The sequence below is a fragment of the Schistocerca nitens genome, chromosome 1 (assembly GCF_023898315.1).
Source record: "Schistocerca nitens isolate TAMUIC-IGC-003100 chromosome 1, iqSchNite1.1, whole genome shotgun sequence".
Classification (NCBI taxonomy): Eukaryota; Metazoa; Arthropoda; class Insecta; order Orthoptera; family Acrididae; genus Schistocerca; species Schistocerca nitens.
Window position 1 is genome coordinate 953,817,855 of NC_064614.1, and position 144,179 is coordinate 953,962,033.

General features: G+C 42.2%; 1 protein-coding gene across 2 annotated transcripts; it reads right to left on the bottom strand.

Moving 5' to 3' along the window:
- Positions 1-14,305: 14,305 nt before the first annotated feature.
- On the bottom strand, positions 14,306-111,086 carry LOC126194701 (probable elastin-binding protein EbpS). Of its 2 annotated transcripts, none has more exons than XM_049932941.1 (7): positions 110,728-111,086; positions 110,415-110,628; positions 73,554-73,748; positions 71,238-71,413; positions 49,096-49,268; positions 16,394-17,705; positions 14,306-15,008 (listed from the first exon to the last, which is right to left on the bottom strand). In XM_049932941.1, the coding sequence occupies exons 1-7, from the start codon at positions 110,977-110,979 to the stop codon at positions 14,784-14,786; spliced, it is 2,547 nt and encodes an 848-aa protein (XP_049788898.1). In that variant the 5' UTR covers positions 110,980-111,086; the 3' UTR covers positions 14,306-14,783. The 2 variants fall into 2 exon arrangements, with proteins under 2 accessions (XP_049788898.1, XP_049788888.1); XM_049932931.1 differs by having other exon boundaries at positions 49,096-49,271.
- Between the last annotated feature and the right edge of the window lie 33,093 nt (positions 111,087-144,179).

Sequence of the window (144,179 nt, forward strand, 5' to 3'; positions counted from 1 at the left end):
ATGCATTTGGCAATACGTGTAACGACATTCCTCTCAACAGCGAGTAGTTCGCCTTCCGTAATGTTTGCACATGCATTGACAATGTGCTGACACATGTTGTCAGGCATTGGCAGTGGATCACGATAGAAAATATCCTTCAACTTTCCCCACAGAAAGAAATCCACAGACGTCAGATCCAGTGAATGTGCAGGCCATGGTATGGTGCTTCGATGACCAATCCACCTGTCATGAAATATGCTATTCAATACCGCTTCAACCGCACACGAGCTATGTGCTGGACATCCATCATGTTGGAAGTACATCGCCATTCTGTCATGCAGTGAAACATCTTGTAGTAACATCGGTAGAACATTACGTAGGAAATCGCATACATTGCACTATTTAGATTGCCATCGATAAAATGGGGGCCAATTATCCTTCCTCCCATAATGCTGCACCATACATCAACCCGTCTAGGTCCCTGATGTTCCACTTGTCGCAGCCATCGTGGATTTTCTGTTGCCCAATAGTGCATATTATGCCGGTTTATGTTACCGCTGTTGGTGAATGACGCTTCGTCACTAAATAGAACATGTGCAAAAAATCTGTCATTGTCCCGTAATTTCTCTTGTGCCCAGTGGCAGAACTGTACACGACGCTCAAAGTCGTCGCCATGCAGTTCCTGGTGCATAGAAATATGGTACGGGTGCAATCGATGTTGATGTAGCATTCTCAACACCGACGTTTTTGAGATTCCCGATTCGCAAGCAATTTGTCTGCTACTGATGTGCGGATTATCCACGACAGCAGCTAAACCACCTACTTGGGCATCATTATTTGTTGCAGGTCGTGGTTGACATTTCACATGTTGCTGAACACTTCCTGTTTCCATAAATAACGTAACTACCCGGCGAACGGTCTGGACACTTGGATGATGTCATCCAGGATACCGAGCACACGCCCGTTGGGCATTTTGATCACAATAGCCATATATCAACAAGATATCGACCTTTTCTGCAATTGGTAAACGGTCCATTTTAACATGGGTAATGTATCACAAAGCAAATACTGTCCGCACTGGCGGAATGTTATGTGATATCACGTACTTATACGTTTGTGACTATTACAGTGCCATCTATCACAAAGCAAAAAAAGTGGTCCAACTAAAACATTCATATTTCTTTATGTACTACACGAATATGTAATAAAAAATGGGGGTTCCTAAATTAAAAAACACAGTTGATATCCGTTTGACGTATGGCAGCGCCATCTAGCGGGCCAACCATAGTAACATCTGGTTTTCCCCTTCAAGCTAGACGAGTTTAGTTCTTTGTAGTTTTTTCGTTTGATGCTTATTTCTTGAGATATTTGGCTTGCTAAAAACACAGATGATGTGACTTACCGAACGAAAGTGGTGGCAGGTCGATAGACACACAAACAAACACAAACATACACATAAAATTCAAGCTTTCGCAACAAACTATTGGCTCATCAGGAAAGAGGGAAGGAGAGGGAAAGATGAAAGGATGTGGGTTTTAAGGGAGAGGGTAAGGAGTCATTCCAATCCCAGGAGCGGAAAGACTTACCTTAGGGGGAAAAAAGGACAGGTATACACTCGCGCACACACACACATATCCCCACATGTGTGTGTGTGTGTGTGTGTGTGTGTGTGAGTGTATACCTGTCCTTTTTTCCTTTTTTCCCCCTAAGGTAAGTATGTTTGTGTGTCTATCGACCTGCCAGCACTTTCGTTCGGTAAGTCACATCATCTGTGTTTTTAGATATATTTTTCCCACGTGGAATGTTTCCCTCTATTAGTTATAATAGAGGGAAACATTCCACATAGGAAAAATATATATAAAAATAAAGATGATGGTATACCCGTCCTTTATTCCCCCTAAGGTAAGTCTTTCCGCTCCCGGGATTGGAATGACTCCTTACCCTCTCCCTTAAAACCCACATCCTTTCGTCTTTCCCTCTCCTTCCCTCTTTCCTGATGAGGCAACAGTTTGTTGCGAAAGCTTGAATTCTGTGTGTATGTTTGTGTTTGTCTGTGTGTCTGTCGACCTGCCAGCACTTTCATTTGGTAAGTCACATCATCTTTGTTTTTATATACAGGGTTATTACAAATGATTGAAGCGATTTCACAGCTCTACAATAACTTTATTATTTGAGATATTTTCACAATGCTTTGCACACACATACAAAAACTCAAAAAGTTCTTTTAGGCATTCACAAATGTTCGATATGTGCCCCTTTAGTGATTCGGCAGACACCAAGCCGATAATCAAGTTCCTCCCACACTCGGCGCAGCATGTCCACATCAATGACTTCGAAAGCATCGTTGATGCGAGCTCGCAGTTCTGGCACGTTTCTTGGTAGAGGAGGTTTAAACACTGAATCTTTCACATAACCCCACAGAAAGAAATCGCATGGGGTTAAGTCGGGAGAGCGTGGAGGCCATGACATGAATTGCTGATCATGATCTCCACCACGACCGATCCATCGGTTTTCCAATCTCCTGTTTAAGAAATGCCGAACATCATGATGGAAGTGCGGTGGAGCACCATCCTGTTGAAAGATGAAGTCGGCGCTGTCGGTCTCCAGTTGTGGCATGAGCCAATTTTCCAGCATGTCCAGATACACGTGTCCTGTAACTTTTTTTTTTCGCAGAAGAAAAAGGGGCCGTAGACTTTAAACCATGAGATTGCACAAAACACGTTAACTTTTGGTGAATTGCGAATTTGCTGCACGAATGCGTGAGGATTCTCTACCGCCCAGATTCGCACATTGTGTCTGTTCACTTGACCATTAAGAAAAAATGTTGCTTCATCACTGAAAACAAGTTTCGCACTGAACGCATCCTCTTCCATGAGCTGTTGCAACCGCGCCGAAAATTCAAAGCGTTTGACTTTGTCATCGGGTGTCAGGGCTTGTAGCAATTGTAAACGGTAAGGCTTCTGCTTTAGCCTTTTCCGTAAGATTTTCCAAACCGTCGGCTGTGGTACGTTTAGCTCCCTGCTTGCTTTATTCGTCGACTTCCGCGGGCTATGCGTGAAACTTGCCCGCATGCGTTCAACCGTTTCTTCGCTCACTGCAGGCCGACCCGTTGATTTCCCCTTACAGAGGCATCCAGAAGCTTTAAACTGCGCATACCATCGCCGGATGGAGTTAGCAGTTGGTGGATCTTTGTTGAACTTCGTCCTGAAGTGTCGTTGCACTGTTATGACTGACTGATGTGAGTGCATTTCAAGCACGACATACGCTTTCTCGGCTCCTGTCGCCATTTTGTCTCACTGCGCTCTCGAGCGCTCTGGCGGTAGAAACCTGAAGTGCGGCTTCAGCCGAACAAAACTTCATGAGTTTTTCTACGTATCTGTAGTGTGTCGTGGCCATATGTCAATGAATGGAGCTACAGTGAATTTATGAAATCGCTTCAATCATTTGTAATAGCCATATATATATATATATATATATATATATATATATATATATATATATATATATATATATATATATATATATATATAGAGGGAAACATTCCACGTAGGAAAAATATATCTAAAAACAAAGATGATGTGACTTACCAAATGAAAGTGCTGGCAGGTCGACAGACACACAAACAAACACAAACATACACACAGAATTCAAGCTTTCGCAACAAACTGTTGCCTCATCAGGAAAGAGGGAAGGAGAGGGAAAGACGAAAGGATGTGGGTTTTAAGGGAGAGGGTAAGGAGTCATTCCAATCCCGGGAGCGGAAAGACTTACCTTAAAGGGAAAAAAGGACGGGTATACACTCGCACACTCACACATATCCATCCACACATATACAGACACAAGCAGACATATTTAAAGACAGAGAGTTTGGGCAGAGATGTCAGTCGAGGCAGAAGTGCAGAGGCAAAGATGTTGAATGACAGGTGAGGTATGAGTGGCGGCAACTTGAAATTAGCGGAGTTTGAGGCCTGGTGGATAACAGGAAGAGAGGATATATTGAAGAGCAAGTTCCCATCTCCGGAGTTCGGATAGGTTGGTGTTAGTGGGAAGTATCCAGATAACCCGGACGGTGTAACACTGTGCCAAGATGTGCTGGCCGTGCACCAAGGCATGTTTAGCCACAGGGTGATCCTCATTACCAACAAACACTGTCTGCCTGTGTCCATTCATGCGAATGGACAGTTTGTTGCTGGTCATTCCCACATAGAATGCGTCACAGTGTAGGCAGGTCAGTTGGTAGATCACGTGGGTGCTTTCACACGTGGCTCTGCCTTTGATCGTGTACACCTTCTGGGTTACAGGACTGGAGTAGGTGGTGGTGGGAGGGTGCATGGGACAGGTTTTACACCGGGGGCGGTTACAAGGGTAGGAGCCAGAGGGTAGGGAAGGTGGTTTGGGGATTTCATAGGGATGAACTAAGCTTTCGTTTGTGGTAAGTCACATCATCTTTGTTTTTAGAATAATTTTATTAGAAACAAAGTAATAAGCTTACATGGAATTTAATCTCCTTCAAAGTAATGTCTTGGTTAGCAATGCACTTATCTCAATATTGAAAGCCTGACTGAAGGGCTTTTTTTGGAAGGGCATTCAGCTGCTCTGTCATGGCCCTCTCAATGTCAGTAATGATAAAAACACTATCCTTTCAGCACAGTTTTAATTTTTGAGAAGAGTCAGATGTTGCATGTTGCCAAATCTGGTGTGTAAGGGGGATATGGACAGACAGGAACACTTTCTGGCTGAAAACTCACGAATAAAAACCGAGGAGCAGCATAGCGCACTATTATGATGAAGAACGAAACCACTGGCCCATTTTTCTGGTCTCTTTCTTTGTACATTGTTTCCCAAACTTTGAAGTATGCCCTTATAAAAATTGGTGTTTACAGTTGTTGCCTTTTGAGCAAACAATTATCATGACTTTGATATGATTTTGACTGTCGTTCCTTTTTAAGGCAAGGAGATTCACATGTTTTCCAGTGAGAACACTCAGTTTTCATCTGCATCTGAATGAAGATGATCCTTCAACTCAGTGCAAACTGACACACAATTTTCCTTCTGTTCATCACTCAAAAATCTGGGAACAAATATTGCACTAACTCATCTCATTTGCAAAATATCGGTTAAAATGCTTTGCCAAACTTGTATGAGATGCTAAGTTTTTCAGTAAGCTCTTGAATAGTTATTCACCTGTTTGAATGAACAATTTTTGTCAGTTTTTGCAAGCTTTCTTCTGTTTTTGAGGTTAATGGTTGTCCGCAATGTTGCTCATCATCTACCAACCCATTTCCACTATTAAAATGCTCATACCACTTGTAAGCAGTCTTCAGAGTCACAGCATTATTGCAATACACCAATTTCAACATTTCACAAGTTCATTTTGTAGTTTTTAGAAATCTGAAACAGAATTTAATTTTACACACGGTTGGAAATCCATGGTGTCTAGTGCATCAGGGTGCTGACCGACACATTACATTGTGTTCCAACTCAACACTGCCTGTCTCAACAGATCAGGCTGAGAGACAAATTACATCAAATGGTTGTAGCATCAGCAATTGCCGCTAAAATTTTTTTTGATTATAATTTGTATTTCACTCAAATCTGCTCAAATTTTGAATGTTGTCTGAACCCAAAATAATTCATCTAACCAAGAATCACTTTTGGTGCTCTGTTTTCAGGTACTGCTCATTCTGAAGGATAGAGGCAGCTTGCAAAGTAATTAGCGGTGAGAAGGTTTGCCAACACTTCCCATTTAAAAAGGACCTGCAAGTTACAGAAAACAGAAGTATGATCATTGACAGCAAATGACTATGATGCTATGCTAAAATAGGCCATGCTCCTTTTGATTAAAGGCTTTTGTGTTTCATATGAGTGAGCTTCCTGGCAATTAACCATGGCTCATAGCACACAACTTGCACTGAGAACTCCTGGAAGGAAAAATAGTCTAGTACATTGATTGATAAGCTTCGAGGTCCTCACAGTCATGAGGTTAATGTGATGGTAAGTACTAGACATTGTTTTCATTACAGAGCACTTTTTCTGGAAGCTGAGATTTCGAAGCATTACAATTGGAATTTCCAAATTCCTCTGGTTGAATAGCAAGAGCAGGAAGTTCAAAGAAGTGGATCAGATGGCTGCATTCATTTATATCGGAAGTTACTGATAAATTTGCATACAGATTATTTGTGTCTGTCACAGAGAGAGATTAAAAATGAAGATAAAAAGAGTGTCTAAAATTTATTGCTTTCTTTTAAATAGAAAGTCCAAATTCATAACAGTGAATTCTGTATAAACTTGCTCGGTGTTCAGTATGAAGTGAATTTTGTTCTCTATGAGGATGTAACAGCAAATAAGGTACAAAAAGGTCTGTCGATTTGTGATCGAGTTTAAATTAACATTAATATTGTTAGACTTGGTGTGGAGAACAGGAAAAAAATGCTACAGTGAGGGCAGCTAATACAGCCTCAGAACAGTGCACTACACATTTTTTTTCTGTAGCAAGGAAAAAAGTTATTGTCTTTGGACAATTGCATTAAAAATAGTTTTACTATCATTGAAATCAAAGTAAGTTACAAACAATCAACAGAAACTTGATACTTTGCTTTTGGGTTAAAAAACTGCCACATATACGATCTTCCTTTTGATATTATGAAAATAATTTAACTGATTATTACAAAAGCAGCAGTGTTTTTAGAGACAAGGCTGATCTACGTGGCATATAGATTATTCTGCAACATACAGAGGAAATGAATGTTCACAGTCTTTCATCAAATTAATGCCTCCTATGTTTCCTCACTATTTCTATGACTAACTGAAACTCCCATGGTATTGTCTGTAACCCCTTACCTTATTTCGGTCAAATAATTGTTTCTTTTGTTTCCTATGGCCAACTTCTGAATTCCCCATTGCCTCCAATGCAAGTACTGGAGATCATAAGTGTGAGCATTCTGTCATCGTGTCAAATGGTGGTGTTGAAGCACTTCCAGAGTTTACAGCTGCTCAAGGACACTCCCCCCACCCACCCACCAGCTCCACCCGTTTCAGTAAAGCTAAGCCGAGACGATCTGGACCAAGCCTCCTGGAGCGCTCACTATTGAGAAAACCCAAAGACTGTTGCAGCTGTGTAGAACATTGTGGACACAGCAAGCCCATCACCCTATCACTAGTAAATTTTCCAGATTTTTGAACAAATCAGTAGGACATCACATGAAGATCACAGTCACAAAACATAGGGCATGCACATTATAATGCATGTTTCACATATAAGAGCACTGGTTAGAAATGAAGAGCAAATAAGGAAATGAAGTATTAATGGTCATATAAACCACTCAAAAATGTTTTACTCCATCCTAATGATTTGCATAGTACTTTTTTGACTGGAAAATTTTTTCTATACTCTTTTGAACACAATGATCACTGTTTTTTTTTTAAAAAAAAAAAAAAAGGTGCAAAAACAACTAGGGCCATACACACCCATGTTGGAACTGTCGAACATGACGACGAAAAACAAGTTAAAAGCAACTCCACGTTATGCCCAATTAACAGAAGGAAAGACAGTTAAAAGCAGGGACTTGGAGAAAGGTCCATAAAATACACCATAGAGACAACAGAGGTCCTGAAATAAAGACTGAATGTCCTTTGCCATATTGCTACAACTAATAAAAAGTAAAATGCGGCTGACAGCTCGTGCATCAGTCGCTAAAACAGCGAATAACTCATATGGCAAACATAAATTACAACATAAGTGGTTAAAAAATAGGGCATTCTCTCTGGAAATGGTGAGCCATCAAAGATTGAGCACAATGAGTACAAAGTTGTGCAGATCACCACTAAAAACAAATGGCAATGGCTAAAACAGCTGTGCCAATATGCAACCTAGCTAAAACGATCTCCTCACGGCGAGAGGACGTCAGCCAAGCTGATGAGAGGGGTTTAATTCCCTGGAGCTTGTTCCCATGAAGGGAAGACCAGTGGTGATGCCAAAGTAACACCACATGCTGACAGACTGCAACATAGTGATCATTGGAGGGAATGGAAGAACTAACGAGCCTAGGTACGAGGACTGCAACCTTGGCAGCAGCATCAGCGGCCTCGTTTCCCGTCAGACCATCGTGATTGCGAAAGCTTTCCTGGACCCGTTGCACGAATGGATGTATGTTGTAGAGCACACAGAAGCTCTGAAGAGCATTGAGAGAGTCAGAGCAAATGACACAAATGAAAAACCTGTGTCGCCAGATGTACTGCATAGCCTGATAAAGAGCAAAGAGCTCCGCTGTAAATACTGAGCAGTGTTTCGGCAGCCAATACTGAAAATAGTGGGTGCCATTGATGAAGGCACACCAAACACCATGATCAGTCTGAGAGCCATCAGTGTACACAAAGGTACTATTGCAAAGTTCCGTGCGAAGGTCAAGAAACTTATGACGATAGGGCGATTCTGGGGTAGTGTCCTTAGGAAGCGAATGCCGTCCAAAGTGAATATTGGCTGCTGCACGAAGCCAAGTTGGTGTGGGGTTCACACCCACTGGAAAGTGGCAGATAGCATGAAGTTAAGCTACCAGAGCAATAGCCAGATGGTAACAGAGAAGAGAGACACAGCCCACAATGGCGATCAAAGGAGTCATTGAAGGAGGAGGCATAAAATGGGTGGCCAGGCATGGCAGACAAGTGGCACGCATATCTGCTGAGGAGAAAATCATTGTGGTATGACAGTGGTGGTTTGGCAGCTTCTGCATACAGACTCTCAACTGGGCTAGTGTAAAATCTGCCAGTGGCCAAACGGATGCCATGATGGTGGACTGTATTGAGATGGCGTAAGATGGACAGATGTATGAATGAAACTCCCATAGTCTAGTTTCGAACAGACAAGGGGCCAATACAAACAGGGGAAGATGGTCTGATCCGCTCCCCAGGAAGTACCACTGAGGAGATGTAGGGCAGCCAGGTAAGACATGTGGGAGGACCAAGAAAGTTTCTTATCAAGCAGGAGCCCCAGGTAATAGGTTCAATGAATGGAAGAGCAATAGGTTCAAGATGTAAAGGTGCTGGAAGAAACCAATTGTGCCACCAGAAATTCATACAAATGGTTTTGTCAGTGGGAAAGCAAAAGCCAATTTCGATGTTCCACAAGTAAAGACAATTGAGACAATGCTGAAGAGACAAGTCTGTGGAGAAGAGATGGAAAAATTGTCAACCAGAAGGGAGACGGAGATGCCCTGTGGGGACAGGTCACAATAAGGTTAATGGCAATAGCAAAGATGATAATTCTCAGGACGGAACCCTGAGTCACACCATTTTCCTGGATAACAGTGTCTGACTAGGCAGAACCCACATGTACCTTGAAAACTTGGTCTTTTAAAAATTCCTGAAGCAAATGGGGCAGGTGGCCTCAGAAGCCCCACTTGTAGAAAGTACAGAGGATATCATTCCTTCAGGAGTTGTCATAGGCTTTCTCCAAATCAAAAATCATGGACACAATCTGGTATTTCCGGAGAAAACCGTTCATCACATGGCTCGACAAAATGACAAGATGTTCAACTGCACAACGGTGTGCTTGAAATCCACATTGTGCAGTGGTTAGTAAATTGTGAGGCATGAGCCATCATACCAGCCAGGCATGAATCATACATTCCATCACATTGCAAACACAGCTGGTGAGAGAAATGGGGCAATAGTGAGAAGGAAGGTCTTTGTGCTTCCTGGGCTTAGGTATGGTTATGACAAGTGGCTTCACACCAGCACCCGGTAAATTTGCCCTCTGCCCAGATGAAATTGTACGTACGAAGGAGAAAGTGCTTGCTTGCAAGAGAAAGATGCTGCAACATCTGAATGTGAACATTGTCTGGCCCTGCAGTGGAGGATTGGGGTGAAGTGAGAGCATGATCTGGCTCCCTCATAGTAAAAGAGGCATTGTAGCACTCATAATTCTGAGAAGATTTGTGTATCACCCGAGTCTTGTCCACTCCTTTTTGATGAAGGAAGGCAGTGTGATAGAGGGTGGCACTTGAAACCTTCCCAACATAGCAGCCCAAGATGTTGCAGATAGCAATAGTGTCCACTATGACATTATCTGCTACTGTCACGCCAGAAACAGGGATTTAACCTTGGTCCTAAGAGCTGTCGGAGGTTGTCCCATATGATGGAAGAGGGAGTGTAACTGTTAAAATAACTAGTAAATGAAATCCACCTAGCTTTTTTGCTATTCCAAAGAACGTGATGACTGCGCTTGCAACTGTTTGTAACAAATACAGTTCGTCATCGTAGGATGATGGTTAAAAATACAGAGAGCATGTTTCCGCACGCAAATTGCATCGTGGCATGCCTCAGTCACTAAGGGACCAGGAAACAGTGCTGTAAAGATGAAGTGCGAGGAATGGAATGTTCTGCAGTGGTGAGGATAGCGTTCATAAGGTATTCTACTTGTTCGTCACAACTGGAGAAATGTCGTTTGTCGAAGGTCACCAGGGAGGAGTAGAGCCTCCAGTCGGCCTTAGAAAGCTGCCATTTGGGTGAGCATGTAGGGTAGAGAAGGAGTGCAACGATCACTACTTTCAGCCATCTGTTTAACAGAGGTGAAAGTAAACCAGTATTCGCACAGCAGTTCAGTGGAATGGGGCTGTGAATCCAATCATCAGCAGAAAATGCGGCTTGTGCACACTGTCCATTCTGTCAACATGCCACAAAGAGTCATTTCAACCTTAGACCCTACACTCATTGTTACTTTACAGCAAGAAGATTTGACAGCACAGGAAGATGCCCACTGAAATGGTGTACACAATAGCAAATTCGTCTGAACATTCAACTGTTACTGTGAGGTATAAAACACTGAAGATCTGACTTGTAGTGATAATCTGTAGTCAACAGCACCCGCAAGTTATCACTGCCTGCAAACTATGGCTAACAGGTACTCCAAGGAGAATGCAACAGGACTGCGTGCTGCATTTTTTGAAGCAAATGGAGGCCAGTTCAACCCACACAGTATAGAACCATTGGGACACAATCACTTTGGCCTGTAATTGTTGGAAACAGCAGTACATATTTCCCAGAACCTTGCTGCGTGAAGAATGTAGGTGAGGAAAAACCTGTAACAGAACCCGCATTAATGGTGTTGAGTGCAGGATTTGTTTGAGGCCAAATGGTCATTGTAGAAGAAAGTGTAGATAATCGAGTGTAATTGTACATTTCAGACATGCAGTCCCTTAAGTTCTGCACGAATGTGGGCCAGTTATGTCACTGTGTACAGACATCAGGAACCTCTCATCATTTCCACTACCTGCTGATGTAAATCCAACTGAGCATGCCTGGGACCAGCTGAAATTTGGAATTTGTCATGGCAGGAATCCTCCTGGAACACAGAATGACTTTTGGAAGACAACTGCCAAGAAGCAGGGAAGGCTCGAGCAGCAAGGTCTTGACCACCTTGGGCCAGCATGCCAAGCATTCCAGTGTATTACAGTGCACAGTACAGATAGCAGTGATATTGTCTGTTACCTGACAATATTTTTTTTACACAGATGTGTAATGATATATACTTCTGAACTGAATTTTGGATATTATTTTGTTTTTGTTTCACAGTAAAGTTACTTTTTTAATTTCATATGGCTTGTTTTTCATTTCTTAAGTCTATTCATTGATATGCAGATGATGCAAAACATTTTTTTGAGCAGTTTATACCAAAAGTTATTAATTACATTTATATAATCATGAAACTATTTTATAAAATAATCCTGGTCTAATTATGCGCTTCCACAAGCAATTCTGCAGCCTGATACTAAGAGGTGACATTGACTGATCTGATAATCACTAAACACTGGCTAGATGACCAACAATTTCCCATTTTTTCAGCTTTCATAAAATTAATGAAGGAGAGACTTTCTGGTGTCAAAGCTAGGACTGTTGATATTTTTCAAAACATCGGGAATCCACTATATCGATAGTAAAAAAAAAAAAAAAAGTATCATTATCGGCTCTCGATGTATCAGAAACAAGTATTGATATATACGAAAGAAATATCAACATACCGGCCTATAAAAATATCGGCTGCACATTGTCAATAAGCCGCTTTTAGATCCGTATATTTAAGTATTGATTTAGTATTCAATATTCTGTAAATCAACAAGTTTGCAGCCTGCCTATCCCCCTTAGGGCAAGAACTCAAAAGAAAATGATGCACGTTCATGCTTGACAACAACCACTTCACTAATAATGGTAACTACAAGTAAGTGACAATAGAAGGTGTCCAATGGGTCCGTCATTCAGTTTTGTCACATATCGGATCTGTCTAGAATACCTCCCTGTTTTTTCGTTTCTGCCAACGCCAGTGACCTAGCAGTTGTAGTGTCGAAATTTCGTGGTGAAACTAAATGTTTCAGTTTCTGTTGGTAGCGCGAAGAGCTGATTACATAGTTATTTCCCCTCGTAAGTCTACGCCCACCACAAAGACCAATCTTGCCATTTACATTTTTGTTCATAATTTCCAGCAACTGTTTCTGAAGAATGCTGATGTGAAGAAATAGCACATGAGTTGCACTAAAAATTGTTTTTAACCACGACTAGTGTGCTATTTCTTCACATCAGAAATCTTGTTATTCCATTCACACCACCCACCCCCAATAGTGCAATCAGACTACTACTTCTGTGACACATATACTTGCTTCCCACAGTCAAAGACTGAACATGATGAAAGTTCAAAAGATAGTAAGGTTCCTTCAAAAATTATGCTCTACTAGACTTTCATCGGGTGATCTGGGTGACCAAATTAATCATTTGAATTGTCAACAGATGCTTCAAACCAATTGTGAACAATTGTGGCCCGATGACAGTGCATTGTCATCCATAAAAATTCCATCTTTTTTGGGAACATGACATCCATGAATGGCTGTAAATAGTCTCAAAGTAGGCAAACATAAACATTTCCAGTCAATTTTTGGTCCAGTTGGACCAGAGGACCCAGTCCATTTCATGTAAACACAGCCCATTCCATTATGGAGCCACCACCAGCTTGCACAGTGCCTTATTGACAAATTGGATCCATGGCTTCATGGGGTCTTCACCACACTCAACCCATACCATCAGCTCTTACCACCTATCAGGACTCATCTGATCAGGCCACGGTTTTCCAGTCATCTAGGGTCCAACCAATGTAGTCATGGGACCAGGAGAGGTGTTGCAGGCAATGTTGTGCTATTAGCAAAGGCACTCACGTCACTGTTGTCATAACCTTTTAATACCAAATTTCACTGCACTGTCCTAATGGATATGTTTTTCATATGCCCCACATTGATTTCTGCAGTTATTTCAAGCAGTGTTGCTTGTCTCTTAGCACTGACAGCTCTACATAAACACCACTGCTCTCAGTTGTTAAGTGAAGCCTGTCAGCCACTGCATTGTCTGTAGGGAGAGGTAATGGCTGGAATTTGGTATCCTCGGCACACTCTTGTTACTGTGGATCTCAGCATATTAAATTCCACAACAATTTCTGAAATGGAATTACCCCATGCATATAGCTCAAACAAGCATTCCGCGTTCTAAGTCTGTTTATTCCAGTCATGTGGCCATAATCACATCAGAAACATTTTCACATGAATCACCTGAGTACAAATGACACCTCCACCAATGCACTGGCCTTTTATATCTTCTGCATGTGATACTACCACCATCTGTATATGTGCATGTCGCTATTCCATGTCTTTTGTCACCTCAGTGTGCCCTGACCAGTTATCAAAACAGTGTGCACAGAAAACTGTCAGTATGGCTAGAAACCTGAAAATGTGCAGTCTAACAAGATTGTTGACAGGCTGGAATTTCCATGCTCTACAGGTAAAAAGTTACAAAACATGCACAATCTGACTCACCAAAGCATTTTCACCTTCGTTCTTGGAATGAATCTCACATGAAATGTATTTCAGTTGGTTTACTATCATGAAGGAACACTTTTGTGCAATACTGAAAAGCTCACAACTATGGAAGGACTGACGGAATGCATTTATCTTAGCATTTAATCTTATGTTATCAAATTAGAAGTCACTTGGAGCCATTTTAGTTTGGAAGGCTACCTATGTAGCTACACAAAATAACAAACAATATCATACATTACTGATAGCTAATAATAATAATATATGTACAACCATACTTTTAGAAAACAGTGGGGTTTGTATTAAATGGAGTTAAAACTTTATGTAAACTGCATCATTTGTGTAATACTAAGGTTATGTGACAAGTGGGAGCAATAGTTACACTAAAACAGAAAGAAACAGCATGAAGTGGTACCTGCGAAGAAATATTATCAACAATCAGAATAGGATTTCTATGTAAATTTAAGGAAAACAAAGAGTGATGGAAATAGCATCTTTATTATTTTCCCCAACAACTATTATGTTTCATGTCAACAATTCCTCTTGTTTCTGAGTTACTGATACAAAGAGATTTTCTTGCCATGTCTTTGCCATTCTGTTTTACTTTCTGAAAACAAATTTAAAAGATGTTTCATACAATTTACATTGCTGTTGTACAATGGATCATTTATCTGAAAATCAAAGAATTCTTGTCAGTCAATAAGATACACATGTCAGCCTCTCACTGAGCATTAGCTACCATCCACATGTATGATCACACTGTACCATCACAATCATCACTGACATCTGTATCAAGAACAACATGTTTTTAACTGAAGGTAATAACACATTTCCATTACATGCATGTGTATTTCAGTCATCTACGGTGCCAACACAGAAAGACATGACCAGCAGTAAAATATTCCACCTCAGAGAAGCAGCTTCAAATGTGATTACCAAAGTTATCCGCTTCTGCGCTTATTTTTCACGGCTAACACTACGTTTGAAGGTCATGGAACGAAGTTCTTGGCCTGCCCTACTTCTGCTTGCAGAAATTGGGCGTAAAGACGGCGAAGGAGATGGGCTTGTCGAAGGTGAATCCTGTTCCAGGCTACTACCAGTAACTGCACTTTTTTCGCGTTCTTTACGCTGCATACTGAATCTTCCCATACCTGGTCTGTAGATTTCGATACTTGGTCGATCCTGCAAGGAAAACCAATTTTGCACATGATTTCATTTGTTCTCATTTGGAGAAGAAATTTATTAAAACTTTTATTCTACACTGGAATAAACTATGCCCAAAATGCACTTCTAAGCAGAAAGAACAACCAAGGTATTGAAACTAGCCTGTCAGGATGTTTATTATTTGCAGTTTTCATCTCTTACCCTTAGGAATGCGGGATTACAACTGTAGTCCTTTGTTACAAAACACAAACACAAGCAGAAAAAAATTCACAAGTACACACAGCCCCAACCTGCAGTTCTTTCCACTATGTTTCATCACTCTATGAATCCTTCCATTATTTTCATCATCCCTTGCCCTCCTCCAAAATCATTCCTACCCTTCCAAATCTAGACCACCATTGAGTCCGGAGATTTAAACACAAGCAATCACTGACTTTGTAATTATGTGACAATCAACACTTCACTTCATCTTAAAAGTATCACAATCATTATTTACACTTTCTAGTAAAATTAGCACACAGAGGTCTTAAATGATAGTGCTGCTGAGAAAAATGTGTGTGTCCAAAAAGTAGAATCCTTATCTCAAAAGACAGACCAAATGACACAAAGAAACAGGTTTCATGCATAATAATATTTTATTTGATGTTAAGCTGACATATTGTCTGATTTACTATGAGCTGAGTCAAATGAAAATGTAAATATATTCCTTTTTTAATTTTTATTGTTCACACATGGCGCAAAACTGTATCTCTCTTCAACATAGTCTCACCCATGCCCACTGAAAGTTCATCAGCATTTACAAAGAGCCTAAATTGTTGTATAAGAGAAATCTTTGGGGGTCTTCATAATCACATATGCTCCACGTGGCACACCTTTCCAATAGAGTGGCACTTCTTCCAACCCAGTGCTTCTCTGAGTGGATCAAACATATCAAAATAAATCTGGGAAAGATGTGGTGTTGAGTATAGTTGATGCTGAAGACACTCAACATTCTAGTCTGCTATTGTTGTTAAAGGGTCCATGCAATGTCAGGTTGCAACACAACACCTGCAGACCACAATCTACTTTGTTTCAATCTGACTGCAGACCAAAGATGATTTTTAATGTCAGCAGTTGCAAAGTTTTACCAATTTAAGGCTATTGGCACCATTTTTTATTTTTTACTGCTACACTTATAATTTTTATTTGACCCTCCTTCATGGAAAAAAAAGTTATTTATCATTTCGTGTTCAGAAATCTAGGAACAGAATTTTTTCAACATACCTTAACACTGAGTATTTCCACTTTGAACTTCTACATGTGTAAACTTAACCTGTGAGCCTGTGCATACACAGTGGCTCTTCATATTCCTCATATGAATGTTAACAGCATATGTAATAATTGCCATTATACACTTTACTCACCTTATTTCTAATTCTTCGCTCAGCACGAGGGTCTCGCTTACTTTCTGACTCTGTAATATTGCCAGATGCGTTCCCCGAAGTTGTGGAAGAGACTGAACTATCATTACTTTTTACATCTCTGGATTTGTTCACAGACTGGTCATCTCTCAGTTCACAGTTTTCACAAGCAGACATTTCATTTTCATTTATATTCTGCACACTGTCTGCTTCCTGGTCTTGATTTTCTTCATTCTCTTGATCTAGTGTCTGTTCTTTTTCTTCCTTGCAGCTGACTGCTTCCTCATCTGTGTTAATGTTGTGGCTGTCTGTATCATTTTCACCACAGTCGGGAAGGAGCATGCCATTTTCTGGGTTGGTACTTCCTTTTTGTTCATTATTGTCATCAAATTGGTAGGTCTTTCTGTCTTCAGCCCTGCTAACATTCTTGGAAACAGTCTCCTCAGTTAATAAATTGTCCGGTTTATCAGTTTTTTCATGCAGTACAGTATCTATGCCCTTGCTGTTTGAATCAATACAAACATTAGTAAAATCTAGTGAATTACTTCTTTTCAGTGGCTGACCAGCTTTCGTTTTTATATCAACAATTATTTTTTCGTTGGCCTTAACTTGAGATGACTGGTTACTGCCATGTCCACCCACAGAACTGCTCCTCTTCACAGACTTCTTGTTATCCTGCTGACTAGCTGCTCCTTCAACAATGTCTAATTGTGCACTATTATCTTCAACACCAGACACTGCTTCCTGTTCAGTTTCTTCATGACACTGTTCCTTATTTTCTTTGTCCTCTGAGGCACCATCAGTAGGCTCTCCAGGGTCATCGACTAGTTTCTTAGCACTGATGTCTTTTTCTTGAACTTTGCTGTCTATAGATTTTTTCCTTGTCTCTGATTCACTATGTGAATTAGATGACCTCCTGTGTTCATTACCATAGCCACTCCTCTTATGTTCTGCATCTTTTCCATACGTATATCTGTCATGTCTTCTTCCTTCATGTTCTCGATAACTTCTCCTGTTTTCTGACTCTTTAATATTTTTATCATCTTTGCTACTGTGTCTTTCATTACCACCCTTTCTATCTATATCTCTCATTTCCTTATAAGATTTTCTGGGATGTGTGTCCTTTGAAGAAACAGATTTATCGAGTTCTTGACTGGCATGAGCATCCCCAGATTTTGTATTCTGGTTCCTCTCATTTACAACCTTCTTCCGTTGGTCATCTAATAATTTCCTATGTATTCTCCCTTCAGCAAGTTTTTGTCGTTCATCTCTGTAGCTTTTTGGCCCACTTTCCCGGCTCTTCACATCACGTGTCCTGTGAAAATTGATTTACTTTTAGTGACAGGAAAAAAGACATATGAAAGAAAGGGCTGTGTACAAGTGCAAAATTATCACAAACATTAACTGGGGGCCATGTACAAGCACAAAATTATCACAAACATTAACGTGTCATGAGTCTTGTTTTCGATATAAAACTTGGGCTGGCTTGTTAAATAAATACAGAAAAGCTTGGGCTGGCTTGTTAAATAAATACAGAAAAGCCCTTCCCTTACTTAGCAATTTTTGCAGGAAAAGGTGAGACTTGATGGTTTCAAATTTTCAAATCAAAATATATTTGTATTATAACTTAGAGATATTTGCAGCAGCCAAAGACCCGAAGGAAATTAAACTATGAAGAGTACACCAGGGACTCCATCTACAAAATAAAAGCCATTCAAAATCCTATAAGAATCCACCACACCAGCTTACATTACAGCACTTAGATACTGTTCTATGGTGGCTTCTAAAAGAGTACATTTAATCATGAAAATGGAATAACACTATTCTCAAGGCTTGCAGAAGTGGTAAAGAAGTGGAGAAAATGCTAAGTGTGGATTGGTCAAATAGTTAATTGCGATTTAGAATTCTTAACATTCATACAGACTTTTTAATGTTGAAATAGTAGGTCCTCTTGATGTTACATTTCTATATGGTCATAAATGAGTGAGAATTACTTCCGAGAGCTGTAAGTTACTGAGTTGAAGAATATGCTACAGCTGCATCATTGTCTCCACTAAAATCAAAAGTGTATGCAGTTTCTAATTGTGATAGTAACTTAAGAAATGCACACACTTAACAAAAAGAAATTATTCCCAAAACTCTAGACATTACTTCGATTTACTACAGAGCAAGGTTAAAAGACACTCTATGTCTCTGGATGGTAGAACAACTGTGCACTTCAGCTTGAGAAACAAAAACAGTTCTTCATAGATACATACAAATTGTTATCATTAGATAAGAGAAACAAGATACAGCATTTAAAGAGAGGGTCTCACTTCTGCTAGTTTCAGCTTAGAATAAGACAGAACAATACTTTTCCATAACTCACAGAAGAATCATACTTTCACTGCTTGCTGAACGTGAATAGTGCCACAGAGATCCCCTATTGATTCTGCTGCTCATACTGATAAATGTTCTTCCATCAACTGTTTCACAGACATCCTGTGACAAACTGCTGCTTCAGTGGGCACCAATTATAAGTTTTCCACCTAGACGAGTTCTTACCAAAAGCATGAAACATATGTCGCTTCTTACTGCACCTGACTGGGATGTTAATTTTGTAGGCTTATGTCATTAAATACAATCTGCCTGTGACTTACTCAGTGCTTACCAAATGACAAGGCTATCAAGTAACTTACTATGTGAAAGGAAACTTACGCATTAAGCATAGTTATGTAATAGCCAGTAAGGGAAAGTACAACACTTATCATCCATTGAAAGCTGCCTTGTTTCCCAGAAGTTCCAGCAACATCTGGAAAGTCTGACACACTTCCAGTTGCTGGGATAGTTTTATTAAGGAAGTTATTGAAATTAAATTAACAAGTAACCTTATGAATAGAGATGGTGGTTTTTGTTTAAATTCTGTCTAGAATCCTGCTGTCTCACTTGTCAAAAAACTGAGGGATAGAATTTAAGCAACCTCATCCATTGATTCTTAATTTCACTATCGATAACTTCTGATACTGGTCATCTACACTTTGTGATGGTGCTAGTGTTTACTGTGTGTGTGTGTGTGTGTGTGTGTGTGTGTGTGTGTGTGTGTGTGTGTGTTTTATCTTTACAGAGTTTCTCTGAAAACCGAAGATTTAAATTTGCTTGCACAGTGCTTCCTTGCTGCAGTTTTGCCTTGAAAATGGCAGGGTGAGCTCTTGTAAAAATATTGGCTGTTGTTGACAATGTCACCTGCCTGCATTCCCGTAAGGCCCCCTCGGGTGTAACACTTTTGATAGCATTGTGTACTGTGTACATTAGAGGACTGATTTGGAGACAATAATTGTTTTTATCACCATGAGAATGTACCCTATCTTAATGCAACATTTGTGAGGCACTGGTTTATGGACAATAACATTCCTGCAATGGACTGGTCTGCCCTGAGTCCTGACCTGAATTCAGAGGAACATGTTTGGGATGGGTTAGAATTTTGACTTTGCTTCAGACTCCAAAGTCCAACTTCACTACCTTCTCTGGTTTTTTGAGGGAGAATGGGCTGCCATTTGGTGACAGAACCTCACTGAAAGAGTCCCCAGCAAAGCTCAAGCCGCCATAAACGTGTAGGGTGGACACCCACCCACTAACAGGTGTCTTGATACTTTTGATCCAATAGTGTTTTGCAAAAGGGCGAATGAAAATGTTTTAAAGCAAACCTTTGTGACATCATTCAAAACTTGAACAACAACAACACAAGAATCAGGGACTTCTGTTATAGCTATGACTTTTGGTGTACTAATTACATTATTCTTGAGGTGTTCTCATGTTTGTGGAATTGGTTCGCTGCTTACGTAACTTATAAAGCTTTCACTGATTTTTTGTGCATGAAATGTCTGTACATCACTTTTTGTATATTAATTGGTGTTGTGAAGGAGTGAGACCTTGATTTTTGAGAGATAGGACGCAGAATTTATTTTGACATTCACAATCACTCTTGATACCTTACAGGAGATAGCCACAGAATCTTTCAGAAGTGCCCCAAGTATGACTTTAGCGAGTGCCTGGATTTATCTTTTTCTCATCCACAGATTCTTGATCAGTGTGGCGTGTGCATATTAATGGAAGAACACTTCTTGTTAGAGTCTTGGAAAGTGAAAGATCAAGTTCAATAATTCTCTGATGTGAAATCCTTGATGGAAGAAAGTTTTTATTTGTTGTTGAAAATTAAACCTGCCTCAGGGTCAGTACTGACTTCCTTACTCTTTTCAGCACTCTGCATTGGAAGGAAGGAAGATCAGGGTTTAACGTATCATCGACAATGACGTCATTAGAGACTAATTCTGCACTGCAGTAGTCTAGACTGTTTTGAATCAAAGACATCTTCATCCACTTACCTAATTATTTACGATGGGTATTTTTCGCTTCTAAATAGAAATGAGCTTTCTATGTTTTAAGTGATTAAATCATGTTAATGATTCCAAAATAACTGATATTGCAATACTGCATAAGGACAGTATATCCAGGGATTCCAAAATCCTCCAACATGGCAGTGCTGGCTGCCCAGAATAAAAAATTCTGCTTACCTTATTGCCAAGGATAGACAGATTATCAACTGGTGTACACTTCTGTAGAGACTGATTTCGTATTTAAAAAGCAAAACAGAATTATGAGTTAGGCAGCCCATTTGCAGCAAGCTCTTCCAATTCTGCTCCATGGGGCGGGGACACCAGCATGCACCTCTCAGGTCACCAGGGACAGGCACAGGTAGTATAGTGAAACCCCTATCTCATGTTTTCATGCGGTTCAGATTTAAAAAATGTAAAATAGAGGAAAATGAAGAATTGAAGAAAGCATGAAAACCCCCAAAATAAAAGCAAAAACATGTGTAATTGGCATATATGACCAAAAATTGTAATCCTCTCCAATACATTGTATAAAATATGTATAAGTGAAGGAAATTAAATATACAAGACAATGTTTATACAATAATTTGAAGTAACAAATTTCATCAGTTTTTAAAAGATCACAGATGTGTATCAGCAAATAAAAATGCATCAAAAAACTGGAACTGATATCCAGGTAAAAGGTAATCAAGCTATTTTCAGACATAATACGAACACAAATTATATGTCAAAACACACTTTTTGTGAGATCTTTCCTTTGAGCTCACACAGGAAAAATTAAAAATTGGTGAACATGGTGAATTAAACCAAAAACTGTGAGGTATGCTGAAAGGTGTTGGAATCTAACATGTGGTGGTGTGTGGTTTCCTTCTGTAGCTAATGGTAAAGCAGCATTTTCTGGTGTCACAAGTGCAGTGACCTCTAGTGTACTAAGTGTAAACTTTTCCTTGTTTATTGTGCTGAGTGGTTGAAGTGGAGTGTTCTGAAGTGTTGCCAACGCACACTGTTTGCACTTAAAACTCGTCGTTTGCTGTAGTGTAAACACAGCTGGTTTTGTGAAAGCATGTATATACACAGAAATTTTCCTTCACATATAGTACTTATATATACCAAAGAATATGAAATAAAGTGTGCTGTGATTTCAGTGTTTCTCTAACCCAGCAATCCGTTACATTTACAACTATCTGTCTGCCATCACAATATATTACACACCACTGAGGAGTGCAACAAAGACAAAAAATGACTCTCAGCACTATGGGACTTAACATCTGAGGTCATCAGTCCCCTAACAAAGACAAACAAGCCATTACACAACTGTTCACTGAATACATTCAGTTAATTGTGATGCTGCACATAGCAAATGGAGTAGGCTACATTGGCTGCAGTCAGCAGAGGCACAACACATTCCAGATTCTGTCGACAGGTTCCAAACTCCACTACTGCAAGTAAAATTAATGCATGGTATTGAAGGGCATTAACTATATAAATTAAACCTAAGTGGAAACTGCAGTCACTCCATTTGCTATAGCTTACTATTTATCACTCTATATGCTAGAAGCCACCACATTAGCATGACATCACCATGATATACAACTATTGGCTGCAGGTGGAAAACAAACATCTGAGATGTTACAAACATCCGAGTTGCTGTAACCCAGCAGCTTTCACTGTATTTCACAGCTTTCAGTTTATTTTATCATATAGGCTATAAATGTTTGCTATTTTCAAGGTGAACATAAAATGAAAGAATACTAAAAAAAATAAAAATAAAAATAAATATGGCAGTAGCGTGTTGGAAAATGGCTCTTAATTACCTTGTACATGATTAGCAAAAGTGATACTCTTTTCAATTACATACCCTACTGTATTACTAGTGGCAAAACTCACTTCTCTTCTAACAAGGGAACCTCCCCATCACCCCCCCCCCCCTCAGATTTAGTTATAAGTTGGCACAGTGGATAGCCCTTGAAAAACTGAACACAGATCAATTGAGAAAACAGGAAGAAGTTGTGTGGAACTGTGAAAAAATAAGCAAAATATACAAACTGAGTAGTTCAAGGGAAGATAGGCAACATTAAGGACGATGGGAACGCAGGAGTGCCGTGGTCTCGTGGTAACGTGAGCAGCTGCGGAATGAAAGGTCCTTGGTTCAAATCTTCCATCGAGTGAAAAGTTTAATTTTTTATTTTCAGTTTATGTGACAAACTCTTATGTTTTCATCACTTTTTTGGGAGTGATTATCACATCCACAAGAAAACCTAAATCGGGCAAGGTAGAAGAATCTTTTTACCCATTCGCCAAGTGTACAAGTTAGGTGGGTTGACAACATATTCCTGTCATGTGACGCACATGCCGTCACCAGTGTCGTATAGAATATACCAGATGTGTTTTCCTGTGGAGGAATCGGTTGACCTATGACCTTGCGATCAAATGTTTTCTGTTCCCATTGGAGAGGCACGTCCTTTCGTCTACTAATCGCACGGTTTTGCGATGCGGTCGCAAAGCACAGACACTAAATTTATTACAGTGAACAGAGATGTCAATGAACGAACGGACAGATAATAACTAGGCAAAAATAAAGATAGTAAAATTTTCAGTCGAGGGAAAACATGAACCAAGGACCTCTCGTTCTGCAGCTGCTCACGCTACGACGGGACCACGGTGCTCCTAAGCCCACATTGTCCATTATGTTGCTTATGTGGCCCATGAACTACTCAGTTTGTATATTTTGCTTATTTTTTCACAGTTCCACGCAACTTCTTCCTGTTTTCTCAATTGATCTGTGTTCAGTTTATCAAGGCCTATCCACTGTGCCAACTTATAACTAAATATGAGGGGGGTGCGATGGGGAGGTTCCCTTGTAAGAGGTCTTGTATCTGATGTACAATTTTGAAACTTTTTCTTGTTTGTTTATGGATTTGTGATTTGCTTATGTCAGTTGACATATGAGTGTTGGTAAAATTGCTACCTAGGAGGAGAAGAATTAAACTCTGGCATCAATTCACTTATAACTTGTTCAATCACTTCAATGTCAATAGGAAGAAAACTCGATGAATTCAAGTGAGACATCAGCTAGAACATAGAAAGAGGTAAACCTACAAGGAAGAAACGTAAATTTGGGAATTTTTAGAATTGATCACATGGGTTTTTCCCCAGAGGTACAAATTTCTGGTGCAGAATCAGAAAAAACATAAAATAGGAGAACCTAAAATCGAGGTTCCACTGTATATGCTATGTGGCAGGCAGCCCTATGCACAGAAGAATTTTAAGACGACTAATGCAATTAAGTGGAATCACTATCAGTCTAGACAAACTGTTCTCAGAAACTTAAAGAAAGGAAGCCTTAGGATATGTATATGCTGCGGCCTCACTGCTGGCACCTTGCTCCATCTGCTGGCACATCATAGCTTGCCACTCACTGGGTGCCTCATTCATTTACACTGCAGTCTCGCTGCTCACTGCCTGCTGGGAAAATTATCCTGAAGTTGTTCACATATCGAGCAGAGTACTAGCAGAGGCAAACATCGCACTTCTGGAGTGACCTCGAAGCAGCCAATCATGGCTCACATCTCAAGACATATGGTGATGGTCGTAATGCGAAACACAAACCAGCTCGAAATCATCGCTTGGCAAGGATCAGAGCGAGCAGTGATGGTCCAAGTTAAATGGACCAGTAAGACACAGTGGGTTTGATTCATCATCACCAAGCCATGCCTGTGAGTAGTAAGGTATAGCAAAAATGCACCGTTAGAGCTACATGTGGGCTGGCCATGGCAGCACAAATCACTGAGTCACATTGTCACAACTTCCTTAAAAAGATATTGGTGACAAGACAGAGTAAGAATGATGATTCCACATACGAACAGTGTATTATCACCATCAAGAAAAACACAGAATATTTGTTATCTGCCTGAACATAATGAATTTTTTATTATATTTTGTATAATATAGTTCTGGGTGTATGCAGAATTCTTTGTAACATGAATATCTCAACTTACAAATGCCATTAACAAAACTTTTAAAAGACTAAGTTAAACTGTACTGTCTAACACAGATTCAAGAAAGATACCCTGAATTTCTATATGATTGTGGAACTGCTGCTTAAAACTGAGATCACCATCCACATTTCAAGGGTGGCCAGAGCAACAAGCAGAACATATTTTAGATGGCCTGTCTTAGTTACCTCACCCTACATAAATTTCTACAGTTACTGCCTCAAGCTTGTTGGTGAGATGGACAAAGAAATAATATATTTATCTTCAACTGTTACTGCCATTTTTCCCTTAACTCTGTATTCACACGATGTCTGATGGTTTAAAATCAGTTTTTTGCAAGCACAGCAAAGTGCCCCCCCCCCCAAATGCAAATAACTTAATTTCCTGCATATGATTCAGAAAACCTTTCACATTTCACTTACTGTTTTATCAGTTGTTCAAAAAGAGTTGTCCTCTTCATCTTTCTTTTTATGTGAAGCATCTGAGGAAAGATATGAAACAAAAGGGGCATCTGTATGTTCATCTGCTTAGGAGTCAGGTACATCATTCAAATGCGATAGTATTAGTTACCATACATCTGATGATTAACTATTGTTTTTATTCTCTACTAGCTGGGTACCTGGTGTCCATCTCCTCTTTCACCTCCTGACTGTCCTCCTTCCCTCTCCACCTTCTCCTCCCCTTCTCTGTTTATTTCGTAGTCCTCTTTTCTCTATCCATTTCCTTCTCTCACCGTCCACCTCCAACACCACTTTGTCTATCTCCTCCTCTTTCCACCTCTCTCTGCCCATCTCCTTCTCTTTCTGCCTGTATCCTCCTCCTCCACCTCTTCCCCATCTCCCAGTCCATCTCCTCCTCCCCCTTCCCCTCTTCCTGCCCATCTCCTCCCTCGTCTGTCTCCACTTCTTCCTCACCCCTACCTCCCTCCGTCTCCACCTCCCCCTATCTCTGACCATCTCCTCCTCCCCCTTCCCCTCTTCCTGCCCATCTCCCCCCTCCTCTGTCTCCACTTCTTCCTCACCCCTACCTCCCTCCGTCTCCACCTCCCCCTATCTCTGTCCATCTCCTCCTCCCCCTTCCCCTCTTCCTGCCCATCTCCCCCCTCGTCTGTCTCCACTTCTTCCTCACCCCTACCTCCCTCCGTCTCCACCTCCCCCTATCTCTGACCATCTCCTCCTTCCCCCTGCAGTTTCATTTACATGCAGCTCACTGTTCATGATTTCTTATATTCTGAACTGTGTGTCATGCAATGAAATAATTTTACAGATACATTCAGCGGCATGTGTAGATACTGTCTGCATAAAGTGTTGGGAATAGAATTAGCAGCAAAGAAGTAATATATTGAAACTTCTACCTCATGTGGCGGTTTTACTGCACCAACAGTGAAAATGTAGTTATCTATAAACTTATTCCTTCCGTCATTTTTTGGTGAATACTCATGAGAAAAAGTTTTGTAAAGATATGAAATTATGTGTAACTTCTCTTTTTCATATCCACTGCTTTGATATGTTGGTGATTCTTACCTCCACAATACTTCTTTCCAGGCAGTAAGCAACATTTGCGCCAAATTTGGTTCGAACTGATCCATTAGTTTAGGAGGGTATGTGGAACAAACGAACGAATGAAGATACGTACATACATACATTTTTATAATACATATGAATGACTTGCTCTTTACCCAGGTGTTTTGTTTTTGTTATGGAGTTTTAGGTTGGGAAGAAAGAGCAACTCTACAATGCACATCAGGTTTTTGTTTGAGGTTACTTCCTGTAAAATAGTACCCACATGGGAGGAGCTGTTCCTGATGCATTTACATCTCTACAGTTTACAATACCTTTACTTACACTAAAGCACTGTACCTCTCTGATATTATGGTATACTGGCCCAGACTCATGGTGCTCTGGCAGAATGCTGCTGTTTCTACCAAGTGAGTGCCATAGGACAGCTGTTTAACAACTCTGAAACTGTAAGATTTTTTCCAAAACATCTTTTCAAATGCTCCTGTTCTCTATTTATCACAAAATGAATGTTATGACACTCTTGTGCACTGTAACATTCAGTAACTTTGATTTAATTATACCATTTTCTGGAGGACTAGCTCGTCAATCGCTCCTTGTTATTGTGGATTTTGGTGCTCTGTGATGATCCACCAAAGCTGTGGAGAGTTTGGTTTGGCAGAACCCATAAATCTTAACATGAGCAGCTATGAGGAAGACAATTTATCCCAGTCCCCATTCTCTGAGACACCCAATGTTTATCAGCATGCCTCATGGTTGTCAATGACACATGCCCACATTCAACAGTACTAGAGGACTGGTGGCACTTCAGATTCAGGAACCCCAAGTGCTAGAAATTTTTTATATCCCTGCTGTAAAATAATTTTGATGCTGATGCTATAGATGGTGTTAAGGCAAACAATCACACCACTCTTTGCACTACTCATGAAGATCATGACAAATATGTTTGATGGCTAGAGCCAGGGGCTCATGTAGCTGATTAAACATCACCATGAAGTGAGGGGCAAGCAGTTCATTAACTTATACCAAACTGTTTGTCAAACATCATCTTAGTCCCTTGTTTACAAGCGTGCACTGTTATTTCAATTTATTTTGGAATGCTTATACTAAAGTGTACGGTTACACTAAGCAGACGATGATTTTGGTAAGTGCCTTCAAATTTGATTAGGTTGTAACTTTTGACAGCCAAGTTGCATGCTCTTTTTATTTAGTGTTGTCTGGAATCTACACCCAATAACGACTTTCACTATAGAATATAATCTTGTGCATCTAGCTGCACAGGAAAGTGGTGAGAAGACCTTTATTCCATGAACATTAACATGATCAGTTTCTTGATTTTTGCTGTCAGCAGTTAAAATAGCAACAACAGTAGCAGTAACAACAAAATTAATGAAGATGATTAAGCAGAAACTGTCAGCATAGCTTGTTCCATCTTCCCTATTTGAAAGTTTTCAAAGATTATTGGGTTAATTATTTACTCCATTTTCTACTCTACTGTGAAGCAAGTAATAACATTGGTTCTACTCATAAAAGAGCTTTACAGTTGTCTTCAAATAACTACTTACATGAAGTAATCCAGAAACTAATATCACTCTTAAACCCTAGTAGCATTTTATTTGGTAATATTTGTGACTTACTAATCAACCAACCCCTTCAGGCATCAATCTCACAAAGTATAAGCTGGACTACATGTCAATCAATATCGTAAGAAAACAGATCAATCGCACGCAGTCTTGGTCACAGACTTACAGTATCTCAGTTGGCAACACTATTTTTTTTTTTTTTTTTGTAAAGAATTCACGGTATGCTATGCTTTGTGACTATCTTCTTGGTCCTTGACCTATGCCTCATTGACATTGCCGAAAAAGCTCTGTTGTGTGATGCAGCACCATAAATGCAAAAAGCAGTTGGCGATGACATATAAATTGCTCGTAGTTCCAAAGAATAATAAAAAAAAAATGGCTCCGAGCACTATGGGATTTAACTTCTGAGGTCATCAGTCCCCTAAAACTTAGAACTACTTAAACCTAACTAACCTAAGGACATCACACACATCCATGTACGAGGCGGGATTCGAACCTGCGACTGTAGCAGTCACGCAGTTCCAGACTGAAGCGCCTAGAACCACTCGGCCACACCAGCCAGCAAGAATAATAATTAATCATTGAATGACAATAGTTCATTATCTTCTGGTTCACACAATATTGCACCAAAATAAGTCAATGGCATGTGAAACAGTAGTTCGTACGAAAATAGTAGTATCAAAACTTCATCATCATTTGATGCTCTAAGCATTGAGCAAATAAGACACTGTCATTCCTATTTAACAGATGTGGCAACAGTTATGGGCTGCCTCCTCCACAATGTTAGCGAACTGACTACCTAAGCACTGATAATCTTGATGATGAGCACCCCAAACCCAAAAACAACAACCACTACATTATCTCTATAGTTGAGGTGAAGTGAGCGCTATGTATGCAACAGGTAAGGACACTGATGGACATGTCTGTAAAAATGCTATTGATAGCATTTCCCCTTTATCTTTCACTGTTTGTATCAGAACTTGTGTGTATGATATTGTCACAGAAGAAGCTGAGTAGCACTGTGGTGAAGTGGATATGATACTAAACTGTTGCATCAAAGGTCGTGAGTACAAAACACACATGGACTGTACAATTTTAATTTCTATATTCGGTTCGAATACGTTCTAGAAGTATCCACAAATGACAAGAATCATTGTACTGGAATGTTCTGTAGCTGTATATATACTGTACGTGTTCTGGCCGGAGGCAGTTCGCTCCACGCTCTTGTATGTGCAAGTGCTGAATAAACCTTCGTTACGTGAAGTTAGTGTTCGTCATTCATCTACTTCCATCTTCCTCTATGTGACACTATTCTGGTGGAGATGTTGGGCATTGGAACTTGTGATACCGCACATTACTGATGACACAGTGGCTCCCATCAGGCCACGACAGAGCTGCCGTTTACATGGCGAGAAACCTGAGTTCAATCCATATTCAATAGATCGCAATCTATCGGAGACAGAAGAAGAAGAGGACGTCACGATGACAGCAACCATGTGCCACCACATGAGACATCCTTCCGGGTTCTCTGGTGACGATGGCCAAGACCCAAACAAGTGGCTGAAGGTATATGAGCGTATAGCCAAATTTAACAAATGGGATGACAACGTGTGTTTGGCTAACATGTTTTTCTACTTGGAGGGCACTGCCAAGCAATGGTATGAGAACAATGAGGAGAAGTTCACAAGCTGGCAAGGATTCCAGGCAGAACTGCGCAAGTATTTCGGTGACACACAACGACAGAAGTGCAAGGCTGAAGATAAATTAAAGTGCAGGGCACAGCATCCAGGAGAAACGACAGCATCCTACATTCAAGATGTCTTGGAGCTGTGTAAAATAGCGGATCCTCGAATGAAGGAGGAAGATAAGGTTGCACATCTCCTGAAGGGTGTTGCTGAGGACATGTACTAGGCCCTACTCCTGAAAGAGGTTTTGACAGCAGACAACTTCATAAAATGGTGCCAATATATCGAAACAATGCATCAAAAAGGAATTGTACGCAAGAAGTTTGAATGGCTTCCAAACGTCATATCGATGTCTGTGGTGGAGGAAGAAACTAATTCCACAAGTGTTCTTCATCAGATAGTGAGAGAGGAAGTTCAGAAGGCGCTTGGATTGCACAGCGAGCAAAAAAACAGAGACATTTTAAGAGGTCATAAGGGAGGAAGTGGATCAGACATTGAACCCAATCTCTAATCCTTCATTTCCTTTTAAAACGGTAAAAAAGTCGAGACCCAGGCGAAGTCACATTCCTACAATGCTGCATGAGGAACCTGTTTGGACACCAAGGAAGACTGATGTCTGGAGGACCCAGGATAACCAACCGGTATGTTTCCACTGTGGATGACCAGGACATGTGGTGCACTATTGTTGAGAAAAGCGGCAGATATTTGATGACGCCCACACCTGAAGACCGATCTTAGCCGACGCCAACTCCGGGACAACAAAGATGAACAAGAAGATGTGGGTGCAGGACGACGTAGGTCACCATCACTGCAAGCTACCCGCTGGAAAGGACACTCCCCAACATGCCAATCAAGGTCTCCATCGCCATTTCCTTGGAGGTGAGGCCGCCAAAGAGAAAAATCCTCCACCATCAATCACTACAAAAATGATAGGAAACTACGTTGATATCCTCATGGATAGCCGACCAGCCCAAGCTCTTGTGGACTCTGAAGCATCATATTCAGTCATTTCGGAGAAGTACCATTACCAGTTGCAGAAAACCATATTTGTCGACAGCAAAACATCTCTGCTGAAGATGGCTAATGGGAAATATGCAAAACCTACAGGAAGATGTGGCATTCGTGTGGGTATAAGTGGCCATACACAGCTCTTAGAATTCATCGTCTTACACGATTGCAGTCATGACTTCATTCTCGGATGGGACTTTTTGAAAGCTTCTCAAGCTATTATAGATTGTGGTCGCTCGAAGATTATGCTAGATGAGATGAGATACGGTGGACAGGAAGATGCGCATCCGAGTGTGTGGAGACTATGTGTACTGGATGAAGTGATCATTCCTGCAGTCATCACTAGAAAGGCAGCTGTCATGTGTCATGCCATGCATCAACCCATGGATCTTGTAGTGGAATGTAAGAGAAGCATACCACTGAAGAATAACTTGGTCATCCCAGCCTCTGTCGTTCCGTTTAAGAACGGATTCAGTGAATTGTTGATAATTAACTGTCGTCGAGAAACACAGATCCTTCCAAGACACATGTGCGTAGCAAATGCAGAGCCATTAATTGCAGAACAGCTGAACGTCATAGAAACCTCCCATGCCAAGTCTGTGGGCAAAACTGGCACTACCACTATGAGACAAGATCTTCTAGCTCAACTATCACCGATCTCACTAAGGAACAACAGGAGAAGCTACTTGCCATTCTTCAAGAGTTCTCTGAATGCTTCAGTCCACAGGAGAAGAGCAAATTAGACAAATCGGTGGTGAAGCACTGGATTAGCACTGGAGACCATCAACCAATAAGCCAGAGAGCATACCGAGTGTCAGCAATGGAACGTCGAATAATTTGTGACGAGGTAAAGAAAATGATGAAGAATGACATCATTCAGCCTTCACAGAGCCCATGGTCGTCACCAGTGGTTCTCGTCAGGAAGAAGGATGGCAGCTGGCGCTTTTGTGTTGATTACAGGAAACTTAACGAGATAACTATAAAAAGGACCTTTATCCTCTTCGATGAATTGACGATACACTAGACTGCCTGAAGAGGGCTAAGTTTTTATCAACCATGGACATGTACTCAGGATACTGGCAAATCAATGTAGATGAGGCTGATCATGAGAAAACTGTATTCGTCACCCCTGAGGGCCCTTATGAGTTTAAGGTAATGCCGTTTGGTTTGTGTAATGCATCAGCAACTTTTGAATAACGATGTGTATCTGTTATTTAGATGACATTATAGTGTTCTCAGGGACATTTGATGAACACTTAAAAAGACTGAGGGCCATTCTTAAGTGTCTCCAACAAGCCGGACTGAAACTTAATCCAAGAAAGTGTCTCTTTGGAGCAAAAGAAATCAAAATACTTGGGCACCTTGTGTCAAATGACCCAGAAAAGGTGAGAGCTATAAAGGAATTTCCTATTCCTTAAAGTATTAGAGATGTGAGAAGCTTCCTCGGATTGTGTCCTTATTACCGTTGTTTTATCAAAGACTTTCGTATCAAAGCCAGGCCACTCCAAGAGTTGTTAAAAGCTGATGCCAAATTTATCTGGGGTGGTGATCAACAAGATTCTTTCAATGTGCTGTGAAAAGCTCCGACGACTGACCCTGTACGTGGTCTGTATGATGAGAGAGCACCTACAGAACTACACACAGATGCCAGTGGGTATGGGATCGGCACTGTTTTAGTGCAGATTTTGGATGGAAAAGAGAAAGTTATAGCCTATGCTTCTAGGACACTTACAAAAGCCGAGAGAAACTACTCAACTACAGAAAGAGAATGTCTTGCTGTTATCTGGGCCATGTGCAAATTTCGACAGTATCTCTATGGAATGCCAGTCACAGTTGTTACAGACCATCATTCACTTTGTTGGTTGACAGGTCTTAAGGATCCAATAGGACGACTCACCAGGTGGGCGCTAAGTCTTCATGACTATGACATTACCATAGTGTACACAGGTGGAAGAAAACACCAAGATGCCAACTGTCTTTCAAGAAACCCTGTGCAAGATCATCAAGACTTTGATGAAGATAGTGACTGTCTCGCTGCACTCCAGGATCTCTCTGCTGAGCAGAAGAAGAACGCCAAGATATCTCAAATTATGCTTGCCTTAAATCGGTCAGAGGATGTGAAAGGACAATTTAAGGTAGTTAATGGATTACTTTGCAAAAAAAACTTTGATCCATTTGGAAAGAGGTGGCTACTGGTGATTCCTAAACACATGCGCTTACATGTTGTACAGAAATTCCATGACACACTTGAGGCCAGACATTTAGGATTTGTTAAGGCATATAATAGGATCCACAAGAGATTTTTCTGGCCAGATTTATTTAGGAGTGTCCGTCACTATGTGTCACACTGTCGAGAGTGCCAGACGAGAAAGGCAGTTCCTCAGAAACCACCTGGCCAACTCATACCAATTCCACCAGCCGAAATGCCTTTCCAGCATGTTGGCATTGACCTCCTCACATGATTTCCAACGTCTGCATTTCCAACGTTTGCATTGATTATCTGACACATTACGCCATTACAGAAAGCTTGAATTTTGTGTGTATGTTTGTGTTTGTTTGTGTGTCTATCAACCTGCCAGCGCTTTCGTTTGGTAAGTCACATCTTCTTTGTTTTTAGATATATTTTTCCCACGTGGAATGTTTCCCTCTATTATATTCATGTATATATACTCTATCTGTTCTGGCCGGAGGCAGTTTGCTCTGCGCTCTTGTATGTGCAAGTGCTGAATAAACCTTCGCTAGGTGAAGTTAGTGTTCGTCATTCATCTACTTACACCTTCCTCTACGTGACAATATGATATACAGTGTATTTTCAAATATGTGCAATTGCTGTGCAAAATTTATACTTTATTGTCAGTGATAAACTATATTTGATTTATGACATATTCTTGATATCTTTCAAGTGTTTTGAACACTGTGCTCAATACATTTCACAGTAAATCAACAGCTGCAAGCTGAACCTGTGTGTTCTGCAAAATTTTTTCAGCCATATCTAGTTCTGAAAATGGCCCTAACGGCAGTGTAAGTTCACCTGTAGTTAGTACAATACTTCCATCTTTCTTTTACGACTGCACTGTAAACATAGTCTTTACAAAGTCTACTCCTGTGGCACAATAAAGTGTTGTGTGCACATTACAACTGTAATGTGTTCCATTTTGTTGTGCCCTTCAGTAGCAGTATAGTGAGATGCACGTACTTAGACAACTGCAAGCCAAGGGATGGCCTTATGACGGGACCTGGTCTAAAACCAGTGGTCATTTACGTAAATAAAAGTGTGATTGTAGACTAATGATTTTTCCTGACTGTGTTGTTTGCTGATCCAATCAACAGTATGTGGGAAATATGTTACTAGTAATTACCACTGTACATGGAAATGAAGTTGGCTTAGTATTAAATATATATTATGGAATGTACAGGTATAACATGCCTCTCATATTCCAAAGACATTTGGAACAGCTCATCCAAAGAATAACACAATGTGTAAACTGCTTAGATGACATCACAGGAGCAGCATGTTACTAATTTAGAAGTTTCTTTCGATAGATTCCAGTCCGACTGCATTCACAGTCAACTGCAAAATACACTTTCTTTGTTTATTGTTAAATGTTTAAGCCATAGCCTCAGCAAAATGCATCTTAAGCCAGTGGCTAAGTACATCACAGAAGAGAATAGTCTGTGAGACCATAAAAATGGAAAATAATACAATCCATCTTCAGTAAAGTGACATACAATGGAAATTTTGTTCCTTAGGTCACCCAAACAGAGCAACCATTGAACTGGTTGTGCAAAAAAGATATTGCCTTTTACTGGTCCACAAACTGCTAAAAGGTCTTCATATAATTAAGAAAGTGTGTTACATTTGCTTCTGCCTAGCAACCTTCATGCCATTTAAAATGCTTACATCATGAATAGGTGCACTGCAACATGGTACCTGCACACTGTTGATGCACTGAATGCTGATGCCATTTAACAATTTGTGGTGTATGCCTCTAAAACTTATCAATGTTGCAATAAAAATTTTCCCCAGCAGAAATGGAGGCACAAGGCCTTAATTATGGAAAAAAAAGTTTCATTTATACCACTAAGGGACCAAGTACCACCTGATTATAGTCCATAAACTACTGATCTCTCTGCTCAGCCTTCAGTCAAACACGCAGAGAGATCAGCGCAGCACCTATGGATGTAGGTCTTGTTTCTTTGTAATTAGCGTGATACTCATTACATGCCCAACTCTCAACATTTCAAGTCAGATGCACTCTCCCACTTTTCCAGGGCACCCGACTACAGTTTTGACATATCTGAGGCACTGTGTTACCAAATAGAAGACAACATGCAATTGACGTGAATTTCTCATAATCACTCGTGAACGAGCTCAATTCATGAGGCAAGATATGGCAGTCTGAAGGGTGAGATTCTGTTCTATGGAAGTGACTCAAACAATTGGCAAAGGAAATAGATCCAGTGGACTGAACAATTTTTTTCTGTGTGACACCTATTAAATATCAGCAATGGAGTATTACTGTGGAATACAGATGAAGCCTCTTGCAAGGATTGTTCAGGCCCAAACAGCATGCCCGCATGAAGCTGCTCCTGTTTAGCCTTTATACGTATGGCCTAAACCACACCACCCTTGAGAGTGGGTAAATTTATATTATAATGGACTGCGCAAGAGAGCAATTTGATTTTGGGTGGTTGATACTACCTCACATTTACTGTATGAAAATGCTTATAACACAAGGCCTTATCAAATATCTTTGTTACAGAAGGAACTCCTGAAATAACAGTGTGACAGTTGTCTGCAATTAGGCTCATCTGAGTTTCAGTAATTTTGCAAGTGTAACAGTATCCAACACCTGACCACTGCTCTGTTCCACCAAATGTCCAATTCCTGGGTGGTGCAAGTGCGTGATCTGATGAAAAATATTATGTTGTCAGTGTCATCCAACATAGCTTTGACAAGATTCCTCGGATATTTTAGGTCCAGCTATGGCAATGTTGGCAGCCCAGTCATATGGGCCCAGACATTGGATGCACCCAGGCCAGAGCCCACAGATGAGGCATCATCAGTACACAGGGTTGCACATTTAGCTCAACACCAGGGTGCCATTATCAGCAACAAATGTTACAAGTCACAACTTGTCAGAGCCAGGATCTGCCAACACTATCAGCTCCAGCCACGATACTGAGAAGAGCAGAAACTTCAGCAAGCTCACCCAAAGTTGAATTGCTACATACATGTACCACTGCATGCCAACTCCCACTTAGCCCCCCCTCTAACCACCTTTCCATCAGGTATAGGCTCAGGTCCACACACTCATATCAGCTTATTCATTACTATAACCACTGTAGGTGGCACAGGTCAGAGTGACACCTAGTTGTTGCCAGCTGTTGTCCACCTGGCACTTCACACTGAATGTTCGATATTTTAGAGGAGATACAGGCTTAGACATAAAACATGGCTGCTGGCCAGCCATCACAGAGAGTAATTCCAAATCATTCACATAAAGTGCCAATAAAACAGGCTGCACTTCAGAATTCTAAGTTCTTTGTACAATCAGGCAACACTGTAGGTTACCAAAGAGTCTGGAGGAAGTGTAGACTTCCACTTGAGGTATTACAGTGCTGTATCTGCTTTCAGTCTAGTGGTAAATGTTTGCAATGTACACAAAATTGTGAGTTCTAGCCCATGACTTCCTTTATTATTTAAACTGGATTGTAGCTGTCTGCTAAAGGTAGCAATCTCTCAGAACCTCAAAGATAATTTGCTTCACTTTCTAACCTACCAGTAATAGCAAAACTTTCTGCAAAAAAACTCGTGCCTGTGTCAAGATCAGGACAATTTAAACTCGAGAGTTTCCTCACTCTACAGTGGCCAGCGGCCACTGCCACCCACAACCAACCACTTAATAATGGTTGACATCCTAACAGGCGAACATGGTGTGGAGTATCTTGAATGCATTTCTGCTTTCACACTGGTATGCATAAAATTGTTTCTTATTTTAGTTTGATTTTCCACATGAAATAACTTTGATAAATAAAGTGATCAGTGTGCAGTACACACCACATATTGGTTGCTATGAGAGTTTTTATCAAGTGTCATTTTTTTATTTGAAGTTCTATTATATGTCTTGCTATTAAAAATTGGATTCTGTACACTTGAGTCTTATGAAAGTAGTTTAAGTGTTATAAAATAGTGTCACAAGTGGAAAAAGGTGTAACATTTGCAACATATTCACTTTGAATTTAATGGAGAGATACAGGCAGCGAGGCACCTCAAAACATTTGAATTGTGTGTGGGGAGAGTGCTACTGGACAAAACACATCAGAAAAGGGTCTTCTTGTTTCAAGAAAGATCATTCTGGCAAGAATGATTTTCCACGACCAGGAAGTCTTAATAATTAAGATATGTGATGAGCTGTGACATTTACATTCAATAGGCTCAGTGCAGAGACTGGTGTAGGTGTAACACTCACTCAATTCAAAGCAACAAAAATCAAAGCATCGAGTGTTACTGTATTTTTGCTTGAATGTTATCTGTTTGCTCACTGAACATTCCTATAAATGGTGACGAGTTTTGATGGCTTTATGTTAATGTCTTAAGAAGAAACTAATGGCTGAGCCCTAACAAAACCCATCTCCTCTAGTAAATAGTATTTGAAGAGAAAATATTTTGCACCTTTTGGCACAAAAAATGGTGTTGTGCACAACAAATTCCTCCCCAGGGATGTTTCATTGCAGCTGGCATTTTGCCAAAAACTGAGACACCTTTTGGTTGCATTATAAGAAAAGCAACCAACAAAACTGCATCAAGTATTGGTACTACAAAAGAGGAGTTAGTTTTGTAAATCATCGCTCTCGTACACTGTTTCATTTGAGCTTGTGCCCTCAAATGTTTAATGTTCCCACTCCTCACAAAAATTCCTTTCTGGTTGAAAATGCAATCTAAACCTAGCTTGAAGACATCTTTAACTCCAAACGAGTAGGTTTCTGCAAGTGTGGAATTGATTAATTACAGGAGCACTGTTTTCCATAATGTGAGAGAATATAAAATGCTGTTGAAATATGCAATGTACTATAATACAAATGGCTTACAACTTAGCATCATAATCTTACAACAAAGGCTTATTTTAATAAAATAAAGTATCAGTAACATGAGCATGCCTAATCAACATGAATTAGTAAGATATTATGCACTTTGGACTTTGGAACGGTCTGTGTTTAAGTGCTGCCTGTGTCATAGTCAAGTAGTATGGAAATTTGATTGTTGGAGTAGATGCATAAAGAAGTTCTATTAAGAAATTAGCCAGTACCACAATTTCATAAATAAAATTGTGCATTCACAAAAGCCAGAAACTAAGTTGGCAGAAACAGAAACTGGATTTATCAAGTTTGCAGTATCGTAAGTTTTGTGCCCTTACTCTCTGGGGTACTGGAAGTAGTGGAAGGACTTATGATTAAGAGGTTTTTTAATATTTCCTTACTGATTTTCAATCTCGCTACTTGTAGCTCTGTTACAGGGGAAAAACATGAATTATGGCATGTAAAGAAAACTTTTATTAAACTAGCATGTGCCACATCATTACGAAGTTTCATATTCAAGTATCGATCTATCTAACCTACAGTACGTAAAAAACTGACCTCCATCACATAGTGCTACAGTTTTGACTTTATGTGCTGGAAGTGCTCTGTTGTGTCACATTATGAGACAGCCTGAAAGCTTAAGTAAGTATGCGAATCAGCCCCGCAATTTACAAAAGGTTGCTCATGCCTGGTATAGAGCACAATTACTAATAATAACCAGATGCACTGTCTACAAACAAGCATCATAAATAACTATCACAATAATTTATGTTTTTCACTCTTACGTGTCCTGAAAGCTGAAAAGCTGATTCAATTTTTGGAGAGTCTCCAGTGGTTATACCGCAAACATTATGAGCAGTAACATGTCTTTTGATTGTTACAGATTTAGAAAATATTTTCTTAAGGATACTGCCACTATCCCCAACACAGAGGAAAACAAATGAAAAGACAACAACACAGCAGTGATAGTAAAACATGAACAAACACAGAGACTTCACAAGCTATGAATAATATGACCTAAAAAGCAGGCTAAGAAAGCTGTGGAGAAAATTAATGTAGTAAATGTGGGCAATTCAAGTTTGATTCCACATTCTGCTAACATGAAAGGAGGAACAGTTGTCATCAGAACATGGAACAATGAATGCCAGATGTTGACAATAATGCCTACAATAAATTAACCTTAAGCAAAATTATCATTCAGTTTATAAATACTGAAAGAATTAAAAGTATCATCTACTCATAATGATTGCAATATAACCACTGCTTATGCTTTGTCAATGAAAGAGGAAAGCATCTACTGTATATTGAAGAGCTTTTCAGCTTGCAGTGTTAAGATACAGAGAGAACCCGAAATAACAAAAAGTTTACCAACCTGAGCAAGGGAATAATTTGTTGTGCAGTGCTTCACATCAGTGCAGACTTTATTAATTTAGTCCCTGATGGTTTCATATGTACAACACCTATGGGCTGTCATGATGTTCATATCAGAATTATCAAGGTGTAATGCAATGGTACACAAGGGCAGATACCTTTAGTATATGCCGATACTATCCACACAAGCTTATTCACGATATCCAACTATCACTATGTTGGAATATTGCCCTGACTCAGTTTTTGCCTGTGTAAGAATTTCTCAACTGTGGGTGAATAGCATTAACACCAAGGCAACAAACACAGATACATTATATGCCAATAACCACAGAAAACTGCCCTAAGATTGCGTCTTCCTGCCAATGAGCCCCCCCCCCCCCCCCCACACACACACACAACAGACTGCCCGTTGTGGAGGCAATGAAGTGTTACAGTGCTGAAGATCGCTGTGAATGGAGACATGTAGTTGAAGATGTGATTGTACAAAAAATGAATGAAAAAATGAGGTCACAACACAACACAACACAATGATGGGCGGTCATGAATTGAGTGAGTACTATATTCCCAAAGTCATATTATTCAGATTGATGCCGATTACAAGAGACATTGTTTTCAAGTTGATCTTGAGGTGTGTTTTGCAAACAATGGTGCCCAATTTAAACTACAAAGTCTGCAATTTTTAATTTGTCATATAACATATAATATTATTTATGAAAGGAGGTGCATTATACTGCAAAAATGATACTACGATAGGCCTGATAAAGTATGAAGCAAGCTATATTGACTATTATTATTTAAAGTAGTTACTTATTTCACGAAAAATTGCAGTTATGATCTATACGTATGTTTTTGAGTGAACTACATTACATATATGTATTACAGCTACATGTGAGAAATTATGCCATTGTAAAGGCGTTATGGAACTTTTATTTGCAATTTCTGTAGAAGTAACAAACAAGAGTTTGCACCACTGCAGAGGTGATATGTAGGCCTTTAACTTTTCATTTTTCAGCCTTTAGAATCTGTAGAACGTCTTGTTCCAGTCAAATGTATACTTCCCAGAAAGTCAGATTATAGCGATAATGGGTTAAGTAAATTTGCCACAAGCTATACACAACTTACGGTTGTAGCCAAAATTTATCTTTGCTCCCCCAGACTGAAGCTTACATTTAATTAGCCTTAAAAACGTTACACATATTGCATTAACAGTATCAAAATAGTCATTAAAGACAATGGAGAAGAAATTATTAACACTGATGGTTAATATAACTGCCAATGACATTTCATTGTACTCACTAACTGTAAAATACAAAAACCAATGACATCATTAGAATATGAATATTTCAAGGCACATGTCACCAAAAAAACTTAAACATTTTCTCATTGCTACAGTAAATTAAGTAAAAGATAGGAGAAATCATAATTTGCTCATAAAACAATTTTTTGGCAGTCAAAAAATTAAGTTTTCTAACTCAATGCCATTTGCTGTGCAAGAATTGGTGAGTTTACTTCATCAAAACCACAAGTAAATATCTAGTGAACATAGTAAGATAATTCAGCTCCAGTCCTGAAAGTTTATCAACTAAGCATTCTTTCCTTAGTCATCAATTTGTGATCTACATCTACATCTACATCTACATTTATACTCCGCAAGCCACCCAACGGTGCGTGGCGGAGGGCACTTTACGTGCCACTGTCATTACCTCCATTTCCTGTTCCAGTCGCGTATGGTTCGCGGGAAGAACGACTGTCTGAAAGCCTCCATGCGGGCTCTAATCTCACTAATTTTACATTCGTGATCTCCTCGGGAGGTATAAGTAGGGGGAAGCAATATATTCGATACCTCATCCAGAAACGCACCCTCTCGAAACCTGGCGAGCAAGCTACACCGCGATGCAGAGCGCCTCTCTTGCAGAGTCTGCCACTTGAGTTTGCTAAACATCTCCGTAACGCTATCACGGTTACCAAATAACCCTGTGACGAAACGTGCCGCTCTTCTTTGGATCTTCTCTATCTCCTCCGTCAACCCGATCTGGTACGGATCCCACACTGATGAGCAATACTCAAGTATAGGTCGAACGAGTGTTTTGTAAGCCACCTCCTTTGTTGATGGACTACATTTTCTAAGCACTCTCCCAATGAATCTCAACCTGGTACCCGCCTTACCAACTATTAATTTTATATGATCATTCCACTTCAAATCGTTCTGCACGCATACTCCCAGATATTTTACAGAGGTAACTGCTACCAGTGTTTGTTCCGCTATCATATAATCATACAATAAAGGATCCTTCTTTCTATGTATTCGCAATTGTCTATGTTAAGGGACAGTTGCCACTCCCTGCACCAAGTGCCTATCCGCTGCAGATCTTCCTGCATTTCGCTACAATTTTCTAATGCTGCAACTTCTCTGTATACTACAGCATCATCCGCGAAAAGCCGCATGGAACTTCCGACACTATCTACTAGGTCATTTATATATATTGTGAAAAGCAATGGTCCCATAACACTCCCCTGTGGCACGCCAGAGGTTACTTTAACGTTTGTAGACGTCTCTCCATTGATAACAACATGCTGTGTTCTGTTTGCTAAAAACTCTTCAATCCAGCCACACAGCTGGTCTGATATTCTGTAGGCTCTTACTTTGTTTATCAGGCGACAGTGCAGAACTGTATCGAACGCCTTCCGGAAGTCAAGAAAAATAGCATCTACCTGGGAGCCTGTATCTAATATTTTCTGGGTCTCATGAACAAATAAAGCGAGTTGGGTCTCACACGATCGCTGTTTCCGGAATCCATGTTGATTCCTACATAGTAGATTCTGGGTTTCCAAAAACGACATGATACTCGAGCAAAAAACATGTTCTAAAATTCTACAACAGATCGACGTCAGAGATATAGGTCTATAGTTTTACGCATCTGCTCGACGACCCTTCTTGAAGACTGGGACTACCTGTGCTCTTTTCCAATCATTTGGAACCCTCCGTTCCTCTAGATACTTGCGGTACACGGCTGTTAGAAGGGGGGCAAGTTCTTTCGCATACTCTGTGTAGAATCGAATTGGTATCCCGTCAGGTCCAGTGGACTTTCCTCTGTTGAGTGATTCCAGTTGCTTTTCTATTCCTTGGACACTTATTTCTATGTCAGCCGTTTTTTCGTTTGTGCGAGGATTTAGAGAAAGAACTGCAGTGCGGTCTTCCTCTGTGAAACAGCTTTGGAAAAAGGTGTTTAGTATTTCAGCTTTACGCGTGTCATCCTCTGTTTCAATGCCATCATCATCCCGGAGTGTCTGGATATGCTGTTTCGAGCCACTTACTGATTTAACGTAAGACCAGAACTTCCTAGGATTTTCTGTCAAGTCGGTACATAGAATTTTACTTTCGAATTCACTGAACGCTTCACGCATAGCCCTCCTTACGCTAACTTTGACATCGTTTAGCTTCTGTTTGTCTGAGAGGTTTTGGCTGCGTTTAAACTTGGAGTGAAGCTCTCTTTGCTTTCGCAGTAGTTTCCTAACTTTGTTGTTGTACCACGGTGGGTTTTTCCCATCCCTCACAGTTTTACTCGGCACGTACCTGTCTAAAACGCATTTTACGATTGCCTTGAACTTTTTCCATAAACACTCAACATTGTCAGTGTCGGAACAGAAATTTTCGTTTTGATCTGTTAGGTAGGATGAAATCTGCCTTCTATTACTCTTGCTAAACAGATAAACCTTCCTCCCTTTTTATATTCCTATTAACTTCCATATTCAGGGATGCTGCAACGGCCTTATGATCACTGATTCCCTGTTCTGCACATACAAAGTCGAAAAGTTCGGGTCTGTTTGTTATCAGTAGGTCCAAGATGTTATCTCCAAGAGTCGGTTCTCTGTTTAATTCCTCGAGGTAATTTTCGGATAGTGCACTCAGTATAATGTCACTCGATGCTCTGTCCCTACCACCCGTCCTAAACATCTGAGTGTCCCAGTCTATATCTGGTAAATTGAAATCTCCGCCTAAGACTATAACATGCTGAGAAAATTTATGTGAAATATATTCCAAATTTTCTCTCAGTTGTTCTGCCACTAATGCTGCTGAGTCGGGAGGTCGGTAAAAGGAGCCAATTATTAACCTAGCTCGGTTGTTGAGTGTAACCTCCACCCATAATAATTCACAGGAACTATCCACTTCTACTTCACTACAGGATAAACTACTACTAACAGCGACGAACACTCCACCACCGGTTGCATGCAATATATCCTTTCTAAACACCGTCTGTACCTTTGTAAAAATTTCGGCATAATTTATCTCTGGCTTCAGCCAGCTTTCTGTACCTATAACGATTTCAGCTTCGGTGCTTTCTATCAGCGCTTGAAGTTCCGGTACTTTACCAATGCAGCTTCGACAGTTGACAATTACAATACCGATTGCTGCTTGGTCCCCGCATGTCCTGACTTTGCCCCGCACCCGTTGAGGCTGTTGCCCTTTCTGTACTTGCCCAAGGCCATCTAACCTAAAAAACTGCCCGGCCCACGCCACACAACCCCTGCTACCCGTGTAGCCGCTTGTTGAGTGTAGTGGACTCCTGACCTATCCAGCGGAACCCGAAACCCCACCACCCTATGGCGCAAGTCGAGGAATCTGCAGCCCACATGGTCGCAGAACCGTCTCAGCCTGTGATTCAGACCCTCCACTCGGCTCTGTACCAAAGGTCCGCAGTCAGTCCTGTCGATGATGCTGCAGATGGTGAGCTCTGCTTTCATCCCGCTAGTGAGACTGGCAGTCTTCACCAAATCAGATAGCCGCCGGAAGCCAGAGAGGATTTCCTCCGATCCATAGCGACACACATCATTGGTGCCGACATGAGCGACCACCTGCAGATGGGTGCACCCTGTACCCTTCATGGCATCCGGAAGGACCCTTTCTACATCTGGAATGACTCCCCCCGGTATGCACACGGAGTGCACATTGGTTTTCTTCCCCTCTCTTGCTGCCATTTCCCTAAGAGGCCCCATTACGCGCCTGATGTTGGAGCTCCCAACTACCAGTAAGCCCACCCTCTGCGACTGCCCGGATCTTGCAGACTGAGGGGCAACCTCTGGAACAGGACAAGCAGCCATGTCAGGTCGAAGATCAGTATCAGCCTGAGACAGAGCCTGAAACCGGTTTGTCAGACAAACTGGAGAGGCCTTTCGTTCAGCCCTCCGGAATGTCTTTCGTCCCCTGCCACACCTTGAGACGACCTCCCACTCTACCACAGGTGAGGGATCAGCCTCAATGCGGGCAGTATCCCGGGCAACCACAGTCTTAGTCCGATCGGGGGATGCGTGGGACGAGCTGGCTGTCCCCGACAAACCCCCATCCGGATCCCCACAGTGATGCCCATTGGCAACAGCCTCAAGCTGTGTGACCGAAGCCAACACTGCCTGAAGCTGGGAGCGAAGGGATGCCAACTCAGCCTGCATCCGAACACAGCAGTTGCAGTCCCTATCCATGCTAAAAACTGTTGTGCAAAGAACGTCTGAACTAATCTACAGAGAGCGCAAACAAATCGACAAAATTTAAACGGTTATTAAAATACAAGATTGCCTAGTAAATGCAGTAATGCTGCTACCTGCGTACTGCTGACACACTCTCGGCGGCGGAAGGAGACTACGCGATTTTACACTATTCAGGTACTAAAACGCGATGCTACAACTCTCAAATACTATAATACGCCCGAAATTTATGAATTAAACAATGCAAGTACCAAAAACACGCAAAGAAATTAAGAATTAAACTATGTAACAAATGAGTGAGCTAGGAGTATACGACTTGCTGCTGCAGCTGCTTATCCAACGGCGGCAGGGAGCACACTGCTGCCAAGCCATGTCAAATACAAGTAAAACAGAGTGCAGAGGATTCTACTTATTCAAATAATAAGTGATCAGTATATTTTAAAAGAGTGGAACCAGGAGTGCAGCAAACTGATTGATTAACTAGATATAACATAAAGAACTTGTACAGTTACTGCCATTTCAGCTACACAGCAACCCGTAATATTTGTTATGCAATTATCTGCAGATTTAATGTAATTATAACAATGAAATCTGTTGTCATTTTTGTTTCATTAGTAGCTCATGAAGGCTATGTTTGTTAAGTCATTTCTCCAAGCACATCCAATAAACTTCATTACTGGTGGCCTCCCAGGTCTCCAAACCTCACATATTATGACTTTTATATGTATGGTTACGTAAAAGACTGTGTTTTTATCCCCCCTCCTTCCCTGTGCCTGACACTCTTGAGAGTCTGTGACATCGCACCGTTGAAGCCATGAATTCAATACCGAAAGACCAGCTGCTTTGTGTGTGGCAGGAAATGAGCCACTGTTTTCATATTTGCCATGTAACATGTTGCTCACATTGAATGCATAAAAATTTGAACTTTTATCTTTACAGGAATGTTATAATTATGTTACTATCTTTTGTAGTTTGGAAGCAACAAATGTTTGAAATCTGTTCCATTTTTTTAATAGCCCTGTATAGCCACTGGAGACTCTCCAAAAATGCAATAGTGTATGGTGAATAAGCTTCCCAGTTTACAGGATGCATATGAGAAAAAAATAAAAATAACTGTGGTAATTGATTTACGATGTTTAATTTACAGTTGGAGCATCTGAGTATTATTAGCCAGCACACTGTAAACACTAAACCTAGTTATGGAAATGGAAATAAAACTCGCTGATATATACTTTTCGTTTTCTGGTCCTCGGTGGCCATATCTTTCAAATGCAAACTATAGTCTCTGATGATGTTCAAGTAAAAATACAGTAATAGTGACTCTTTGACTTATGTTGCTTTGTACGAGGGTGGTTTGAAAAGTTCTCGGAATCACCATGAGATGTCAACGCTTGAGCAACGAGTTGTTCATGTGATATTCATTGGACTGTTGCCTGTAAATATGTGCCACCTCAGTGCTCTTGGAAGAGAGGTGTGGCAGTGATGTGGCTGTTGTTCCTGCGTAGTGATTTGCAAAGATGGGGGGGAGGGGGGATGGAAATCGAGATTCGAGCAGTGAGTAAGTACTTTGTAATGAAAGGTATGAAAGCAAAGGACATTCATGCCAATTTCCAGAATACACAGTGGGACTCTGCTCCTTCATATTAAACTGTTGCCACGTGGACAAATGAATTTAAATTTGATTGGGAGAGCTTAGATGATGATCCGCGCAGTGGTCAGCCACGATGAGTCACTACTCCCGATATCATTCCAGAAGCCCACAAAATGGTCATGGAGGATTGCCGAATGGAAGTTTGTGAAACTGCTCATGTTTACCAGATGTCATCTGAAAGGGTACATGACATTTTAACTGAAGAATTAGAAATGAACAAATTATCTGCAAGATGGGTGCGCCTGCACACATGTGCTGTCGCCATGGCAAAATTACATGAACTAAGATATGAATTGTTTCCCCACCCACCTTATTCACCTGATATGGCACTGTCAGACTTCAATCTCTTCCCAGAACTGAAAATTTTTCTTGATGGACAAAGATTAACTTCAAACGAAGAACGGATAGCCAGAGTTGAGACCTATTTTGCGGGCCTAGAGGAAACTCATTTTCAAGATGGAATCGAGGCACTGGGACATCGTTGGGCCAAGTGCATTAATCTACAAGGAGACTACATTGAAAAATAAAAAAAAGTTTCAGTGATATAAGTACTGTTTTTCTATTCTATTCCAAGAACTTTTCAAACCACCCTTGTATTAGAGCTTACAGTACTCTCACACCCAACACCCTCCACCTAGCCAATTGAATGGAAATGTCACCATTCATGATATATCACAATTATAGAGACTTTCTGAAGGTGGAAAATCATTCACATCAGAACGTTCTTCTTGAAACAATGAAATCCTACTCGGACGTGGTTTGTCTGACAGCACTCTCCCCACACATACTACAAATGTTTTGAGCTGCTTCCACTGCCTGCACCTCTTCACTGAACCCAAAGCAAACAATATGTCATAAATGTTAGACCTTTTTCCCCTTGAGACTATTTTGTAATACTTAAACAACTTTCATAATCCTGAAGCATGAAAAACCCAATACTTAACTGTTTAATGCATACTAAACTTCAAATAAGAAAATGACACTTGAAAAATACAGTTGTAGCAATCTCTGCATCCTGTGCAATAGTAAGGTGTTCACTAAATTTGCTGAAAATCGCTGTAGCATGAAAAGCTCTCGAGTATAAACTGTTCTGATCTTCATACAGCCACAAGCTCTGTTGTACGAGGTTATGCTTCTACTGGGGTGGTGGGAGGGGTGTAGAAAGCAATGAAAATCATCTTTGATGTTCTAACAGACTGACAGACTGAGACTTTTAGCAGACAGCCAAAATGTGTTTAAAAATGAGGGAATGAGTGGAATCAAACTTTGTTTTTTACATTGTGTCACAGTACAATCACAAAGCTGGTGGACTGGTCGCCAGGATTGACATCTTTCACTCTAAAGCACAGTCCCAACACTGAGATATCACTCAATCCTTACTGGATGATCACAGTGTCATTCTGACCCTTTGTTTGCCAGTCCAGGCCAATGTCAGGACTAGTGTCACAGTACAATCACAAAGCTGGTGGACTGGTCGCCAGGATTGACATCTTTCACTCTAAAGCCCAGTCCCAACACTGAGATATCACTCAATCCTTACTGGATGATCACAGTGTCATTCTGACCCTTTGTTTGTCAGTCCAGGCCAATGTCAGGACTAGGACCTATTTGGCCCAATGTAGTCGTTAAATGTAGAGTTGTTTTCTGCCCCAACTGAAGGTAATATAAATACGAGTGGTAAAGGTTTGTGTTAAGGCAGTAATACACTCAATAGCTGGAGCTAAATGCTCACTAGTACAGGTTGTGTTAAGCCAGTGATATGTTCCACAGCTGGAGCCAGATGCTCACTATGAAGATTAAACATAATTGTGCAATGACAGGCACACAGTTCACTTGCTTGTACAAGACTGTTTGTCACACGACATGTTAACCTGCAGTTTAAAATCCTGCTGTGTTGTTTGGATTTGCTTTGTATGGTTATATGAAGCTCGAGGTAACTTGGACCCATGACTTTGTATTTGATCATGCTTACAATTTCGCAAATTGCTCATTCCTTCTATTCATTGTCATCTGGGGCTCACTCCTAATCGTAGTCTCACTGCTCAGAATAATTAAGTTCATTCTGGACTATACTTTTGTGTATCCATTAACACTGCTTTTAACCCATCTCATGTAGAGCTGGTCATGTTTCCCAAGGTAAATCTGAAGAAGTGGAGAAAATATCTGGTTAAGAAAGAAAGTGAAGAAGGACCAGGTTGAAAAAGGACACAGGACAAAATAGGGAGACTGAAAATACAACCCTAACATCAAATGTCGTGAAAGAAAAAAAGCTTAATAATGAAGAACATCTTGAAAGTGAAAAAGGCTGTGCATGAAAAAACAAATACTAAAAAATAAGCAGAATACCATAGAGTGACCAGGGAGAGATTAAGAATGGAACAAAGACACAGGAGGACTGAAGGAGTGAGTGGAGGAGGGTGGAGTAGAGAGACAGCAAGGAGTGAGACTAGCAATTGTTTTATCTTTGTGCATTGCATGTGAGTAAACCACAATTGAGTGAGAAAATCATTTCTATGCAGTGCCAAAAGTGCGCCCCAAGCTTACACAACAATAACTCGAATTTTAAGATCTTTTAAGAACATTAATGCTCTAGCACTTTAACTCAAGGGTATCTTGATTTTCAAATGCAGGCCTCCTTAAACAATTAAAATTTGAAATAAAATACAAGCATATAACCAATTACTGATGGCATAGCAAATCAACAGCAACTCAAATCTCTCTCCAAAACTAACATGAAGTATTGAATCCATGAAACAATTTTATCATAACAGCAATGATATGTCTTAATGAACAATCTATTCTCCCTCCATAACTTTAGCTCTGATATGTATTTACATGCTATTATCTATTCTTCAGTTTCTTAAAAATATTTATTTCTAGCTTTTTTCATGTTCACTTCTGTAACAGTTTCCTCCTCCTTTGATTATGATGATAATATACAACACTCCTATTTGCAATAATTGTTACCTGTTGTCTGGTACAGGCCTCTCTTTCTTTTTCTCTTCTCGCTGTTTTAATTTATCATCTTCTCTTCTCTTGCTACTCGGTGGTCCCTGAGGCAATGGTGACCATTCTTTCTCCTTCACATCCTTCCCACTTTTATTGTCTTCATTATCTTCAGTTTCATGACTGCGTAACACCTGCTTGTAAAATCATTGCCAATAACATAAACAATACTTGATGTCAAAGATAACTGTATTTAATACAATAAAGTGTTTCTTAAGAGAAATCACAATGGGATGTCCTTACTGCAACTGATGTCATAGTACTACGAAGTTGATGTTAAACACTCATAATATACCTCCTTTTGTACTAATGTGATATGCAGGAGCAATCATTGCATAGCTAAACTCTGGTAGCAGATTTTTTAACAACTATAATCAACCAATCCAAATGGTTCTGACAAATGTTCAACAAATTTAATTTTAATGTAAACTTTCAATGCAGTTTCCTTCTTTGAGACCTAAATATTAAACTATGAATTGATCAAAAATAATAAATGAAAGTATATGGTGCAGATCTATTTGTCGAGCAATAGGTTGTTACTGCCCAATCCTTTAATTTGCTCTGAGTGCCATGTGTATGGTCAACCACCTGAGACCTAGTTGCCCTTGTGACCTGTGTATCTCCGTGTGCTGAATATTTCTGGAGCACTACATAAGGCAAATGATGGTACCCCTTTGGAAAATGGCAGCAAGGGATGGGAAAGGACACCAGGTGCATTCAGTATGTATGCCTGGGGGCCTCATTCAAAATGTTGGAGAGGCTATTCCGACAGCCATTGGGGGAACAGGGTACAACCAGCTGTAGTTTGTGACACACATTGGAACAACTATGCCTGTCACCTGGGCTCTCAGGTCACACTTTGGTCATTTCAGTGACTGGCAGAGAATATTGAGATGACCAGCCATGTGCATGGCGTTCCCATGAAACTCAAAATTTGCAGCATTGTCCCCAGAGCGGACTGAGGCCCTTTGGTTCTGATTCAAGTGGAAGGAACCAGTGATTTCAAAGGTACTGTGATAAGTTAGACGGCAATTTCTTGGATGTGTGCCAGAGGGTTGTCAGCTATGTGGTCCCCCTAAATGGCTCTGTTGTGCACTAAACATCAGATGCTGCTACTCAGGTAACTGACTATGTCTTGGTTGCACACAAGGGGTTTTTAGATTATACAACTATCCATCCAATCCAGATAATAATAACTGTACCAAACCCAGAAGTATCAACAAAAGAAATGCCTCCCACAGGTGTGAGTATTAAAATCCTAATGATTAACAAAGTATTTGCAACAAAGTGCCTGAGTTCGAAGTGCTCCTGAGAAGCAGTGAAGCTCACATAATACCGAGTACAGAAAGCTGGTTGAAACCTGAAATTGATAGCAGCGAGATTTTAGTGGAAAATTTGGGTGTTTATCAAAAGGATAGGCAACTGGGAAATGGAGGTGGTGTATCTGTCGCAGAAGGGAAACTAAAATCTGCTGAGATAGAAATTGCTGCTGCATGTGAGACTGTTTGGGAAAGACTCAGTATCATGGATGGGCATAAAGAGATAACTGGATCCTTCTACCACTCACCAGACTCACTTCATGATGTAACCAAAAACTTCAGAGAAAATCTCAGTTCACTTGTAGATAAGTTCCCCAACATTACTACAGTCTCCAGTGAAGGTTTTACGTTTCCAACAATTAATTGGGAAAATTACAGTTTTGTTAGTGGTGTGCGTGATAAGACATCAAGTGAAACATTATTAAATGCCTTCTCTGGAAACTACCTAGAACAGATAGTTCGGAACCCCACTCATGATGGAAATATATTGGATCTAATGGCAACAAATATACCTCAACTCTTTGTGGATGTCCACATCAAAATTGGTATTAAGTGACTATGATGCTGTTGTGGCAACAATAATTACCAAAGTACAAAGGATAACTAAAACAAGCAGATATATATATAAAATAGAGGGAAACATTCCACGTGGGAAAAATATATCTAAAAACAAAGATGATGTGACTTACCAAACGAAAGCGCTGGCAGGTTGATAGACACACAAACAAACACAAACATACAAACAAAATTCAAGCTTTCGCAACAAACTGTTGCCTCATCAGGAAAGAGGAAAGGAGAGGGAAAGACGAAAGGATGTGGGTATTAAGGGAGAGGGTAAGGAGTCATTCCAATCCCGGGAGCGGAAAGACTTACCTTAGGGGGAAAAAAGGACAGGTATACACTCACGAACATGCACACATATCCATCCGCACATACACAGACACAAACAGACATTATCACTTAAAGTTATCATCTCTGGCTGTAACCCTTCTTTCCATCAGTCCCAATACCAGTTCCAAACTGAACAATCCATTGCCATCACCCACCTAATCCTTCACCTACACATCAACTCAGCCAATGAACACACCCGTCAACTCCTATCCTTAATAAAAGTCCTCAATCTTTCCTCTCCCACATCCACACTGGCTGTTCAGAGCATCCTCCTACAGGCCAACCGCAAATTAGAACAGCATGCCACCCTCCACCTCAAAAAACTATCCAATCTCCTGGTTTCCCACCTCCGGAAAGGCAACTCACTCACCCTTCACAACCTTCCCAGCAAACCTCAACCTCCTCTCATTGCACACAGACCCAGTCTCTCCCATCTACTCAATCTCCCACTTCCAGCTACACTCCCCCCAAAACATCAAAATTCCGATCAACACAATCTGGAACCACAACACCCTAATTCAGTAGTTAACCTTTCCTCAAAACCTCTCTCTCAATCCGAAACCTTTGACCTATCCAAAGGCCTCACCTTCAGCCCCACTCCCAGATTCAACCAATCAGCCCTCGTCAAAGATTTACTGTCCTACACTCGTACCCTCTGCTGGAAATATCACTTTGCCACGAAGAAAAATGATCCTAATCCAACTCCTAATGATCCAACTCTCCAAGACACTATCCAAATCGAACCCTGCCTGGAACAGTTCCGTCATCCGTCACAGAGGGACCCACCTCCTCTTGCTCAAAATCACCCTCTCCAAACCTTCCAGGAATTTCTGACTTCCAGACTTGCCTCTCAATCCTTCTTAAAAAACCTTAATCCTACTCCCAACATCACCACTGCTGAAGCCCAGGCTATCCAGGATCTGAAGGCTGACCGATCCATCGTCCTTCTTCTGGCGGACAAGGGTTCCACGACCGTGGTACTTGATCATCGGGAATATGTGGCTGAGGGACTGTGTCAGCTTTCAGACAACACTACATACAAAGTTTGCCAAGGTAATCCCATTCCTGATGTCCAGGCGGAGCTTCAAGGGATCCTCAGAACCTTAGGCCCCCTACAAAACCTTTCAACTGACTCCATCAACCTCCTGACCCCACCAACACCCCGCACCCCTACCTTCTACCTTCTTCCTAAAATTCACAAACCCAATCATCCCGGCCGCCCCATTGTAGCTGGTTACCAAGCCCCAAAAGAACGTATCTCTGCCTACGTAGATCAACACCTTCAACCCATTACATGCAGTCACCATCCTTCATCAAAGACACCAACCACTTTCTCGAACGCCTGGAATCCTTACCCAGTCTGTTACCCCGGAAACCATCCTTGTAACCATTGATGCCACTTCCTTATACACAAATATTCCGCACGTCCAGGGCCTCGCTGCGATGGAGCACTTGCTTTCACGCCGATCACCTGCCACCCTACCTAAAACCTCTTTCCTCATTACCTTAGCCAGGTTCATCCTGACCCACAACTTGTTCACTTTCGAAGGCCAGACATACCAACAATTAAAGGGATCAGCCATGGGTACCAAGATGGCCCCCCTCGTACGCCAACCTATTCATGGGTCGCTTAGAGGAAGCCTTCTTGGTTACCCAGGCCTGCCAACCCAAAGCTTGGTACAGATTTATTGATGACATCTTCATGATCTGGACTCACAGTGAAGAACAACTCCAGAATTTCCTCTCCAACCTCAACTCCTTTGGTTCCATCAGATTCACCTGGTCCTATTCCAAATCCCACGCCACTTTCCTTGACGTTGACCTCCATCTGTCCAATGGCCAGCTTCACACGTCCGTCCACATCAAACCCACCAACAAGCAACAGTACCTCCATTATGACAGCTGCCACGCACTCCACATCAAACCGTCCCTTCCCTACAGTCTAGGTCTTCGTGGCAAACGAATCTGCTCCAGTCCGGAATCCCTAAACCATTACACCAACAACCTGAAAACAGCTTTCGCATCCCGCAACTACCCTTCCGACCTGGTACAGAAGCCGATAACCAAAGCCACTTCCTCATCCCCTCAAACCCAGAACCTCCCACAGAAGAACCACAAAAGTGCCCCACTTGTGACAGGATACTTTCCGGGACTGGATCAGACACTGAATGTGGCTCTCCAGCAGGGATACGACTTCCTCAAATCCTGCCCTGAAATGAGACCCATCCTTCATGAAATCCTCCCCACTTCACCAAGAGTGTCTTTCCGCCGTCCACCTAACCTTCGTAACCTCTTAGTTCATCCCTATGAAATCCCTAAACCACCTTCCCTACCCTCTGGCTCACACCCTTGTAACCGCCCCCGGTGTAAAACCTGTCCCATGCACCCTCCCACCACCACCTACTCCAGTCCTGTAACCCGGAACGTGTACACGATCAAAGGCAGAGCCACGTGTGAAAGCACCCACGTGATTTACCAACTGACCTGCCTACACTGTGAAGTTTTCTATGTGGGAATGACCAGCAACAAACCGTCCATTCGCATGAATGGACACAAGCAGACAGTGTTTGTTGGTAATGAGGATCACCCTGAGGCTAAACATGCCTTGGTGCACGGCCAGCACATCTTGGCACAGTGTTACACCATCTGGGTTATCTGGATACTTCCCACTAACACCAACCTGTCAGAACTCCGGAGATGGGAACTTGCCATTCAGTATATCCTCTCTTCTCGTTGTCCGCCAGGCCTCAATTTCCGCTAATTTCAATTTGCCGCCGCTCATACCTCACCTGTCCTTCAACAACATCTTTGCCTCCGTAAAAGAAAATGTCTGCTTGTGTTTGTGTATGTGCGGATGGATATGTGTGTGCGTGTGAGCGCGCGCACATGATTCCACATGGGAAAAATATATCTAAAAACAGATGATGTGACTTACCGAACGAAAGTGCTGGCAGGTCGATAGACACACAAACAAACACAAACATACACATGAAATTCAAGCTTTCGCAACAAATTGTTGCCTCATCAGGAAAGAGGAAAGGAGAGGGAAAGACGAAAGGATGTGGGTATTAAGGGAGAGGGTAAGGAGTCATTCCAATCCCAGGAGCGGAAAGACTTACCTTAGGGGGAAAAAAGGGGTATACACTCGCACATTTCGAAATCTTTCCTGTCATCTTATTTTCTCTTTCTGTTTTTGCAAGTAGTTTCTCATTGTATTCACCTTCTCCTCTTTACTGAATCTACCATACAATTTTATCCCGCCTATATATACTCAATAATACGTAACCCACTTCCAAACCATAACCAAATGAATTTTTTTTTTCCGCTTTTAACAATACTGCTGCTACAAAGTCCACCGTTTCCAGTTCACAAACAGTTCCTTTCAGCTATTACTTGCCGCCACTCATATTTCACCTGTCTTTCAACAACATCTTTGCCTCTGTACTTCCGCCTCGACTGACATCTCTGCCCAAACTCTTTGCCTTTACAAATGTCTGCTTGTGTCTGTGTATCTGCGGATGGATATGTGTGTGTGTGCGAGTGTATACCCCTTTTTTCCCCCTGAGGTAAGTCTTTCCGCTCCCGGGATTGGAATGACTCCTTACCCTCTCCCTTAAAACCCACATCCTTTCGTCTTTCCCTCTCTTTCCCTCTTTCCTGATGAGGCAACAGTTAGTTGCGAAAGCCTGAATTTCATGTGTATGTTTGTGTTTGTTTGTGTGTCTATCGACCTGCCAGCACTTTCGTTCGGTAAGTCACATCATCTGTGTTTTTATGATGTGACTTACCAAACGAAAGTGCTGGCAGGTCAATAGATACACACACAAACACATACATACACACAAAATTCAAGCTTTCATAACCAATGATTGCTTCGTCAGGAAAGAGGCAAGGAGAGGGAAAGATGAAAGGATGTGGGTTTTAAGGGTGAGGGTAAGGAGTCATTCCAATCCCGGGAGCGGAAAGACTTACCTTAGGGGGATAAAAGGACGGGTATACACTCGCAAACACAAACATATCCATCCGCACATACACAGACACAAGCAGACATTTGTAAAGGCAAAGAGTTTGGGCAGAGATGTCAGTCGAGGCGGAAGTACAGAGGCAAAGTTGTTGTTGAAAGACAGGTGAGGTATGAGCGGCAGCAACTTGAAATTAGCGGAGGTTGAGGCCTGGCAGATAACGAGAAGTGAGGATATACTGAATGGCAAGTTCCCATCTCTGGAGTTCTGACAGGTTGGTGTTAGTGGGAAGTATCCAGATAACCTGGACGGTGTAACACTGTGCCAAGATGTGCTGGCCGTGCACCAAGGCATGTTTAGCCACAGGGTGATCCTCATTACCAACAAACACTGTCTGCCAGTGTCCATTCATGCGAATGGACAGTTTGTTGCTGGTCATTCCCACATAGAAAGCTTCACAGTGTAGGCAGGTCAGTTGGTAGATCACGTGGGTGCTTTCACATGTGGCTCTGCCTTTGATCGTGTACATGTTCCGGGTTACAGGACTGGAGTAGGTGGTGGTGGGAGGGTGCATTGGACATGTATTACACCGGGGGCGGTTACAAGGGTAGGAGCCAGAGGGTAAGGAAGGTGGTTTGGGGATTTCATTGGGATGAACTAAGAGGTTACGAAGGTTAGGTGGATGGCGGAAAGACACTCTTGGTGAAGTGGGGAGGATTTCATGAAGGATGGGTCTCATTTCAGGGCAGGATTTGAGGAAGTCGTATCCCTGCTGGAGAGCCACATTCAGTGTCTGATCCAGTCCCAGAAAGTATCCTGTCACAAGTGGGGCAATTTTGTGGTTCTTATGTGGGAGGTTCTGTGTTTGAGGGGATGAGGAAGTGGCTCTGGTTATTTGCTTCTGCACCAGGTAGGGAGGGTAGTTGCGGGATGCGAAAGCTGTTGTCAGGTTGTTGGTGTAATGCTTCAGGGATTCCGGACTGGAGCAGATTCGTTTGCCACGAAGACCTAGACTGTAGGGAAGGGACGGTTTGATGTGGAGTGCGTGGCAGCTGTCATAATGGAGGTACTGTTGCTTGTTGGTGGGTTTGATGTGGACGGACGTGTGAAGCTGGCCATTGGACAGATGGAGGTCAACGTCAAGGAAAGTGGCGTGGGATTTGGAATAGGACCAGGTGAATCTGATGGAACCAAAGGAGTTGAGGTTGGAGAGGAAATTCTGGAGTTGTTCTTCACTGTGAGTCCAGATCATGAAGATGTCATCAATAAATCTGTACCAAGCTTTGGGTTGGCAGGCCTGGGTAACCAAGAAGGCTTCCTCTAAGCAACCCATGAATAGGTTGGCGTACGAGGGGGGCCATCCTGGTACCCATGGCTGTTCCCTTTAATTGTTGGTATGTCTGGCCTTCGAAAGTGAACAAGTTGTGGGTCAGGATGAACCTGGCTAAGGTAATGAGGAAAGAGGTTTTAGGTAGGGTGGCAGGTGATCGGCGTGAAAGGAAGTGCTCCATCGCAGCAAGGCCCTGGACTTGCGGAATATTTGTGTATAAGGAAGTGGCATCAATGGTTACAAGGATGGTTTCCGGGGGTAGCAGACTGGGTAAGGATTCCAGGCGTTCGAGAAAGTGGTTGGTGTCTTTGATGAAGGATGGTGACTGCATGTAATGGGTTGAAGGTGTTGATCTACATAGGCAGAGATACGTTCTGTGGGGGCTTGGTAACCAGCTACAATGGGGTGGCTGGGATGATTGGGTTTGTGAATTTTAGGAAGAAGGTAGAAGGTAGGGGTGCGGGGTGTTGGTGGGGTCAGGAGGTTGATGGAGTCAGGTGAAAGGTTTTGTAGGGGGCCTAAGGTTCTGAGGATCCCTTGAAGCTCCGCCTGGACATCAGGAATGGGATTACCTTGGCAAACTTTGTATGTGGTGTTGTCTGAAAGCTGACGCAGTCCCTCAGCCACATACTCCCGACGATCAAGTACCACGGTCGTGGAACCTTTGTCCACCGGAAGAATGACGATGGATCGGTCAGCCTTCAGATCACGGATAGCTTGGGCTTCAGCAGTGGTGATGTTGGGAGTAGGATTAAGTTTTTTTAAGAAGGATTGAGAGGCAAGGCTGGAAGTCAGAAATTCCTGGAAGGTTTGGAGAGGGTGATTTTGAGGAAGGGGAGGTGGGTCCCTCTGTGACGGAGGACGGAACTGTTCCAGGCAGGGTTCGATTTGGATAGTGTCTTGGGGAGTTGGATCATTAGGAGAAGGATTAGGATAATTTCTCTTTGTGGCAAAGTGATATTTCCAGCAGAGAGCCCTTCAGTATATCCTCTCTTCTCGTTATCCGCCAGGTCTCAACCTCCGCTAATTTCAAGTTGCCGCCGCTCATACCTCACCTGTCTTTCAACAACATCTTTGCCTCTGTACTTCCGCCTCGACTGACATCTCTGCCCAAACTCATTGCCTTTACAAATGTCTGCTTGTGTCTGTGTATGTGCGGATGGATGTGTGTGTGTGTGTGTGTGTGTGTGTGTGTGTGTGTGTATATATATACCTGTCCTTTTTTCCCCCTAAGGTAAGTCTTTCCGCTCCCGGGATTGGAATGACTCCTTACCCTCTCCCTTAAAGCCCACATCCTTTCATCTTTCCCTCTCCTTCCCTCTTTCCTGACGAAGCAATCATTGGTTGCGAAAGCTTGAATTTTGTGTGTATGTATGTGTTTGTGTGTGTATCTATCGACCTGCCAGCGCTTTCGTATGGTAAGTCACATCATCTTTGTTTTTAGATATATTTTTCCCGCGTGGAATGTTTCCCTCTATATATATATATATATATATATATATATATATATATATATATTTCTTCATCAGGAAAGAGGGAAGGAGAGGGAAAGATGAAAGGATGCGAGTTTTAAGGGAGAGGGTAAGGAGTCATTCCAATCCCGGGAGCGGAAAGACTTTATACACACACACACACACACACACACACACACACACAGCAAGTTAGATGAAAAATCGGTTATGTCATATCTCAGTGAGAAACTTGGAACTTTCATCACAGGGCAGGAACTTTTAGAGGAACTATGGCACAAGTTTAAAAGAACAGCTGACCAGTGCTGGATAGATACGTATCCAGTAGAACAGTTCATAATTTGAGGGGACGCTCTAAGGTATACAGTCACTGTAAACAAGCTTCCAAAGAAACGGGAACTACTGAATAATAGGTGTACAACAAAGCAAAGGGCTATAATAGAGATATGCTGAATAAAACAGGTTTTGCTGTCAAGAGAACAATGTATGATGACCTCAATGACTACCACAGCAGAATATTGTCAAATGAGCTTCCACAAAACCCAAAGAAATTCTGGCTGTATGTAAAGGCTGTTAGTGGCACCTAAGTTAGTGTCCAGTTGCTAGCAAATCAGACAGGAACTGATACTGAGGGTAGCAAAGCAAAAGCTGAAATGTTTAACTCCATTTGCAAATGTTCCTTTACAAAGGAAAATTGAGGACTATTGCCCCAATTTAATCCCTGTACCACTGAAAAGATGAGTGCAATAAGTATCAGTGTCAGTGATGTTGAGAAACAGCTGAAATTGTTAAAATTGAACAAAGCTCCAGGGTCCAATGAAATCCCTATGAGATTCTATACTGAATTTGCGACTGAGTTAGTCCCTCTTCTAACTATAATCTGTAATATATCCCTCTAAATAAAGCCATACCCACTTCTTGGGAAAAATCACAGGTCACACCTGCCCACAAGAAGGGTAGTAGCAGTGATCCTTAAAACTACAATCCAATATCCTCAAGATTGATTTGTTGTAGAATCTTAGAACAAATTCTGTGCTCAAACATAATGAGGTATCCTGAACAGAATGACCTCCTCAACGCCAAGCGGCATGGATTCTGTAAATATTGGTCATGTTAAACTCAACTCACACTTTTCTCACATGATGTAGTGAAAGCTTTGAACCAAGGCAATCAGGTAGATGCAACCGATCTCATTTCTAAAACCATCTGACTCAGTGCCCCACCTACATTTATTGTCAAAAGTATGATCATATAGTGTATAAAGTGAAATTTGTGACTGGACTGAAGACTTTTTGGTTGGGAGGGCACAGCATGTTACCTTGGATGGAAAATCACTGTCCAGTGTAGAAGTAACTTCAGCTGTGCTCCAGGAAAGTGTGTTGGGATCCTTATTGTTCACATTGTATATTAATGATTTTGCAGAAAATATTAATGGTAACTCAGACTTTTTGCACATGATGCAGTTACCTATAATGAAGTGCAGTCTGAAAGAAGTTGCATAAATATTCAGTCAGATCTTGATAAGATTTCAAAGTGGCGCAGAAACTGGCAACTTGTTTTAAGTGTTCAGAAATGTAAAATTGTGCACTTCACAAAATGAAAAAGAATAGTATCCTCTGACTGTAAATCAATGAGTCACTGCTGGAATTGGCCAACTCATACAAGTACCTGGGTGTAACGCTCTGTATGGGTATGAAATGGAATTACCACACAGACTCACTTGTGAGGTAAAGCAGGTGGTAGACTTCTGTTTATTGGTAGAATACTTGGGAAGTGCAGTCAGTTTACAAAGGAGATTGCTTACAAATCACTCGTGTGACCAGTTCAAGAATATTGTTCAAGAGCCTGTACCAAATACGACTAACAGGAAATACTGAACGTATACAGAGAGAGGCTGCAAAAATGGTCAAAGGTTTGTCTGACCCATGGGAGAGTGTCACAGAGATGCTGAAAAACCTGAACTGTCTAACTCCTGAAGATAGACGTAAACTATCCCGAGAAAGTCTGTTGACAAAGTTTCACAAACTGGCTTTACATGGCAACTCTAAGAGTATACTAAAATCTGCTATGTGTTGCTTACATAAGGATTGTGGGGATAAGATTAGAATAATTACTGCATGCACAGAATTCAAACAATCATTCTTCCCGCACTTCATACATGAATAGAAGTGGTGGTGTTTATATGATTTCCCTGTCTATAAAGAGGTGGTGTTAAGCTTCCTTAGGTTGCCTTTGTTTAGTCTAAAACATCATATTAAATCACGTATGGATAAATGAAGTATTCCAATCATTTGTTAGATACAGTAGCGTTTATAGTGGATCACATTAATAATTTTTCCAGTTTATTTCTGCAGAATGAGTATCACACAAACTGAACAATAGCTTCATATACAATGTGTTATTTATACTATAGAAAATGGATTACTTACTCATTGGAGGAGGACAATTTACATGGCGCACATATTATAGGTAGGCAAACAGTGCAGCTACAATAAATTAAATTCTGGATATGCAGCTATACAAATCGTAACTCTTCCACCAATATTTTGTTCACAAAACAAGGACTGCATTTCATACATAGTCCAAATGAAAGCCATTATCACAGTTTTTAAATGTTCCACTAATTGAATCTCAAGCACTTCCTTGACCGGTGAGTCCCAAAATGACAATGTGGAAGCTAAAATCAACATGTTACTGTAGAGGAAAGAGTAACCCACATCTATACAATGCTCTACCAGTGCTGACTTGTTCGTTTGTACAACACAGGTGATTAATGGATATCTCATGTTGACTGGCCAATGAATGAAGTGACACAAATTTGTAAAGGAATCTGCATCTGTTTTTTGATGCAACAAGATATCTTTACAACTTGTTGTTGTTGTTGTTGTTGTTGTTGTTAGTGGTGGTGGTTTTAAGCCTGAAGACTGATTTGATGCAGCTCTCCATCCTAGTATTTCACATGCCAGTCTCTACATCCCTGCATAATTACATCAGTAACATGCATTTGAACCTGCTTACTACATTTCAGCATGGGTCTCCCTCCCCTAATATTTACCTCCCACACTACCTATCATCATCACATTGAAGATTCCTTGGTGCCTGAGGATTTATTTATTTATTTATTCCATGTGATCTGATGGTACACAGTGTGTTTCAGATGTCGGAAAAATCTGTTAATTATTGTTAACATATATTAACATAAAGTATCCTAATGTATTATATTGCAACAATTGGTTAAGTTTACTTCACTCCATTGCTTAGTGTTTTCAGTTTAACGTAAATAGCAAGATTACTGTTCTAGGTATTCATTTATAGAGTAAAAACAGTGCCACAACAAATACGACTTCAGGGCTTTGCTAAATTTTATGTTGTCTTCGATGGACTTAATACTAGTGGGAAGATTGTTGAACAGTTGGAGGGCCATGTGGAAAGCTCCCTTTTTACAGAGTTGAGTGTTTGTACGTAAAACATAGATTTGAGTTGTTCCTGGTGTTATGTTTATGTGCCCTATCAATGATTCTTTTAATCATGCTGTGCCATAAATTTTTTTTTTACCCAACCGAATTTGAAACTTCTTCATTATTTATTTGATTTGCCACCTATCCTCAAGCATTATTCTATAGCACCACATTTCAAACTCTTCTATTTTCTCCTTGTCCAAACTGTTTATTGTCCATGTTTCCCTTCCCTACAAGGCTACAACGCAGACAAATACATTCACAAAATACTTCCTAATATTTAAATTTATATTCAATGTCAACAGATTTCTCTTTTTCAAAAATCCTTTTCTTGCTACTGCCAGTCTGTATTTTACATCCTCTCTACTCTGGGCATCATCAGTTAGTTTGCTGCCCAAATAGCAAAAATCATCGATGAGATGCTATCCAAAATTTTCGCGACTGGTGCTTCCATCTGTTGAAAATCTTACCTTTGAACTTATAGTCACCATCACCCACTAAGTAGTTCCCATCCGCTTGTACACACTGGTCCCAGCACTTCTGCCACTGATCAAATGTTTTCTGGAAGTCCTGTTCTTTGAGGGTGTTTATCACCACCAGCGATGCTTCTGGAATCCTCTCTAGAATGTCGAACTGATGGACTTTCAACTTGAGTTTCAGTTTTGGGAATAGCGCGAAGTCGCAAGGTGCCAAATCTGGTGAGTACAGTGGGTGGGGTACAACCGCCATGTTGTTTTTTGCCAAAAAGGTCCTGGTGAGCAAGGATGTGTGCCAGGGCACGTTGTCGTGATGCAGCAGTTCCCTTGACGCCAAAGTTCGGGCCGTCATCACCACACGTTTTCACAGAGCCGTCACAGTAGTACGCGGAATTCACTGTTTGGTTGGGTGGGACGAATTTTTTGTGCACACCTGCCTTGGTATCAAAGAAAACGATGATCATGCTCTTCACTTTCCTCTTCACCTGTCTCGCGTTTTTGGGTCTTGGAGAGCCAGGGATCTTCTACTGGGACGATTGGTGCTTTGTCCCCCCAAACACTTGTTGAATCATTGCAAGGGTCTCCGTAGCACTTTTCCCGTGATTCGCACAGAATTTGATCTGCCCACGCTGTTCTGTTCGCGGATCCATCGTAAAATCACCACACATCAAACACAGAGTATTATGGAAATCACTGTGGACACGCAATACGTCCTCCCAGCTGAATGCCACTCTGCACACTGACTCTTCAGATATGCAGCTCTTGCCACCTAGCGGTGCAAAAATCTACTATTCCTACTTTCCAGATGGCAGCACCAGTCCCAAAAATTTTGGATTCCATCTCATATTATTTTTAGTATCATTTCCTACTCTGATGTCCTCAGCATCACCTGATCTACGTTACATTACCTCTGTTTTACTTTTGTTCAGATTCATCTTACAAGACACTGCACTTTTCGTTTCACTTATCTTCCAGGATTTTTGCTACAGTAACAATTTCACTGACAAAAACCTCAAAGTTATTATTTATTCTCCCAGAATTTCAATTCCCACTCCAAATCTCTTCTTGGTTGGCTACATAGCTTTATCAATGTACATGGTGAATAACATCAGGGATAGGCTACTTCTCTGTCCCCTTCCCTTTCAAGTCCTTTCACTCTTGTAACTGCAATCTCTGTGTTTTATCCCTGCTACCTACAGAATTGCGAAGACTGTAGTCAACATTCCCAAAAGCTTTATCTAAATCTACAAATGTAATAAATGTACCTCTGCCTTTCTTTAACCTATTTTCTAACATTAATCATAGAGTCAGAAATACATATTGTGTCCTAGATTTTCCTGGAACCCAAACTGATCTTCTTTGATGTCGGGCTCTACCAGTTTTTTCATTCTTTCCTAACTAATTCATTTTAGTATTTTGCAACTAAGGCTGGCTCCTCCCAAAGGATCTCAATAATGTTGAGGGAATGTTGTTTACTCCAACTTAGGTTTTTCAGAATTCTGTCATTACTTTTCACATTATTATATCTCCCATCTCACCTTCCTTTACTTCCAGTTTCCTTATGAAAATGTTGTCTTTCAGTTCATTTTCCTTGTTTAGCCCTTCTGTTTATTCCTTCCATCATTAATTTATATGCTTAGTCCTGCTTTTCATCTGAGCTCATGATATTCATACAGTCACTTCTCTAATTTTTCTATGGTTGGCATCCATTTTTTCCGTATTCAAACATGTTTGTACAGCCTTGAATTTGTCCTCTAGGTGTTCCTCCTTAGCTGATTTTCACTTTCTGTCAGTCTCATTTTTTGATGTCTGTACTCCCTTTTGCCAACTTTCCCCAGTTAAATTCTATATCTTGTGTGCTGTTAGAGGATTTAATCTGGGGTCAAATGTCTGCTCTTTTTGTCCTCTATTGCCTTCACTATTTGATCTCTAAAAGCTACTCATTTGTTTTGCACTGTATCCCTTCCTGCAGTCACAGTCAATCATTGTCTAACACTCCCTTTGAAACTCTCAACAACTTCTGTTTCTTTCAACTTATCCAGGTCTCATCTCCTTAATTTCTTACCTTTCCACTGCTTCTCAGTTTCAAACGGCAGTTCATAATCAATAAATTATGGCCAGAGAAGACAAAATCATCCCCTAGAAATGCTTTGCTGTTTAAAATCTGTTTTTGAAATCTCTGTTCAACTATTAAGTAATGTATATGAAACCTTTTGGTATCACCATGTCACGTCCACATATATTACGAGGGTGTGCAGAAAAGTAATCCAATTTTTTATCCTGTTGTCCATACTATTTGAGGTATTAGATGTCAACTTTCCCACTTTGCTGATGCAAGTTGCAACTCTCTGCTGCTAGAGGGGTCTGAACTGTAGCATGCAACATGACAATGTATAGCGTAACTATGCTGGTGTGTGAGAAACAGGGTGCTTCGTCAACACATGGAGCACCCTCTCCTTCAGCATGACAATGCCAGACCACACTTGAGTGCTGCAACATCTGTAACAATTTAACACCTTGGGTTCACTGGCATTAATCATCTTCCATACAGTCATGACTTGGTCCAATCCAATTTCCATTTGTTTTCCCATCGCCAGGGTGACTGTGTTGAGAAATAAATGATGTAAAGAATAAAGATGTAGATTGTTAATTAAGTTTGTTTTATTTAAAAAGCTTTAACAGTTTACACATAAAAAAATTGGAGATGTTACTTCAATATGCCCTTGTATCTTCTTTCATGGTTGTTTAACAAAGTATTAGCAACAATTAAATTAAGCTGTGCAAAATTCTATCTGCAGGTTCCCCTTCATTCCTTTCCCTCAGCCCATGTATTCATACCATTTTTCCTTGTTACTTTTCCTACTATGAAATTCCAGGCCCCCCATTACAACATCAGTTTAAAAAAATTGATTCTCTTGCATCACACAGCCTCATTCATCAGCTTCATTAGGTTGTAAACTGCCTATCGCTTCATAATTACTGTGATATTTCATGATTAAGTACGCTACTCTGCAAAATTTGAAAAGTTTGAAATGAGAAATAAGGGGCGCTATGAGTTTGCATTTGGTGCATGTTGGGTCACACAAAAGTCATACCAAACGCAATAAACATATTGAATTATTCTTTACACTTGATATGAGAACTATATCTATCTCCGATCTTGAGAAAATTGATTGTATGCTGTGCATTTACTTCCACTCACATGCAGAAACCATAGAGTCAAAATGAAATATTCGTAACATGCCTCATACCTCATAAATGGGTCAAGATATTAAATGAGTTTTGGCAAATGACATCAGGCAAACAGAGAATATTTTGCCATATAGTTAACATGCAAAACTTTCTTATCTACTGTGATGTGTGAAGGAGGGAAGGAAGATTACAGTTTAACATCCTCTCAACATCGTGGTTATTAGAGACAGAGCACGAGCTCATATTATGAAAGGATGGGAAAAGAAATTAGTCACACTCTTTTCAAAGGGACCATCCCAGCATTTGCCTGGAGTGATTTATGGAACACCTAGGTCTGAGTGGTCAGATAGGGATTTGAACCATCATCGACCCACTGAAAGTCCAGTGTGCTAGTCATGACACCACTTTACCCAGTAGCAATATATGAGAAATTCCAGATCTTTTTCATTGAAGTAATGAAATCATTTTAAGGGCCATTGATAGCTGGTAAAATAAGAATTGGTATGGGTTAGCAACAACATAAGTGAAGAAATTACAAGTTTATTTTTATACTGAGGATGAGTTATTCATTTGCTACTGAGCACATTTCTCCACTAGTGTTTGTTTGATTTATAGACTGTTTCAGGACTTTGTTACAGCTGCAATTGCATTAGCATGTTAGAGAAGTGAAACCTTGTAAACATCACTGTGTTTTGGCTAATGAAATGATTCTACATGGAAACAAGAAAAGGAAAACAATGTTTAAAAGTAAGGTGAAAATAAACTGCAGCTACCATTGCAATTTCTGTGTAATCCTTTAACACAATGTGTTTTTAATAATAAACAGTTGACTTGTTAAATTACTGATCATACTAACATAACCTGTTAATATGATTGTTTGCACACTTGCTAGTTGTATCTTACAAGTTCTGCTTGTGAATAACCTTCAGCTGCTGAACCGCACCTCCCCTACCACACAGCAACTGCCCACAGTGGAGCCCCCCCCCACTACTACTGTCCCCTCCAATACCACACAATCTGCAGTTGAGGCCAATTTATTTAATGCATACCTTAACCCTAACAGCTTTGCACATATTTGCTTTAGTTTGGAAAAACATATACTCAGGTGGCCAGAGATTCTACACACTTTGTTAATTCCCACTATGTCCAACATCAATCCACTAGCTTCCCTTTTAAATTCACTAACCTACCTAACTGATAAAAGAATCTAGCTGGACACTTTTTTTACCTTCAGAATATTTTACTCAAGAGGATGCCATGATCGTGAAGCCATTTGCTAGAGCTCCATGCCACAGGAAAAGTAGTAGCTTTTGTTTCCCCTTGCCTTCAGCCACTCACAGTACCAGCACAGCAAGGCCATGTTGCGTAATGTTAAAGGTCAGATCAGTCAATCACCCAGCCATTTCTCCTGCAACTACTGAAATGGCAACCAGCCACTTTTTACAGTGCTATTTATTTATTCAAACAGTGCTGTTACTGATTTTGAACCGATAGGATCATCTTCAGATGTCTAATTCACATTTTGCATTAGATTTCGTGTTTTGTTTCCCCATCTGATGAATCTTCCTTGGGGTGGTGATGCCCTACAACCAAAAAAAGATGTGCGACAGCATCTTTTTAATTGCAGTTGTGCCTCATGACGATTTTAAGTGTTGTAAACAAATTATTATTATTAAATGGAAGTTGTTTTGGTTACTTACAATGAAGAATCCATGCCATTACATTCCAGTGCAGGTTGCTTATCATCTTGCAGCATCAAAAACTGTATAATACACAAAAAAGTGCATTATACAGTTTTCGATGCTGCAAGATAATAAACAACCTGCACTGGAACGTAATGGGATGGAGTCTTCATTGTAAGTAACCAAAACATCTTGTCTGCTTGTGTCTGTGTATGTGCGGATGGATATGTGTGTGTGTGCGAGTGTATACCTGTCCTTTTTTCCGCCTAAGGTAAGTCTTTCCGCTCCCGGGATTGGAATGACTCCTTACCCTCTCCCTTAAAACACACATCCTTTCTTCTTTCCCTCTCCTTCCCTCTTTTCTGACGAAGCAACCGTTGATTGCGAAAGCTAGAATTTTGTGTGTATGTATGTGTCTGTTTGTGTTTCTATCGATCTGCCAGTGCTTTCGTATGGTAAGTCACATCATCTTTGTTTTTAAATATATTTTTCCCGCGTGGAATGTTTCCCTATTATATTCAGAATCTATATTTATAATTTTTGTTTAGCTAACTCATTATACACAGTGCCACACATTTTATGAACACCACACATAAAATTGAATTTACTACATATGAAATGCCTGGAATGTTTTTTGGTCAGTGTAAAACTTTTCAGCTGCAGGGAAGTTTTAAAGTAAAATATTTTAAGTATTCTAATACTTTTATATCACTGTAGGTATATTTCATCCTTCTTCGTTTATAAAATGGGCCAAGTTAAAAACTTATTTTGATGTTAATTTTCTTTTTGTTTTACAAAAAAATTGTTTAGTATTTCTTGTTGGTGAAATGAAATATGGTCACAAAGCAGAGCAAACACATAGTAGCAAATTGTAAGTTATTCATGCATGTGTGGTTTCTTGGTACACTGCTGAGAGAACTGTGTTTGTGCCCAGTAACATACCTCTCACGGAGTTTTCATTTAAAATAACATTTCTAAAGACCTTAGTAAACCATAGGTACTTAAAATCATTAAAGCCCTTTCCTTTCCAACAACCAGCTACTCTAGGGAACAAATTTCTAAAAGTTATCTTGCCAAAGAATGATGAAAATAGCTATTGGTATTTCTTTGCCCTGTGAAAGCATAAGCATGAGCATTGAGAACACACAGAAGCACAACATGGAAAAGAAATGTTACATCATTTTGTGAACAGTCAATCTAACCTCCATAGCATGTCGAAGCAGCCACCTACCTCAATACTCAAATCGCAATCTATAAAAACATTACAGTCTATTGATCTTTTTATCAATATTTCTGTCAGTCTTATCCATCCTAACAATTTCTGTGGAATAAAAGACAACACTATACCTCTCTTTTGTCAAACCACTTTATGGAATGCATCATATTAGTTGACATCAGATCTCTTGTAGTTTTGGCATATTGCATCTATTCTCATGAACAGTGCCACATGTGATTGTGAAGCTAGTGGGCCACATCTGAGTTTGAATACTACTTGTCAATAAAGAGCATGTCCAGGTCAAAATAGGTCTAAATGTTGCAATTATTTCATTACTTTTTCCCAAACTGTAGAACTGCATTTCCATTGTTGTGACTGCATATACAACGAAATCTAAGAAATTAAGTCTTAAGGCCAAATATCATAAACATAAACCTCTTTTATTTGCATGGAATAAATTAATGAAATCTAGCTGACCTTTGAACAATATACTTTCATCGCTGCAGAGTTTTGATGTGTTGAAAACTACTGCAGATAGCTCTTCAATCTTTATCAGTGATATTCCAAATTTTGAATACACTATTTTCTCTGGTACTGGCGAAATTATCACTGAAGTGAAACCTTATCTGACTTTATATAAGGTCTTGGGACAAAATTTTGTTGAAAAGTGGAATGTTTGAAAGTATCTCTGCTGATAACCACCAATTTTCAATTTTCCCCACACAAGCCATGGAAGGGAATTGTCTGAAATAAATTCCCTCAGATCATCTGTCGGAAAGATCATTAATAAAAAGAAGCTGCATGAATCATTCTCTAGTTAACACATGCATTCTAACAGTAACCATCACACACATGCATAAATAGGTGTAAATAAGTTATTTTTCTCAATTAAGCCTGATGGTATAAACTTCTCTTTTCAACATTATTTCAATACCACTTCTAGGCTCTCGAGATTCTGAATAACAATCAGCTAAATCTCTCGTAGAAAGGGCATATTGGTGTGTGGTATACTGATGTAAAAGGCTCAGGATTGGTACTCTGAGATTCTGTAGAACTGTCATTAAGTTCATCTTATTGTTTCCTACACAGACTTTCCAGGAGTTTATCCTCTGCACAACAATATGTAACTCACTTTAACTATACAGAGACCACAAGATCAAATGTTAGTATACACTCCAATTAAGCAGCCCAAACTTTGAACATTTACTGGGGCCACGTGGACGGGGGCGACAAAGACAAGGGAGGAAGGGGGAGTGTTGACAGATATTTGAAGATGCTTGTTAATGTGTTCACAGTACACAGGTACCAGTACAGCAGCATGTCTTAACGAATGATATGGCACACCTAAATGCATATATACCATCAAAAATACTACAGCACATATGAAATAGTGTATATGTCACATGTGACACACCATAACATTCAAAGGTTTAATAATTTGCTCTTTATTCATAAAAATTACGATGAAGAAGCTATTAAGAACACATTATCCTGACATATTCCATTCAAAAACAATCAGTGAAAACACTGCAAGGAATTACTCATGACAGAGTTCCAATTATTTAGTCATCATTTGCATTTTGTCCAAGTATATGGTACCCACCTATAGACAAGCTTGCTAAGTTGAAATTCAGTTCGGATTGTAAAACTTGGTGTCCACTCACACGTGGAACAGTAGCAAAACTGAATTATACGTGAAAGCTACTTCCCATCGCTGTCTTCACTCACATTTGATATGCTCAGTATAGTACGCATCAATACCTATCTTTCATAATTCTCGCTAATACCATATATTTATTACAAGGTGAGGCAGAGAAAGTACAGGTTTCTCCAATGGGTAGAGCACTGGAAGAAAAAGGGGGCAAGAGTCATTCCTGTCCACCAACCACCACTGTAGACACTGATGTTTTAGCTCAGTAACTATGGCACTGTGACCCACAGAATATTGTGTGTTTAGAGTGTAGCAGTTTTTCCCTGTAAAAATGTGAATCTGGAATGACCGTCTTCAGACAATACTTCAATGCTACCCAGTAAGAGTGGCAGCAAACTGCAACATGCTACTGCAATTGGCAGATTTGCTCCAAAGTACAAAAAATGAGACAGTGTGGAAACTACACTGACTTACATAAAGCAATGAAAATCGAAGCAAGTAGAAGCAGTGAGACTTCTAACTGTAGTGTTATGCATGGAATCACTCTGTGGCTTTATAAATGTCAGGTTGGTTCCTAAAGTAGGTAAAAATGCACTTACAGTGAATTGCACTTCCACGCGTAGTTGAAGGCCACTGAATTACATAAAAGAGTTTTGCTCACCACTTTAAATGGAATAATACCGTACCGATAATTAATGACAAAGCAAATTTTCACATGAATTGTGCAAAGAATAAACAGAATTGCAACCCACAACAGCTGCACCAATGGCGTCTTCACAGCCCCAAGGTGACAATATGACGCAGCAGGTCACAGATTAGGATAATCCCGCAGTATGATTTGAAGAGGTGGCTGTTTTCTTAACAGTTTCATCCACATGCTAAAGATAAGTAACTTTGGCCCAATTTGATGATATGGTATAGACTTTGTGTAAACATGTTTTTTTCTTTTCTTTTTTTCCCCCAATGGAACAGTGCAGCAATATACACAAAGATCACAGAGGATGGAGGCACAGTACACTTTCTCCCAAACGATAATCAACAGATGTGCATGACTCTCACACATACCAGATTAAGTTCATTATTTATACTCAAGAGGTCATCTGAAAGTTAGGATGTATGCAGCACAAGCAAAACCACAACAGTAGGAGACTAAAAAAATGTTATTCTACAGGACCTGGTGGAAGAGCCAGTGCAAATGTTAAGAGTGATCAACAGATAATTTTGCACAATAGTTATGAATTTGTGTCTCTAATGACTGATGATATCTTAATTTTATCTTTTATAAATAACTCTCAGTGTTCCTGTTCAATCTATATGAACATATCTTACTTTCTGTGTATGTATGTCTGTATTTTTTTTTTTTTTTTTTTAATAAACCAAGTGCACATGTTTCAAAACAGCATGTTTCTTCTACCCCCCACTGTGTAAATCTGTTTTAGTTACAAGGAAATACTCACTTTCAAAACTGACTCTCCATCCTTCCGTCGTTTTTTTTCTTCATCCTTAATTCTCTTACGTTCCATTTCCTTCCTGCGCCTTTCTTCTCGTTTCTCATCACGTAACTTCTGCTGCTCTGCTCGCCTCTGTTTAATGTATTCCAGTAGAGGAGTTGTTGTTATTTTAGGTGCTGGCTCTGTTAAGTTTTACTGAAGTTTTACTTCAATACATTAGTTGTACAAAAACCTAATTTTTTGCCCATGCAATATACAAGAACAATGAACATCTATCATATTCGGAAACATATCTGACATCAAAAAGCACATAAAGGTCACCATAATGGCCATGAAGAAAATTATCATTTATTATTGCCCATAAGATGTACCACAAACAGAATTACATTTATCATAAAGACAGAGAAAGAAACAATGAGATGCAAACAACGTAACATTACTAAAAACTTACTTTTGTTTCTACTGGATAACTGAACAGATACATCAGCCATACAAAAAGGAAATACATTACTATAGGTGAGTCGGCATAAGCTGACCCCTGACAATTGCAGTGGACTGGGTGCAGAAGCTTCACATGCCTACCTCTTCTGATAACGTAACGTGATTTTGTAAATATCTCTATGGCAAAGCCTCAGTGTTGTCACAGCTCTGTAAATGACTAGTGTTTATGTCGGCAATCATTAGCGCTTTGCAGTTGAAAGCTGGCAACAGTGTTGCAAACTGTCAGGACTCTTCTTATGCTGTCTTGACTATAGATCAAAGGGCCATTTGAGCCTATCAATACAAGACTTCTGCTTTTACACATGAAATAATGACAACAATATTTATTTTGCTTATATACTTACTGTTTATTTTTAAGATGTAATGGGTCAAAGTAGATGTATAGTATAAGTACGTTCAATATTTACAGACCAAATAAGGGCTGATTCACACTGAAACATTAACATTAATACAGTAGCCGTGTGCTGAGTAAAAGGTATAGTACTCTACTGTGAATTGCCTTTTTGAGCATTCTTGAGAACTTGAGTAACAATTATATTGCAATTTAGTCATTGATTTCATATGTTTCTTCTTTACAATGTAGAGGTCTCATCACTGACTATTTCAGTGTATCTAGTAAAAGATCTGATAAAAAGGATGTGTAACTCAAGTAACTAAGTCCCAAGCTAATGCAGAGTGTACAAATTTGCACTATGCTACATGGTGTCTGACTGAAACCACATGAATCCATATGCCTCAGTGAGCTAATAACTCTCTCAGTTCCCTTGCTATTTCTATACAGTACTTCCATTTCCAGCTGTTGCTACAAAATTGTGTTCTTGTAAGAACTCTACTAAACTCATATTACTAAGCAGAACACAGTGAAAGTATTTTCTCATTGGATACTGTGTAAACTGAGATGAGAAATAAGTTAAGCTGTTATGTCTGTGTTTTGTGAAGCAGTTTTGGCAATGCTTGCCTAGAGGTATGTTGGGGCTACAAGAAGATCTGTCAACATCAGATTTTTAAAAAAAACCATTAGGGAATAGCACACACATTTCATCATCATGAACTGGCTGTAACCCTTCACGTCCCAGTAATAAAATAATATCAGGGCATGAAATATATTTAAAAAGTGATAGTAGGGAACTAGTGGCAGCTTCTGTAGATTGAAAACACAGTCGCTTTGGTGACAACAATTTAAGCTGGACTTTGCCATTAAAATCAACCATAACTCAACCTGAACTATGTATTCCAAGAAATGATGGAGAACAACGAACAAGCTGTGAACAACATTAAATAGTTCATATAACTTATGGGAACACAGCCAGATGATGCCTTTGATAACCACCAGTATTTTGACAGGTGCACATCCAGTCATATCGGATGACACAAATGCAGCAAGGAATGGGTGCACACCTATCAAAATATCAGCAGTTGTCGAAGACGTCACCTGGCTGCATTCACTTAAGTTAACATTATTTCACAATATGTACAAGATTTCAATTTTGACACAAAAAACACATCACATATTGCTTGCTTCTCATAAATTATCTCAAACTATCTTCTCTTTAAGCCAACATCGATGTAGTGTCAAACTACAACTAGTAAAGGAAAGTGTCCTGCCCAGTTCTTATGCTCTCCTTAACATTGTCTGAGGAGAAGGATTCATTTTGATGTGATGATGCCAATGAAAATAAAATCTTGGATGGACAGACAGTAAATGTATTTATACACTTTTGGTACAGAATATCCTCAGTATACACACATTTCTGTGATTTATTCTATCAGCAATAAGGCAGAAAAGTAATTAAATTCTCTTCAAATAAGAGGTTTACTTACTGTCTGGAGGTACAACCACATCAATAGTCTGCTTTGATGAGTTGGCTTCCTTTTTCTCTCTTAGTGTTTCCAAAAATGCAATATATTCAGGATCATCTTTTAATGTACCCGCTTTTAGATCTCTCTTTTTCCCCTGACGTTTTTTGGGTATCCTTTGAAACTGTGCAAACTCAACAACTGCTGGATATTCATTCCCTGAAATAAAGACGACTATATCAAATCAAAATTACTCTTGCGCAGTTTTCTTTGGAAATATTGACTTTTTTAACACAATGGAATGAAAGGAAACAGGAACTCCACAATCAAGCCTCAAGAACATCACAACATCAAACAATTGCAGTGTCATTCTCTGCCCTAACATGACATAAAGCATAGGTATAGAGAGGCATGGGCCTAGCTCAACCCTAGCCATGTCAAAAGGCTTGGATGCACACTGCACTAATCCTCTTACCAAGGAAGAATCCATGTCAGGACCAAGAAATGAAGCCAGATCCTCCAGATGGTAGTCAGACACACTGACCAATCAGTCACGCAGATTAACGATGACATAAATGTTGGTAAAAGTAATTGGTGCTATTTTCTGGGGTATAACAATTGCTTTGATAAACAAGAGTATATCCTTCTACGAAAATCTTAATTTAGTTTGTGTATCCAAAACTAATATTCTGGTTGATCACAACTCTCCAAATAACCATGAGGTGCATGACTGACCATTTTCTCAAGAAACTAACGTATATTAAAAAAATGAGTGTCATGAATAACACATTTTTATCAATGTATCTTGAGGCTACTGGCTATACCTAGGTTGTAAATTTTATTCCAAGCTATTGGAATTGAATTTTTCAATAATTCATCAGCACCATACACTCAATGACATCTGCTTGCTGTCAAACTAAATGTGTGATGAGCAATTGGATTATCACACAGTAGACAAAATGTCTGCACAATCACTTAGGAACTGGTTGCAACAAAAAATCGAAAACTGAAAGGTTTCAAGTTAGTTTCAGTAATGAAACTGATCTTGCCTTAATACAACTGATAAGGAATAGGAAAGTGATTCACAAACATGATTATTCAAGGGATAATTATGAAAATTGTCCAGGACCCCATGTTAGAGAGGCACAGTAGGAAAAGTGTTGAGAAAATCAAGACCAAAATGAGAGGAAATAAGGATGAATATGATTTAATAATACACACATGCCAATATCATTAGAGACTAAGCACATACTGAGATTTGAAAAGTATGGGAAAGGAAATCATCTATGTCCTTTACAAAAGAACCACTCCGGCATTAGGCTTAAACTATTCAAGGCATCCACTGAGATCAAAGGTTGAAATCTCAGAACCTTTGATTATTAAAGCAATGAAAAGAGAAAGGAAGGACTTGTTGAAACTATACACAAAGATGAGGTAAGTATTGACACTGACATAAGTCGAAAGAATAACAACAATATGAAAGGACAGATGCTGCTCACCACATAGAAGAGGCACTGAGTGGCTGACAGGTGCACAATGGAAAAGAGTGCTAGATACTATTCAGTTATCAGTCTAAATCCATCAGAAGTACACAACAAAACACTTATACATTCATGCAAGTACAAGTCACACACATATGACCACTGTCACCTCTGGGTACTAGGTTTTGACTGCAAGTGCATCTGAGGTGAGCAGCAATCTTTGCTGGGATGGGTTGTGGGGATTCAAAGAGGTTTGGGGCAGGGAGGGATACAGAACAGGGGTGGGGAAAGATGCCTGTGCTTTTTCCAGAAGCATGCAGGGAAGTGGTGGGGGCAGGATAGTGGGTATAGGGATAGGGCAGTGGGGAGGGCAAGGGAGAGAGATAGAGAAGGGGAAAGGATTACGCAGGTACTGGCAGGACATACATTGTGTGTCAGAGTGGGAGCAAGTAAGGGGATACGAAGGTGGAGGGTGGGGACTACTGAAAGTCAAGGACAAGGGGTAACAGGAATGAAGGATATGTTGCAGGGAGATTTCCCACCTATGCAGTTCAAAAAAGCTGAAGTTGCTGGAAAGATTGCAAAGGTTGTGAAGCAGTCAAAGTCGAGCTAATCATGTTGGGCAGCATGTTTAGCAACAGGGTGGTCCAGCTGCCTCTTGGCCATGGGTTGGAAGTGGCAAATCATGCTAACCGACAGAGTGTTGGTTGTCATGTACATGTGGAATGCAGTACAGTGGTTGCAGCTAAGTTGGCTGATCACATGGCTGCTTTCACAGGTAGCTCTGACTTTGATGCAGTAAGAGATGTCTGTGACAGTGGATTAGGTGGTAGTAGGAGGACATAAAGGACAGGTCTTGCATCTGGGTCTACTGCAGGGATAAGAGCCTTGGGGTAACAAGTTGGGAGCAAGAATGGAACAGAAATGAAGACAGATATTGTGTAGGTTATGCAGGCAGTGGAATGCAGTTGAGGGAGGGGTGGCGAGGATATTTCTCATTTCAAGGCACAAAAGAGGAAGTCGAAAAAGTTATTGAGTGGTACCGAACCAAAGGAGCGGTGCTCCTATGTGGCCCAACCAAGGGTATGTGGGAATGATAGGTGACCAGGGAGACAAGGTATGGTAAATCTGTTTCTGGACTTGGTATGGAGGATGAATTTAAGGAGTGAAAGACATGTACATTAATTCTCAGATTACAATAAGATGGGAGCTGTGTGAACCAAGCACATTCTGTAAATTAAGTTCTCATATGGCACATAATAAGGCACCGGTATTTATAGGAAGAAACGAAATTTTTGTCACAAAGAAACAGTTCTGACATAAATATGGAATGCAAAGTTAATACTATTGGGTCGAGCTGCTCACCCAGTAGGCCTCAATAGTGATGGGAAAAACTGGATGAAAACAAAACACTCATCTGGTTGTTGGAAAACAAATGACTCATTTGGCTGTAGTTTTATGCATCAGTTGAATTATTCATTCATTCTTTTAAGTGAAACTAGTCTGTGGGGGCAACTGAATGAAAACAACTGATTCAGTCAGTTGGAATACTCTCCATTCTTTTGAGTGAAACTAGTATGTGAGAGTAACCGGATGGAAACAATAGAATCAGTCAGTTGTAGTTTTATGTGCCAGTTGGATGATGATGATGATTATTATTATTATTATTATTATTATTATTATTATTATTATTTATTGTTTTTTTGAAAGCAGTCTGTGGGAGTAAGCGAATGGAAACATTCGACACCATTGTAGCTTTGTGTATTAACTGAATTTTTCATTCTTTCTTTTCGAGTGAAAACAGTTGGTAGGTTTCCTGTCAGTTGAACCACGTATTCTTTCTTTCAAGTGAAAGCACTCTTTAGTGTTATATCTGACTGACCTAGCTATTCATTCTTCTGAGTGAAGCCAGCCTGCAATAGTTTCAAGAGCTGAACTCAAGCAGTGCCACATTACGCCACCAGAGGGTAGCCCTACCCCAGGGGTAAGCGAAAACATCTCTCAGGGGGTATGGTGAAGTTACTTCATCTCCTCCCCCCAGCCCCCTACAATGCTACAGTACTAGTGCTCTTGTTCCAGGTGCTATTAATGCTTAACTAATTAAGCTGACATATCTCTGGGGTAGGCCTGCCATCACTTATATTGCTGACCCCAGACAAAAACTTCGAAAACCCCAGCCATCTGAGTTAAATAGGATTATTTTCCCAGACACATACAGCCTGTAAACGATAAGTTGGCCAATGGCCCTCGGGAAGTGAGGCATGAGAGGGGTAATGCTCCCTTGCTTGTGTTTCAGTGCTGACAATGTCAGTGGGTGCTCACCTCCTACTGATCAGCAGACATAAATTACACACAAAGGTAACAAGGATTTGTGAAAGTGCATTGTAAAGATATTCATGTTCAAACATAGTTCTCAATTGCTATAAGGAATATGAATGTAAATTAAGTCGGTTTTAATACAGCTCAATGAGTAGAAGGAAATGAGCTTTAAAATATTCAGTTGTCTGGTGGACAGGACAGTGTCATGGTACATGTGGTTGCCAATATTCAGCAGCTTCTCACTGTCTCAGTAAAAAAGTATGGAAAATACACGGTGTTTAAAAATGATCTTCACAACTCTAATCACATTTATTTCAGAAATGGGGAGAGGTAGAAATGTGCAGCTTGCAACATAATGTTTATACACACCTAAGGTTCTAGTATCTGCTTAACAGAGTTCACTGTGTTAAGGCAATGATATTTTCAACCAAACTGCGGCACATTAACATATTTACATATTGCGAAAAAGTCTTAATGTAATGTAATTAATGCAAACTATCACCTTAATTTGTTACAAAAAACATATTAATTTATATTTTATTGGCATCTTGTAAGATGAAGAAGTGTAAGCAGATATGCAGTATTTATCGGTGCTGTAAATTTTCTTCAACAGCATATGTAAACATTCAATGCAAGTTTTGTCATAATTCCATCTATACTCATTAAATCTCCAGAATGAGATTTTCACTCTGCAGCAGAGTGTGCACTGATATGAAACTTCTTGGCAGATTAAAACTGTGTGCTGGAGTGAGACTTGAATTCGGGACCTTTGCCTTTCGCGGGCAAGTGCTCTACCAACTGAGCTACCCATGCACGACTCACGACCCATCGTCACAGCATCAATACTGCCAGTACTTCGTCTCCTACCTTTCAAACTTCACAGAAGCTCTTCTGCGAACCTTGCAGAACTAGTACTCACGGAAGAAAGGATATTGCGGAGACATGGCTTAGCCACGGCCTGGGGGATGTTTCCAGGATGAGATTTTCACTCTGCAGTGGAGTGTGCACTGATATGAAACTTTCTGGTAGATTAAAACTGTGTGCCGGACCGAGACTCGAACTCGGGACCTTTGCCTTTTGTGGGCAAGTGCTCTACCAACTGAGCTACCCAAGCACGACTCATGACCTGTCCTCACAGCATCAATTCTGCCAGTACCTCGTCTCCTACCTTCCAAACTTCACAGGAGCTCTTCTGCGAACCTTGCAGAACTAGCACTCCCAGAAGAAAGGATATTGTGGAGACATGGCTTACCCACAGCCTGCAAGGTTCGCAGAAGAGCTTCTGTGAAGTATGGAAGGTAGGAGACAAGGTACTGACAGAATTGAAGCTGTGAGGAAGGGTCGTGAGTCATGCTTGGGTAGCTCAGTTGGTAGAGCACTTGCCCACAAAAGGCAAAGGTCCCAAGTTCGAGTCTTGGTCCGGCACACCATTTTAACCTGCCAGGAAGTCTCATTAAATCTGCTTTAGTAGTTTCTATAAGAAACTTTGTTTTGTCACCGCTCCATACATTACTTACTTGGGAAAATACCCTTTCAGTAGCAGCATACTGATACAGGTGATATGAACATCTAATTTGGGTGAATTGTTTCACAATTATTAAAGCCAGAATGAGTAACTGTCCTGAATTACTTTTGAAAATATTCAGGACAGAGCTAGAAAAATCATGACTGTCACAAAAAGGGGGGGGGGGGGGGAGACGGATGGTTACCTTAAATTTATGCACCATCTGTAGCACACAGGATATCTAAGCAATATTTCAGTTCCATGTCTGGCCTAATGCATCCTCGTTAACCTGTGTTGTTGCTGCTCTGATGTGAACTCACAGTTCCTGCAGGCTCTCCCCTCCCCCACCTCTTTAAAAAGAACTGTAATGGGGTTCTGCAGGACATGGGTGTCAGATTTGATCTGTACAACCATTCCATACATTGTGCCAAATGCTGGATGGTGGCCAGTCAATCACTAACATGGGGGGTGGGGGGGTGGAGGTGGGGGGGGGTGGGGGTGGGGTGGGGGGGGGGGTGGACAGACAGTGTCTGTGAAAGTTATGCCACAATCTGTTTCAGAAATATACATGATCAAAGTTGTAAAGATCATTTTGGAAAAGCCTTCAGATGTATAGGAGAATCTAGTGTGCTTGCCTCTGGATTTTTGATAGACTAAAACGAAAAAACTACCTACAGACTGGTTCTCGTTTAATGAATTTTAACCAAGCTTTATTGCACTCCGTTTACTAACAATCAACTGAATTTCACCAAACACGAAATGAGGTCCACACAGTTGGATAAAAATCTCTCCAGGATGCCTCTGGATGCCCTCAAAGCTAAGACCAATCCTGGGAAACCCAATATTGCAAAATTAAACAATGTAAAATCCAGAATGGAATGTAACAATATTACAGAAAGGATGGTTGCTACTCACTATATAGCAGAGGTGCTGAGTCGCAGATAGGCACAAAAAAAGACTGTACACAATAAGCTTTCAGACAACAAGGCATTTGTCAAAAAAGACAAAAAACAAACACAAAAAACCACAGTCTCTCGTAGTTGAAGCCAGACTACGAACAGCAGTGCATGATGGGAGAGGCAACCGGATGGGGGTAAAGCAGAGTCTGGGCTGGGGAGGTGGAGGGATAACAGCGTAAGGGCGGATGATGATAAACAGCTGCTGGGGGAGCATGCAGGGACGAGGTGGAGAAAGGGAAGGACAGTTAGGTGCAATAGGGAGGTTAGACAGAGGGCAGGGGAGAGAGGGTGGGCAGTTGGTGGGGAGCAGAAAAGGAGAAAGTAAAAAGACCGGGTGGGTCGGTGGAATAGAGGGGTGTGTAGCATTGGAACGAGAACAGGGAAGGACCTAGAAGGGTAAGGACAGTGATTAACAAAGGTTGAGGCCAGGAGGGTTACAGGAACATAGTATATAGTGCAGGGAGAGTTCCCACATGCGTAATTCAGAAAAACTAGCATTGGTGGGAAGGATCTAGATGGTACAGTGTGTGAAGCAGTCACTGAAATGAAGAACATAGTTTTCGGCAGCTTGGTCCAGTTGTCTGTTGGCCACAGTTTGTCGGTGGCCATTAATGCGGATATGCAGCTTGTTGGTTGTCATGCCCATGTAGAATGCAGCACAATGGTTGCAGCTTAGCTTGTAGATCACATGACTGGTTTCACAGGTATCCTTGCCTTTGATGAGATAGGTGATGTTTGTGACCGGATTGGAGTAGGTGGTGGTGGGAGGATGTATGCGGCAGGTCTTGCATCTACATCTATTACAGGGATATGAGGCATGAGGTATGGGGCTGGGAGCAGGGGTTTTGTAGGGATGGAAAACGATATTGTATAAGTTTGGTGGATAACTGAATACCACTATGGGGGTGGTGGGAAGGATACTGTGTAGGACACTTTTCATTTCAGGGCATGACTTGAGGTAGCTGAATCCCTGGCGGAGAATGTAATTCAGTACCTCCATCCTGGGTGGTACTGAGTCACGAGAAGAATGCTCCTTTACGGCCACACAGTGGGACTTTGGGAGGCGGTAAGTAACTGGAAAAATAAGGCAAGGGAGATCTGTTTTTGTACAATGTTGGGGGAGTGGGAGTAATTACAATCTGCATATGCCCAGTGGGACCCTCAGTGTATTTTGAGAGGAATCACTCGTCACTGCAGATGTGACGCCACAGGTGGCCAGGCTGCATGGAAGGGACTTCTTGATATGGAATGGGTGGCACCAGTCAAAGTGGAGGTATCACTGGTGGTTGGTAGGTTTGATATGGACAGAGGTGCTGATGTAGCCATCTTATAGGTGTTCAACATCGAGAAAGGTGCAAAGCAGCTTATAATGTATTAAAGTCTGCCTTCCTTCCCCACCAATTTAGAGATGAGGCCTGATAGTTCACAAAATTTCACCACTCTTATTACACTGGAATCAGTACCTGCAATGATGGTGGGCAGATCTCCATCAATACTGAGGCTGCCCTAATATTAGTATATAGGACACACATTGCCAAAATATGTTTAAGTGAAAGTGGTACACCACGAACTTCACAGAGTCGTGGATCCTCCTGCCAGAGGAGGAAGCCATGTGTTAAACAGCTATGTCCGATGCACAACCTGGTAATCAGAACCTCCTTCCAGCGGTGAGTCTGACATACCTTTGTGGTCAATTTGAGTGACCGCACTTTGCTTTCTATCATCTGCAACCATTCAGTCTCCCACTGATGCATGATATGTCTGTCAGAAAATGGAATGATGGCATGCAACAGGATGGGACACTGATGGACAGCAGCATCTTGACATACTTCCTTGGTGGCTTTGTCGGCCATGTCATTTCCCTGTAGCCTGATGTTGCCAGGTACCCAGCAAAAGATCACCTCCTTGCCAAGGTGTTGGAGTCGTTGTAAGGTGTCATGGAAGAGCTGAATCAGCTGGTCTACTCGATACACTTGGTGAAGTGCTTGCATTGCACTAAGTGAGTCAGAACAGACAAGTAACCTCATACGGTGGGTGATGTCTGTGAATGTAATTCCACATCATAATTTGTGAATTGTTTGGGAAGATGCACTTTAAAAGCTCTATCATGAAAAATAGCAAAACAAAAGAGGACATTTTCTTGCTGGGATCCATCTGTACAAACAAGAATAAAACTGTGGAACGTACTTAAAATAGACGAAAACAAAGTCGTAAAAAACATAATCTGGAGTACAAGTTTTCTTGTACTGTGTCAAGCTTAAAATCACTTTGGACCTCTGAAAACATCAAGGCAGCCATGGATTTCATCCCTGACAGTGTATTTTGATGCCTAGTAGATCCAGATCCTTGAGACAGTCTGTAGCACATATCCCAAATGGCTTGGTTGCATGGGGCTGATTCCTGAACAGCCATTCAAAGGTGGGTTGGACCACTCCACTAAATGTCTATGACTGAGGTGACGCTGAGATTTTCAGTGCCTGTCGAGCCAAAAGGATACAGTGCTGGATCCAGAGTGGTGGTTCACCAGCCTCTCACATAGACTCTGAACAGGGCTGGTCCGAAAGCCCCCAATCGATATCCGAATGCCCTTATGGTTGTCAGCAACTAACATCTTGATGCAGGAAGTACGGGCTGATACACAGGCAATGCTGCCATAACGTAAACATGATTGGACAAATGCCCTATAAAACTGCAGGAGGCAGGACCTGTCAGCTCCCCATGTTTTTCCGCTTAGGCATTTCAAAATATTCAATGACTGGAAGCCCTTTGTTCATAGATCTTTCAAATTTGGGAGCCAAATTAATTTCGAGTCAAATAATAATCCCAAAAAGCACACATTTTCTTGAAAACGTAAAATATTGTCCCCCATTGTGATCATTGGCTGGTTAAAACTTTGACAAGCATGGTTAAGATTTACATGGATTCTTCCAGGGTGAGAACTGAAAACCAGTTGTCCTGGCTCAGGTTTCCAGCCTCCTAAAGGGTAGCTGTAGCTGCCTCATCATCGTTATAAGATCTGAGGAAGAGTAGAAGATTGCAATGTCATCCACAAACAAAGAGCATTTAACAGGGTTGCTGACAGTGGAGGAAATGCCATTGATAATGATGGCAAACAATGTGACAATGAGGACACTGCCTTGGGGGACCCCTTTCTCTTGAACATAGCAGGCAGACAAGGTATCGCCAATGCAATATCAAAAATGGCATTTCTTGTGAAAGGATTGGATAAGAAATGACAGGCATCCACATAGACCCCATTCATGAAGTTGGTGAGGGATGTTGTACCTCCAACTAGTGTCACATGCTTTTTCAAAGTCAAGAAACACACAAACCAAATGGTTTTGGTGTAAAAAGGGCTCCTGTATCGCTGTCTCCAGGAGAATTAAGTTGTCAAAAGTGGAATGGTAGCACATGAAACTACACTGGGAGCAGTGCAGGTGACCTCGGGATATGAGCAGCCAGATGAGATGGTGGTTGAGCATGCGTTTAAGAGTCTTGCCCATAGAACTGGTAAGGGCTACACTCTGATAACTGTTAAAGGCACTACAGCCCTTGCCTGGTTTCCATAATGGAATTAATATTGCCTCCTTCCAAGTTGTGGGGTACTGTCCATCAATCCAGATCTGATTGAAACAAGAGAGGAGCTGTCCTTTCACTTCAGGGCACAGATGATGAAGCATGCCACAATGGATCTCATCAAGTCCTAGAGCACTCTCTCTGGCTGCAGACAAAGCTGATTCTAGTTTCCACATGGGGAATGGAAGGTTGTATACTTCCTCATTATGCGAGCAGAAATTGAGCTTCCTAATCTCTGCAGTCCTAAAGAACACCTGAAAAGCAGGACCTTGTATGAATGACATAGTGAAAGAAGTGTTCAGCTAAAACCTGAACCATGTCTTCTGGCGCGTCCCCCATTACTTGATAAGGCCGTAAGGGGACGCATACTGCCCTTGCCTGAAAACCATCTTATTGAGCCCCAAACTTGCTCCAGTGAACCCCTCTTCCATTCTTTTATCACTCACCTCACATGTGCTCTCGCAGTTCTGAAGCCATGAAGGTTTTCTGTAGTTGGACGGCGTTTGGAGTTCCGCAAAGCTGTTTGTCTGGCCCTGATTGCCAATCAACAGTCATCATTCCACCAATGTACACGCCATCATCTGAAGTGGTTACTAGACTGGGAGATGGACTCTGTGCCACCCCACTGGACCTAACAAGTGGTATGGGCCACTGTCTCCTGTGCACAATCCTTTTGCTCAAAAATAGCCTGTTGATTGCACAGCAAACAATTCATCCTTTGTATCACCCGTCTGTGTGGTCTCCTGACAGCCACTGTCCTAGTCGGCAGACGGATCCACACTGGGAATGGTCACTAGATTGTTAATTTGTAGCTACTTCCAACTGAACTGATTCCACAATAGCTGGGGAACAAAACCACAGGTCAATGGCTGAAAAGAGACCCTGTAGCTGTGGAAAAGTGTGTTACCTGATCCACGTTCAGAAGACAGATATTCTCAGAATAGACAAGTCACACGATCATCCGACCCCTGGAGCAAGGGGTAGCCGAGTCCCACAGCACATTGTATGCACTGAAGTCACCCGCAAGGAGGAATGGGCGTGGGAGTGCCCAGAAGAGTTCTGTCAGTGTGTCTGCATCCAAAGCATCATTAGGTGGAAGATACAAAGAACAGACTGTGATATTAAAAGGTGCTAGAGCTTTCACAGCAATTGCTTGTACAGTTGTGGTAAGAGGGACATTAGAGGAGCGGCATTTGTCATCAATGAAAACAGCCACTTCACCTTTAGCCCCTGTAAGGGTGGTAACCCCGTAATGCAGGTGCGTCAGTGCCTTTAAGACGTGTTTCTTGTAAGCAGATGCAAAATGGTTTCTCCTGGGCCAGGAGCTGTAATTCTTCCAAATGTGAGCGATATCCATTTAAATTCCACTGTAACGCAGAAGTCCCTGTAGAAGCCAATGTTTAGTGAAGATTGTTCTTGGCTTTCTGTCTTGGAGTTGGTAATTTACCGGGGAGGTCAGGGGGAACTTTAGCTGGTTCTCGGCTCTCTGGTTCCTCCGATTGGAAGTCCATATCCACAAGAGCATGGTCCCCATCAGAGAGAGAGAGAGAGAGAGAGAGAGAGAGAGAGAGAGAGAGAGAGAGAGAGAGAGATCGCCGATCCAAAGGTTTAACTACCAATTTCTTGGCCTTGGAACTATTTTTCAAAGGTTGTTTTTCTTTACTTATGGGAGGTGGTGGTTGCTTGGGTTGTGGTGGGGACAGATTAGTTGGCTTCTGCTGGTGGGCAGTGGTATGTGGCTTAGGTGGAAGCCCATTGCCAACGGCTTCTGAATGACTTCTGTTTCAAGTGGATTGTTTCCCTAACAGGTACACAGATAAGTGCACATGCTTGTACTTGAATCTTGGTCTGAGTTAGTGTGGAGGCATCACACTTGGCGACTGGCATCTTAAGGGCTGATGCAAAAGAAGTAGCAAAACCTGGAGGTTGCATAACTTTGTAAGCTTTTTTACCTTCACCATTGTGTATGCATCTCTTGACTTTCAACTCCTGAATTTTCTTTTCCTCATTGTAAACCACACACTTTCTGCTCCAAACTGGGTGATCCCCGGAGCAGTTTACACATTTTGGAGGAAGTGTACAAGAACTGCCTGATTTGTGAGCTGAGTCTCCACAATTGTCACATGTAGCCCTCCCATTACATGGCCAATTTTTCAACATTTGAAGCATCGCATTGGGCTAGGAACAAAAGGGTGAATCTTAAGACAGATATAGCCTGCAAGGATATGTTCAGGTAATTCCGGAGTATTAAACATTAGAATAAATGTTGCCGATTTTTCTAATTTGCCATTGACTCCCCTCATATAGTTCTGCACTTCCGTAATGTCCATATTTTACCAGCCGTCAAGTAACTCTGTGGGGTCCACTTCCATTATATTGGAGCAGGTAACCACACCCTAATTAAAGTTAAGGGTGATATGCAACTCAGTTTCATCCCAGAAGCTTAGATATTTGGTTTGACTTAGCAGTTTGAACTAGAAGTGTTCCATTACAAAGTCGTTTGACACTTTTTAGAGATCTAGAAATAACTTCCAATGCCTTGTGAATATAGAAATGTGAAACCTTCTCAAAGATTCCCCTCTTCTCTTGATTACAATGAAAGTGTTATGGCACACTAATGCCCTGTTACTATGATTCTGAGGCTTCTTTTTTGGAGGACTGACCAAATGAGCTCTCTTTGACAAGTGGGTGTAGGTACTACCTGAGGGTACGGTACACCTGTCCTGTAAGGAGTAGTAGTTTGATGAGACCGCTCCAGAGGGATCCCACAAGACGCTAGGGAAACAACTGTCGACAAAGTCAGAACCTCACATTTCTGAGAAAGGCTTATACAACCTGGAGGTGGCTAGAGACTGTTTTACCTCAAAAGCTGTTCACCTCATCAGCATGTAGCACACCTTGAGTTTGAGGTTTTTTTTTTAGAGAGGTGTGTACCTTCCTTGTGGTCCAGGCAGTAAAAGCCAATGTCCTTGTTCTCCGAAACACACAACATTCCACTCCTGCACCACACGATGGTCACTGAAGCATGCCCAGAGCTCACAGTGACAGGGCTGGTGGTGCTTACTGGTCCCCAGCTCAGAAATCCCGGGGTTGCCAAGACCCGTACTCAACAAACGAATGCTGATCCCCTGAGGGGGAGTAGGACCAGCTGAAGCGAATGGGGGGAGAAGGTGTTGAGGTTCTGGAGGAATGTGGATAGGGTGTCCTCCTCCTCAATCCAGAGCACAAAGATGTCATCAATGTACCTGAACCAGGTGAGCGTTTAGTATTCTGGGTGTTTAGGAAGGATTCCTTTAGACGGCCGTTGAATAGGTTGGAGTAGGATGGTGCCATGAGGGTGACCGTAGCTGTATCCCATATTTATCTACAGGTAATACCTTCAAAGGAGAAGTGATTGTGGGTGAGGATATAGTTGATCGTGGTGACTAGGAAGGAGGTTGTTGGTTTGGAATCTGTTAGGTGTTGGGAAAGGTAGTGTTCAACAGCGACAAGGCCATGGGCATTAGGGATGTTAACGTAAAGGGAGGTGGCATCAATAGTGACGATCTGGGCACCGTGTGGTAAAGGAACAGGTATTGTGGAGAGTCGGAGGAGGAATTGGCCGACATCTTTTATATAGGAGGGTCGGTTGCAGGTAGTAGACTGAAGATGATGTTCTATGAGAGCAGAGACACAGTGGGGACACAGTAACCAGCCACAATGGGGCATCTTGGGCAGTTGGATTTATGGACTTTAGGGAGCATGTTGAAGGTAGGAGTGCAGGGAGTCGTAGAGGTGAGGAGAAAGATGGACTCAGGGGAGAGGTTGTGGGATGGGCCTAAGGATTTGAGGAGAAATTCGTTAGTTGGATTAAAAGAGGGGGGAAGAGACCAAACTACGAGGTCATCAGTCCCTTGTTCCAAATAAAACAATGTCACAAGTGTGAGAATAAAGCAAACAAGACTGACAACACAAAACAGAATGACAGGAAAAAGCACAAGAACGAGGAAGGGTGACAAACGTGTAAATGGACAAAGGGGGGACAAAACCACAGAAATGCAAGAAACAGGATGAAGAGAGTAAAACAACAAAGCAGATGACCATGGCTGGCTGACCCTGAGAATAAAAAGGAGAAGCCAGCCACTCTGCAACACATTAAAACTTCCACCCTAAAAGCACTAGGGTGGAGGACACAGAGGGACAAAAGACATGCACTAAAACTTAGATCAAACGATAAAACCCACTCTCATGAATAAAATGTAAAACTAAATCAGCCAATGAGGTATTGTCAGATAAAATTAGTGGCAACGAGTCCACTAAACCGAGATTCCATCGCTGGGCAGTCAATGTAGGACAGTGCACTAGAAGATGGGTCACTGTCAATCGGGCGCCGCACCGACACTGGGGCGGGTCTCACGATGCAGGAGGTAACCGTGGGTCACCCAAGCATGGCAAATGCGGAGCTGGCATATGACAACTGATCCCCTGCGAGAGGCCTGCATGGAAGACTTCCACACGTTCATAGCCTCCTTAATGACACACAGTTTGTTGTGCGTACTGTTATGCCATTTCATCTCCCAAAGTAGAAAAACCCTGCAGCTTAAGTCAGAATGTAGGTCAGGTTCAGAGATGCCCATCTCCAGAAGTGGTTTCCATGTAGCCTGTCGGCAAGTTCATTGCCTGGGATTTCGACGTGACCTGGGGACCGCACAAACATCACTGAATGACCGGATCGTTCCAGGGCATAGATGGACTCCTGGATGGTCGCTACCAAAGGATGACGAGGGCAGCACTGGTCGATGGATGCTTGATCATCTCACTGTAGACCCAATCTGGCCTAGGAGCTGTGTTGGGGCAATGTGCAAGGGCACTGAGGAGCTCCCACTCTGTAAATGGGGCATTATAGGATTCACTGTGGCATGTAGTGAACGAGAGGACATTCCCTTCCAGCTCCTGTTTGAGAGTGCGAAAGGCTGGGTGGGTAATTCTCCGATGCAGGGGCTCGAGCAAAGTGTGCAGCAATAGCGTTTGCGTCGGTTGACAATACGCCATTTATATTAACACCGGGAATGCCTGTTGGGTTCTGGTACCCAAAAACACGTCTGATCTTTGTCCAGACTTGGGAAGGTGACATATGGCACCCAATGGTCGAGACATATCTTTCCGAACACTCCTGCTTCCGTTGTTTGATAAGTTGGTGAACGCAGGCACAGAGCCGTTTAAAGGCTATGAGGTGCTCCAGGGAAGGGTGCCACTTATGCCACTGTAGAGCTCGCTGACATCCCCTTGAATGCTTCAGCGACTTCCAGCAACCACGAAGGTACTGCCTTTCGCTGGGGACACCCTAAAGAGCAAGGGATTGTCTTTTCTGCCACAGAAACGATTGTTGTAGCCACCTGATCAACTATTACATCGATGTTACCGTGTGGGAGAGATTCAACGGTGACAGCAGAGGTGGAAGTTTCCCAGTCCGCATTGTTTAAAGCCCATCTGTTGTCAGGGGGCTATAACCAACAGGGTACATGGCGGCCCCACCACAATGGACTGGCTACTGTGCTGGATATCAGGTGCCAATTAGTCCATGGTCATCGTCGGCGCAGAAAGCGACACTGCATAGTGCAAGGTGGAAAATGCACCCAGGAAGGTGTCCACGCCCAAGAGATGGAGAATGAGCAGGACTGCAATGCAACGATGAGAAAGCGGGCTACAGATCTCACGGTACGATGGACATGATACACCATGTAAGGCACCCTTCCCCAATTGGCTCGCTTTTCAGAAAAATTTTGAAGAATGGAGGTCAGACCCTACAAGGGACCATCACATAAATGCCAAAATGTGTGAGACTCCTCTTAGTCGCCTCTTATGACAGGCAGGAATACCTCGAGCCTCTTCTTACCCCTGGACCCGCAGGGGGGGTTTTGTGGAGAGACTGGAGGTCCTGCTGGATGAATCTGACAGTTGGTGGAGTCCTTGACTGATCTATTGATTGATTGACTGATGACTGATGGATTAATTGAGAGGGTTTATGGGACCAAATGGTGAGGGCACAGTCCCACGATTCTGAATTGACTCACAGAAGAAAGAGGGTCCGCTAAAAGTGGATGGATCCAATCAGGTGAGTCAAATTATAAAATAATTAAGTTAAAACACATACAATAAAAGGCATAAATGCTGAGACTGAACCTAAAAACTCAAAAAAAGGGGCTGTTTTTCCATGGGGGAGTAGTTGTGTGGTCCCAGACAGAGAAGACATGAAGAGAGATTGCAACCAAAATCACCCTTCCTCTGCTCCAGGAGTAAAGCAAAATCTTATATCTTGGAACAAAAACCACTTCCACAGAGGAAATCGAGGACAAGTTCAACCATCCATGAATTGTCTGCTGATATTAAAATTAAGGAATTGGGAAGACTATACTTAGCACTAAAGGCTAAAAGCAGGGGACATTCCACCAATACGAGGGATACTGCCAGTCTGGCTCCACAAACACACTATGGGGTTGGTTTGTTACACAGGAGGAAACAATGGAAGAACTTGGTATGACCAATGTGTAGATGGCATAAAACAGTGGACTCCTTGTGAGAGGAGCAGAAGGAAGAACTAACTGCAGTAGACTCCTTGACTGTGCAGAGTTTATTACTATGAGCAGTAGTGCACCAGATGTCATTCCACTTTTGGACAAAGAGAGATTTGACATAGATCTGCATATCCACAGCCAGAATCATGAAAGGGAATAGGGATTAAGTATCTGTTGCTGTAGCCAGGTGGTCAGCCTGTTCATTCCCTGGGATGCCCACCTGACTGGGACCCAGAGAAAGACAAATGAGCAGACAGCAAGGCCAAGGGCAGAGAGAAGGTCACGGATAGCAGAGACCAAAGGGTGATGAGAGTAGCATTGATCGATAGCCTGGAGCCTGCTCACTGAGTCTGAAAAAATTAAAACAGTGTGGAGGAAGGCCTGAAAAACAAAACGGAGGGCTCTGTGAATGGCTAGAAGCTCTGCTGTGAACACACTACATGATTCCAGCAATAAATGATGTTCTAAGCCAGTAGGAGACATGAAAGCATATCCCACATTATCAATTGTCCAAGAACCAGCAGGGTAGAATATGGCAGCACCCTGGAACTCAGCAAGGATGACACATAGAAAATGCTGCAAATCGTAGGGGCGATGGAGACTTTAGGACCCGGAAAAGGTCGGTCCTAATCCATGATCTAGACACTGTCCAAGGGGGTGTATGCAAGGAAATACACGGGATGCATTCCTGTGAGTGGAGATGGAGATCCCAACAAGAGGATGTGAGATGCATGCCAAGCGGCAATCCCACCAGTAGGCGGTTGTGAGAGGGAGACATCCCTCGTTTGCGAAGAGGACAGGGTACATGGAATGACCAGGGAATTGGCAAATGGTGACTGCATAAGATACCAGGAGTTGGCTCTGTCATATTTGTAGAGGGAGAATCTCCACTTCTGTGACGAGACTGTCAATGGGACTAGTGGGAAAGGCACCAATAGCCAGATGCACCCCACAACGGTGAACAGGGTCAAGTAGTTGCAAAGTGGAACGAGCTGCTGAGTCATAAACCTGACTACCATACTCTAGTCTGGACAAGACCAGAGTATGGTAAAGATGGAGAAGAGTGGTATGGTCTGCACCCAAAGATGTGTGGGCCCGAAGGGGGTGAGCATTAAGCTTCCGCATGCATGTAGTCTTTAGGTGGCAAATATGGGCAGCCCTGTTAACTTTTTATCAAGAATAAGGCCCAAGAAATGGGACTGTGCTACAACATCGAGGAGCAGGTTGCCTAAATAAAGTTCTAGATCGGGGTGTACTGTGAGCCGACGACAAAAATGTATAACCTCCATTTTAGAGGGAGAAAACTGGAAGCCATGGGAGATGGCCCATGCAGAGGCCCATCGGATGGCACCTTGGAGCCGGCACTCAACAGATGCTACTGAGTGGGAGCTGCACCAGATGCAAAATCTTCAATGTACAACACCGGGCTAACCACAGGCCCAACAGAGGTGACAAGCCCGCTGATGGCTATGAGGAAGAGTGTGACAATTAGCACAGAACCCTGTGGGATACTGTTCTCCTGAATCCGAGGCGCACTGAGTGAAGTGCCAAATTCAATCCGGAAGAGCCGGTGCGATAAAAACCCTTGGATAAAAATTGGAAGGGGGCCACAGACGACCCAGTCATGGTGGGTACTTACAATTTGATAACACCAAGCCGTGTTGAATGCTGAATGCAGGTCAAAGAAGACCACGAAAAGGTGCCGGCAGTGAGTAAAAGCCTGTTGGATGGCTATTTCCAATCTGAGTAAATGGTCAGTTGCAGGTCGTCCTGCCCAGAAGTCACAATGATATGGGGACAAAAGGCCTCAAGATTGGAGTACCCAACTGAAGCTAACCATTCTCTTGAGCAGTTTACGAAGTACATTCGTCAGGCTAATCAGGTGGTGGCTGTCGAGAGATGTCGGGTTCTTCCCAGGCTTAAGGACAGCAGTAACTACACTGTCTTGCCATTGTGACAGGCAAGCAACTGTGAGCCAAATGCGGTTGAAGACCTTGAGGAGATGTTGGCTCTGGGGAATGTCCAAGTGTTGGATCATTTGGTTGTTGATGGAATCTGGGCATGGGGCCATGTCTTGTGAAAAGGTAAGAGCCTGCAAGAATTCCCATTCAATGAAGGGTTCATTATAGGGCTCAGCGGGGTGCGGGCGGAAACAGAGGAGTGTCTGTCCAATTTGGCGTTTCTCCCAGAGAAAGGTAGGAAGAGGACGCTGATGCCATTGCATAGTGTGTTGCTAGGTGTTCTGCTAGGACCAATGGATCAGTGGACAGAGCACCTTCGAGGTTAAGATCCTGGACAGTTGACTTTCGCTGGCGGCCCAGAAGGCTACGGAGCTTTGACCAAACCTGTGATTAAAAGGCAAATGTCCCCACGGAAACATAGTGCTTCCAGCATTCCTTTTTACTCTGCATAATAAGGTAACGAGCCTTAGCATGGAGACGCTTAAAGGCAAGGAGGCTGGTGTTAAGGGCATCTCTTAAATTGTTACAGTGCCCGTCAGTGGTCCTGGACAGCAACTGCTACATACTTGGTCCACTACGGTTCTGGTCGATGACGAGGGACACCTGTGGATAGGGGGACAGCAGTGCCAGCGGGATGAAGAAAGTGGCAGAGATGCCTTGCACGATGAGAGGGAGGTGTCGAAGTGCACAGTGGATGTATATACAGACCAACTGGTCTGCAGAATGCACAATGTGGGGGCCTGTCTGCCTGATGGCAGCAGGGGAATGATAGAATCACCAGAAAGTGGTCACTGTCACAAAGGTCATCATGGGATGACCAAGGTAAGGAAGCAACGAGAGCAGGGGAGGAGACCGTGAGATCAATAGCAGTAAAGGGGCCATGAGTAGCACTGAAATGAGTAAGGGAACCATCAGTGAGGAGAGACAAATCGAGGTCTGAAATAAGTTGGTCAATCAGGAGACCCCTACCCATTTAAGTGGCACTCCTCCACAGTCAGAGACGGGCATTGAAGTCCGCAAGGAGGAGAAATGGGAGTGGGAGTTGCTGGATTAAGGTAGATAGTTTAACGTAAGGAACCTGCCTACCTGGAGGGAGGTAGACATTGCAAATGGTGATTGCCAGAGTTGTTTGCACTCTAACCACTATTGCTTCCAAGTTGGTACATAGTGGGATCCAGTCCTCAATGACATGAGAGCGAACCAAAGTGCACACCCCACCAGATGCTACCTCGGGGCCAGCATGGTTCTGACGGAATGCTCAATAACCACAAATGCTGGAGAGTGGTCATCACAGAAGAGCGTTCTTGAAGAGCAAGACAGAACACAGAATAGGAGGAGACAAGATGTTGTATTTCTGGTAGTTGATGATAGTATCCGTTGCAATTCCACAGGATGATCGTATGGCAAGAGTCCACGTTAGACATAAAGAAGCTGAGAAAAAGTCTTGTCACTCAGTCAGTGAGTCACCAACAAGGATGGGGTGACATCCACAAATAAGATGTCAGACTCAGGTTGCGAGGGGGCAGATGGCACCTCCAGGGGCACCGGGGAGGGGCAGGAGGCATTGTCTTAGAACTTATGTTTCTTCTTCTTTTCTTTCAGAGGTAGAAGGGGACAGGGCATGGAGGGAGTACAGGCATCTGCAAGATCCAGAACCGAAAGAGAACAGACAATCTTGGGGCGCACAGATGGTGTGTCTCATGGCCGAGAGGTGGTAGGAGGCTTCTTGCTTGAGAGAGGAGCCCGATTGCCAACACGTGCCGAAGAAGGGGGGCACTTCTTCGGCTGGGGAGGGTGAGCGGCTCCCAGATGAGAGGTTGTGGAAACTGCAGGGGAGGGGATGGGCAGAGGGGTACAGGGCTAGGGTAAGGAAGAGGTAGGAGGGGGCAAAAGTTGAAGATAGTGACTCTGGATGGAGTCTCTCATATTTTTGGCGAGCCTCAGCATAAGACAGGCGATCCAGGAACTTGTATTCTTGGATCTTCTTTTTTCTCTTGTAAGCTGGACAATCCGGCGAGTGAGGGGAGTGTCGGTCCTGACAACTGACACACACAGGTGGCAGAACACAAGGGCTTCCATCATGGAGTGGGTGTCCACAGTCACAACACAGAGGGCTACTGCCATACAGCAGGAAGACATATGCCCAAAATGCAAGCACCGAAAGCACCACATGGGTGGTGAGACGTGCGGCTTACGTTACATATGTAGCACATAACCTTGACCTGCTCTGGGAGGGTATCCCCCTCGAAAGCTAGAGTGAAAGTGCCAGTATTGGGGGGGGGGGGGGGGGCATTGTCTTTGTGACCCTTCTGTACATGTTGAACAAAATGAACACTGTGTCATTCCAGTTAGCTCCGGTTCCTCATCAGTTTGCAGGATGAGGTCCCTATGAAAAATCGCTCCCTGAATGATATTCAGAGACTGGTGGAGAAACAGACACCGAGAAATTGCCAAGATTATCACAGGCATGAAGAACTGCGGACTGGGTGGCAGAAGCAACTTTGATCAACAGGGGGGCCCTACCGCATCTTATTCAGAGACTCCACTTCACCAAACTTGTCCTTGATATTCTCCACAAAAAACAATGGCTTTTTGGCAGTGGCTTTGCCCCCATCAGTTGTAGTACAGACAAGGTAGCAGGGAAAGTATTTCATCCCAAGATGGTCAGCCTGGCCCTCCTTCCAAGGTGTAGACAGGGAAAGGAAGGCTGCCGGGTCATACAAAACAGCATTCAAGGATCCTACACCATTTGAAGAGACGGCCAGATCATTGTAGCTTGATATGCTTCATGTGCATCTTCCCAGATACCACCCAATCCGATCTGGGGCTCTCCCCATGGGTGCCATCCAGCCACAGCAAGGGACGTCTGGCACGGCGGCTGTTTCCGGGAGTTCCAATGCTCCAAGAAGACAAGCAACCACTCCTTAGCATACATGGGAGGGAACAGTTCAGGTATCAGTAGTATGATCCCTGTGTTGACAGGGGGCTCAGCCAGATGCGTACATAACAGCCCCACCACTTGGACTGGCTCCTCATGCTGGTGGTCTGGCAGCGTGGAAGGGGGTTACAGTGGGGAAGGGAGAGGAAAAGGAAGGGGGGGAGAGGAATCCACACAATAGATGCTATGGAGGAAGTGCTTCCCCAAATGGCTCACACTAAAAACAGAAAGTTTAGAAGTGGAGATCAAACCTCAAGCAGAGACCTAAACACCAAAAAGAATGAAAGAACAGACAGAAGGAACATAATTGCAAGCAATACAGGGAACCAGGTGGATAGCCAGGTCGATATAAATCAGAACACCGAGAGAAGGGAAGGAGGAAGAAACAGGGAAGGAGGGAGCACAGGGAGGGAGGGCAGGGTGAAGGAAATGCAGCCAGGGAAGGAAAAATTGTTGCAATAGCTCAGGGACCCATGTGCGCCGCATTCGATTCACAAAAGAACCGTGAGCCCCCTGGGAAAGGGGCTCGGGGGGGGGGGGGGTAGTGGGGGTGCAGTCTTCCTGCCACGTAATCTTTTTGCAGTTCAAGACAACAGTGGTGGAGCCTCTGTCAGCAGGTAGGATTGTAAGTTTGGGATCAGTTTTTAGATGGTTGATTGCAGTTTTTCTTCTGTGGATCTAATGTTAGTTTGCATGTTGAGGGATTTGGGGAATGATGGTGATGCAAGGTTCAAGGTTAAGAAATTCTGGAAAGTTGACAGGGGTGTGATTTGGGGGCAATGAGGGTATGTCACGGTTGGATAGAGAACTGAACTGAGACAGGTAGGCTTCAACATTGATCTTTGGTTGAATCTGACTGGTAGGGTTGGTGGCGAAAAAGTGTTTCCACTGTATGGACCTGGAGAAGGAGAGAGAATCTTTAAGAAGTCCTGCATGTTGAATTTGGTATTGGGACAAAAGGTGAGGCCCTTGGAAAGGACTGACATTTCTACAGGGATGAGGCGTTTGGAGGAAATGTTTGTAACTGTGTTCCAGGTCTGCTTAGGTTCTGGATTCTTTGTGGTGTTGGGTGGGAGTATTGGTGGGTGGGTTAAACGTAGTAGGTCTGCCAGACAGTGTTTGTCAGTTGTGAGGGGATGTGGGGGAGGTTTGAAGGTGGTTGTAGAAACAGTGGAATGTGGCAGTCCAAGGCGGGAGTAGGAAGTGAGCAGAGTGGAGCGTTTTCTAAGGAGGCTTCAGCTGCCAGAGACCGTGGTCGTGTGCATGTGTGTTCATTTGCATGAGTGTGTGTTTCGTCTGCTTTGAGAAAGGCCTTGTTGGCTGAAAGCTTATTCTGTTGTGTGACAGTCTTTTTGTTGTGCCACCAGCGACTCAGCATCTTAGCTGTATGGTGAGTAGCAACTATCATTTTCACAATATTGTTACATTCCATCCTGGATTTTCCACTGCCTGATTTTGCCCGACAGCTTTTCTTCCATCCTAAATCAGTGCTGTTTTCCTCTGTCAGTATTTTCTTACGAACTAGTATAACCAATGTTCGTCCTTCTTTCTCTTCGTTCCTGTGTTTCTCTTGTCACCTTACAAACTGCACTGCACACACAACCCACAAGCCACACTGTAACAACAATCTCAGCCGCGGACAACAGACGGCTACAAGACCAAGCAGATTGATGATGCAGCATCTTATATCCCACATTACTCCCGCTGATATCATTAATCCTTTACTTTGAAACTGATCTCCCTCCCTGCGTCACTCTTCCATATTTTCAAACACCTTTCCTGTGCCACACGATCCCCTATCACATCCTACCAACCCCTCCCAACCTGCCCCCTTCTCCTCTGTATTCCAGTTTGCACCTACTAATTTCACCTAATCCAGTCACATATGCTGTCCCCTTCTTCACACTTATCCACCCAAAAACCTGCAACACACAGTAACTTTCTTTAATTATATTTTTTCTTTGATCTCTTTGTGACTTCACACCTTTTGCTATTGATGTACTCTCTCAGATTTCCTCTTGTTTCCTCTCTTTCCATCCTATTCGTGATTTTTCTCACACATTCGGGTGTTTGCTGAGAATTTTTTCAGACGTAATTTTACATTATTTACATATTTTTTCGCGTTTTTTCCATCACCATGGATCCTTGCTTCTTCTATTTGCATCAATACAGAAACATATCCATAGCCAGAACACAGTCCCACATACTGTTCCTGCGTTGTTGCTTGGTTCATGCAACCCCCCCCCCCCCTCACCCCCCAAAACGGCCTTACAATAAAATTACCCATCTCCTTCCTTCCACAATGACCTCCATCTGTTCAGATTCCATAAAAACTTAGCCCTCACCAACACAGTCTGCAAAACCAAATCAATCAAGCCCAAATCTCCTTGCAATACCTTCTCTCCACCCGCAAAATTATTGTGCTATGAAATCCCAATGACTTGGATCTAATTACACACATTGAAACTCTTGCCCTCCAGGAACTAGAGCAGCATGCACAACATCACCTCAAAGAAACTCTCCATCCTGCTCCCGCCTTGGACTACCACTGTCTACCGCCTCTACAATAACCTCCAAACCTCCCCCACATAGCTGACAAACATTGTCTCGCAGACGTTCTACATTTATTCCACCCTCCAACACTCCCACCACCATAGAGAATCAAGAACCCAAACAGACCAAAAACACAGTCATCAACATTTCCTCCAAAAGCCTTATCTCTGTAGAAATATCAGTCCTTTCCAAAGGCCTCACCTTTTGCCCCACTCCCAAATTCAATCATACAGGACTTATTAAAGACCTTTTCTACTTCTCACAGTCCCTACAGTGGAAACACTTTTTTGCCATCAACCCTACCAATCACATTCAACTGAAGACCAATTCTGAACCCTGCCTGACTAATTTCAGTCCTCCATTCAACCGTGACCCATCCCCACTGCCTCCAAATCACCCCCTGTTAAATTTCCAGAATTTCTAACCTTGAACATTGCTTCACCATAATTCCCCAAATCCTTCAACATGCAAACTAACCTTAGATTGGCAGAAAGAACTGCAATTCACCACCTAAAAACTGATACCAACCTAATAATCCTACATGCTGACAAAGGCTCCACCACTGTTGTCTTGATCCACAAGGAATATCTGGCAGAAGGACTTCACCAGCTGTCAAATTCATTTGCCAAAAAAATGCACCACAGTAATACCGTTCCAGAAATCCAGCAGGATCAGCAGTCTCTCCTCAAATCCTTAGGCCCACCCAATAATCTCTTCCAAGAGTCCATCTTGCTCCTCACCCCTACCACTACCCTGCACTTCTACCTTCAACAGGCTTGGTTGGTTGGTTGGTTGGTTTGTGGGATTAAAGGGACCAGACTGCGATGGTCATCGGTCCCTTTTTCCAAAAAATTAAAACCGCCCAAAGAGAATAAAAAACGAACACCAGGAAAGACGTCAGACGAAACAGGACGAGAAAGACTCCGACAGAGATCAGACAAAACAAATTAAAACACAGAGTGTGACGGTGGTTGGCCGACCATAGAGAAAATAAAAGAGGAAAAGCCAACCACCAAGAACACATTAAAAACTCAGTTTAAACTCAGAGGCTAAAAGCCAGAATCAACACTAAAAAACATAAACACTCAGATTAAACTATAAAAACCCCCTGCCCGAATAAAATGCAAAACTAAGGCCACCATGGAAGAGTCATCTAGTAAAAGGGCAGGGAGCGTTTCAGGCAGCGCAAATGTCTGCCTGAGCACAGTTAAAAGTGGACAAGTTAATAAAATGTGCACCACCGTCAAAACCGCCCCACAGCGACAGAGAGGCGGGTCCTCACGACACAATAAATAACTGTGAGACAGTCGGGTGTGGCCAATGCGGAGCCAACAAAGAAGAACTGAATCTCTGCGAGTGGCTCGCATGGATGACTGCCACACACGCGTCGTCGCCTTGAGAGAACGGAGTTTGTTTGGCATGGGCAGATTGCGCCATTCAGTGTCCCAAAGCGAGAGAACTTCGCGGCAGAAGACTGCCCGCATATCAGTCTCCGGGAGGCCAATGTCCAGGGTGGGTTCACTGGTGGCCTGTTTGGCCAGGCGGTCAACACGTTCATTGCCCGGGATACCGACGTGACCGGGGGTCCACACAAAGACCACAGAGCGGCCGCAACGCGCAAGAGTATGCAGGGACTCATGGATAGCCATCACCAGACGAGAACGAGGAAAGCACTGGTCAAGAGCTCGTAAACCGCTCAGGGAATCGCTACAGATAACGAAGGACTCACCTGAGCAGGAGCGGATATACTCTAGGGCACGAAAGATGGCAACCAGCTCAGCAGTGTAAATGCTGCAGCCATCCGGCAAGGAACGTTGTTCGGAATGGTCCCCTAGAGTTAGCGCATACCCGACACGACCAGCAACCATCGAACTGTCAGTGTAAACAATTCCAGAACCCTGATACATGGCCAGGATGGAATAAAAGCGACGGCGGAAGGCCTCTGAGGGACTGAGTCCTTCGAGCCCTGTGCCAAGTCGAACCGAAGGCAAGGGCGAGGAACACACCACGGGGGTGTACGCAGAGGTGCCCGGAAAGGAGGTGGAATAGGGAAAAACCCAAGCCCGGAGAGAAGCTCCTTGACGCGTACGGCGATCGGACAACCCGACCGGGGCCGACGGTCTGGCAGATGGACGACTGACTGCGGGAACAGGACACGGTAATTTGGATGCCCGGGCAAGCTAAAAACATGGGCAGCATAAGCAGCCAGTAATTGTTGGCGTCGTAACCGCAGTGGAAGGACACCTGCCTCCACTAGTATGCTGTCCACAGGGCTGGTGCGGAAAGCACCAGTGGCAAGGCGTATCCCGCTATGGAGGATTGGGTCCAGCACCCGCAACGCAGATGGGGAAGCTGAGCCATAAGCCAGGCTCCCATAATCCAGACAAGACTGGATTAACGCCTGGTAGAGCCGGAACAGGGTAGATCGGTCGGCACCCCAGCAGGTGTGGCTCAAACATCACAGAGCATTGAGATGCCGCCAACACGCCTGTTTGAGCTGCTGGATATGAGGCAGCCAAGTCAACCAGGCATCGAAAACCACCCCCAAAAACCTGTGTGATTCCACCACTGAAAGAAGTTCGCCGGCAAGATAAAGCCACGGCTCCGGGTGGGCAGTACGTCGCTGGCAGAAATGCATAACGCAGGTCTTGGCTGCCGAAAACTGGAACCCATGAACTACAGCCCAAGACTGCGCCTTGCGGATAGCACCCTGTAGCTGACGTTCGACAGCTGCAATGCCAGTAGAGCTGTAGTAAAGGCAGAAGTCGTCAGCATACAGGGAAGCGGAGACAGAATTTCCCACGGCCGCAGCGAGCCCGTTAATGGCTATTAAAAACAGGCAGACACTTAAAACAGAACCCTGTGGCACACCGTTCTCCTGGACGTGGGAGGAACTATACAAGGCCGCGACTTGCACGCGGAAGGTACGATACGACAGAAAATTGCGGATAAAAATCGGCAGAGGGCCCCGAAGACCCCATCCATGAAGCGTAGAAAGAATGTGATGACGCCATGTCGTATCGTACGCCTTCCGCATGTCGAAAAAGACAGCGACCAGGTGCTGACGGCGGGCAAAGGCAGTACGGATGGCCAACTCCAGGCTCACCAGATTGTCCGTGGCGGAGCGGCCTTTACGGAAACCACCCTGAGACGGAGCCAGAAGGCCCCGAGACTCCAGTACCCAATTCAAGCGCCGGCTCACCATCCGTTCAAGCAACTTGCAAAGAACGTTGGTGAGGCTAGTGGGGCGGTAGCTGTCCACCTCCTGAGGGTTCTTTCCAGGTTTCAAAACGGGGATGACAATGCTTTCCCGCCATTGCGACGGAAACTCCCCCTTGACCCAAAGACGGTTGCAAAGATCGAGGAGGCGCCGCTGGCAGTCCACTGAAAGGTGTTTCAGCATCTGACAGCGGATGCCATCTGGCCCAGGAGCAGTATCAGGGCAAGCGGCTAGGGCACTGCGAAATTCCCACTCACTGAATGGAGCATTAGGCCAGTGGGTAATTGGAAGAAACGGAACTAAGAGTAAAATGCTCTGCCAAGATGTTGGCAATTTCGTCGGAGTCTGTACAAACTGCTCCATTCACTGAGAGCGCAGGGACGCTGACAGGGGTCAGATAGCCATAGAGGCAGAATGAGATTCTCACTCTGCAGCAGAGTGTGCGCTGATATGAAACTTCCTGGCAGATTAAAACTTTCTTTCAGGAGTGCTAGTTCTGCTAGGTTCGCAGGAGAGCTTCTGTAAAGTTTGGAAGGTAGGAGACGAGATGGTGGCAGAAGTAAAGCCATGAGGACCGGGCGTGAGTCGTGCTTCGGTAGCTCAGATGGTAGAGCACTTGCCCACGAAAGGCAAAGGTCCCGAGTTCGAGTCTCGGTTGGTGCACACATTTTTAATCTGCCAGGAAGTTTCAGCCATAGAGGCGTCGGATCTTGGCCCAGACCTGCGATGGAGAGACATGGAGGCCAATGGTGGACACATACCGCTCCCAGCACTTCTGCTTGCTTTGGTAGATAAGGCGGCGGGCCCGCGCACGCAGCCGTTTGAAGGTGATGAGGTGTTCAATGCAGGGATGTCGCTTGGGACGCTGTAGTGCCCGCCGGCGATCTTTAATCGCTGCAGCGATCTCAGGCGACCACCAAGGCACAGTCCGCCGCCGAGGGGACCCAGAGGAACGGGGAATGGCAGATTCGGCGGCAGTAACGATGCCGGTGGTGACCGATTGAACCAACGCATCAATGTCATCATTAGAGAGAGGCTCAATAGCGGCAGTGGAGGAGAACAAGTCCCAGTCAGCCTTATTCATAGCCCATCTGCTAGGGCGCCCAAAAGAGTGACGCCGTGGTAGTGACAGAAAGATCGGAAAGTGGTCACTACCACACAGGTCGTCATGCACACTCCATTGGACAGACGGTAAGAGGCTAGGGCTACAGATTGAAAGGTCAATGGCGGAGTATGTGCCATGCGCCACACTGAAGTGTGTGAAGGCACCAACATTTAAAATCGAGAGATCGAGCTGCGACAATAAATGCTCAACGGTGGCGCCTCGACCTGTTGCCACTGACCCACCCCACAGAGGGTTATTGGCGTTGAAGTCGCCCAATAGCAAGAAAGGTGGTGGCAATTGGGCTATCAGCGCAGCCAGGACATGCTGCGAGACATCACCATCCGGTGGAAGGTAAAGACTGTAGACGGTAACAGCCTGTGGCGTCCACACCCGAACAGCGACAGCCTCTAAAGGTGTTTGGAGAGGGACATACTCGCTGTGCAGAGTGTGAAGGACATAGAGGCAGACGCCACCAGACACCCTTTCATATGCTGCCCGGTTCTTATAATAACCCCGATAGCCATAGAGGGCGGGAGTTCGCATTGCTGGAAACCAAGCTTCCTGAAGAGCAATGCAGAAGAAAGGGTGAAGGCTGATAAGTTGGCGGAGCTCAGCTAGATGGTGGAAGAAACCGCTGCAGTTCCACTGGAGGATGGTATTGTCCATTGCGGAGAAAGGCGTGACGGGACTGGGAAGGCAGATTACGCCGCTGGGTCACCTGCTGCCTCCGATGGAGCATCCGTGCAAGTGCTATCCATTGCGTCTGAGGGATCGGTGAGATCGAGGTCCTCAGCGGACGCAAGGATCTCCACCTCATCCTCAGACGCAGAGCTTTTAGGTAGCGGTGGAGTAGGTGCCACCGCAGGTGTCTTGGACTTACGGGTCTTCAAAGTCCTTTTCTCTCTCTGTTCCTTTGGTTGCCGTTGTTGAGAGGGCTTATTGGAGTCAGTCTCTGGGACCGAAGAGGATCGCGAAGCCCGTCGACCAGAGACCTGTGGCTTCTTCAGCCACTGGTTGGTGTCTGCTGTGCCGCTGGTAGGAACCTGGGAAGGGAGTGACTCAAGGGATCCCTTCCGAGTGAGAGAAGCCGAAGAAGACTTACGCTTCTCCGGCTTAGAAGTGGGGACTGGTGTCCCCGTTGGTTTAGTGGGTGCTGCTCCCGAGGTAGATGGTGTGGGAGCAACAGCGAGAGAAGGGGCCCCCATCATCAAGGGGACAGGTGAGGTCCTCTGACTCTGAGAGCTGACTGTATATCTTGCAGCTGAAGGAGCTGGAGCAGGAGTGACAGTGGAGGCATAAGATGACATCATGCGCACAGGATGTAGCCGTTCAAATTTCCGCTTAGCCTCAGTGTAAGTCAGTCGGTCCAGGGTCTTATATTCCATGATTTTGCGTTCTTTCTGTAAGATACTGCAGTCCGGCGAGCAAGGGGAATGAGGCTCTCCACAGTTGACACAGACGGGAGGCGGAGCACGTGGAGTATCGGGATGAGATGGGCGTCCACAATCTCGACACATGAGGCTAGAAGTACAGCGAGAGGACATGTGACCGAACTTCCAGCACTTAAAGCACCGCATCGGGGGAGGGATATAGGGTTTGACGTCACACCGGTAGACCATCACCTTGACCTTCTCTGGTAAGGTATCACCTTCGAAGGCCAAGATGAAGGCACCGGTAGCTACCTGATTTTCCCTCGGACCCCGATGAACATGCCGGACAAAATGTACACCTCGGCGCTCTAAATTGGCGCACAGCTCATCATCAGACTGCAAAAGGAGGACCCTATGGAAAATAACATCCTGGACCATATTTAAACTCTTATGTGGGGTGATGGTAACGTGAACATCCCCCAACTTGTCACAAGCAAGTAACCTGCGTGACTGGGCAGAGGATGCCATTTTTATCAAAACTGACCCAGAGCGCATTTTGGACAAGCCCTCCACCTCCCCAAACTTGTCTTCTAAATGCTCTACAAAGAACTGAGGCTTCACGGATAGAAACGAGTCACCATCAGCTCTGGTACAGACGAGATACCTGGGCGAATACACGTCACTGTCATTCATTGCCTTTCGTTCCTCCCATGGAGTGGCCAGGGATGGGAATGATTTGGGGTCATAAACATTAGCTTTAAAATGAGCCCTAGAACGCTTAGAGACTGCTGGTGGCTGGCCGCCGGCAAGAGATGATGTACGACGCTTCATTGTGGGTCATCCGCCCTGATGCCACCTACTCCGACCAAGGGCCCTCCCCACAGGCGCCACCCAGCCGCAGCAATAGCCACCTGGCAGGATGGCCATTGCCGGGAGTCCTGATGCCTCAGGGAGATGGGCATCTACTCCTTGGCATACGTGGGGGGTTAACGGCGCAGGCATCAGTAGAGCGATCCCTGTGTTGTCAGGGGGCTACAACCAACAGGGTACATGGCGGACCCACCACAACGGACTGGCTACCGTGCTGGATCTTAGGTGCAAAATGTCCAAGGTCGTCGTCGCAGTTAAAATCAACACTGCAGAGTGCAGCGTGGTAATCGCACCCAGGGACGTATCCTAGCCCAAGAGATGGAAAACGAGTGGGACACCATTGCAACGACGAAAAAGCCGGCTAAAGGTCTCAATACACGACGGATACAGTGCACCATGTAAGGCGCCCTTCCCCAATTGGCTCGCTCTTCGGAATAATTTAGAAAGATGGAGGTCAAACCCGAGAGGGGACCATCACATAAGGCCGAAACATTTGAGACTCCTTTTAGTCGCCTCTTATGACAGGCAGGAATACCGCGGGCCTATTCTAACCCCCGAACCCGCAGAGGGGGTTCAACAGGCTTCCTAAAGTCCACAAACCCAACCATCGAGGACCACCTATTGTGTCCGGCTACTGTGCCCCCACTGAGAGACACTCTGCTCTTGTATACCAACACCTTCAGCCTATTACCCGCAACCTATCCTCTACCGACTCCCCTCAGTACCTGCTCCTTTACCATACGGTGCCCAGCTCGTCACTATTGATGCCATCTCCCGTTACACAAACATCCCCAATGCCCTGGCCTTACCGCTATTGAACAATACCTTTCCCAACACCGAACAGATTCCAAACTAACAACCTCTTTCCTAGTCGCCATTATCAACTATATCCTCACCCATAATTACTTCTCCTTTGAAGATGTAACCTACAAACAATTCTGCGGTACAGGTATGGGCACCCGCATGGCACTATCCTATGCCAATCTATTCATGGGTCATCTAGAGGAAACCTTCCTAAACACCCAGAATCCTAAACTCACCTGGTTCAGATTAACTAGTGACATCTTTGTTATCTGGATTGAGGGTGAGGACACCCTATCCACATTTCTCCAGAACCTCAACACCTTCTCCCCCATTCGCTTCACCTGGTCCCACACAACCCAACAAGCCACCTTCCTCAATGTTGACCTCCACCGCAAACATGGCTACATCAGTACCTCCAACCATATCAAACCTACCAACCACCAACAATATGTCCACTTTGACAGCTGCTACCCATTCCATACCAAGAAGTTCCTGCCATACAGCCTAGCCACCTGTGGCCGTCGCATCTGCAGTGACAAGCGGCCCCTGTCAAAACACACAGTAACACTGTAATTACCTCCCCCTTACAACCTTGTACAAAAACAGATCTTCCATGCCTTATCTTTCCAGTAACAACCACCTCCCAAAGTACCACAGCCTTGTCACAGAGGAGTATTCCCTTCATGACTCAGACCACACAGGACTGGAGGTACTGAAATATAAGGGGTGTTCAAAAAGAAATGGGCCAGAGGTGTAATTACAGGAACCAGTACTTGTATCTTAGAAGTATTGACACTGGCTGATGAGACACTTGCCCCACTGTGACACAAGATGGTGAATGGCTGTTTCACCCCACAGGTGAGATTGCCTGGTCATTTTGATTTGATTGCTTGGCAAAGGGTGGTCAAGGTTTGCGGGTAACACTGGTCCCATGCCGCAGGAAGTGAATCAGAAGGGGGTCATCTCGGTCAAAGAACATCAGCGTAACCTTTCCTACAATCATGTGGATGGCCTTGGATTTTTTTTGGTGGTTTTGACCCTGGATGCTTCCACTGGAGACTTTGTTCTGATTCTAGTTCAAAGTAATGACACTATGACTCATCTCCAGCCACCACTCATGCCAGGAACGCATTCCCTTCCCGAGCATAGTGCTGCAGATGAGCCAGACAGTGGGCCATTCAACATGCTTCCTGGTGTGGTTGAAGACTGTGGGGCACCCACTGGGCACACACTTCGCGCATGGCCAGTCATTTCTTCATGATGGTGTGAACAACTCCGACGCTCAATCCGACCACAGCGGTTATGGCTTTCACTGTCACTCGGTGGTCCTAGGTAATGAGTGCATCCACCAGCTAGACCATGTCATCGGTAATGCAGTGTGGTGCTCCAGACAGTACATCATCAGCTAACGACACCCATCCTTTCCTGAAGCACTTTTGCCACGCCTTGACCCTTGCAAGGGACATGCAGTGTTCACCGTACACTTGCGACATTCGATGACAAATGTCCATTCCTCCTACTCCTTCTGCTGTCAAAAACGAACAACACCTCTTTGCTCTTCCGCTGACGCCTCCATGTCACTGCAATGCGACTGGCAGTGTTGGATGATTTATGCATGCTGCTGCTAGCTCTGTATAGTCACGTGGTGTCCACGCGTGCGGGCTAGCAATGGGCTGTGAACTTCCACACTCTGGTAAGAACCACACCTCATTACACATGCCACGATATTACGATATTACCCTCCTGTCACCGGTTTGCGCATTCCAGACTCTGGCTCATTTCTTTTTGAACGCCCCTTATATATTCTCTCCAGCATTTCAACTACCTCCTATTGTGCCCTGAAATGAGAAATGTCCTACTCACTATCCTTCCTACCACCCCTACAGTGCCACCCTCTGAACCTATACATTATCCTAATCCATCCCAACAAAACCCCTGCTCCTAATCCTTTGGCTCATGGTTCATATCCTTGTAATTAACCTAGCCGATGTGTCCTACACATTCTCCCACCACCATCTACTTCAGTGTGGTCACATACATTACCTATCCCATCAAAGGCAGCACTACCTGTAAAACCAGTCATGTGATCTACAAGCTAAGCTGCAATCAATGTGCTGCATTCTCCATGGGCATGACAACCAACAAGCTGTCTGTCTGCATGAATGGCCACCGACAAACTATTGTCAAAAAACAACTGGGCCACCCTGTTGCTAAGCATGTTGCCGAACAGGACTTTCTTGATTTCAATGACTGCTTCACAGTCTTTGCCATCTGGATCCTTCCCACCAACACCAGCTTTTCCGAACTGTGCATGTAGGAACTCTCCCTGAAGTATATCCTATGTTCCTGGAACCCTCCTGGCTTAAACCTTTGTTAGTCATTGTCCTTACCCATCTAGATTCTTCCCTGTTCCTGTTTCAATGCTACGCAGCCCTCTATTCCACCAACGCACCCATTCTTTTTAATTGTCTCCTTTTCTGCCCCCCCCCCCCCGTCCCCCCAACCCTCTCTACATGCCCTCCGTCTAACCTCCCAACTGCACATAGCTGCCCTACCCTCTCTACACCTCGCCCTGCATGCTACTGCAGAATCACTTTACCGTCTCCCGCCTTTCCCTGCTATCCCTCACCCTCTCTGCTCCAGCCCCTGCCTTACCCTCACCCAGTTGCCTCTCCCATAACGCTCTGCTATTTGTAGACTGGCTTCAGCTGCCAGAGACTGTGGCCAAAAACTTACTGTGTGACAAGTTATTTCGTCGTTGTGACTACCTTCGACTGCAGCTATATGACGAATAGCAACTGTTCTTTTCATAATGTTGTAAAATTTTTCCCTTTTCCCTTTAGGAGAAATATATTTGTGCTCAAAGTAACATTGAATAAGTTTGTTAGAACATGGGTACAAGATGTAATTCAACTTATTAATTTTACGGCATTATTTTAAAAGTGCGACTGCTCGCTGAATGCCAGAGATGGAAGGCAAGAGCCATTTCAGTCGATTCCCCATTACATCAAATTGCTTTCACCAGCTAACGTGAGCATGGTTTTTATGCAGTTTTTCCACATTCGTCTAGGTGAATGAAGAGTGAGGTACCCATTTAAGCCTCATTTACATGACACAAAAACACTTACAACAAGAAAAACTTATCTACTTACGAACATTATTACATAGAAACATTTCAAAACATATAAGACTACCTTTAGCGGTACCCTTGCCTAGCGTCGTAAGAATTATTGTGTTTTGATTGTTATTAGAACTGCAAAGTTTGGAATTTATAAATGTATTTTATTCATTTGTACCACTTCATGGGAACAAAAAATACTGCATGTGATTCTGACGTACCAAAAGCCTGATGAAAATAAAGAAGCCTTAAATATTACATAAACATATGTACATACGGATAACAGTCATATTTATGAATGGAAGAAATCTTACAAATAAGTAAGATGTGATCCTGAAGATAAATTCATGCAATATACTATATCTGCAAAGATGATTCATATTATGAAACAATATCAACCAAAGAAATTCAAAGGACTTTCATGAACTACGAAAAATACTTTATGCGAAAAAATATTTCTTACAAGTGGCAGTATATGATTAAAATGCAACTGATAAAAAAAAAAAAAAGTAGCGTATGTGGTTTGTGTCCATGATGAGGATCACAACTTGCCTCCTTGATTGCTACATCTGCCCTTTAGTTCTCTGCAATAACCATGTGCCCTAGCATCCAGCAGAAAGACACCCCCTTCCCTAGCCTTTGTTAAGTGGAGAAGGGTGCCATGGATACCCTGGACTCCTTTATTTGGCCGAATGCAAGCATTGCCAAGACTGAAGGAGACCCAGGGAGTCAGAACAGACAAGGAATTTGGCGCGCGCGCGCACTCACTCACTCACTCACACACACACACACACACACACACACACACACACACACACACACACACACACACACACACAACATCTCTTTTGCTCCAACATCCTCAAGATCGTGGATAATTCGGTACCGAAGCAGTGAAGTTGAGGGCATGATTGGGGGGGGGGGGGGGGTACAGAGCAACCAGTGGAATCCCTGTGCTCTGTGTATGGACACATCCACGAATACAGCTACACGGCTGTGGTGCTTATTTAAAATGTCAGAAAATATCATTTTGGAAACATAAGTAGGAGTGCACGCCCCCTGCTTGGAACCATCCGTGAGTACAGTTGTATGGCTGTGGTATTCATTTAAAATGTAGGAAAATATCATTCTAAAAGCATAAGCAGGAGAATAATCTCCCAAGTACTGTACTAAATCTAAAATTATTCTGGGCTCCTGCATTAGTTAATACCTCATATTTGAGCAAGAACATGCTCCACAGCACACATTTTGTGTGGATCCCAAACAGCCTTGTTACTCATGGACAACTGTTAAAGGAGAGCCCATAGCTGGATGAGCAATATAATTTGCCAATCTACAGGCACCTGGGTCTTAAATGTAGTGCTTTCCAGTTGTCCTTGAATCCATTAACCAAATGTTCCGATTTGAAATTTGCTGACACCCTAAAACTCTTTGCTGAAACGAGACACAAACTCGGAACTTTTCCGTTTCACAAAGAAATATTCAATCAGTAGAACACTTCTCCGTAACAAGCAAAGGTCCTGGATTCAAGTCTTGGTCCGGCAAACAGTTTTAATCTATCACAAAACTTTAAAAAAATAGTGTTGTGACTACACTTGCTATAAAACTTTATTCATACTCCTTTGACAGAACTACGTTTTCCAGCCCCATCACAGGTAAACCTGCCACACACAAGTGAGAGCTACAAATGAGGTGACATGTTTCATATACAAAATTTCATGAAACAAGTGCAGCACATTCTGCAATACAACAATTTCAACATTTGATCTTGCTTCTCCACATGGGTGACTGATTCCTCAGGATGTTTTCAACTAAGTTTAGCTGACATGTTTTTCTTCTGTCCTCTTCAATCTCCCATCGTTTTCTCGTTTACACATTTGTTTTTCCACGCTTTGACCTATTTATCCTTCCTTCCATATCAATTGCCTCGTGTAGCTTCATTTCAACCAATTGTTTGTTTCTTTTATCACCATCACTGCATTTCTTAGTCTGATCTACTCTCGCAGTCTGTACTTCAGATATAAATACCTCACAGAATACACACTATTCCATTTCAAAGGTCTTGGGCAAGATTTAAAACTGGAGGCCATAAAAAACAAAGCATGATCTCTCTGGATATCGAAGGAAATTATTCTCCAGTACTGATAAAATGAAGCTTGAGCAAGTAATAATATGCCAAGTTTGTATAATGTGTTACTGTGTCCAAAACGAACCTTACACGTTGCAAAATACACTTATTTCAATTCAGACCATTAACACCCCAAAGAGTCCATATATCCATAGGTACTTTCCTCATCACTAAACACACGTTGATAAGGCGATAAATTCGTTATTATAACGTGAAACTTGAGAAAGAGATTCAGCAGATCGGTGTCGCCGCAAAAAAGGTTTCAGCGAACGTCCATTACCACATTTTAACTCAGTAATATATGTAAGGTCTGTTTAACCTCGATACATGTGAACTTGCTGGCTGATAAAAATTGCAGAAAGTATAAAGGTTGGCGTTTGTAAACATAGTTCCGAAAGGTATCACATAACAGTGGTAATACATACCTTTGTTATCCATAAACACATAATTGTCGAACTGCTCATGGAAGGTAAGCAGATCTGCCATGTTTACGAAATTTATGTACACCCTCGAAAATGCATTGCTGCCCAGACTCATGTCTGCAGGAACAAAGTAAATGAAATCATGCTCTGGTAGAGGCGAAACAAGGTCAACAAACACGTCGAGCGTCATCGTTGGTGGAAGCCTCCGAACAACAACCTGCAAGAGTGTCATATAGACATGTGTTCTTCAACTTAACAGCATCGATGGTTCCAGTAAATAGCACAAACAACTACAATATAAGTAACTCAGTCTTGCCTTCGTCGGCGGACGAACACGATCTTTCTTCTCTTTCTGTTTATCAAAATCAGATGACTCGTTCTTTGTGTTCTCTCCGTTCTTTGATACAGTTTTGTTGATAATGACAGGCTTTTCCTGGAAAACCACACGTTTACTCTTATTCGTTTCTTCATTAACAGCATCCTTCGATTTGGTTTTCAAAACAGATGGTAATGGATTTGGTTTAGAATCCTCCGTATCCTTCGTCTCACCAACTTTCTCTGAAGACATTTGTAACGAATCTCATTTACTAAACATTAGCAACAACCTCTTAACCTAATCTCGTTTCGTGACACTCTCAATCATAACAAATACACGACAAGCAACACAAAACTAAGATGTACATATCAGTCCAAAGATGCTACTGATTATAAGGCAACGAAATCGATACACAGTATTCAAATCTAATAGCGCAAATCTTAAAATGTTTACAGTAATTTATAAAATTCTTACACTGTACTATACATAGCTCCAGAAAAAAACACTTAGATGTTCTTTGCTAGTTAAACAGATCAGAGTTCCCAACTTTTCGCCTAGCGGAGTAGAAAATATCTTTGAAATGCCGTAAAATGCCAATGGCATACTTCACTAAGGCGAGCGAACACTTGTACAAGGAATATCACGAACGGCATTTAATGTATTGGGTAACAGTAATCTGCAAGGGAATGATAAGAAGCTGATGTGTTCCCAGTATATAGATTGGTTCCAACGAACTTTTATTTATTTGTTTATTTTTTATCCAACACCAATGAATGAAGTATTATACTCAACAAAATTTTGACTGGTTAAGAAGCGTCGCGGACATCCATGTCATATGTCACCAAAAGCATAAGATATGTGATTAAACTGCAAACACATTATGAATTACATTCGAGATATATACATTCCAAATGAGGTAATAAAAGACTGCAAATGCCCGTTTTGCTTTTCCTTAATCATTCCGAGAATTATGAAGAAATACAAATTGTTTATCCCTTGTTACAAAAGAGAATCGAAGAAAATATACACAAAAAAACTTAATGACAACTTGTACATCCGTAGTAAGAGCCATGCTTCAAATCTACAATCATAATTTCGATGCAGTTTTTCTAAAAAAGAAAGTGTTTTGCACAACAGACAGATTCAAGGAGTGGTTTAAATCATGTATTAGAGTACTCGTATGTTTTAAAAGGAAATAGAAACCTTTTCTGCTCACAAAAACTAACAGCAGTCTAGAATTTCTTAGTTATTTGAAAAAAATAAAGTTTGTCTTGAAACACGTCATAGAAGAGGCAAAAATAAACGAAAATGACAAATATTATGTAATCATCAAAATAAAATTAAATCTATGCGGAAATCTACACAGGGCTCACAAAAATAATGTATGTGTTATCACAGCCTGGAACATATGTTACTGATGCTAGGACTGTTGTAAACAATTTCAATTCTAATCAGTTGCTGATAAATTTTAGAAGGAAAAAGTTTGGAAATCCGCCTAATACAACATTGAAAGAATTTTCATGTACTGAAATAAGTAATCTATTCCTGTTTCTCGACCCAGTAGGCCAAACTGAACTCCTAAATACCTTTAATGTACAGAAGAGTAAATAATCAATTATTATTAATGATGTTCCAGATTAAATCATAAAAATATCAAGGAACATACCCCTACTTTATTTGACATCTTCAGTCCATTTTTATCAAATGGCATCTTACTGAAGCAACTAAAAACATCAGAAGTAACACCTGTAAATAAGAAAGTGACCAGTATTTATGTGTAACTGTAGACACGTGTCACTACTGGTAGGGCACTAAAAATTATTTAAAAAGTCTTCCTTTCACAAATGATTACATTGTTCAACAAAATAGTATTATTTCTGGGTGTCGAACTGAAATGGCCACTTTCAATTTGATAAACTATTTCTTAAATGGAGTAGGGAATAGCAGAAAATTTCAGCATTATTCTTAGATTGAACAAAATCTTTTGGTGTTATTGATCATTCTGTGCTCCTGAGATTGCTTGAATGATATGGTGTAAGAGATGTGCCAAACGAGTAGACTAAATCATATTTGTAAAATCACTCTCTGGTAAATGAAGTAAAATATATGGATGGAATGAATTCCAGGTAAAATTTTCAGAACCATATGGACTAAGTCATGGTGTTCCACAGTGTTCAATTCAGATCCATTCCTATTTATAATATACACTAATTATTTACCATTACATGTTAGGGATTCAGAACCAGTACTGTTTGCAGATGACATCAGTCTATTGATTGAAGGAAATAATGAAGTAGAGCTTCCTGCAGTTTTAAAAGATATTATGAAAGAATTGTCTGAATGATTCTGCAGAAATAGGTTAATAGTAATTCCCCAGAAAACGTAATCATGCAATTCCACAGAGAACAAAATAAAAATGCAGTACAACCAAAAATATGTGTGAATAATCACTGTTACTGAACCTAAATTTCTTGTGGTTTTTATACAAGAAAATCTTACATGGAGCTCTCATATCACACTCCTAAACTCAAAACAACCAAAAATGAGCTATGAAGTAATAATTTTTTGCAACAGCACTAATATAGAAACAGCAAGAGCCACAAACATTGCTCAAGAGCATTCATTACTGAAGTACTGTATCATTTTTCTGGGTGAATGTACACCAGACCAAAATAATTTTCACAATACAAAAGGCACTTATAAGAATAATAACACAAACAAGCAGCAGAAAACCATGCAAATCTTTCTTCAAAGATCTAAATGTCTTACCTTTTCTGCTGTTATATTTTGGAAGTAGTTACGCATGGCAAATAAAGCGTGCAGAAAAAAGACAACTTTTTCCCTCAACACAAAACTGTCAATGATTACAGCACTGTCAGACAGTGACAATACGTGTTACTCATTGCAACACCACATTACGCCAAAAATATGTATATAAAGCAGGAACATAACTACGCAATAGATTACCAAGCCAATAAAATCTCTTTCTGAACTGCAATACTTTAAAATGTCTGTGACATCTGATCCACTTCAAAACTGCTTTTATTCAGTTCCACAGTATATTATGGATGCAAACATGTAATTCATGCTTTTAGTTGCAGAAACGATGTAAATCTGCATGAATGGCAAATGTGTAATTCTACAGTATATGGATTCAATTTGCTATGAAAATTTAAGTGACATATTTTTGATGGTTGTAAAACCAACAGCTAAAAAGATTTTTCTGTCCAAAATCTCATGTACAATGTATGTACTGAAAAAGAAACAAATAAATGGACAGATGAATAAATAAATAAAGTTCCATAATCAGATCCTGGATAGTGCTCTGTCAAGTAATTCTAGGAAGTTTATATCATGTCAATGAACTGATCAAGTCCTTGCATGGAATCCCTCACAGAGAAATATAGTGTCAAAACTGGAGACAATGACAGAGAGTTGAAATATTAAACTTACTATTTAATTATCAAAAATGAATGATATTGAATCAAGCACTCCACAAGTTGGTTTTGTAACACTGTTCCAGATTTAATTACAAGAAGAGAAATAACACAACAGAAGCAAATTAACAAAGTGTCAGAATTATAGTAGTAGCAGAAACAACAACAATTATAATCGGTGTCTTATGGCTACAGTGAAAAAGAAATGATTCTTGTTTTCATCAGTTTTATTTCCCTGTTTGTAAGCTAATGCAACAGTTTGAATGCCAAATCTTGAGATTAAATTTTGTTCATTACCACAGATATTGTTTTAGAAAATGTATGGTGTATTGCGGATCTCTGAGGCAGAGAAAAACCGTCAATCTAAAGTCTTGTATTTGGGTACTAGCAGCCAGCTCCCTAACACTCTTACCAGTACTGTCAGTAATAATTAAGCTTATAGGAACTTATAGCTGATCATAAGAATTCAAGTGATTTTTAGATATAAATTAAACACTTTGAAAAGTAACACAATAGAAAAGTACATTTAATACAACACTTTTAATATATACGGTTTGTCAAAAGATGATGGTGAAAAAGGCGGAGCATACAGATGTGGTTGAGTAGTACATTGAGTGGAATTGTTATACTAATCCTAGGAAGCAAACACGAGCTGGTAGGTAACATGAGAAGCCAGCAATGAGGGGTACTGGGTAGGAAAATTCCTGACAATCAGTGGAGCTATGTTGGTTTCAGTAAGCTAGCGAAGAGCAACCATCATAGGGACTATATGTATAAGTGTGCAAAGCCACCAAAAGAGGATGGTGGAGGCAGCACTTGAAAGTTTTCTTCAAATAATATTCTCTGGTGAAGTAACTATGATTGGGTGTCATGTATTTTAGGAGCAACAGATGTATAAGGATTTGTATTTAATCTTTTACCACGAAAATTTATATTTCCAAACAGGATATAGGTACAACATATTTGGTTGCCATTGAGGAGCACAACAGTGAAACATGTATACATTGTCTGTAGGACTTCCACCACTGTAGGCAGAAAACTAATTAATTATCAAATTAACAAAGACAGATGCTCCTTGAATAACAAAGCAACACACAAAGTTTATGATATACATAAGTTATAAGATACTTAAGACGAAATAATATGTGGATGCTTATATACATTAATGGCAAATAAACCACATTTCATCTTTAATATGGGAATTAAGTGAGTTTCTCATTGAAACAGCAGATTATAAGATGTGAAAAAAATTACAAATTATGCACAAAGTTGTGGAGGGCATAGATAAGCCAAAATTTTTATGTAATCAGATTTAACAGATTTCCTAATATGTTAGAATATTAATCATTCGGTTTTTCCAGGAACTGTAGAATGAAAACCAACTTTAGGGTAGCATTTTAGGAGTGTCACAGGGTTGTTATTTCATACAAAATATGTAAAAGATTTAATGAGTAATGGTGAAATCTCTATGAGGCTGTTCACATACGATCCTGTTTCCTATACGAACTGTGCATCATGGAGGCAAGCCTGCAGATGGTCGATATTTGGTGCAAAGACTGGTAGTTGAGCCAGTACGTCAGTAAATGTAACGTATTATGCATAAACAGGCGAAGACTTCCGCTACTGTCCAATTAAATTATTGACCACAAATCACTGGGAACAGTGACTACCATGAAACCTCTGGGGCATCCACCTGAAGCAGGCTGATATGGAATAACCACATAAAACTAGTTGTAGGTAAAATAGGTGTCTGCCTAACACACATTGGAGGAATCTTAAGGTAATGAAATTCATTCACATACAAGTGTCCTACGATACACTTGTACTGATTGTCAGTTTGGGCCTCTTACCAGTTTGCACTAACAGAAGAGATGGCAGAGGCCCAACAAAGAGTCACATTTTTCGTCACAGTTTCATTTAATAGTCGTTAGAGTGTTACAGATATGATCAACAGACTCCAGTGACAGATGTTACATTCCAAGGAGAGTTTTTCAATTTATTACCTGCTCTCACACATCTTTTAAAACGGCCACAATGAGGAAAACATAGAAATTATAATCCATACATAGGTTTATAGACAGAATGTTCATTCCAAACATCATTTACATATGGAACAGAGACACAGGGATACAGTTAGTGATACTAAAAGTAGTCCCCACCACATGTCACAAAGCACTTACAGAGTACTGATGTGGATGTAGATACCATTACTAGGTGGTATTTGGCTGTGCATGGCTTAGAGTAATGCAGTTTTTCTGCTACACACCTAAGTCTGAAGCATATCTAGCAGCATATTTAACAGCAATGACAATGGTCTTTCCAGATGGTCATGCCACTATTTGCTGACTACTTCATGCAATGTGGGCTCTAGAACGATCAATATACTCAAATGTTCCAATGTTGGCTGCAGTAACATCTCTTGTGGTCGATTTACCGCAAGTATTTTCAGAATTTCATTAAATATGAATACAGTTGTTGTAATAAGTGATATGACAATTGTGTGTAGGAGTTGACAGTGAAGGTGTGAGGGAAAATATTGGAAACATCTAATACTGAATGAGAGATGAACAAAGGGAATGTTTATCTTTCTACATAAACAAATTCAAACAACCCTTGTAGAACTATAAAAAAACCATGCTTTTGACTATGGCCATAGGTCAGATCTGAAAAAGAAATTGCCGTATAAAGAAAAAATTGTCAATAACTTGAAAATATATTTTTATTTTTCATTAGAATTTTTCACAGTTGGATTTTATCAGTAAATATATGACTCAACAGAATTTTTACACCTCAAAAGTCATCTGGGTTCATATAATTTATTTCTCAAAAATATTAATAATTGAACATGCAGAATCTAACTGGATGCCACATTGTATTTGGTACAATATGATAAACTATATCCTTAGAAAGAAAATCTCGTGGAGGTGGATGATGTCATGAAACAAGTGCCATGGAGGGAACTAGGTGAAGAAGAAGCTACAGATACTGCATTAGATTGCAGATACTGCATAAATTTCTTTTGTAAGTCAACTATGTTTTGGAGCTTTGGTTTCTTTAATAACAGCAGATGTGAAACAAGGAACGGCTCATACTCACTGGACAGATGAGAAGAGCTACAGTTCCTTTCGACACATGAATTATTTCTTTCTCAAAGTAATCGTGTCTCCTGCTCTCTTATTTCAGCCTCAAATATATACTTTCAGAAGTGACGTTTTAGCTGTAGTACCGTTTCTTCAATCTGAATACTTCTGTTTTATTCATGCACCTCGAGAATTTAAATGAGCATTTCTGTGTGAGTAACACTTCACAAGATTATATTTGCTAATAAACCAACTGAAACAGTTAGTCTGTGGTCCCAGGCAGAGTCAGACGATTATAATATAGTACTGGAAGAGTTGGAAACCTTTTTGAAGACACAAGTGCACCCCCTTCAAAGGCTATGCTCTTCAGCCTGTGGTGAGTAGAACGGCAGGAAGACATCTGCCTCCTGGAGTGAAGAAACGCTAAAGCCAGCCACTTCATTTGTGTCTCTGTGGTTTGTAGTATGCAGTGTGCAGTAAGCAATGACAGTATCTACTTGGACATGATGATGTGTATGGCTCTGAACTGGACTCTGATTGGGTTATTTTTTCCCTTTTGTGCATGTTTCACTTTGGTCGTCAATGTAGTTGTGTATGACTCTTTGAATTTGTGTGCAGTTTACTTGCTGATGTTTATTATTATGTGTCTCTTGTCAAGCCTTTGTCAGATTGTCTCTGTTTAGTTTTGTAGGTCATTTGCCTTAATAAAGTCTAGCATGCAAGCTTGAAAAGTTGGCACATTAAGTTAGAACTTTTTATGGATGTCATGTTAGTCAGCACAGAACAGGTTAAGTCAAAATTATTCGAATTGTAGGTTTTTTCATTATTTCGGCAGCTGAAGGAGCAGCAGAAACCGTAGGAAAAAGTCAAACCGACTTTGCAAACAAGATCCGCAACCGATTCTGATACTGACCCAACTAGTTTCACCAGATAAACTGACATGTTCTTCCAGGATTTCGACTGTATGACGAAAAAAATGAATGTGTAATACCACATTTGTCGACTGCACCAACTTTAAGTCACCTTTCAGGTAACTAGCCCTAATTTTATTTTTGTTATAGAGAGAACTGGAGCTTGCTCTTTAAACTTTTCCATCAGATTACCCAGTTAAATTGTTCTTAAATGGCGTTATGGAAGTCCCATGTCTTATTGGTACATTTTCACTTTCACCAGCACCAGAAAGCAAGTTCAGGATTGTGCCTTGCTTGTGAATTTGGTTTGCATAGCCTTAGTAGATTTTATTTACGAAAACCCTAAAATTAAACAAGCACATGGATTGGATACAGTCATCCTTGAAGTATTAGCAACATTCACTCTGGACACTGGAGTGCACAGAGCAGCCTTGAAATTCGCTGATCAGTCGTAATATAAGCTTGATCCGTTCATGTGTGTCCTATCTCAATAGCTGATTCCTGGCGCCTTATCTTTCAATTTTAGCTAATTTCTCGGATTCTTTTGTGAATAGTTTTACTGTTAAGAAGCACTGCATTGCTGCACCAGTCCTTTCAAAACCTTTTTCATTCCATTCAAAAACGCTTTCTTTCTATTTTTTTTAAAAAAATCACACTTGCTTCTATGGCTGAAACAGAATGAACCTTAGGTCTTGAACGACTCACTGTATATATATGTATATATAATCAGTCCTATCGGTAGTGTTCTGATTCACTTAAAGTTTGAAAATCTCTGGGAAATACCCTGACACAAGGGGTTCATTGATCAGGGAAACATCTCTGGTATTCTGTCGCAGCTACATGGGCACTGCCATTACAGTACACATATACAAACAACATGTACAAATGTTCTGCATGGGTGAACGTATGCAGCTTGTTGATGTTCATCAACACAATGATCTTGCTCAATTAAACAACACTCAGACATGACACATGTATGTTCTCATAACTGTTCACTGATCCAACCCACAATTGCACACTGGGTACGCTTGCAGCTGTTGCCATGGTATAACATCACAGTGCTGCCATCTGTTGATGAACCCCCATACGTCTTGTAGGATGGATCAGTCATCTGCGACACTATTATTCTGTCCTTCACAGGGCCTACACAACATTTCAGTAAGTAATATTCACACTAGTCTTCGTAATCATTCATGGATGTGTATAGTCTTCAAGCTGTTCCAGTTTCATAAGGATCGAAAACCAGTCACATGTTCTTAGGAATTTTTTGGTTTATTTTCACATGTAGAATCACTCACAAATTATGTGACATTACTCCTGAATCACCATATATATATATATATATATATATATATATATATATATATATATATATATATATATATATATATATCAAAAAAAGTTGTTCATCACCTTGTTTCCGAGAGTTCCGGAACCTGTACAGAAAATTGGAATGGAGATCAACATAAACATCATTTCCGCCCCTTTTATTGCTCATGAAAACCACACATTGCGTGTTGTACCACCATACAGCGAGACCTTCAGAGGTGGTGTTCCAGATTGTTGTACACACCGGTACCTCTAATATCCAGTAGCACGTCCTCTTGGATTGATGCATGCCTGTATTCGTTGTGGCATACTATCCACGAGTTCATCAAGGCACTGTTGGTCCAGATTGTCCTACTCCACAACGGCGATTCGACGTAGATCCCTCAGAATGGCTGGTGGGTCACGTCGTCCATAAGCAGCCCTTTTCAATCTATCACAGACGTGTTCGACAGCATTTATGTCTGGAGAACATGCTGGCCACTCTAGTCGAGCGATGTCGTTACCCTGAAGGAAGTCATTCACAAGATGTGCATGATGGAGGCGAGAATTGTCGTCTGTGAGCAGCAGGTAACGTTGCTGCACTCGCTGGACAGTGTGTCTAAGGCGTTCAGCCTGACTGGTTTGCCTCGAAACAGTCCTCCGACGATTGTCTGATCGGTGAAGAGAACGTGATGCCAATCTTCAGTGGTCCATACGGCATGTTGTTGGGCCCGTCTGTACCGCGCTGCATGGTGTCGTGGTTGCAAAGATGGACCTCGCCATGGACGTCGGGAGTGAAGTTGCGCATCATGCAGCCTATTGCACACAGTTTGAATCGTAATACGACGTCCTGTGGCTGCACGAAAAGCATTGTTCAAAATGGTAGTGTTGCTGTCAGGGTTCCTCCGAGCCATAATCCATGGACAGTATTGACTGTCTAGGCATGGTTGAACTACAGACAACGCGAGCTGTGTACCTACTATCCTTGTGGAATGACTGGAGCTGGACCCCCTCCGTCTAGTAGGCGCTGCTTATGCAAGGCTGTTCACATCTTTGGGCTGGTTTATTTACATCTCTGAACAGTCAGATGGACTGTGTCTGTGATACAATATTGACAGTCAACGTCTATCTTCAGAAGTTCTGGGAACAGGGGTGATGCAAAACTTTATATGACGTGTGTGTATATATCACACAGGGTGTCTTGAAAGGTACAGTATAAATTTACTGTGCTACTGCCTCCAAACTAATTAAGATACACACGCCAGTTTCAAGATGAGAGTCTTAGGTGACATGTACAATATCCAGTCTGTATTCGAGCTCTATTGACAGTTAGTGCCACAAATCTGTATCAACTGTGGCTATAGCAGCAATGATTTGGTTCTTCAAATCACTGATGTGGCTGACAGGAGTTTGGTAGAATCTGCCTGTGCCATAACCTGACAGAAATAAGTACATCAATGTAATGTCACGCGACCTAGGACGAAAGGGAATTGGGCCACCACTGCCAATCCACCGACCTGGAAACACATGGTCTGGTTTCAATGTGTACAACAGTTGCAGTCGGTATGGACACACCTGTAAACGTTTCTGAAGGAGCGAGTGCAGGTACATGCTAGGGATTTGCAGCTCCTGTGAAACTCTTCTGAACAGAATTCTGCTGTGAATGTTGAAAAGCCAGCTGTATCCGTTCTGTATTGTCTTTACTTGTTTCAGGTTGTCCAGTGTGCTGTTTTACACTAACGGCTCCTGTCAGCACAAAAGTCCTGTACACAGGTGTATCAACGTCTGAAAAGATGGTTGCTTCCTATACCACAGTTGGAAGTTCCTTTTTAACCTGAGTGCCCAATCTCGTTTGAATAAACAATTCTACACACTGAATCTTTTCTTAAACCATTGTCTTTATGTTTCAGTTGCGACAACCTAGAACACGTGCAAGCAAAACTCTGTGAGTTTGTCTGTCACATAAGACAAACATGGTGCAAGTATCTGAATTAATTTGGGTGCTATAGCACACTGAAGCTGTAGCATACATTTTATGTGTGCGTGTATGTGTGTGTGTGTGTGTGTGTGTGTGTAAAGCCCATGTCTCGCATATTAGAAGTTATGAGTTTGTTTCATACCTGATGGGTACACTTATATATTAGATAGAGGAGTGTTTTCTGGTTTATGTTTCCGCATGTTCATGTGTTATCTGCTTACAGGTTAATGTGAGATTGATGAGTAATGCTATGCAAGCACTAAGTTCTATGAGGTTTAGACAGGTGTAGGAATTTTGTTATCCGAATGATCAGAAACATGTTTATATGTTGTCTTCCATTTTGGTCTAAGATTATTCTTTTTTCATATCTGTCTACGACTGCTACAGAGGTTTTGATGTGAGACTCATTCTCTGACAGATCAGAAATTGTAACGATCATTAGCAATCTTAGATGTAGTATATCATGATGTATTAGTTAAAAGGGCTGATATGGACCACCTGATGGGAATAATTTAGTGGATAAAGGTACAAATTTAGTATAGTTACTGTGATTTCCAGTTGCTAGTGGAACTTATTATTGGTTAAGAATAGAGACTGTAAGGTGTAATACGTTTCTCAAAGTGATGAAGAACACTGCTTGAGCCTAACAAGCTTACCATTAGATTAGAGAGTGTTCAACAGTAAGTGGAGGAAGTTGCTCAAATTAGAACGTTTTTATAAAACGATTTGCATTTACCTATGCACCAACGAACGTCATGTCGGCACATGGCGAAAATGTGCTAATATCTGTAGAATTGTGAGTTTCTTTTGAACGCAGTCTAGTGACACAATACTGAACATTATAGCACTAGCAAAGGAAAATGAAATTTTCACTCTCAAGGGTCATAGACAGTAGCTTAGTGTGGCCATCTTGAGTCTTAAGGGCTTTAGTTAAACTGACACGGGAGCTGTGATGCAGCAATCATACGTGGAACTGATAATGTATCAAGGCAATGTGGTGGCAGATAATCAAGGCTGTGACGTCACGCTGTGTACAAACAGTGACAGTGGATGACAGAACTTGAAGTAACTGGGGCAATAATCTATCATCACATTAGTTATGGCCTAAGTGGCGTAAACCACTGCATGTCAACACACAAGATAAGCTCAAAGTGGCAGCAAGATCCTTTGCGGACGCTCTGTACAGCTTATTAGACCTCTAATAGTGGAGAAATGCTTTGTAATTGATTTGTTGAATTTTGAATAACGTGTCTCTCTCCTTAGGAAAGCATTTGATAAATGTTACACATTTATATTTGCACCTAATCACGCAAGACTCACGTTTATTCCAGGTAGTACAGCAAATGATTTATTTATATCTGTTACTATAGGTTATCCATTCTGAGCTGACTGCAATCTAATTAAAAAGAATTACTGCAGATGCGTTTCGTTTTTATTTATAAAGCATCTTCCGTGGTTATTGGTGTTTCTTTGCATATTCTGCTGTTTCCATCTTTGCTAGCAGCGGTTGGTGTCGAAAGGCTTAATTTCACATCTGCGCTTGGCGGTTTTTGGCATTATGCAGTATGTCCTGTGCTGCACTATTTACAATTCACTTTCTTAAATTGTTTCTCATTCTGCACTCATTTCTTCATACTCCACTTTATACAAACATCATCTAACTTCTGTTGTTTCATGTATTTCTGTCTGAGAGCTGAGGATGAAGATTATGACAGAAAGAAGACTCGGATCACAGAAAAATGAGCCAGAAGTCAAGATCATATAATTGTGACAAACCACCGATCTCAGGGATTGTAATATGGCAGAGCGACCAAGAGGTGTGGTTTGGGAGAGAAGGGTGACTCACGCCGAAGCATGCAGAGAAACACCGACAAATGTGTCATTGACTTTATTGCATCGAAGGTAGACAGTGAGGGTTCCACTGTCGATAGTGCCGCACAGCGTGCATGCACGAGCGAGCGCCAATGCCAATCTGTAGCATCGGCGGCCGGTCGCCCAGCCTTGCAGATGTAGAGCTCCTGCTCACACCACAGCTAAGTGGCCGCTGCGTGCATTAGCTGCACCAATAGCGCAGAACACAGCTGACTGCTCCCTCAAGCACGACTCGTGGACCCCATGTAGAGCACCAAAGGGAAACTACCGACCGCCATCGTTGCAGTGAACTTTAGCAGCTCTGAACATCTGTCCAGGGCAGCTCGGTCAGTGACCACAGACAGCTCTGCAACCGAAGAACCGCGAGTTCGCGGCCCAGCCCCGCTCCTGCGGCCGGCAGCTTGCAGTCCGCCGGACGATCTCATCCAGAGAGCGGAGGCCAGCAGCCCATCTCATGCTGGTGCAACTCCAAGGGCGGCGCGCCCTGCCATAGCTATGATACGTCCGTGCAGCAAAGGTTGGAAGTAGTTTCAGTGGGCCGGTTGGCCTCTGATGTCCATCACCAAAAGGTTGTCGTGGTTGGCCTGCAACATAAACAATCGTCTTCTTTCTGGATCTAGATGCAGACAGAATAGCGACACGTCTGCCTGATTTGAGCCTCCAGGCTCGCTTCTTTATATTTTTTTCCCTACGCCTCTGATGTAGATCCTCTGGAGGGGATCTCCCGTCGGGTAGACCGTTCGCCTAGTGCAAGTCTTTCGATTTGACGCCACTTCGGCTACTTGCGCGTCGACGGGGATGAAATGATGATGATTAGGACAACACAACACCCAGTCCTTGAGCGGAGAAAATCTCCGACCCAGCCGGGTATCGAACCCGAGCCCTTTGGATTGACAGTCTGTCGCGCTGACCACTCAGCTACCGGGGGCGGACTCTGGAGGGGATAAGTGGAGTACTCTTTAATAAATACGTCAGACTCCCTCAGCCTACTTCGGCTCGTACACACAGGTCACTAGACGCTGCTGTAACTTCAGCTTATGTGTTCTTCACGGCACGTAGCTGCCCTGTGCTACCCTGATTACTTCATATTTGTAATATACACTGCTGGCCATTAAAACTGCTACACCACGAAGATGACGTGCTACAGACGCGAAATTTAATCGACAGGAAAAAGATGCTGTGATTTGAAAATGATTAGCTTTTCAGAGGATTCATACAAGGTTGGCGCCGGTGGCGACACCTACAACGTGCTGACATCAGGAAAGTTTCCAACCGATTTCTCATACACAAACAGCAGTTAACCGGCATTGCCTGATGAAACGTTGTTGTGATGGCTCGTGTAAGGAGGAGAAATGCGTACCATCACGTTTCCGACTTTGGTAAAGGTCGGATTGTAGCCCATCGCGATTGCGGTTTATCGTATCGCGACATTGCTGCTCGCGTTGGCCGAGATCCAATGACTGTTAGCAGAATATGGGATCGGTGGGTTCAGGAGGGTAATACGGAACGCCGTGCTGGATCCCAACGGCTTCGTATCACTAGCAGTCGAGATGACAGGCATCTTATCCGCATGGCTGTAAAGGATCGTGCAGCCACGTCTCGACCCCTGAGTCAATAGATGGGGACGTTTGCAAGAGAATAACTATCTGCACGAACAGTTCGACGACGTTTGCAGCAGCATGGACTATCAGCTCGGAGACCATGGCTGCGGCTACCCTTGACGCTGCATCACAGACAGAAGTGCTTGCGATGGTGTACTCAACAACGAATCTGGGTGCACGACTGGCAAAACGTCATTTTCCGATGAATACAGATTCTATTTGCAGCATCATGATGGTCGGATCCGTTTGGTGACATCGCGGTGAACGCATATTGGAAGCGTGTATTCGTCATCGCCATACTGGCGTATCACCTGGCGTGATGGTATGGGGTGCCATTGGTTACACGTCTCAGTCACGTCTTGTTCGCATTGACGGCACTTTGAACAGTGGACGTTAAATTTCAGATGTGTTACGACCCATGGATCTGGGCAAAAATTAATCCAAATTTGTTAATTGTTTCGAGCCACGTTTCTAAAGGCACAAGCAAACCCCCACGAGAAACCATGCCCAGCCATCCTCTCAATGTCTCCTCAGGCAGTGTCAGTAGCTCTCCAGTGGGTGTGGCCAGTGATCTGTCATACTGTCTGCATCGATAAGCTACATATCCAGCAAGATATTTAAATCCTTCAGTGCTACAATCAGAAGCCAGTGACATTGGAGGCACATCGGATTCTCCTAGTCCAAAATCTAAATCTTCTATCTCCTTCAACCATTGCCAACGCCTCAGACATATCAGGCAGGATATTGCCAAAAACAGTTCCAGTCACGAATTTTCTTTCTTCATCTGGCTCAACAGACGATGCATTTGAAAGTGGAATATCATGAGCGTTTGGTCCCAACAACAACAGTCTTATCTGGCTCTTTACCTCGACTGGCGATGGATGATCATAAGAACGTCCAAGGCCTCTTAAAAGAGAAAAAAAGTTCTCCAAGCAGTCTTGATTTAATCTTGCTGTAAGAATATATTCAATATTATAAACAGCTAAGTCACTGAACAGACCCAAAAGTGACCGAACAGTTTTCAAAAATCCTTTCTGGAAGGGTAGGAGATGCTTTGAGTTGCCAACACGCATCTTCTCACAACACTTAGAAAATTTACGTAGGCACTGTTCTTGGGTTTGAAAATTGACACCAAATCCACAGGCTAGTGATTTATTACTTTCTTTTGTCCTTGAATTAAGTACATCGAAAGTCTCATCCACCATCTGTATGAAATCACTGGCGTGTCCTTCTTCAGGCATCAAATACCGAATCGCCTGTGCAGTTGTATTTGATAGCAGCTGAGGTGCTGAGCGTACCCGCTGTCGCTCTCTGCCCTTCACTGTAATGTGTTGCTGAGATAACTTAGGACATATTTTCATCTCGCCTCTGTACAAAACTAACAGTTTCTCGAACACAGTTTTTGTCACAGCCTTGTTTTCCAACATTATTCCTTGATCCAGCAAGTGGTTCCCTAAGAGTTTGAGCAAATGGGGAACGTCAGCAAACACCCACACACATCTCAGAGAATCACATGGGTGAGGAAAACAAGTATTTTCATGAGTAATGCCAAGCTCCTTCCAGATAGAACTATTCTTTGCACCCATGTCTGCTACTGCAGCCACAACATTGTAGTAAATGCTGGCCAGGGAAACAATTACTTCGTCCAAGAGTGCTGCTGTCATCTGAACGTCAAAATTGAAATACATAGGCTGCTTCCACGTTGCAAACAAGCCTCGGACCATGACAACAAGGACGTTTCTGTGAGGTCCAAGAATCCTGTCATCTTGCTGATCGTTTGGTTTGTGGGATTAAAGGGACCAGACTGCTACGGTCATCGGTCCCCTTGCTGATCGTAACAAATTCTACTGTCAATGTTCATTTCATCAAATGACAAAACACAAATACGTTCCATGTCAGTCAGTCTTGCAGCCTGCATTTTCATCATCACTAAAACATCCTTCAAAATTACTGGTTGGCAACTGAAACTGCGATTAATCCAAGAACGCTAGGTTGACACTGCAGATAGAGGATATCCGAGTTTTTCTGTGAGGAAATTGTAATTCTTCTGCGAAAGAGCACGTAAAGTAATAGACTTACGAATGTCGTCTTTGCCCCATCAAACCCGTTTTGAACCATGCAACAAACTTCTAATTTGATTGGGTGAAAATATTTTGCCCAGTATTCGATTAGTTTCACGAGACACAAGTTCCTTTTTATTTAATTCTTCTTCGTGCAGACGTCGTTTCATTGAGGACAGCTGACCTCTAAGATCTTTATTACGTGCTCGCAATTTCATGCACATGTTCCTTAGATGAGCATTTCTCCTCTGTAGTGACGCTACAGAATTCTGTAAAGTGACTTTATGTGGATCACTATAAAGAACTTCATCTGTAAATGTATACTTGTCAACATTCCTCTTCAGTGGTGAGAGCTTCTTTAAAGTCTCTAGGCTTCATCTACGATTTTCACGTTTGTTAAAACGTTCTTTCCTTTCTTCTATTGCAATCGGTGTGTTATCACTGGCGCTACTACCACAAGGCAAATTGCAAGACGGATACGCATCACTCTTAAGGATTAGTTTCCACGGTAAATTTAACAATTCTGAACGTAAGTCCCGGATATAATCCTTTTCCTTGAAATGACGAGAGCATACTCTAGCGTTCCCTACGTTCACAGGGTCTTTCCTAAAGCATTTTGAAAGCCAAACCTTTTGCAGACTTTCATCACGCGGGAAACAATGCAACACTATTTAAGTCCCTTTTGTATTGCGATTGCGAGAGTTACAGCCAACAACAGCACAACCTCGCATTGCTTCCACACACTCAAATACTTCGGACAAACACTCACTGCACAAAGATAACCAAGCGGAAACGACGACACGCACGAAACACAACACGGACGAACCACGACAACACAAAGCTCAGACGTACACTCCGTGCGCCAAGAGCTGTTCCTCAGTGACGTCATGCGCAGAACGTCAGAAATGGGTTTGCTTCTGCGCAGCAGTTACTGCTCCCTCGTGCATGGGGTTTTATTAGAACGAAAGAAAAAAAAAACAAAGTTCACAAAATATCCGACAGATGGCGCTGGACAGCAGGTAACTGCTACCGTGACGGGTGAGAGGTACGCCGGTATGTTACAGAATCGCATCATCCCCAGCCTGGCTGATAAACACCAGCTGCAACGTACGATGTTTATGCAGGATGGCGCTCCACCCCATATTGCTAGACGCGTGAAAGATCTCTTGTGCGCGTCGTTTGGTGACGATCGTTTGCTCAGCAGCCACTTGCGTCATGCTTGGCCTCCCAGGTCCCCAGACCTCAGTCCGTGCGATTATTGGCTTTGGGGTTACCTGAAGTCGCAAGTGTATCGTGATCAACCGACATCTCTAGGGATGCTGAAAGACAACATCCGACACCAATGGCTCACCATAACTCCGGACATGCTTTACAGTGCTATTCACAACAATGTTCCTCGACTACAGCTATTGTTGAGGAATGATGGTGGACATATTGAGCATTTCCTGTAAAGAACATCATCTTTGCTGTCTTACTTTGTTATGCTAATTATTGCTATACTTATCAGATGAAGCGCCATCTGTCGGACATTTTTTGAACTTTTGTATTTTTTTGGTTCTAGTAAAACCCCATGTCATTCCAAGAATGTGTATCAATTTGTACCTCTCTATCTACATTATTCCGTGATTTATTCAGTTTTCAAATTTATACTGACTTTTTGATCACCCTGTATAACGAACCCATTCGACAGAGCGATTACAAATTAGTCCAGCGTGATTTTGGTTTTTTCGATATGTATTAACATGGGCAGTAAAACACGAAGAATAGCCAGTACTCCAGCAGCAGCTGAGTTCCGCTGCTGCATGGCGGTAGCAGACAGTGCTTGGCATGGCGGCACATGAAGCGGGACAGCTCGGGCAAGGAAGACGTGTCTGCTGTGGGTATTGGCTGCATTAGAGACAGGTCGAGAGTAGCCTACATAGCCACAGTAGTAGTGGAGGTGCATATTCCTACCACGAAAATATCTACTGAATTTTGCGAGGGTTTAAGAGTAAATAAACACAGCACAGGTAATTTAGCTTAATTACCACACATGCTGAGTGGCAAGAGTATACATTTGCAATGCAATTCCCGATCAACAAAACAGTCAATAAATTATGTAGTTGCTACCAAAGATATTTTCTGCAGCTGTTTTGCATTTCATAATCAATAATGAGCTTATTTTGTTACTTTATTATTGATTCTTCATTGTGGACAGATGATCCATTGACAGTCATGTAACATAAAAAAGAAGCCTAAAGTCTATTCAGAGTAAAGTAGCGAACAGACGCTTAGAGTAAAATAAACTAAAAAAAGGGAATCAGAAAAAGTGAAAACCAAAATTAAGCACCATTTCATTGGGTTGGTCCCTTACTTGAGGTGTTCAGACAAACCGCCGTTTTGTTCTCGACATTGTTCCAGCCTAGAGTGGATGCTAGCACTAGCACACGCTACCTCATATGACCTATCAAATGCAGAGAAGACCTTCCTGATGCGACTTTTCGTCTCGTCTCCCTTTTCACATTGCCTAGCGTACACAATGTCCTTTTTGACCACCAGAAATAAGAATCGAGGACAGACAGATCAAGCGACATATCTTGCCATTCAGTATCTGCAGTATAACTCTGTCTATTTTTTATTGGGAAAAAGACCCGAGCTGCTTGGCACACAGATGCAGTGCATTGGTTATGTGCACCATCCTGTTGCACTCACGTCACTTGACTCATGCTTAAATCATTACCGTCAGGCAGAGCAGGCAGTTCGTTCCGAAGGAGAATCGCGTCTATTCTTCCCCTCAATCTACCTAAAAAAAAAAAAAATGGGAACCAACAACTCGCTTACCGATAAAAGCACCCCAGCAATTGACATTCCATAGGAGTTGATGATCTGCCACACCCGACCAATGGATGTTCATGGAGCCCACTGGTGTTTGGCAGTACAATCTGGCATACGTGTGCTCCAGTACGTTAACTCGTCTGTGAGTAGAGACTCCCTAAAAACTCTGTAGATTGGCTTAATTTCCACTCCCACAAGATTATCCTATCGGCCTTGTCCTCTACTATAGCCTCTAGAGCAGAGGTTCCCAAACTGAGGGGTGTGCCCCCCTGGGGGGGGGGGGGGGGGGGCGTGATGATGTTGCAAGGGGGGCGCGGGTGGAGTTCGTGGTATAAACCTAATATTTCTTTTTAATATCGAAATTTTAATAAAAATGAATATGCAGGTATTAATGATAGATTATGGTGCTAAATGCAATCGTTTGGCGTCCCACTCCCCGCAATCCTATCTCAATAACCTATCCTAGAACATACAGCTTTTGAAGATCACGTTTAGAATGTCACTTTTAGAATGTCACACACAGAAACTCTCAAAATTACGAATGCGATATGCGTTAATTCTAATATATCAGATTTGTGAACAACTTACTTCTGACAATTGGAAAACAGAAAAGTTAGGTATTAACTATTCCGTACATTTGTACACATGAACTGAGCGTAATCATGTCATAACTTTTAGCCGTAGTAGGCTATGTTCATCAGATTAATTATCACTTACACTGCGTAACTGCAAAAATGCCGTTTTATTACCCTGTCAATCCGCGGATCCCCATGTGATGCGATTACAGTGACTTTAATAGACTGTATACGCTTCAAATGAACTGGCGGGTTCGTAATTTGGACGCCAGGGTTACGCCCTTTGTCACCAGAAAAATGTGCAAAACGTGAATGCGAAACGAGTACAAGTGTTCGTTCTGAGCAGAGTACTTCATATAGAAGTACGCTGGCTCTCAAAAGGAAATATGCTAGGAAGATTACTTGAACTTCGAGACGAGGTGATGCAGTTTTTGGAAAATAACAAACAAACTGAATTGTATGTGGAATTTAGAAAGCCCGGTGTTCATGTTGCATTGGCTTATCTGTCAGATATTTTCGAATCTTTAAACACATTGAATATGAAATTACAAGGTGGAGAGTCAAACATAATTTTTCATCTGGATGCCATCAAAGCGTTTAATGATAAGTTGCAACTATGGAAACGTAAAATTGTAGCCTGCAATTATTCCTGCTTTCCCAGATTGTTTGGAATCCTGGAAGAAGCCCGATTTCAAAACGATTTTAAGGATACTGATACTAAGAGTAAAATATCAAACCATTTGCAGCACCTCACTGATGAATTCGAACGATACTTGCCTAACAGTTGTGATGATAAAATTTATTATAGGTTAGCGACGGATCCATTTCACGTTGACGTAGATGTGTTGCCAGACAGAGTACAAGAGGAAGTCTTAGAAATTAAAAATGATTCTGCAGCGAAGTATGACTTTGAGAAGATGGATAAGCCTTTATTTTTGGTGAAATATCTCACGGTGTATCCCAGCACAGCAGAACAAGCACTGAAACTGTATTTACCATTTTCGAGCACTTATTTCTGCGAAAGAGCATTTTCTGCGGTAGTGGCGATAAAATATAAGCTTAGAAGCAAACTCAGTATTGCCAATGATTTACGTTGCGCAGTTTCTACTATTCAGCCAAGAATTCAAAATCTTGTAAAAAATATGCAAGCTCATCCTTCACATTGCTTTATTTGTTTGTTTCTTGCCTTATGTGTGTGGAAATAATATTTTTATAATAAATACGTCACATTATAAGAGAACTTGTTATTTTCCTGCTAACTATCCTTACATGTAGGTAATACTGTAAAATTATAAAAAACTATTTCGAAGAAACAATATAAAACAAACATAGTGAATCTGATTTAAATTTAAATACTGCGTGTGATCGTTATGGATTCTGATGTTACGTGTGGTATGTTATTTCAACTAATAATAGTATTTCTTCTGGATGAAGACACAGCGAAAGTTTATCCTAGATATGGCAAGCGAAGAGTAGTCCTAAAATCGTAAACGGGTGAAGAAATGGTGTGCAGCAAGGGAATGTAATCAAGGTAAGGAAGTTGTTTTATTCATATTTTTTAAAGTTCTGTGTAGTCTGCACGATTATTGCGTAAAAATAATTTTTTTATTTTTTGTCTGGTTCTGGGAACTGGGCCTTTGTCGCATGTTCGGTAACTGTCGTCGTTGATATAAATGCCAACCTATGCGCAATGACAACGGGAAGCGCTATAGGCGTACAAATCAGTGATGTTCGTTAACACCGTGACTGAGTGACTATTTTTGATAATGAGTGAAAGTAATAAGCTACACTCAACTTCAAATAATAGCCCGCATCCACTAATCTGCAAAGGTCGCAAATATTTTTCCTTGTTTACCAAGGACTTTCTTTACTTTTGGAGTGGCTTATAATCACAAGACTAGACTGATGACGTAATAACTGCGACTCGATACATTAACAGCCCATCATGTTACATGAAGTCACCATCACAAATTTTTCAATAGTTTCTTGATAATTAATAAAAATCTCTATATTTTTAGGGGGGGGGGGAGGGCACGGAAGTTCTCTTTTCGGCAGAAGGGGGGCGTGACAAACAAAAGTTTGGGAACCTCTGCTCTAGAGCAAGTGTTGACGGAATGAGTGCATGTCTGAGCATTTCAAAATGCGATGCACCGTGCTGCGTGAGTTTTTTAAGTCTACATCTACATCTACATCTACATCTATACTCCGCGAGCCACCTTACGGTGTGTGGCGGAGGGTACTTATTGTACCACTATCTGATCCCCCCTTCCCTGTTCCATTCACGAATTGTGCGTAGGAAGAACGACTGCTTGTAAGTCTCCGTATTTGCTCTAATTTCTCGGATCTTTTCGTTGTGATCATTACGCGAGATATATGTGGGCGGTAGTAATATGTTGCCCATCTCTTCCCGGAATGTGCTCTCTCGTAATTTCGATAATAAACCTCTCCGTATTGCGTAACGCCTTTCTTGAAGTGTCCGCCACTGGAGCTTGTTCAGCATCTCCGTAACGCTCTCGCGCTGACTAAATGTCCCCATGACGAATCGCGCTGCTTTTCGCTGGATCATGTCTATCTCTTCTATTAATCCAACCTGGTAAGGGTCCCATACTGATGAGCAATACTCAAGAATCGGACGAACAAGCGTTTTGTAAGCTACTTCTTTCGTCGATGAGTCACATTTTCTTAGAATTCTTCCTATGAATCTCAACCTGGCGCCTGCTTTTCCCACTATTTGTTTTATGTGATCATTCCACTTCAGATCGCTCCGGATAGTAACTCCTAAGTATTTTACGGTCGTTACCGCTTCCAATAATTTACCACCTATGGCATAATCGTCCTGGAATGGATTTCTGCCCCTATGTATGCGCATTATATTACATTTATCTACGTTTAGGGAAAGCTGCCAGCTGTCGCACCATTCATTAATCCTCTGCAGGTCTTCCTGGAGTACGTACGAGTCTTCTGATGTTGCTACTTTCTTGTAGACAACCGTGTCATCTGCAAATAGCCTCACGGAGCTACCGATGTTGTCAACTAAGTCATTTATGTATATTGTAAACAATAAAGGTCCTATCACGCTTCCTTGCGGTACTCCCGAAATTACCTCTACATCTGCAGATTTTGAACCGTTAAGAATGACATGTTGTGTTCTTTCTTCTAGGAAATCCTGAATCCAATCACAAACCTGGTCCGATATTCCGTAAGCTCGTATTTTTTTCACTAAACGTAAGTGCGGAACCGTATCAAATGCCTTCCTGAAGTCCAGGAATACGGCATCAATCTGCCCGCCAGTGTCTACGGCACTGTGAATTTCTTGGACAAATAGGGCGAGCTGAGTTTCACATGATCTCTGTTTGCGGAATCCATGTTGGTTATGATGAAGGAGATTTGTATTATCTAAGAACGTCATAATACGAGAACATAAAACATGTTCCATTATTCTACAACAGATTGACGTAAGCGAAATAGGCCTATAATTATTCGAATCTGATTTATGACCCTTCTTGAAAATGGGAACGACCTGCGCTTTCTTCCAGTCGCTAGGTACTTTGCGTTCTTCCAGAGATCTACGATAAATTGCTGATAGAAAGGGGGCAAGTTCTTTAGCATAATCACTGTAGAATCTTAAGGGTATCTCGTCTGGTCCGGATGCTTTTCCGCTACTAAGTGATAGCAGTTGTTTTTCAATTCCGATATCGTTTATTTCAATATTTTCCATTTTGGCGTCCGTGCGACGGCTGAAGTCAGGGACCGTGTTACGATTTTCCGCAGTGAAACAGTTTCGGAACACTGAATTCAGTATTTCTGCCTTTCTTCGGTCGTCCTCTGTTTCGGTGCCATCGTGGTCAACGAGTGACTGAATAGGGGATTTAGATCCGCTTACCGATTTTACATATGACCAAAACTTTTTAGGGTTCTTGTTTAGATTGTTTGCCAATGTTTTATGTTCGAATTCGTTGAATGCTTCTCTCATTGCTCTCTTTACGCTCTTTTTCGCTTCGTTCAGCTTTTCCTTATCAGCTATGATTCGACTACTCTTAAACCTATGATGAAGCTTTCTTTGTTTCCGTAGCACCTTTCGTACATGATTGTTATACCACGGTGGATCTTTCCTCTCGCTTTGGACCTTAGTCGGTACGAACTTATCCAAGGCGTACTGGACGATGTTTCTGAATTTTTTCCATTTTTGTTCCACATCCTCTTCCTCAGAAATGAACGTTTGATGGTGGTCACTCAGATATTCTGCAATTTGTGCCCTATCACTCTTGTTAAGCAAATATATTTTCCTTCCTTTCTTGGCATTTCTTATTACACTTGTAGTCATTGATGCAACCACTGACTTATGATCACTGATACCCTCTTCTACATTCACGGAGTCGAAAAGTTCCGGTCTATTTGTTGCTATGAGGTCTAAAACGTTAGCTTCACGAGTTGGTTCTCTAACTATCTGCTCGAAGTAATTCTCGGACAAGGCAGTCAGGATAATGTCACAATAGTCTCTGTCCCTGGCTCCAGTTCTGATTGTGTGACTATCCCATTCTATACCTGGTAGATTGAAGTCTCCCCCTATTACAATAGTATGATCACGAAACTTCTTCACGACGTTCTGCAGGTTCTCTCTGAGGCGCTCAACTACTACGGTTGCTGATGCAGGTGGTCTATAGAAGCATCCGACTATCATATCTGACCCACCTTTGATACTTAACTTAACCCAGATTATTTCACATTCGCATTCGCTAATAACTTCACTGGATATTATTGAATTCTTTACTGCTATAAATACTCCTCCACCATTGGCGTTTATCCTATCCTTGCGGTATATATTCCATTCTGTGTCTAGGATTTCGTTACTGTTCACTTCCGGTTTTAACCAACTTTCCGTTCCTAATACTATATGCGCACTATTTCCTTCAATAAGAGATACTAATTCAGGAACCTTGCCCTGGATACTCCTGCAGTTTACCAATATTACGTTAACTTTTCCTGTTTTTGGTCTCTGAGGACGGACGTTCTTTATCAACGATGATGATGTTCTCTCTGGTAAGCCGTCAGGTATTTTATCGTTTCGCCCAAGGGGGGGGTCCCTCTAACCTAAAAAAACCCCCGTGTGCACGCCACACGTACTCTGCTACCCTAGTAGCTGCTTCCGGTGTGTAGTGCACGCCTGACCTGTCTAGGGGGGCCCTACAGTTCTCCACCCAATAACGGAGGTCGATGAATTTGCAACCATTATGGTCGCAGAGTCGTCTGAGCCTCTGGTTTAGACCCTCCACACGGCTCCAAACCAGAGGACCGCGATCGACTCTGGGCACTATGCTGCAGATATTAAGCTCAGCTTGCAATCCGCGTGCGATGCTGGTTGTCTTCACCAAATCAGCCAGCCGCCGGAAGGAACCAAGGATGGCCTCAGAACCCAAGCGGCAGGCGTCATTCGTTCCGACATGTGCTACTATCTGCAGCCGGTCACACCCAGTGCGTTCAATAGCTGCCGGAAGGGCCTCCTCCACATTACGGACGAGACCCCCCGGCAAGCACACCGAGTGCACACTGGCATTCTTCCCCGACCTACCCGCTATTTTCCTGAGGGGCTCCATAACCCGCCTAACGTTGGAGCTCCCTATAACTAATAGGCCCGCCCTCTGTGACTGTCGGGACCTTGCCGGAGAATCGGCCACTGGCCCAACAGGCGAGGCATCCTGTGGTGGCTCGGAAACGATGTCATCACCACTAGGAAGCACCCCGTACCTGTTGGAAAGGGGTAAGGCAGCTGCCACGCGGCCAGATCCCACCTTCGCCTTTCGGCCAGTCACGCGCGAGCCCACCACTGTCCGCCATTCACCCTGAAGTGATGGCTGACCGGTAAGATGCTCACTGCCGGAAGACGCAGCGACATCAGGGGTTCCATGTGATTCCAAGGCCACCGAAGTAGGCATAGGTCTCACCACAGTTGCCCCAACGCCACTACGAGCCGACGCCTGCGCCTCGAGCTCGATGAGCCTAACAGACAAAGCCTCCACCTGCCCCCGAAGAGTGGCCAATTCTCCTTGCGTCCGCTCACAACAACCACAGTCCCTACACATGACTATGTTTACCCTACTCTATACGGTGACAAATTCCCAAGATAATCTTCTGATGAGCTACTCTGATAATCAAGAGACACTCACTGAAATACGAGACGCGAAAACTACGCTAGGTTTTCCCAGAAAAACTATTTAAAAGCTAAGCGCAGCAAATAAGTACAAAATAAATTTCTCTCCTAACGATCAAGAACTGTTAGTTTCTATGCAGAGCAGATAAACACAAATAGAATCCCTTCCTTAGTGGAAGGTCGTAAACAAAATGCAAAATAAACGCTTTATACAAACAGTACTCGCTGCTGCTGGTGCTCTCGCTCTGGCTGTCACAAGACAACTGCTGATTCAAGTGACTAGTGGCTAACGGCCGCGAAACAAACAAAAGACGGTTTTAGGGCGCTTTCTGTTCTAAACGATCAAGAAAACACTAAGAAATCTAACACGAAAACTACGTAAAGTTTTATCAAGAACTGTTAGTTACTATGCAGAGCAGATAAACACTAATAGAATCCCTTCCTTAGTGGAAGGTCGTAAACAAAATGCAAAATAAACGCTTTATACAAACAGTACTCGCTGCTGCTGGTGCTCTCGCTCTGGCTGTCACAAGACAACTCCCTGGCGAACGCCCTTGTACTACTGTGTGGCTCTGAGTGTACCTTATCAAACGCAATGGCATTGGTTCGATTTTGCATAGGCGTGTTTCGCTGGCGTTTCGCCAGGCCCAAATCGCCTGTGTCTCGAGCTTGTTGTGTGAGAGCTGTTCAACAAAGAATAATCATAATTTTTTTTGAGTACATACCTTTACTCATCCTCATAATTTTGTTGGACCTTCTCAAAGTAGTCTCCCATGAATGCGATGCACTTGTCCCTGCGTTTCTGCCAGTCTTCAAATACATGCTGGACATTTTTTGAGAGGTCCTTCAAAAATGCCTCCGTAGCCTTCACCACAGCTTCTGATGATTGATAATGCCTCCCACGAAGGTGTTTCTGTTAAAGTAAATAAATCAGAACTGTGTTTCCTCTCCTCTGCTACGGTGGTGCTTGGTTCTGTGTTGTAAATTTTTGACAGGGTTTTTGCCAGTAGGAAAGTGAGTCTGTTTCTTTGTGACATAGCTGATTGTGACGAACATGTAACAAACTGTACAACAAATACTTTGTTAAATCATAACAGACAATACACTGATCTCTGTGATTACCATAGGAACACATCAGTGGTTTTCTATTGTAGTTTATATCAAAAGAATCTCAAGATTTGGCAGGTCAAACAAAAGAATGAATACAATCTACATGGCTAACCCAAAGGCGCAGTTTATACACTGATAGATATGGAGGATGGAGACATCTCCACAGGATGTGTACTGTTTACCACACAAATTTTTTGTACATTAATTTTTAATCGTTAACAGATTGACTGCTGCCAGAAACACAGGCAGTCCATCGTATTTCCAGGTGACAAGCATGAACTGACAGCTCACTTCTCACAGACATTTTTCTGCTTAACTTCGACAGCAGTGGGGTACATACAGTGTGACCAGTCCGTCGAAACAGGCAACATGCATAATATTTCTGGGCACATTGTTGGAGCTTAACCATCTCTGTTGCACAGTGGAAACGTGAGTAGGTGGAAATGTAAGTACAATTTTTTTGGCAAGTGACTCATACACCCATATGACAAAGGATGCGCTGTGCACTTTTAAAGTAAACATCACGGCCAACGACATATGTTTGTTGACAGAAACGACCTATCCGTAACGAAAACCATAGTAAATTGCATGTTAACCTGTCTACACTTCATCCGAGTAAACCAGAACTGAATCGATAAGTCAGACAAAACCAAACTAACTAAAACTTATAACCACACTTCTTGGCACACAGAAGTTTCATTTGTCATTTTTTCTGTTTTCCGTTGTTCCTTAGTTGCTTCAAAATTCTTGAATGTATCTTCTGTCTTTGCAATTAATTGGAGGCAGTTTGTTCATTGCTATACCCGTTTTGCTTCTTTTATTTGTGAAGCATCTTCTGTGGACTGAAATAAATGTTTCTTTTTATACATATATTAAAAGTATTATTTGGTATTTCCATGTTGCTGTGTTACGTTTTTTCGTGCTTTTCTCTCTCTCTTTTTTTTTTTTAGATAAGAATTAACTTTTGTAGCACAAAATTCGTGATGTGAAATTATTGTTTGGTGTTACGATTTACAGCGCTACTAGCCCATGCTTGTGGTCCTGGAAATGTGCTCATTGGTCTCCATGCTCCAGTTGGTCAAATTCCGGTGTTCTTTCACCCACCTTTCATTCAACACATCGTGTACACACTTGCACTTTGCATTTTGTGTTCAACATGTGTGTGTTTCCGGTGTGTTGTGTGTGTGGTTTGATATTTTCATTTGTTTTGTGTGTGTGTGTGTGTGTGTGTGTCTGTGTCTGTGTGTGTGTGTGTGTACTCAATGACCAACTCCATGTCATGATCACGTTAGCCACTAAAGCAATAACAAACAGAAATCCAAAATGTAGCCAAAACAAATAATTAATAAATCTTCCTCTGCCCCATTTTCTCTCTCTTTCTCCCGCTCTCTCTCCCTGTCTCTCTCTCTCCTCTCTCTCTCACACACACACTCAACACAAATATCTATTAAAAAATCACACTCTCTAGAAAGAATGACACGTTCACACACAAAAAAAATACACATGCACGTACATACAACAACAAATGAAAATATCAAACCACACACACAGCACAGACGAACAGCGAAAGATAAGCACACACAACAATTGGCAACACTACACACCGAAAATGCACACATGTTGAAAATGCAAAGTGCAAGTGATGTACACGATTTGTTGAATCAAATGTGCGTGAAAGAACGCCGGAAATAAGCCAACTGGAGCACAGAGACTAATGAAAACCTCTGCAGGACCACGCGCATGGCCTAACAGCTCTGGAAATCGTAACACCGAACGATAGTTTCACATCACAAACAGTTGATTCTAGCCTAAGAAACACGAAAAAATGTAACAGCAACATGCTGGAACTACCACATAATATGTTTATTATTGTATAAAAAGAAAGATGTATTACAGGCCAGTGAAGACGCTTCACAAATAAAAGAAGTGAAACGCATGTAGAAATAAACCAACTGCCTTCAGTTAGATACAAAGACAGAACATACCTCCTCGACTATTCATTTGTCCTTAAGAAGACCCACAGCAAGGTCTATGTTTGCTGTCGGTGGATATGTAATTGACTATACCCTAGGCCGGCCGCGGTGGTCTCGCGGTTCTAGGCGCGCAGTCCGGAACCGTGCGACTGCTGCGGTCGCAGGTTCGAATCCTGCCTCGGGCATGGATGTGTGTGATGTCCTTAGGTTAGTTAGGTTTAAGTAGTTCCAAGTTCTAGGGGACCGATGACCACAGCAGTTGAGTCCCATAGTGCTCAGAGCCATTTGAACCATTTTGAACTATACCCTACTCAACAAAACATGTTATTAGTCGCTTTGGAGCACATAGTCTGTGCAGAACACCATGGCCAGTAGATGTGCAGGTGGCAGGGTACGCATGGGGAGAGCGGTGGTGGTGGGTGCTACAGCCACGCACTGTAGGGGCACACCAAGTACTGGAGGGGAAGTGCCGTTCTAAACTGAAGCCTACACTTAGACTCACTGTAAATATTGAGGCCCCTCCATGCTCACAGTTGTATGGTGACCATTCAAAAAGATATGTCACCTCTGCTTTGGTTCGTATCTAAAAAAGAATTACGCCGAAAATGCAGCGATTTATTTTCGTGTGGCTTGTTAATCTTTTGTAATTTTCAAAATAGTGTCACAAGTAGCGAATTTTGAGTAAAACCTACAAATTTCTCTTCTGCCATGTTAAAATTTGCTTCTTTCGCGAAGACACATTGGCGTTTACACTGTCTCACCTCACTAATGTGTTATGCATGCAATTGCGAGAGAATTCTGAAACAGTGGTTTAGAAGTTTATTAAGTGAGGAACTGACGAAAAGTAAGGTCAGTATCTAATGAAGAAGCACGTCCTTGATTCAAAATAAATGTTTAATATCTTGACTTACGTTGTTCCAAAACTCATAGCAAGCAGTGGGGGAACAAGGGCACTAAGCACAATTGTTAGTGCAGATTGCCCACCTCAGGGGCAAACATACATTCAGGGACAAATTTATTGTTCTCTTTTGATTGACAAGTCCTTAACCTACTTCCCCCTCCCCCGCCTACCTCAACCCCTCAGAAAACCTCCAACCCCTCCCCCTCACTGATAAGGTACACTTTCAGGCCTGAGTTATTCGAATAGCCCCTTCTCACTCTTGTCAGTTTCATTGACTACTTAATTAAATTGATCAGTTAATTAACCCCCACTTTGAAAACCTCCAACACTCCCCTCCCTTCTCCTCCCCCCCCCCCCCCCCGACCAGGAAATTTATGGAATTGCTGCTCTGTGCTGGAGAGGAAGGATCTCACGATAGGAAATTTAATTACATAGCAAAAGGTACCCCCCCCCCCCCCCCAAGAACCATGGACCTTGCCGTTGGTGGGGAGGCTTGCGTGCCTCAGCGATACAGATAGCCGTACCGTAGGTACAACCACAACGGAGGGGTATCTGTTGAGAGGCCAGACAAACATGTGGTTCCTGAAGAGGGGCAGCAGCCTTTTCAGTAGTTGCAGGGGCAACAGTCTGGATGATTGACTGGTCTGGCCTTGTAACAATAACCAAAACGGCCTTGCTGTGCTGGTACTGCGAACGGCTGAAAGCAAGGGGAAACTACGGCCGTAATTTTTCCCGAGGGCGTGCAGCTTTACTGTATGATTAAATGATGACGGCGTCCTCTTGGGTAAAATATTCCGGAGGTAAAATAGTCCCCCATTCGGATCTCCGGGCGGGGACTACTCAAGAGGATGTCGTTATCAGGAGAAAGAAAACTGGCGTTCTAAGGATCGGAGCGTGGAATGTCAGGTCCCTTAATCGCGCAGGTAGGTTAGAAAATTTGAATAGGGAAATGGATAGGTTAAAGTTAGATATAGTGGGAATTAGTGAAGTTCGGTGGCAGGAGGAACAAGACTTCTGGTCAGGTGACTACAGGGTTATAAACACAAAGTCAAATAGGGGTAATGCAGGAGTAGGTTTAATAATGAATAGGAAAATAGGAACGCGGGTAAGCTACTACAAACAGCTTAGTGAACGCATTATTGTGGCCAAGATAGATACGAAGCCCACACCTACTACAGTAGTACAAGTTTATATGCCAACTAGCTCTGCAGATGACGAAGAAATTGAAGAAATGTATGATGAAATAAAAGAAATTATTCAGATAGTGAAGGGAGACGAAAATTTAATAGTCATGGGTGACTGGAATTCGAGTGTAGGAGAAGGGTGAGAAGGAAACGTAGTAGGTGAATATGGATTGGGGCTAAGAAATGAAAGAGGAAGCCGCCTGGTAGAATTTTGCACAGAGCACAACTTAATCATAGCTAACACTTGGTTTAAGAATCATGATAGAAGGTTGTATACATGGAAGAACCCTGGAGATACTAAAAGGTATCAGATAGATTATATAATGGTAAGACAGAGATTTAGGAACCAGGTTTTAAATTGTAAGACATTTCCAGGGGCAGATGTGGACTCTGACCACAATCTATTGGTTATGACCTGTAGATTAAAACTGAAGAAACTGCAAAAAGGTGGGAATTTAAGGAGATGGGACCTGGATAAACTGAAAGAACCAGAGGTTGTACAGAGTTTCAGGGAGAGCATAAGGGAACAATTGACAGGAATGGGGGAAAGGAATACAGTAGAAGAAGAATGGGTAGCTTTGAGGGATGAAGCAGTGAAGGCAGCAGAGGATCAAGTAGGTAAAAAGACGAGGGCTAGTAGAAATCCTTGGGTAACAGAAGAAATATTGAATTTAATTGATCAAAGGAGAAAATATAAAAATGCAGTAAATGAAGCAGGCAAAAAGGAATACAAACGTCTCAAAAATGAGATCGACAGGAAGTGCAAACTGGCTAAGCAGGGATGGCTAGAGGACAAATGTAAGGAAGTAGAGGCTTATCTCACGAGGGGTAAGATAGATACTGCCTACAGGAAAATTAAAGACACCTTTGGAGAGAAGAGAACCACTTGTATGAACATCAAGAGCTCAGATGGAAACCCAGTTCTAAGCAAAGAAGGGAAAGCAGAAAGGTGGAAGGAGTATATAGAGGGTCTATACAAGGGCGATGTACTTGAGGACAATATTATGGAAATGGAAGAGGATGTAGATGAAGATGAAATGGGAGATACGATACTGCGTGAAGAGTTTGACAGAGCACTGAAAGACCTGAGTCGAAACAAGGCCCCCGGAGTAGACAACATTCCATTGGAACTACTGACGGCCTTGGGAGAGCCAGTCCTGACAAAACTCTACCATCTGGTGAGCAAGATGTATGAAACAGGCGAAATACCCTCAGACTTCAAGAAGAATATAATAATTCCAATCCCAAAGAAAGCAGGTGTTGACAGATGTGAGAATTACCGAACAATCAGTTTAATAAGCCACAGCTGCAAAATACTAACACGAATTCTTTACATACGAATGGAAAAACTAGTAGAAGCCGACTTCGGGGAAGATCAGTTTGGATTCCGTAGAAATACTGGAACACGTGAGGCAATACTGACCTTACGACTTATCTTAGAAGAAAGATTAAGGAAAGGGAAACCTACGTTTCTAGCATTTGTAGACTTTGAGAAAGCTTTTGACAATGTTGACTGGAATACTCTCTTTCAAATTCTAAAGGTGGCAGGGGTAAAATACAGGGAGCGAAAGGCTATTTACAATTTGTACAGAAACCAGATGGCAGTTATAAGAGTCGAGGGGCACGAAAGGGAAGCAGTGGTTGGGAAAGGAGTGAGACAGGGTTGTAGCCTCTCCCCGATGTTATTCAATCTGTATATTGAGCAAGCAGTAAAGGAAACAAAAGAAAAATTCGGAGTAGGTATTAAAATCCATGGAGAAGAAATAAAAACTTTGAGGTTCGCCGATGACATTGTAATTCTGTCAGAGACAGCAAAGGACTTGGAAGAGCAGTTGAACGGAATGGATGGTGTCTTGAAGGGAGAATATAAGATGAACATCAACAAAAGCAAAACGAGGATAATGGAATGTAGTCGAATTAAGTCGGGTGATGTTGAGGGTATTCGATTAGGAAATGAGACACTTCAAGTAGTAAAGGAGTTTTGCTATTTGGGGAGCAAAATAACTGATGATGGTCGAAGTAGAGAGGATATAAAATGTAGACTGGCAATGGCAAGGAAAGCATTTCTGAAGAAGAGAAATTTGTTAACATCGAGTATAGATTTAAGTGTCAGGAAGTCTTTTCTGAAAGTATTTGTATGGAGTGTAGCCATGTATGGAAGTGAAACATGGACGATAAATAGTTTGGACAAGAAGAGAATAGAAGCTTTCGAAACGTGGTGCTACAGAAGAATGCTGAAGATTAGATGGGTAGATCACATAACTAATGAGGAGGTACTGAATAGGATTGGGGAGAAGAGGAGTTTGTGGCACAACTTGACCAGAAGAAGGGATCGGTTGGTAGGACATGTTCTGAGGCATCAAGGGATCACCAATTTAGTATTGGAGGGCAGCGTGGAGGGTAAAAATCGTAGGGGGAGACCAAGAGATGCATACGCTAAGCAGATTCAGAAGGATGTAGGTTGCAGTAGGTACTGGGAGATGAAGAAGCTTGCACAGGA

Bases quoted from the DNA above. Each gene is read 5' to 3' on its own strand.
- LOC126194701 (XM_049932931.1), bottom strand. From the start codon at position 110,979: ATGTCTTCAGAGAAAGTTGGTGAGACGAAGGATACGGAGGATTCTAAA. The intron at 71,414-73,553 runs GTAAGTAAACCT...AAAACTTAACAG, and splicing joins TGTGGTTGTACCTCCAGACA to AGCCAGCACCTAAAATAACA. The intron at 15,009-16,393 runs GTGAGTAAAGTG...TTTTCCTTGCAG, and splicing joins AGCGAAGAATTAGAAATAAG to GATCGACCAAGTATCGAAAT.